We start from the raw sequence: 141,558 nt of genomic DNA on the forward strand, positions 1-141,558 counted from the left end.
CCGTTCCGTGGCTTGGACCGGCTTCATCGTCACTGACCTAACTAGTCAGTTGTACGCCTTCGTCTTCGACGATCATGTTGTGCAGGATAATGCAGGCGTACATTATCTCGGAAACGCATCCGACATCCCACAAACGCGTTGGGCCCTTGATTGCCGCCCATCGAGACTGGAGCACACCAAATGCGCGCTCCACGTCCTTGCGCGCCGACTCCTGTCGTTGCGCAAAGTAGGCCTTCTTTTCATCACTTGTTTGTCGAATCGTCTTCACAAAGACCGGCCACCGAGGGTATATCCCATCCGCCAAGTAGTAGCCCATATCATGCCGGTTGCCGTTGGCCACGAATGAGACGGCTGGACCGACGCCCTGGCACTTCTCGTTGAAGAGGGGAGACGAGTTCAGGACGTTGAGGTCGTTGTTCGACCCGGCTACCCCAAAATACGCATGCCAGATCCACAGCCGGTAATCAGCTACGGCCTCGAGGATTATCGTGGGGTTCTTTGACTTGTAGCCGGTCGTGTAGGCCCCCTTCCAGGCAGTCGGACAGTTCTTCCACTCCCAATGCATACAGTCTATGCTGCCTAACATCCCGGGGAACCCATGCTTCTCCCCGTGCATCTGCATCAAATTCTGACAATCTTCGGGAGTAGGGCTTCGAAGGTACTGCTCACCGAAAATGCTGATCACGCCCCCACAGAACTCCTTCAGACATTTCAGGGCTGACGACTCACCGATGTGGAGGTACTCATCCCACATGTCTGCCGCGCCTCCGTAGGCCAACTGCCTGATTGCCGCCGTGCACTTTTGGATAGGGGTGTGGCCGGGTCTGCCAGCCGCATCGTGCCTGAAGCGGAAACACATATATTGACGCTCCAATGCCCTAACGATGCGCATAAACAACTCCCTGCGCATTCTGAAACGCCGCCGGAACATGTTGGCGGGAAACCGCGGGTACTCTGCAAAGTAGTCCTCGTACAGCCGCTGATGTGCAGCTACGTGATCCCGATCAATCACTGCTCGGTGGTGGACAACTGGTGGAGGAGGGCGAGGTATCGCCTGCTGTTCCACCATACGCATGTACCGCTCCATCCCGCGGTTCATGTAGGCCTCCATAGCCTCGTTCATCCTCCGTTCGTACTCCTCAGGATCCCCACCACTACCGCTACCGCTACCACCCGCGTGATCCATCGCTCGATGATGCTCTTGAACAGAAAGTTAGAGAGAGAGAAAACTCGTTAAAACAAGTGGTGCAAATGAAAATGAAACGAAAATCGCGTTTATATAGGTTTTAAAAAAAAAAAAAAAAAAAATCGGAAAACACCGTCGGCCGATCGCTAGCCGATCGGGCCCCTGCAATGGCGGCTAGCCGATCGGCCAGCGGATCGGCTAGCGACGAGCGATTGGCCAGCCCACGCCGATGCGCTCGCCGATTTCGCGCTGGCCGGTCGCAATGGTTCGGCTAGCCGATCGGCTAGCGCGACGAATCGGCTAGCCGGTCGCTTGCCGACCATTGCGGATGCTCTAATCTCTTCGTGTCATACTATTTCAATTTTAAAAATCAATTTTCGATATGTATTCTGATTTACTATTTTCAGTTTTATTTCTGTAGTTATATTTTATGTATTGAGTAATATACTTTTATGCTATTTTTTGATAGAGATAAATCAATTAACAACTAATTAAATTAATCCCTATAATCATGAAGATTAAATTTATCGATATAATTTTGAAAATTGATTTTGCCTAACATATTATAGGTAGAATATCAACTCGGTTGATTAATTCTTAGACCAAGTTATCATTAACTATCGAACATCAACTCAATTAATTCATTCTATTAGAATTATGATTTCCAGATTAACTCATCCTAGATCAATTTCACAAAAAATACTAATGATCTACTACTACATAAAATTTGATAGATGTATTTAATACTAGTATCCCGTCCCAAGAATTCCAGAACCATGATATCTAGAAATAAAACAAGTATTACAGTATCCTGTATTAATTGGAACAAATATCATTCATTTCTTTTTTATTTTATTTTATTTTTTACTTTCATTCATTTCTTAAATGTTTTGCAGGAATATTGGTTGATTAATTATGATATACACAGTAGATTTGTTTTTAATTTTAAAACCAGATTGTTAGTTTAATTAATTATGAAATACACTAGATTTGTTTAAGCAATTGTAAAATCAAATATCATTGTAATCTTTAACCTAAAATAAATACTTAGAAGTTAAGAAGGTCTCTACGTACAAAATAACATAAATTTCAAAATTAGTTAATGGAAAAAATAGTACAAACGCGGATACAATATGTCTAATCGCGATCTTTTGTTAATTGTTTATTAAATAAAAATCAATCCATCAAACATGGCCTAGATTCTGGATACAATTTTAATACAGATAAAATGTAACAGACTCAAAATAGAAACTTCCCAACTCTCTTAAAGTCCAATCATTTTGTAGAAATTAAGTTACAAACAACCTAAACTACAATGGGCAAATCACTATATCCAATCCGAATCATTCATTTCTACTGTATAATGAAACAAAGCTTAACAAGGTTTTTTACACCAAACAGACACCTAGCCGGACTGCAGCACTGATTCTACCGACGGCTCATCGGTGCCATCGGTAAGGATGGCTGACCGTAGAAACCACAGTCAGGTGGAAAATTTTGGTAGCCATTGGATGGAGGACCAAACGGAGAAACTCCGGCTGCAGATGGGCCGGCAGGGGCGTAACTAGGTGGGGGTAGTGGTGGCTGTAGGCTCGGGCTGTAGGTGTACTGACCGCCCAGGATAGGCATCGCGGTTTGCATGTATTGGGGCACCGGGTATGATTGCATAGGCGGTGGCATTGGCGGTGGGGGAGGCGGAGATGATGGCGGGGGCGGGGGCGGGGGTGGGGGTGGGGGTGGGGATTCGTCGGAGTCCAACCCCTGCGAGGTGACCGGCCGATTGTGCTCGAAGGCTGGAGCCGGTGCCTGGGAATTCTGAGGGATGTAAGAAGGGTGTTTATTCTCGAACTTAGCCCTCTTCTCAGGGGGGCCGTTGATGGAGCTTCCGATCACTCCTTCTGATGCAATAGACGAGAGCACGAAAGTCAGCATCTGGGTGGAAGACGACGATGATGTGAGTTTTGCTGCGACTGCAGCTGCTGCAGATTTGGGATCTTCTTCAATGTGGCTAGAGTTTTCGGGAAAGGGCACCTGCCGGGTGTAGGTCACAGAAGCTGTCTGCTCCCCCGATGTAGGAGTCAATTTCAGCAGCATCTGAGATGCTGGAATCGCGTGTCTATTCTGCTCGACGAGAACCTGTCTGTGACCATTGCCACCAAGAAGTTTGCCTGCCTGCTCGGAATGTGTCTGTGCTGCCTGAGAAGTTTGAATCCGGGGGCAGTATGGTTAGAAACAACTATCTGTAGATTGTGTACGTGCAGATAACGAAATCTGTAACGGTAAAACAATCCGGAAGTTTCTTAAAATCACTCCAAACAGTGGAATCATTGAGTAAGTTCGATGATGATCCAGTTCTAAGCGTCCATATATATGTAAATTAACTATAAATGCAAAGTTCAGCATCGTTAAACGAGCATCTTATATACCTGAAGTTGATCTCGAACTTGGCTCAGCTTATAAACCTATTAACAATATGAGTGGTTCAAGGTTAGATACAAAAATAAATTGCAACAAAACGATGAATTTATGTTCCAAGCAATACCTGCTCCTGTAGAGCTTCCTGTAACAAAGACACAAGATTTGCTCTAGCAGATTCAACAACAGCGAGTTGCTCGATGCAGTCCCTCAGAACTGCATGCTGCTCCTTGAGCTCATCGCCAACACCACCCTTAACATGGCCTGCTCAATAGTTTTTCCATGGAACTGTCAGAAAAAAATTGTAAAATAAATGGGCAAAGTAACTTATATACCAAGAGTCAATGACAGAGAAGTTTGAAAGGTAAACTGTGTACAATTCAAGTATCCGAAATATACTGGCATACGACAACATGAAGCTTCCCAAATAGTTTGAGATATGTCTTTGTCACAGAAGGCTGCCATATCCAGGACTAGTAATTGTTTGATAAATCTTAGAAAGTTAAAAGGTAAAGTGTGCAAGAAAGGAAAAAAGATAGTGCATTCTAAACAATAAGATCCACCAGACTGATATGTACGTACTAAAAGCCTATTAAAGAAGAAGATACACTACTTATATTCGCAGAATCATGTACATTAGTCAAGCATAAAAGCGACAGAAGAACTTCGGGGTTTTATCAAATATGGTAAACAATGGCGCATGAGAATGAAAACAAACATACCTAGTCGAGAACCACTGTCGACTTCTTTATCCACTTTTTCAACAATGGTTATAGAATTTCTACATTTTCTGAAAATGGCATCCTCATCCAAATGACTGCTAGATACAGCTTCATAACCAGAAACTAGTTTTTTCAATAGATTCCCGCCAGCTGGCTGCTGTTTACAGAAGAAAGAAAAAGCAATTACTGGAAATTAAAATACACAAATCATGCATAGGTGTTACAGGATTTGCCATTTCAAATGTACCACTTTAGGTCCGCTAAGGTTCCGAGTATTATTGCCATTGTCCAATTGCCTCTTTACAAACTCTTCTTTGAGAATTTGGCCTCTCGAGCCAAATACTTTTCTCTCCTCCCAGATACTAATCTGCATATGATGAAAAAAAATCAAACAGAGTAAGACTTTCAAGAACAATTCTGAGAACTTTGTTGTAATAGAGAAGATGAATACCAACAGAATAAAAATCCTAATCACATTTCACCCTACACGCCTTTGAGTTTGTAGAGTAAGATGCATAAAAAGAGTGCAAGGAGGAGAGAAAGAGGCATGGAAGAGAACTAGCACAGCTGCACAGAGATTCGAAAGCATTTGAAATAGATGAAATATTTAACAATCTCTATTTTTCGTGGTGAAGAAACCTATAAAACTAAAGTGTGGGATTATTTTAAGAATTATGTGGAAGTAATATCAAAGAAATAAAGAATTTGGAAAATGCCTCAACATCATTATTTTTTCATGCAAATATGCAATCTATGTACAGCACATGCACGATATACCAACAAACTCGAATTGAGCCATTTGAGTTAGAAAGTAAGATTGCTCTTACACTGAATAAGGAGATGCAAAATTGCTCTAAGAAATTTCTGTTCACCTTCTTAAGCTTTTATTTGTACTGTTTGTTCACAGAAATTATGCATTTACCATTACCACATCAGATCTTCTTCATCTATCATAGATATAACATCCTATGGTTAAGTCTTCATAGTTCACAATCATTTCCTCGACAACCACCAACAGAAAACAGCATCCACAAAACAAGAATGAAGAAAAGATGCACATACCAGGCGTAAAGCAGCACTCTTTGCATTTTCATCTCCATGTTCAATAACATCATGAAGAGAGTCTGGTAGAACCTTCCAAAACTCTGCAACAAACTCTGCACCCTTTCGTCTGCTGTTCTGGAGAATGTCATTTGCAAGATATAGAAAAGGCAGGCGCTGCTCACGATGAGCACAATGAAACTGCCTATCCCATGTTTCTACGACTTGTTTTGCTTTGTTCATATGAAAAATGCACCAGTGTGATAGAGCTTAGTAATGTCAAGGAAAAATTCAGATAAAATCTACAATGATAATCCCCCATCAGTAGGTAATATATGTTGCGACTTGAGAGATTGGTTCAGCAAACACACGATTAGCATTTGTGTAGTGTATGGAATATCCTAACCCTTGAGAGCATTAGATTAATATATTCTAATAGACAATGAGTATCGCTTTTATGAGTAAAATTGATAGCACCGGTGGGTATTACTTTCTTGGGGCAGCAATGTTGTCGATGGCGTACCACAACCAACCCAAAAACCACCACAGGGATATGGCAGGTCGGCATGGCAGGATATGGCGGTCAATAAATAAATAAAATGTTATTAATATATAGTATAAGATATGAAATACAAAATGCAAAAACTAAGAATATAACAAAAATATAATATCTCAAATCTTAGAACAATAATTAAAGCATAAAGTCATAATATAATGTCCAATAATTAAAATCTTAACTCAACAATCAGATAAAATGTAGTAGTATCATATCATGTCAAAATTACTGGAGGTTGGCGGCAATTCTGAAGGCAGGCTGCGGTGCTGGCAGCGGAACAAGGAGACAGAAGATAAGGATAAGAGAGAGAGTTACGTTTGTCTACCAATAGGTTTGAGATTTTAAACATAAAAGTCTTCTTTTAATTCGGATGTGTGCCGGTTATGTGGATAAACGGGACATGTTACAGGTTAATGTGCTAAAAATTGAAAACTAGTGCCATAAAGGCCATGTGGGCCACCACCAAAAACTGCCAAAAGCCACCACGGCGTTTGAATTTCGCTTAAAATCCGCCATGACATAGGCCATGCAGCTAGTTAACAACATCGCGGGGCGGAAACTCCTAGAGGTAATAAGGCGACAAAGCATATAACTAACAAAAATTTAGCAATAAAAGCTATGAGAAGATCCTGAAATAATTGGTAACTAATAACATGGCAGGATACTCTCAATGCTTTGCTGCGAGCTGTTGAGCTTTAACAGCTTGTCAACCAGTATCTGCGGATTAAAAGTGCTTACCATGCTGTCTTGCTCAAGTCTGCTAAGTCAGTGAGTCCCTAGCAGACCACTATACAAAGCGAAACTGATACTGCAATTGCGAAAGGATTCAAAACACATGTAAGCCCCCAATCACATTGGAAATAACCACACACACGCGCAAACATGGAGAGACATAATGAGAGGTAGTTGCCACGTGATCACCTTGTAGACAACCCCATGCAAACATAGTAATGATAGTAATACAGGCAATACCCACTTAAGCAATGAAAATAGTTGGAAGTTCATGCATGACGATGACGTAAAGATCAATTATAAAAAATCTGAAAGCTAAAATTCAGCATAAAAACAACACTGAGATCTGCAGATGTCGGTCTTTTAACCATTCGAAGGTTTACTAAGATACTACTAAATCTTCAAACATCGTTTCATGATTGCATGCATTCACACGATACGATCTACTTCACTATATCACAACCAGTTCAATTATCAGTACATCAACAATAATTAAACACAAAAATATTTATTTCATCTCCCTGCTCGAAACACATGCACATAGAAGCTCATCTAGATAATGTGGATACAAACACTTTGTCAAAAGAACCATTTTCTGGTTAATTTGACAAAATTGGGATATCCACCTAAACTCAGCAAGTCAGCATATAGTAAAATTTGGATGAAATCTGATAAAAAAGCGAGGAATGCTGTGAACAGCTAGTTTTTACCAAAAATGATCAATTTACTTCTGAAATTGATGGACAGAATTTAAAGGCCACATCACATAAATCATTAACAAAAACAGAAAATTAGCACATAAAAATAACGCACGGCTTTTTTTTAATTACTATAAGGAGATAGAATCACAGGATACGAAGAATATATGCTGATTATACCCAAAGAAACAAGCTACGAATTGAAATTAGGAAAGATGACTTAAAAAATAGAAACCTTTATACGAAATACGAGCCTCTTGCGGTAAAGGTTGAATTTTCTTCAAACTTCATACTCAATTTTCATGTCCAGTTAAGGGATTCGATCTTTTGGGTTATCAGGCAGAATTTAGTAAGCAGAGAGGTGGTTTGAATTGCAAGAATTTGAGACTGATTTAGGGTTTGTAATTACAAATTGGATTTGAGGATTGTATCTCGCGGGTCAGGGAATCAAAGAATCAAAGTAGACTTGCGATGACGCTACTGCTATTTTCCACCGCGTCAATATTTCGTTTTTTACAATATTTAATGATTATTTTGACTTCTATTTAATTCTTTCACTTATTTTATTTTTTCATATTTATCTCACTTTATTCCATTTTTTAGTACTGTTTTTTCTTCACTTTATTTAACTAGTTAAACTTCGATTTTTAGTTGTTATGTCAAAATAAAATGCATTATATAAATTTGGATAAATTGGAGTATTATCAATCTATAACTATACGCTCTAAAGTACTTCCATGTGGAAACAAACAAACTTTTTTTGTGTTTCCCAAATAGTTATCTTTAGAAGCTTGTATAAAGAAGTCGTGAGGTTTTTACAACTTCACCACTCTTTTAATCTAACCTCATAATCTTTTTAGTTTTCCTTTTTGCCTTTGTCTTTGTTGAATTAATGTGACCTATTATTCTTTGGGCTTGGTTTTTTTTTTTTTTTTGTATGTCTGGGCTGTTATCCTTTTTGGACTTAGCCCAGAAGCCCAATCACTTAATAAGGGCCGCTGGATTTCTGCCACGTGTCTCCTCCACCCGGATTGAGTCTGCTAGCCGTTGGATTAAGGGTTTGTTGTGTGTGTTTGTTATGTGAGGAGTGAGCCGTGCGAATCCTCTACATTCTCATTCTCTACACTCTCTCTCTACACTCTGAAACTCTCTGACTTCTCTCTTCGATCTTCGATTGCTTCTCCGGTTGATTCCTTGAGGATCTTCACCATTCTTGTGTGAATATTCAAGTGTTGTGGTGTAGGAAGGCAACTGCTTCGGTTGCTTGTTGTGTGAGAACTAGGGTTTCTGTTCTGAGGCGATTCTAGTGATCTAATCCGGTGGAAAGGAGTGGTGTGGTGAAGGTATCGACGGTGTGAGGGTAGACTCCAGTTGATTCATCGTTGCTCCCTTGGATTTGGTTTCTAGTAGAATAGATCTGGGCTATGTGGCGGGCTCTGAGCCATATCTTGTGATCTATTCTGTTTGGTTCCTCTCTTTGTGTGATTTACTTGTATTTGATCCGAAAGGATCTTGTGTTGTAATTCTAACAAGTTTCTTGAGTGTGTAGGTACTCCAAGAAGTCAAGGTTGCTCAAGAACCCTAGATAGGACTTGTTACTGCAATTGTAATAGTTGTGAGGGCTTCTTCTTTGTAATTTGTATACATATCAGTCGCGTGGTTGGAGTTTGACTGAGCTCCCTTAATGAAAAACAAAGAGGTCTTGGTAATTAGTGAATCCGACCCTAATCTGATCCCTACAGTGGTATCAGAGCCACGGGGGAATTAGGGCGGCACGCCAAGTCGCATAAGGAGGTGGGCAAGTGGAATCCTCCTTCGAGTGAGGGTTCGCTCTGGTAAATTGGCTTTATCTCCTGGTTTTATTTTTCTGTTTAACGCCACCTATAGGCTTGGGATCTTGTTTTCTGGTAGATAGTCTCTGGCAAAGACTTAGGTCTCTTTGTGCTTTTTGTTCTTTCTGTGTTGCTTCCGCTGGTTCTTGTGCTCTGTGATCGTGTGATCTCATTTTACTTGACCACCAAGCACCTATACTGCCCAAGTGACCCCCTGCGCCCTCCACAAGCGAGTGATTGCGAGCTGGGATAGCCTTGGCCAGTGTTGCTCGTGACAGTCAAGGATTTGAGGTCCTTTCTGTTGTTGTGAAAGCCCTGTACCTGTTTTTTGTGTTTGCTGGTGTATGTCTGTGTGCTCTCAGGTGTGTAAGTTTGTGTGTTTCAATCTTGCCTCCTGTGTTCTTGCAAAAATTGTTGTAAAAATGTCTCAGTCTGTGGGTTTGGTTCCATATAATGGTAAAAATAATTTTGCTATTTGGAAACAGAAAATGAAGTGTGTTTTGATTCAACAAAAAGTTTTCAAGGTTGTTGATGGCTTCTTACCTGAGGATACTGCTCAGGATAGGAAAGATGAGATGAATGAGTTGGCTAGGGCCACTATTGTGCTAAACTTGTCTAATTCTGTGATTAGGAAAGTTGATCATGTTGAATCTGCTTCTGAAATGTGGAAATTACTTGATACTTTGTTCACTGAAACCTCTATGTCCTCAAGGATGTATTTGCTTGAAAAATTGTTTAAGTTTAAGCTTGATCTTGCTAAGGACATAGATGATAATGAGGTTTCAGAAGCTTGTTCAAGATATTAAAAGATCTGGTGACACCACAATAGATGCTTATACCAGTATTGCCCTAATGAATGTCATTCCTGACTCTTATAGTGATGTAAAAGCTGCCATTAAGTATGGCAAAGACTCTGCTCCTCTGGATTTAATTGTTAGCTCCCTAAAGTCTAAGGAACTTGAACTTAGGGAAAGAGCTGCTGATAAGAATGCCTATAACAAAGTCCTTAATATTAGAGGTAGGTCTAAAACCAGAGGGGGAAATGAATCAGGTAGTGGCTCCAACTCAGGTAATAATGGCAAGAAAAAGTATAGATCTAGGTCCAGAAGTAAGGATCCTAAGACCTATAGGAAGTGTTTTAACTGTGGGGATGTAGGGCACTATAAAAAGGAGTGCACTAAACCTAAAAAGAATAAATTCCATAATTATAATTCCCAGGTTGAACCTCTTGTCAATGTGGCTACTTATGATAACTTGAATGATTCTGTGTTTATGGTGCATGACCTGCCTCTTGTGAATGCTTCCCCTGCATGCCCCTTTACTACTAATGATTGGCTATGTGACTCTGGTTGCACTTATCATGTGAGTCCTTTCAAGGAAGTGTTTTCTGAGCTGAAGCCTGTAACTAAAACCTTTGTGTCAATGGCTGATGACAAGAAATGTGAAATTCTTGGTATTGGCACTGTGTGTTTGAAATTTGAAAATGGTTATGTGCTCAACTTGAAGGATGTGAGATATGTTCCAGATCTGTGCTATAACCTGATGTCTTGTACTGCTCTTGAAAATGAGGGTATGGGGGGAAAATGGGGAGAAGGCTGCATGAAAATTTCCAAAGGGTCTATGTGTCTGTTCAAAGCTAACAAAGAGTGTGGTTTATATGTCTGTACTGCTGTGCCTCTTTCATGTGAAAAAGCTTATGCCAATGTTGTTAAAACTGATAGAACCATGTTGTGGCACAATAGGCTTGGTCACATGAGTGCTAAAGGTCTGAGTATTCTGAAAAAACATGCCATCCTGACTGATAATGATGTCCAAAGTGATTTGCCCTTTTATGATTCTTGTGTGCTAGGTAAACATCATAGGGTTTCTTTCCCTTCTACTCCTGCACCTGCAAATGTGAGTAAATGTATTTTGGAGTACTTGCATATGGATGTTTGGGGTCCTGCCTCTGTGTCTTCTCACTCTAGATGTGTGGTGTTTTTTGATGAGACACAAGTCAGATATTTTTGAAAAACTTAAAACTTGGAAAACCTTGATTGAAACTCAAACTGGTAAGAAAATCAAGGCTATTAGACCTGATAATGGCCTAGAATTCTGTAATAATCAAATGGATGACTTATGTGATGGCTTTGGTATTAAAAGACATAAAACTGTACCATATACTCCTCAGCAAAATGGGGTTGCTGAGAGAATGAACAGAACTCTTCTTGAAAAAGTGAGATGCATGCTATCTAAGTCTGGTTTGTCTAAAAAATTTTGGGGTGAGGCTTTGTTAACTGTTACTTATTTGGTAAATAGGTCTCCATCTGTGCCTTTGATTGGTCAATGTCCTGAATATGTGTTCTATGGAAAACCTCTTAATTTTTCTCACCTAAGGGTCTTTGGCTGTTCTGCTTTTGTGCATCACAAGTCTGATAAACTTGAGCCTAGATCTAGGAAAGGAGTTTTTCTAGGGTACCCAGAGGGTGTTAAAGGTTATAGAGTATGGCTTAGGGATGAACCTGGGTTTAAGGTCATCATAAGCAGGGATGTTGTCTTCAATGAAGCTGAATTCTCCTGCTTGAGATTGACAAGTACCCCAGATCCCATAGATGTGGACAATGAGCCTCTTAATGAGGTGGAGTCCACAGACTCACTCACTGCTGTGGAGCCTCTCAATGATGCTCCAAGTGAGGTGGAGCAGCCCTTCTGGAACACCTATCCAACCTATATGCCTGATGAAACACCTGATGAAGGACACCCAAATGGTGTTCAAAATAATGTGACTGCCCAAAATGTTTGTGACAACCTACCTGATATGCATGCTAGTCCTGCTAGAAATGCTCCTCCTGCCCCTGTTCAAAATGTGATTAATAGCCCTGCTGGTATTCAGAATGCCATTGATGCTCCTAACTTACAGGATTATGTGCTTGCTAGAGATAGAGCTAGAAGAACTAATGTTAAGAAACCTGTTAAGTTTGATGGCTTTGTTGGTTTAGTTGCTCTTATAAACTTAGCTTTCAATGTGCATGAGTCAGATGGGGATGAACCCCAAACATACAAGCAAGCTACTAAATCTAAATTTTGGAGTCAGTGGCATAAAGCCATGTTGGAGGAGATGCACTCTTTGAAAATTAACCTTACTTGGATCCTTGTACCTTTGCCTCCTGGTGCATCTGTGGTTGATTGCAGGTGGCTTTATAAATTGAAAAATGAGGTGGAGGGCCTTAGATACAAGGCTAGACTAGTGGCAAAAGGCTTTACCCAACAAGAGGGGGTAGATTATACAGAGATTTTTGCCCCTATTGTTAAATTTACCACTGTGAGATTAATGCTTGCCTTATGTGCTCATTTTAATTGGGAATTAAAACAGATGGATGTTAAGACTGCCTTCTTGCATGGTGACTTAGACAAACCTATTTACATGAAACAGCCTGGAGGCTTTGTTGATCCCAAGTTCCCTAATCATGTGTGTTTGTTGAAGAAGGCCCTGTATGGTTTGAAGCAATCTCCCAGGCAGTGGAACATCAAGTTCAATAATTGTATGCATAAGTTAGGTTTTGTGAGAAGTACCTTTGATGCATGCTTGTATATTAAAGATCTTGATTCTGTTCCTGTGTTTCTTTTGCTATATGTGGATGATATGCTTATTATGGGACCTTGTTTAAAAACTATTAAGGCTGTGCAATCTTCTTTGAGTGATAACTTTGACATGAAAGACTTAGGGGATGCTCAGAAAATTCTTGGCATATGCATTGTGAGAGATAGAAAACAGTGTTCTCTTGTTCTGCATCAGGAACCTTATGTGTATAAAGTGTTGAAGAAATTTAACATGTTTGATGCTAAGCCTGCTTCTGTTCCCCTTGCTGCTCATTTTATGTTGAGTAAAGATTTGTGCCCTAAGTCTCAGTTTGATATTGATGCCATGAAGAAAGTCTCTTATGCTAATGCTATTGGATCAGTGATGTACTTGATGGTCAGCACTAGGCCTGACATTGCCTATGTTGTGTCTTGCCTTAGTAGATATATGGCGAACCCTGGTTTTGTTCATTGGGAGGCTTTGAGGTAGCTTCTGAGATATCTTAAGCACACTGCCAAGTATGGGCTGTGTTACTCTAAATGTGATGATGGTGTTTTACTAACTGGCTTTGTGGATTCCAACTATGCTAATGACAGAGATAAGAGGAAGTCAACTACCTCCTATGTGTTTACTGTTTGCAGGTCATGTGTTAGTTGGAAGTCACAGCTACAGCATATAGTGGCTTTGTCTACTACTGAGTCAAAATATATTGCTATCACTGAGGCAATGAAAAAAGTTGTTTGGTTAAAGGGAGTTCTCTCTGAACTTAAGTTTGTGAATGAATCTCCTACTGTGTTTTCTGATTCTCAATCTGCTATTCAGTTATGTAAAAACCCTATTTTTCATGATAGGACAAAACATATTGATGTGAGATTTCATTACATTAGAGATATTGTTGAAAAAGGTGAAATTTTTCTTCAAAAGGTGCACACTGACAAAAACCCTGCTGATATGGGGACTAAATGCTTACCTGTTAATAAATTGCTCACTTGCATTAGGATTTTGCATTTTGATTGTGGTTAGCATGTGCATGTCCCGGGGGTAAGTCCTAGTTGACTCTGTGAGCCTTGGTTCTATGAGATCACTGGGCATGAAAGACCTACAAGGCTAGTTGATTTGCCATTGGTGATCTTCTTGTGATCTTGTAGGCAATTCTTTGGTTATTTCCTTGACTAATGAGCATTAATGCTCTCTGGTGTCAGGATCTAACCTTGTGGGCTGTGATGAAAATGCCTAAGCCTTTAGCCTATGATTGGTTTCCTAGAATAAGAGTCCAAGGTGGAGCATGTTGAATTAATGTGGCCTATTATTCTTTGGGCTTGGTTTTTTTTTTTTTTTTGTGTCTGGGCTGTTATCCTTTTTGGACTTAGCCCAGAAGCCCAATCACTTAATAAGGGCCGCTGGATTTCTGCCACGTGTCTCCTCCACCCGGATTGAGTCTGCTGGCCGTTGGATTAAGGGTTTGTTGTGTGTGTTTGTTATGTGAGGAGTGAGCCGTGCGAATCCTCTACATTCTCATTCTCTACACTTTCTCTCTACACTCTGAAACTCTCTGACTTCTCTCTTCGATCTCCGATTGCTTCTCCGGTTGATTCCTTGAGGATCTTCACCATTCTTGTGTGAATATTCAAGTGTTGTGGGGTAGGAAGACAACTGCTTCGGTTGCTTGTTGTGTGAGAACTAGGGTTTCTGTTCTGAGGCGATTCTAGTGATAAATCCGGTGGAAAGGAGTGGTGTGGTGAAGGTATCGACGGTGTGAGGGTAGACTCCAGTTGATTCATCGTTGCTCCCTTGGATTTGGTTTCTAGTAGAATAGATCTGGGCTATGTGGCGGGCTCTGAGCCATATCTTGTGATCTATTCTGTTTGGTTCCTCTCTTTGTGTGATTTACTTGTATTTGATCCGAAAGGATCTTGTGTTGTAATTCTAACAAGTTTCTTGAGTGTGTAGGTACTCCAAGAAGTCAAGGTTGCTCAAGAACCCTAGATAGGACTTGTTACTGCAATTGTAATAGTTGTGAGGGCTTCTTCTTTGTAACTTGTATACATATCAGTCGCGTGGTTGGAGTTTGACTGAGCTCCCTTAATGAAGAACAAAGAGGTCTTGGTAATTAGTGAATCCGACCCTAATCTGATCCCTACAGTCTTGTATTCTTAGTGGAAGTAGCTTCCATAATCGTTGGCGTGAAATGGCAAAAATCGAATCCCATACTAAGGACAGATCAATTTTTGTGTCGAATTATGTACGTTTCTCTTCTCATATTATGTACATTTCTCTTCGCATATTTAATAAAATGATTGGGCATTAGTTATTTCAATGATCGATTTATGAATTTATTTGTGGTCGACTCACTTTTTCATATGGAAAAGCTATTATTGTCTATTTGTTGGGAATAAGAATCACTCTTGAAGTCTATATAGAGACGTTAGGAATCATGGAGTTGATGAGAATATGTACTCTTTTTATGAATATTTCCTTTTCTGACATTAGGATATCAGGTTGTACGTTTTTTGTTGTTGTTAATGTTGAATCGTGCTTAATTTTTTTCAATTTTAAGGTCATGCTATATTAGAGGTTCCCGAAAATGGGAACCTCTTTTAGTTTGATGCATTGGTAAAAACACATTTAAAATACGCTCGTATATTCAAACACCAATCGGACTTTAGAAACATATAGACTTGGTTGTGCACACAATGATGGATCCAGGTGGGGTCGGGTGGGGTCGACCGACCCCACCGTAGTCCTACGAGCACTGCCGGAAACTCTATTCTTGGACCTCCGAGATCCCACACAACTCCATCTTCGACCCCACGGAGCTCCGCCTTGACCGCGAGCGGCGGACTTCTAGCACAATCCTTCAGCCTTTTGCAGTAAATAAAAGGGCAGATAAAGAAAATACGTGAGTAAAATAGAATAGATGAGAGAGATGGAGATGGAGAGAGCAGAAACTTCAGACGTATATTCTGAAGAAAAAGAAGATACGTTTAATTCTTATTTTATTCAATCTTTTTTTACCTAATTCAATGGGCTAAATATATGGGCCAATTATTGAAATTAGTTGTGTACTACAGTGATAAAAAAGATAGATCTATTGATTAAGGAGATAATTATGTTTATATTTTTTATTTTATTTTATTTATTGATTTTTTTTCAAAATTCTTGATAAACATGAAAGATTTTGTTTAAATATATCTTTAATAATAAATATTTAAATTATAATTGTATATATTTTTTAAAATAATTATTTATTACTATTAATTTTGTATTATATTCGACCCCACGAGTTTTGATTCCTGGATCCGTCATTGTGTGCACATTTGGTCATGCAGATACCCTTATTTCCATCAAAATGTGCCCTATATTTTCAATTTCTTTGATGTTCACTTTGTTAGATATATTCAGTTTTGGGTCCAAATCTGTGTAAAAACAAGTGTCCAGTTTATGAGAATTGTTTCTCTTAGGCCCAAGATATAGGTTAGAAGCTTGCACTGTTCATCTGATATAAGCAATAACTAAAACTTGAGAAAGTCGTGATATACAATTTTGGGACGCCCAATTTTGGGAGAATTAGACAACAAAAAGGCAAATTTAACACCAAAACTTGCCCAATCACTGAACACCATGTTCAAAACAGATATGGTGGGCCATCCTGTGGCAATTCTCGATCAGTTTTAATTCATGAGATGAACAAATTTGATTAACTGAACTAGGGGCGGGTAGGTACGGTATACCTTACCGAAATCATCATACCGTATACCTTACCGTAAATACGGTATGCGAAAAAGTCATACATTTACCTTACCAAAGTTTTCGGTATACCAAAGTTCGGTATACCTTATTTTCGGTATGACGAATTTCCAGACCGATACCGTATCTTATTTTCAGTATACCGTACCGAAGTTCGGTAAACCTTACTTTTGCGATATACCTGACTTTCAACATCAATTAAAATAGAAAATTAGAATTTTTAGAATATTAATTATATTTTATAATTTTAAAAACAAATTAAATATAATTTATTCATAATTATATTTATATTTCACAATAGATTATATAATTTTAAAATATATAAAATATATTTTATATATATTGTATTTATATTTTGTGGTATATACCTTGGTTTATGGTATATACCTTAATTTACAGTATATACCGAATTTCGGTATGCAGCGGTATACAGCGGTATTTGAAAATTCATACTGTTACCTTACCAGAATCTTTCGGTAAGATATCATACCGTACCGAAAGTCACGGTATACCAAAAATTCGGTATTTTCGGTATTTTTTCGATACGATAATTTCAGTATTTCGGTATTTTTCCCCAGCCCTAAACTGAACAGATGCGCACCATGTTTTTTTCTCTTTAAATTATTTTACTTTTATACTATTAACTATATAATCGATCACCTTTAAATGAAATATTGTTATTTTTATTTATTAGTATTATTCACTTTTAGAAAATAATACTGATATTTCTACAAAATGAATCATTCAAAATATATAAAATAAATTATTATACTCATTCTTTTTTTAAAAACACATTTTACCCTTTAACAGTTTCTTTTACACTAATAATATAATTAACCATATCTAATGAGAATTTGTTATTTTTATTTATTATTAAACCTTCCAGAAAATAAATTTAGATATTTTTACAAAATTAAATTATTCAAAAATATTTAAAATAAAATATTACTATAATCATTCTTTTTTTTAAAACACATTTTATACCCTTTAAATTATTATAAATTGAGGGAACATCTTTTTTGGTCCACGAACTTTGCCAAAGTATCATTTTAGGTCCGTGAATTTTAAAAATATCATTTGAGGTCTACCAACTATGGGTTAATATCAATTGAAGTACTATTTTACTATTTCCAATTTTTTTGGACGAAAATACCCTCAATATCTTTAAGGGTATATATTTTTATTAAACTTATTATATACTCATATTTTTTATAAATATATTTACTAGTATATATTTTTATTAGTATAAACGCTAAACATCAATCTACAGCAATCTATAGATTGCAGTCTAGTGTATTGGATATTGCAGGCCGCATCATCTTGCAGTCTAGAGCATTGGATATTGCAGTCTAGCATATTGGATATTGCAGTCCGCGTAAATTCACCCTTGCGAATTTTTTATGATTGCCACATGACAGCTGATTATTCGTCCACGTATACAAATGATTGGCTAGAAATGGTGGTATGGTGTTGTTTTAAGAGGGGTTGTCATTTTAACACATCCCTAGTAAATATATTTATAAAAAACATGAGTATATGATATGTTTATCAAAAATATATACCCTTAAATATATTGAGGGTATTTTCGGTCAAAAAAACTTGAAAATAGTAAAAAAGTACTTCAATTGATATTAACCCATAGTTAGCAGACTTTAAATGATATTTTCAAAGTTCACGGACCTAAAATGATACTTTGTCAAAGTTCGTCGACTAAAAAAGATGTTCCCTCTTATAAATTTTACATTAATAATATAATTAATCATATATAAATGAAAATTTGTATTTTTTTCATTTATGATTAATATAAAATAAATATAGCTATTCTGAAACTAATTATTTTTACAGAACTTTGTGTACATCAATTCAATAAAACTGAGTATACATTAATATAACAACTATGTTCACAATAGGGGTCAGACCCAAAGATCAAAGGAATTAGCATGCTAAGGCTTCCTACAATCTAGATAACCAATTGCACTATCAACCCATTATTTTTTTACGTCGATATAATTTTTAAGTATAAATGCATATGCGAATTACGTTTTTACCAATTTGGCAAATAAAAAAAAAAAGGTTTCCATTTTAGGAACCTCTAATGGCGAAAGTATAAAACGAGTTGTTCTGGAGTTGATGTTTTGTTATATAAAGATGATGAGAATATGTACTTCATGAAGGAACTGACAGCGGAAGCGCGTTCGAATTTCTAATTTAACAATTAATCAAACTAATAAATCACATAATAATCTGATCTATTTAGCAGATTATTTAGACAAAATCTATTCGCGTAATTCTCACATGTATCATGCTCATAACTTGAATTGATCATGCTTTAAGTATATAGAAACCTAAAACATGCTTTTCTACGGAGCAGAAATAATACCTTATTAATTCTCCAAAGAATTGATGATGGCTAGCGACTTCTCCACGTGACGCTTTGAATACTAGACCACAGATCTTCTCTCTGGTTCCCGAACTGTACTCCAATATCAGTGTGGGCTGATCTCACCGGAATATTATGACTTAAATAAAGAAGACAAAAGAAATCCTACTCCTAAGAGAAGAGAAATTCGAACACCTCTCTGTAGAGGGGGACGAAAATTTTGAGTAATAGTAACAATTATGATTTGTGTCTCCTTTATTCTCCTATTTATATTAAGTTGTATTTGGGCCCAGACAATGATCTATGAAAGGTTTTGGATATGGGCTCATCCAATTTACTTTTTACTAATTAAATTGAACCCACGATTTAATATAAGCTTTAATTGGAATTTCGAGCAGCCACTACAGAAGTAATATTGAACTCTCCCCATCCAAATCCGAAATTATAAGTAATCCGGGTTTCCGTTTTAACTTTCATTTCCCGCGCCTAAGATAAAAATGTCCATTAATTAATTAATGTCTGCTATGGACTTAATTAATTAATTTCTTATTAATTCCAAGAGTGGACTTAACATGAAACGCTTATTTATTATTCATAGGGTGATCAAACTCCAACTAGCTAGGTTCCGAATAATAAAACCTTGTTTCGCGCTCCTCTTGAGGACATTATCAAACGAGACTCACCTCGCTCACGATTCAATATAATAGCAATCCTAGCACCGCTAGATATTAATCACCACTACCTAATATATTAGGATTATTGGGTTACGAAAAACCCGCACCATTTGATAAGTCAAAGTACTATATAATCAATACCGTATGCTCAATGCTAACCTACATTGATTAAGAAACAAATATTTATCAAGACCTCGCCTTTCAGTAGATAGCACAAAGACAAGCCTTGCTGTTAGATCCGTTCAGTGTTTTACCGCACCAATGTCATCTTATTTCAGTAAGGCTTTAGAAATATGCGGACTGACATTGCAACCTTTTACGATGGATAGTCTAATTCCATCTAGGTCGTGAAATTCTTCTTTTTCTTTGTTTAGGACTGACCGTGTTACCTTAAAGTGGACGCCGCCCACAACCGGTCTACTAAAACAAAGACTTAGACTTTGTTAAGTTAACTTGTACATTTAATCATGCAATTAACATCCATTAAATGTAAAACATAATAACATTATGACAGAAATAATCTGTTTTATTTTTTGGAAAATAAAATAAGAGTTTTACAGTATTCAATCACTCGAAACGTGATTTCTAGTATACAAAAATCTAACACTCCATTTATGAAGTTTTCCGTTTTTCGACATGATGACATTGGGTTGTACATTTTTGCTGTTGTTAGCATTGAGTCTTATTAGCGGATTTTTATTTCTTCTTGACATGATTTTTTTTGTGTTTATTGTATTGCCCTTTCTATAAATTGCAAACAAATCGAGTTCGAAATTTTAGAATGGAAATGGTCGAAGGGCAACTTGGAAAAATATTAGTCACAAATACGTATACAAATAGTGCTAACGGAATGGGTCATCACTATCAGATATTCTCTTTGTCAGCCATTAAATGTCTCATTTTTCCTTTTCTTTCCTTTCATCAATAAATATTTCATTTCATTTTTATTATTTTTGGTTAATGAACTCAATATTTACTAACTCATTCCACTCATATTTTATTATAGAGTGAACTACAAAAATGGTCCCTAGACTATGGGTTTATCTCGCCCATAGTCCCTGGACTTTAAAAATATCGTCAATAGTCCCTGGACTAAGGGTTTATCTGGAAATTAGTCCTTTTGGCTTTTTTTGGTACGAAAATACCCTTTGATATTATTTTGGGGGGTTTGGGCAATTTGGTCTTTTTACACTTTTAACATTTTAAATCTGATATTATTTTAGTTATGTACTAACTTTGATATTATTTCAAATTTATCATCCTTTTTTCCCTTTTTTCCATCCTTCACTTTGTTTCTTCATTTCAATATTAGATTTAATTTTATAAAATTTTAAATTTTAATTTTTAAATATCAATAAAAAAATTTAATTATAAAAATTATTAAATATTAAAAATTAATAGTTATAATCAATATTTGATAGTGTATAGAACTATGACAATGCCTTAGTTTTAATCAATATTTAATACTCCCTCTGTCCCACGTTACTTGAGTCATTTTTTTTTTGCACTCGTTTTGGAAAAATAATAATAAATAGTTAAAATGGAGAGAAAAAAAGTAAGAGAGAGAATAATGTAGAGAAGAGTCTTAACTATATTATTTTTTTTTACTTTATTTTCTCTTCACTTTAATTATTTACTATTATTTTTTCAAAAAGAGTGCAAAAAAGAAGTGACTCAAGTAACGTGGGACGAAGGGAGTAGCTTTAATCATAAATAGATTATATAACACAATTTATTCTGAAATAAATATGCATCTAATGTAAGACTAATATAATTTTCGTTTATTAATTTGAAAACAATCAAAATTTACTAGAAAATTTCAACAAAAATACTCCTATATAAAATTTTAAGTAGGATCAAATTTTTAGTCAACTTCATAATATTTAATCACAAGCAATTATAACAACCGAACGGAGGCTAAATAGAATAACTCTTATTTTTCCATCATGATTAATATTATTTTTCTGCACTTCTTATATTATATTAAATAACAAAAATTAATAGTTTTAATCAATATTTGTAGTGTCCATGAATTAATAGTTTTTATTAAAAAAATTTATTGATATTTAAAAATCTAAATATTAAATTTAATTTTATAAAATGAAATCTAATATTGAAATAAAATAACAAATTCAGTGAAGGATAACAAAATGGAAGAAGAATGATAATTTTGAAATAATATCAAAGTTAGTACATAACTAAAATAATATCAGATTTAAAATGTTAAAAGTGTAAAAAGACCAAATTGCCCAAACCCCCCAAAACAATATCAAAGGGTATTTTCGTACCAAAAAAAGCCAAAAGGACTAATTTCGAGATAAATCCTTAGTCCAGGGACTACTGGCGATATTTTTAAAGTCCAGGGACTATGGGCGAGATAAACCCATAGTCCAGGGATCATTTTTGTAGTTCACTCTTTAGTATAACTAGTATCTCCCCCGTGCTATGCACGACATATTATATTTTCTTCCTTTTCTATTTATGTCATATTTTATTTTTAGAATAAGTTTTCTATCACATTAAAATAAAAATTATATTTTCCTTTTTCATGTCACACACAAAACAAAACTCCGTAAAATTCCATGCCGTCCCATAAATATGACATCTTTTATGGAACATGAGAGTATAGTATCAAATTATTATGCATAATAAATATTAATTAAAATCTTTTACACATCTATTACAAAAAAATGTAAACACACGTCGACAACATATAATTAAGAAAATATATAATACTTCATTTATAAGTTTTGGAAGATATATGTACAAAGAGATCGTACTATATTTTAACTTATAAAATAAAAATACATAGTGACGCATATTTTTATAAAAATTTACTTATTAATATTACATTTAATTTGTAAACTTTATTTTAGTTTCATCTAAATCCAGTGGTGGACGCAGAAATTTGTTAGGGTAGAGGCTATATATTCAAATTTTGTATGGAATAATAATTTTCTTATACTTTTCTATTTTGGTAGGGGCTTTTACACATTAATTCACACAAATTATTAAAAAAATTGTAAGATTTTATAACTTAAAAAAAAAAAAAAAAATTGGGAAGGGCTAAGCCCTCCCCCTCATTATGTGTGTCCGCCAGTGTCTAAACCCTAAACCCTTAACTTGTAAAATAAAAATACAAAGTGACAAACACTTTTATAAAAATTTACTTATTAATATTACATTTAATTTGTAAACTTTATTTTAGTTTCATCAGTAGTATTTTCCACAAATTAATAATGTTTTAAACATCAATATGAAATAATTATTCCACAAATTATATGTAAAAAAAGCTATTATCAATACATTAAAGTAATTATACTAATATTATAGTCCAACACAATAATACTAATAAACTATGGCTTGAATTTATATGGAAAAAGTACAATTAAGTGATAATAACCAAAAAAACCCGTCCTTTTTGAATAAAGTTGTTTCTCTTCGAATGAAATTTGTTGGGTTTGTGTTCCATAGGAATGGTCGTATTGAATTATTGGCAAATTTGAAACTGTAGATTGTCATTGCAGGGAGTGATTCTACAGGTGTGTAAAGGATGTGTTAAAAAATGTGACAAATTAAGGTTTAGAATATGTTGACATGTGCACATTGTATAAGACTGATCGAACTACCTTGCCGAGGTATGATAATTTTGTTAATAGGAGTATGGCTCTATTTTTTCTCACAAAAAATTGAAAATAGAAATAATTATCCCTCCCTAATTTGATCACGAAGCTTAATTGGTAAGGTGCCGAGACATGTTCCTTGAATCCTATTGGTCTGCATAGAAAAAGAATGTAAAAATTAATGATTTTAGATAAATAAGAAAAACTTAATAAGTAACGGAACACATAACTTACGATCATAGAAAATACGCGCACACCGGTCTCTGTTGACTGATTTAGTTATTGCTATGCTTTAGATCATGTAGGAATGTGAATTCCATGACTCCAATATTTTCCTGGTAAGATTACAATGTTAGGAACATATTAGTCACACCAAAAGAACGCTTACTTATACTCAAATAAATACACTATCATTGGCAAAGAGTAATAACTTATCGGAAAATATACTTTTTTTTTCCGAGATTTCGTGATGTGATGGGAGGAGACAGTGAGTATGTGAATTATAAGGTAACACATGATACCTATTTATAGCAAAAAGTAGAAAGAAGCTATTATAAATGGATTAAATTATAGCATGATTGGGTTTAGGCTTCAGGGCTCCACATTAACAATATTAAAGATTTATATGTTAGAAAGTTGTAACTGACATTTTGTGAGAAGTTGTAATGTACGTTTAAAACTATAGTATAGAAATTTGCTTATACAATTTTCGCGGGTAGTAACTGACACTTTGCTTACCATTATTATAATAACTTAAAGTTTTGGCAGTAATTTTAATTTATTAGGGTGTAGAAAGCAGTTACAAAATTATGACTACCATATTTGAATATATTAATTCTACGTTAGGCCTGTCAAATCGGGTATAAAATTTCGGGTATCCGATCCCGAATTTCCCAAAATCTAATATCGATACCCGATCCGAAAATAATTTCGGATACCCAAATACCTGACTCGGGTATCTAGTCCCGATAAATCGGGTACCCAATCCCGATTTTGTATTTTTTTAAATTTTTTTTAAGAAAATTAAAAATTCATAAGTTATAATATCCATTATTCATCCATAATAAACATCACAATTCAAACATTAATCCTAAATGTGACTTAAAAGTGAAGGATTTTGAGAGTATATTTAATTATTTAATTTTTTTAAATAAAAGAATAAATATTTAATTTATTAAATTAATAAAAAAAATAAAAAAAATGGGGTAATTTGGGTATACCCGATCGGATATCGGGTAACCGGATAATCCAAAATCTTATACCCGAACCCGATCCCGAAATCCGAAAAATCAGATATCGGATATTCAATTACCCGATATTTCAGGTTTGGATACCCGATATTTGATATCCATTTTGACACCCCTATCTACATTTATATTGTTGATTAAAATCATAGGCATTAAACCTATCACTATAATTACTCAAAATTCCAAAACTTATACATATTTAAATTTATGCCCCAAAACTAATAAATATTCAGTATTAGGCTAAAACTCGCCTTTTATATATGTATAGATACTAATATATAAAAGTAGAATCTCAAACGCCCATAATCCAGGGATCATTTTTGTAGTTCACTCTTTATTATAATACTAATATATAAAAGTAGGATATCAAATTCACTATTTTTTTCTATTCACATTTCTTCATAAATTTAACTACTAACATGAAAACAATTTTCAATACACATACCCAATATAAACCGATCTTTTATAAAAAAAAAATGATATAAGTATGTAATATGGTGGCGGGCACGACCTATCTATCAACACACCAACCAACTTAACTACCACAACGACCATTTGAACTTTTTTGAAATCAAAAGCATCAAAATTCCCCTCCATCTTCGGGTCTGCGTGTTTTCCTCCCTCTCTTCTCTCTTTCTTCTCTCTCCATTGTCCCAAATCCTCTAACAAGGTAAACACCATTCTCCAACACCCATGGATTCCCAAGAAAATGAACACACAAATGAAGAGGAGCCGCCACCTCCGCTCTCCTCCCCTCTCCCTCCCGATCTCTCCACAATCTCCTCCGAAATCGACCAATACATCTCGTCGCAGGAGTCCCTCCCCCCCGACGCCCCCACCATCATCGAGAAATTCCTGATGCTGGTGGAGGAGGAGATGGAGCCCTTCGACTCCACCGACGCCCCCCTCAAATGGACCCGCCTCAAAGAGGAGGACGCCTCTTGGTTCCTCCGAACCACCAACCGCGTTTCCTCCCTCGTCAAACTGCTGGCCGAGTTCCGATCCGATTACAAATACGCCTACACGATCAACCGCGCCGGCAGCGTGCTGCACCGCGCGATGTCGTATTTGGAGGGCGAATTCAAGGCCATTTTAGAGGATCACAGCAAGTCCCCTGGCTCCACCGCGGACCTAACGAGAGTATGCAGCGCCATGCTCAGAGGCGGCTACCAAGACGAGTGCTGCCACGTCTACTTCATCGTGCGGAGGAACGCGCTGGAGGAGAAGATCGTCCAGCAAGGACTGGAGAATGTCAGCATCGACGACATCCACAACAAGCCATGGGAGTCTCTCGAGAGAGACATCGAGGTCTGGATCATGAAATTCACCTCCTTCGCGAAAGACGAATTCCCGCCAGAACGGAATCTGTTAGATTCCGTTTTCGCGGGGGATTCAGATTCCTCCATCCCGGAGATCCTCCTCTCCGCCCTCACGTGCGGGATCACCAAGCACATCCTCAAATTCGCGGAGGCGGTGGCGCTCACGCACCGCTCCCCCGACAAGCTCTTCAAGTACCTCACCATATACGAGGCCGTCAGAGATGTCGTTGCCGGGATCGGGGCCCTGCTGGCGCAGGGCGTCGCGCCCGAGCTCAAAAACGAGGCGTTGATGATCAGAAGCCACCTCGGAGAGGCTATGATCTCAATCCTCACCGAGCTCGAAAACTCCATCAAGAACGACCACGGGAAAAACCCAGTTCCTGGTGGAGCCGTGCATCCAATCACAACCTACATCATGAATTACCTCGAATTCACTGCCATGTACAAGGACTCGCTCGAGCAAGTCTACCTCGAGCACCAGAGGCTCGAGGCGACCATTGCTGCTGCTGCCTCCACTGTTGATGCTGAAGGGGTTGTCGTTTCGCCTTTCCAGGCACAGATCCTCAAGATCATGGACTTGCTCCTCTCGAATCTCGAGGACAAGTCCAAATTCTACAAGGACACTTCCTTAACTTCAATCTTCATGATGAACAACGGGCGTTACATGCTTAAAAAGATCAAGAAATCAGGTGGGCTCCACAGCCTGCTAGCGGAAACGTGGTACCGGAAAATGTCGTCGGATCTCCGGACGTACCACAAGGGGTACCAGAGGGAGACGTGGGGGAAGCTCCTCGGGTTCCTGAACCCGGAGGGGCTGACGGGGAACAACAAGCACGTGAAGCCACTGCTGAAGGAGCGGTTCAAGAATTTCAACGCGCTGTTCGACGACATACGCAAGACGCAGACGAGTTGGGTGATCTCGGACGAGCAGCTGCAGTCGGAGCTGAGGGTTTCGATATCGAACATGGTGGTGCCGGCGTACAGGTCATTTCTGGCGAGGTATAGTCAGATATTTTCGTCGGGGAGGCAGACGGAGAAGTACATCAAGCATCAGCCGGACGATGTTGAGACGGCCATCGAAGGCCTCTTTAGCGGCACTCCGGCCACGTCGGGAAAGAGGAAGCTATGAAGAGGCGGTTTGATGGAGAGGGGAATGATAATTTACTACTGCTTGTTTATGGTTTGGATTTGGAGTTTCAGGTGTAAATTTATGTTATGTAGTACTTGATCATAGATGCTTTTCTTCTAACTTTAGTGCTCCATTCATTTTGGAAATATTTGTAAATTTTGGAGTGGTCAATCTCACACAATAGCCTTTTCTGTCGCATGGAACTATATATACCCTGAATATAAAAAATTATTCGACTCCAATAAAAAGTAGTCATTTGTTTTCTTGCACAGGACTTCTCAAATTATCGCATTTTTCGAAAAAAAACAAACTTTTTCAGCTTATTCAGTGTTATGGTTCTCTCCCTTAACTTGGTTATATATGATTACATGTAAGTATCCATTTAAAGATTATTAAAAAAAAAAAAAAACAAAGCACCCCTGATTATTGAACAAAATTACTTTCATTAAACTCCATGAACCTTCGTGGTCCTACTATACTACTCCATTTCAGCTAAATTATCCTAAACTTATTCAGCCTAATTACTTAGCATCATATATATCTTTAACTATTTTTTCATTGCACACAAGTACACATTTTGACTACGAATCTGACATACTTAGATTTTGCATGGCGTAAAAGGGGGTAGTTTTATATGAATTTGATCCCATTTTATCTAGTTCTGAGCGTGTTTATATATACTTCTCTATTATGTTAGTATTTTTACCATTTTATAAAGAATGTGTAGAAAAAGGTACAAAATATGTTCATATTAACAGCGTTGGTTCGAGACAATTTTTTGTCGATTTTGAAGTCCAATTAGTCCATAATTTTTACCATTCCCTTCGTTTTCGAAAGAACTTCGCATGGGTCTCTTAAACGTCTTAGTTGGAGTTCGATAGAGGAAGATATAGTTGTTTTAAAAGACTACTCGAAGTAGTGACAAAACTGACAACCCGTCGGGTTCACGTGGAAACGAACCCAGTGACCCACCAGTGACGCACGTGGTCATAAATGCTTTCTTCTAACTTTAGTGCTCAATTCATTTTGGAAATATTTGTAAATTTGGTACTCTATTAGAATTCATGCTGCAGTCATATTCCACTAACTTATTTTTATTCACATTTTATTATAAAGCTAATACCCCCGTTCCACAAAAATTGTTCCATTTTTACATTTTTGTCCGTCCCACAAAATTTGTCTCATTTCATTTTTTATCATTTTTTTAGTAGACCGCATATTCTACTAATTCATTCATGCTCACATTTTATTATAAAAATAGTATATAAAAGTAGTACTCACATTTCACTGACTTTTTCAACTCACTTTTCATCAATTTCTTAAAATTCGTGTCCGGTCAAAGTGAGATAATCTTTATGGGACGGAGGGAGTATATAAACGTAGGATTCACATTCCACTAATTTTTTCAACCTACTCTCTATTATGTTTCTTAAAATTTGTGCTCGGTTAAAGTGACAAAATTTAGGGGACGAAGGACGTAGTTTTTATTAAACTATTAATTACTTGTAGTACATATTTTGAGGAGATTTATAAATTAGTGAATTAAGATAATGGAGTGAGGACCTTTTAGTTTTGCCCAAAGTATAGCATAATCTTGTGAATTGATTAAATACCAATTGACAAAAACTTTGGTGCAGGAACGGCATAAATGCGCGCTCCACTAATTAAGGTAACTAGTTAGTATTAATTACGGTGGTTAAACAATAATTAAACTCTAAAAAACATGTTTTCTGCCTAATCTCTATTAGATAGGCGTTGTCTGTTAAATTAATTAATTACTCCACATGCAAAGACGGAATCAAATCATAATGCTAGACGCGTTATTTATGGTATAGTAGTTAAATGACTGAAATCAGAAAAATATAATTATGCAAAAAAACAATTAAATGCATGGCATACTGACATTGTAGAGTCAAAAAATAATTTCCTTTCCTTTGTTGTTTTGCGTGAAATAATTTAATAAAGCATATTATAAATATAAATGAATAAATGTAATGGTGTGGCGGTGTATCTATCGAGATATTCGGACATCACAGTGTTCTAGACAAAATATAGCTGAAGCTGATTCATCAGAATCGAGAGATTCTCTACTCTACACCCCTTTAAATTGAATCACCGTCGCCGCTGTCGGTGTCGGTGCCGGGAAACATGACCTCAAAATCTACGGCGCGCCGCCGCCGCCGGATTTCCGTGCCTCTTCTCCTCATCCTGATCGCGATATCCACCATTTTCGGCCTCCTCACCACGGATCTCAGGTCGATTGATCCGTCGCCCAAGCTCCAGATTAGGAACAAGGCGTCGGAGATCTTCGTGGAGGAGGCGTTTCCAGCTAATTCGACGGCGGATAAGGTGGAAGGAGCTGAGGGCGGGAGGAAATGCGCGACGGTGGAAGAGATGGGAGATATCTTCAGCAGAGGCTATGCGGAGGAGAGTATTAGAGTCAGAACATTGATTCATCACCACTTCCAAACCAACGGTGCGTTTTTTTTTTTTTTTTTTTTTGTGTGGTTGATATTTATGATTAATTAATTGCATTTTTTAAATGTGTTGTAGATATAAGTAACTGATTTATTTATAAATGGTGTTTTAATTGAACATTTGAACTGTGTTGTGGAGGATTTGGATTTTCGTATAGTTACCATGTGTTTTGGAGTTTTGATAAATTGAGGATTTGTGTGTGAGGAATGATTCACTGAGTATTCAATTTCAGGTGCCTCGAGGGTGCGAAATCTCCCTCCCGAGCAATTCTGCAACCACGGCTTTGTGATTGGGAAAGCATCGGAAGCCGGTTTGGGAAACGAGTTGTATAAGATACTTACTGCTGCTGCGTTGAGCGTGATGCTGAACCGGTCATTGATAATCGGCCAAACCAGGCATATTGGTTCTCTCTCAAGCCTTTCTGTTTGTTGGATTTTATTTGATATTTCATTGAGAAAAAGAGAGGAGAAATCCGAAGAATACACTAGTTGCTCTGTTCACGTTTGTTTACATCGTGCTAGATAAAGAATGAAATAAAACGTGATGGATCGGTCTTGCCATGTCGGGAAGATACTTAAATTTTGTGTTAGATCTTTGCGCACTGCAGCTAACTTCCGCTGTGTACTATTATCTTTCAGGGATAAGTACCCTTTTGGCGATTACATCTCCTACTCCAACGTAACATTTACATTAAAAGAAGTGAAACATTTGTGGAGACATAATCGTTGTCTGACAAAATACAAAAGGCACTTAACGATGAGGATTGACGATTTCCAGAAGCCAACACGAACAGATGTTCTCTGTAGTAACTGGAGAGAATGGGAGCAACCTATCATATGGTAACTTGGAATGTCAAATAAGGCCGGAATTAATTATCTGTTGTTACTTGAATGATTATTGATGAACCGCTCTCTAATTAGGTTCCAGAACACGACGGATGCTGTGGCTGCCCAGTTTTTCTTGAAGAACGTACATCCCGAGATGAGGGACGCTGCCTCGGATTTATTTGGAAGGCCGGAAAATCTTCAGTACCGAGCTAATGTGTTCGGTGAGATTATGAGGATCCTGATTTCTCCTTCGAGAGATGTGGAAAATGCAGTAAGTTGGGCTCTTAGTGGCGGGAGCGATCCGGATATAGTACTCCACATGCGGATGATGATGAATAGGTACCTCAGCTAAACTAATCGTGAATGATCTTTTACATTTATAGTTTATCTTCCAATGCCATAATTCCTGCAAGTGGCTCGTTGATTATACATTTGCACGACTTTGTTTCTGTTAATTAATGCCACAAAATACTTTCTGCCACGAGCTTCTTCTATTAAATTGGAAAACTCAAATTTGTTCGAGTTGCATAAATGAGTTAATTTTGCAGATCGGTTAGAGCAATGCAGGCGGCGGTGGATTGCCTAAGGAAAGCTCTCCTTAATCTTCCAATTTTATCGAAACCAAAAATTGTCTTGGTTGCTGATACCCCTTCCATGGTGAAAAATATTGCAATAACTTTAGAAGAATTTGCAGAGGTAACGTCTCAACTTGAGAGGATTCATTAGTCAACATTTTCTTGATTCGTTGTTCAATCACAACATACATGAGACGTAACTTTGATTTTGATAGACTTGTCCCCTTGCTCTCCCTGGTTTCGATTTTGCAGGTCATACACTTCGATTATGAAAAGTTCGAAGGAAATATTTCAGGTAACTCAAAGTCAAGCATCATGAATTTCAGAACAAAGGACTGGGGTCCCGCACCTAGATGGGTGGCCTTTGTCGATTTCTTTCTGGCATCACGCGCTAAACATGCCGTCATTTCTGGAGCTCACCGACGTGTTGGGACAACGTATGCTCAGCTGATCGCAGCACTTGCAGCTGCATACCGACTAGGTAAATCCGAGTAGCTTAACATCCAACAAAAATACATATGATCTGACAAAAATTTACACTGGATTCTGTCCACAGATGAGAACTCGTCTCTAAACTCGAGCATCACGTTCCTTAGCAGCTTCCAAAGTCCGTTGCTTTCGGAGGGTTTGAAGAGACAGATCGGGTGGGGGCACGTGTGGAACCGATTTGCTGGGCCCCTAAGCTGTCGTGGGCAGCCTCGCCAATGCGCTCTAACACCTATTCTTCCACCGGCTTGGTGGGACGGGCTTTGGCAGTCGCCCATCCCACGAGATGTGCAAAGGATGGAAGCGTACGGCATGAAGCTCTCGGGCTTTGGGACGTCCGATGACAGCCGCCTCAGTAGATTCTGTAAGTCGCGGACAAATTCTGTTGTAGTAACTCGACTCATCTAGGCATGCGATTCTCTGCAGCCATATTTTTGTTTTATTTTTTTTATTTGATCTTCATTTTTGTTGTGCTTTTATTAATTCATTCATTTACGGTAATTGTAGAACACAATGCATATCTGTATCTGGCTCTAGAAGTCAACTTGTAGGCTGTAGCACGATAAATATTTAAGTTTCTAACATTACATATATACTAGTATTAAATTACTACTATTAAATTGTTTCTGCTTTTGGGTTTTAGTATTAGATTTGCAAATTAGATTTCATGTTTGTTATTTTTTAGTGGGTCAAACTAAAAAGTATCCATACCAAAAGTTCGAGCGGACCGCTCAGGGGATTTTGGTGCTTGTTTTGCATTTTATGCTATTTTTAATCCTTTGTTTATGGGCTCCTATATATAGACCTCTTACTCATTTTGTAAATCAGCTTGTTTATGAATTATTGAAGAAGACTCTTTTGTGAGATTTTATTCAATTCCTATATCGTAGGTTGTTTGTTTAGTTCTTGGAGATCCATCGAGTCTAGGTATGCATCAATGGCTTGTGTATCCATGGTGTAGTGAAGTCATAGGATAATTAGATTAGTGAAAGTTGCGTAAGATTGTCATCATCTTTTTGATGGAGGTCTTAAGGTCCTAGATCTAATTATTCATCACATATATTTTTCCCTTTTCTAATCTCCCATCAATTTCATTTTGGATGTAGCCTAAAAGACTAGATCCAACCTATCATTTGTTTATGTATTTGTGTTAATTTTGAGATAAGTCATTTTTGACATTCTCTAAGGTTATAAATTTGGATCTACAATATAGGGATCTTTATTATATATCGTGTCCTACTAATGATTCTTTTACATATGAAATTATAGAATATTCCAAAAAATTAGGAGCTCCTAAAGGCTTCGCTTACAGTGGAATGGAGTACAAGATATTTGGCTGTAGGGAATAACTACAATCTTAGTCAAATTAATTAAAAAAGTAGGAAATAAAGTAATTCCGACTAATTTTCCGCTTGATCTTGGACTTACCCAACTAAAATTTAAGTCTGAAATATAATAATGCAGGGATCGTACAATTTGCTGAATAACAACGATGGTTCTAAATATATACTCGTTGTTCCCGAAAAATAGAAACTCTTTTATTTTTAGTCGTCTGTCCCTTAAAAATAAAAACTTTTTAAACAATCTGAAAGATGAATACAATTTTTCTAAACAAATAAATATTTATAAATTAATTATTTCCTTGTTTTCTTACTAATTTGATATTTTTTGATATATCCATCGTATATTCTTGTTATGTACTTTTTATATGTGCTAAATATATTTTTATTTACGCTGTTGATTTTGTTAATGAAGTCGATGTGTATATATTAATAAATAATATAATAATAAATATAGAATTTTAAAAGATTAATAAATAAATAATAAATAAGATAAGATAATTTTAATTACTATTTAGCTCGATAAACCTGCTTACAGTTTGGATTGTAAATATTTAAGCCGATAATATTTTAGCCTTAGCCCACAACCTGAATATGATTGACCTGAAATCCGATAGACAGACCCGATTCACATCCCTACTAGCAACATTTAAATTCACAGAGCTGAGAGCTAGTATATCAAAAGCAAGACGTGCTTGTATTCTAATTAAAATCAATATTTGTATTGGTCTTAATCAGTTAATTGGCTTGATCTCTTTTCATCCCCACACTTCACAACAATAATTAGTCAAAACTACTTAACATTTCATCAAACGTAACCTATTTCCGTTCAACTATTTTAATTAGTCAAAACTACTTAACAATTAACATTTCATTAAACGTAACCTATTTCCGTCCAACTATTTTTAAGTTGAATAATTATACTACCATTTAATTTCGAGTAATTGTGAACACATATACAGTTAATTAATTATTATTTCATTAGATTTATAAGATTATATTTTTTGCCCTCAAGCATTGCTAGCTCCTATCCCCTCCGCCTCGTGCTATTTTGTTACATGAGGTTGTTAGATTTCACGGTACTAAGCACACAATCTCATTCGATGAGGCGTGGAAGTGACTCATTAGGTATTTAAGTTGGTCTATTTTTACTTCATATTTTTATATACAACCACATCCATATGTAAATATGTGAACAAAGATTTGCACCCAAATTCTTATTGCTCATAACAACTTGTTACATATAACTCAAAACCAATCTTCCACTATAAAAATCTAACTAATCGAATATCACAATCAAATGTTGACATATATAACCTTTTTCTTTCAAAGGGATAAGGCATTCGAAGGCTAAAATATTACTACTAACTAATATATGTGTTTCAACTTTTAAGTCAATAATTTAACAATTAAGCATGCAAAGCAAAATGATAAGAGATGTCCGTATCTATCCAAGATATTTGGCAGCTAATTAAGCAAATTGATATTATTTTGTCTGCTTAATGAAATGCTACGTACGAATCACATTAATTAACACCACTTGCAATATTTATTTTATACTATCATGCATATTTCATATTTGAATCACTTTTTTTTTTTATAAACTTATTAAACTAATCTATATCTATGCATATTTGAATCACGTACTACATGGATGTACGTTTCAAAATCAAACATCTATATCCTAAAATAATTTTTCGCTGAAATTGTCTAAGTAATTAATTTTTGGTTAGGTCAAATTTGGCTTCATTTGGAATATCTACGCATGTTGACCACTATACATATCGCTAGATAACACGTATTATGTGCGTGTGTTGGCCTAGTGGTAGAGTCGTTAATATCCGAACTCGAAGGTCTCGGGTTCGAATCTATTGAATTGCAGACCCATCATACATTAACTATTCTACCGTTAGATCAACATACTCATTACCTTTTTGTTAATATATAAAGTTAAATTGATAAATATTAACCCAAACTAACACAAATTGTTTTTCAATTATAATACTCCAGTAACTATATATCGACTTTGACCCATTAATGCCATGCAATAGATTTGTCTATTTATAAAAATATTGTGATAACTATTCTACCGTTAGATCAACACACTCATTACCTTTTTGTTAATATATAAAGTTAAATTGATAAATATTAACCCAAACTAACACAAATTGTTTTTCAATTATAATACTCCATTAACTATATCTCGACTTTGACCCATTAATGCCATGCAATAGATTTGGCTATTTATAAAAATATTGTGAACTTAGAAAAGTCAAGATTTGTATATGTTGTGCAAATTAGAGTTGTGGCGATCAAAATAGTTTACTACTGTAATATAAATTAGCTTTAACAGTAATCTGAATTTTGACCAGAGGAAGCAAAATACAATAACTCTAGCTTCATAAATCAACTATATTTTTGAGATAATATAATTACTTTACTAATTGGAAAATCATGAATAATTTATAAATCATGTATTGCAAATTTACAAAGAAACTGTGATAAAAATGATAGCTAGCTCCAAGTACAATTCTTAGAGAAGAAAAGGCTGATTATCAATATATTAATTAGAGATGAAATAGCTGCTTATCCAAGTAACATGATCTAGTCTTGAGCATGTAATTTAATTTGACAATTAACGAGTACTTACTATAATAATAACTAATTAGCTCCAATTTTACACAATCAAACCTTGAAACTTTCTAAATAATAGTAGGTGTGAATTGAAGCATTAGGCTGTACTGGCATTACATGTACCTCTTCTTTAAATACTCATAACCCTTTCATTATTTTCATCGCACTAAAATATTTTTAATCCCAATTATGTCAAAGAAGAAGCACCAATCTCCGGTTGATGGAAGGCTAATCACTATACTGAGCATCGATGGAGGAGGTATTCGCAGAATCATCCCTGCCAAGATTCTTGAATTCCTCGAATCCGAACTCCAGAAATTGGACGGCGAAGTTGCTAGAATTGCAGACTACTTTGATGTAATCGCAGGGACGAGCACCGGTGCTGATGACGGCCATGTTGACGGCTCCCGATGCTAACAATCGCCCTATTTATGCAGCTAAAGATATTGCTCCGTTTTATGTAGAACATGGGCCTAAGATTTTCCCACAGAGGTCTGTTTTATTGATTTTTGTTGAGTAGATGAAGCATGTGAATTAGTTGTAAAATTTGATACATTAATGTCAATTAGCGATTGTTTAATTGTTTTAGTGGATTACTTGGATCGATGGATGTATTAGTAGGCCCCAAATACAACGGCAAGTATGTGCAAGAGCTAACAAGGGAGATTTTAGGACAGACTCGGTTGCATCACACGTTAACAAATGTTGTTGTCCCATCATTTGACATCAAGCTTATGCAGCCCACCATCTTCTCCTCCTACGAGGTCTCTCACAATCTATCTCTTCGTTGTTTTGATATTCGTTGCATGAGAAATTAATTTATTCAATATTGGTTGGACGGTTAATTTATTTTTGGACGCAACATTTTGTTGAAGCAGGTGAAGAATCTGGACTACAAGGACGTGCTATTGTCCGACATATGTATCGCCACCTCTGCCGCGCCCACTTATATTCCGCCCCATTCTTTCACAAACGTCGATAGTTTTGGACAATGCTGGGATTTCAATCTCATCGACGGCGGTGTTGCTGCCAACAACCCGGTACGCAGAGTCCCACACTTGAATCATACTGACCATATGTTCGCAAATTCAACAAACAAGTATTCCACATTCGCCTAAAAATGGATCTGGAATCACTATATAAATCTCTTTCTATCATGAATTAATTTTAAGATAAAACGTCCTTATATATAGAATTGTATCAGATCACCAACTGTGGGCTGAAATATTAATTGATCCATCAATATAGATTATGCCAAGACAGAAAAATGACTGACACAACCGTATATCTTGATTGCAATCACTTTAAGATAGAAACACAATATATATTATTGCAGACTTTGGTGGCAGTGAGAGAAGTGACAAAGGAAGTGGCGAACAGAGGGGAAGATTTCTTCCCCATTCAGCCTCTGGACTGTGCAAAATTGCTGGTGATATCATTGGGCACGGGCTCCGCAAAGCATGAGGAGATATACACAACAGAAATGGCGTCGGAATGGAGCGTGATGAGCTGGCTTCTACGTACTGTAACAGCCCGCCCTCCTAGGGTACAATAAATGCGGCGGCTGCTACCCAAAACCGACTCTAGAGAAGTAAACATAGGCTAGGGTTTCATTAAAAGAGTACTGACCAAAAGAATTGGAAGAAATATCAGAGTATTTAATGCAACAACTTAACCTAGAAGTTTAAAGGAAGAAAGAGATCATAAATGACGATCAAAATATCTTAGGAGTACGACATAATATCCAAGGCAAAGTCACAAGAGAAAGGCTAAGGCCTCAAACCGAAGGCAAGATGCAAATATTCCAAAAGAAATTCTAAAGTGTATCAAAATTTAGCGGAAAGCGACCAAGAGAAAGTATAGCTATGTATGAAGACACAACTACGCTTGAAGTTCAACATGTCCATATTAATTAATTAAACTGCTCAACACCCGCCACCGCTCGTCATCATTCAACCTGCACATAAGGAAAACACATGCAGGGCTGAGTATTTTGAAATACTCAGTGAGCTCATTGCCAAAACATTTACAAGTTATGCCACCCTTACCAAGTGAACTCGAGTTTTAAGCAGTCATAAAAGAATATCACGAGTATCACAAAATATATTTTCCATAGACTGGCCAGTCAAAATAACTCCCCATTTTCCTCATCAAAATAACAATCACAATCATTCCATGGTGCGACGAAAGTGTGGCCACACTTTTCGCCCACGAGACCGGCCGACTAGCAAGGACGGCTCCCGATCCCCTCGTGTACACAGCCTGGTAGGGCTTGCGGCCCATACTCAGACCCGAATTCGTATAAACATATCCATAGCCCTAGCCCAATGGAGCGAACTCACAAACTAGACATCAGGCGCACAATATCACAATAAAACAGACATAGGCATGGCATAACAGTTAAACCACCCTTATAACACCAATCAATATTTTTGACAAAAATAAAAGAGAGTTTTAAGAGTAAAGCCACCTCGACTGCTTAGTTTTCAAGTAGTTTCGCTTTTCCGTTATCCGGCTTCGCAACCAAAGTTTCACCTTTTAATCACATAGGCACATATCACAAATTAGGTTCAATACTACTCTTACCCATGCATGTCTCATTACTTTTCCCTCTTCCCAACGATTTATCTTATCATCACTAATTAATCAAGATCATGTTTATCACACAAGATTATTTAACCATCAAACACACACCATACAAACACTACACACACACACGTCGCATACACACACACACGCCATACACACATACACGGCACACACACATACATGTTCCCACATCTCTTTTTATCCCTCTTTCACTCAACCAAGATGCATGAGGGTTCAAGAAGACCGATTAATCGGTTAGAAGAAGAAAAAGAAGAAGTAGAAGGAGAACAAGCATAACTCTTAAACAAAATACCTTTTAGAGAAAAACGATCGGTAGAAAACAAGTATTAGCCTTGATTCTTCAAAGTTCTTGGATTAAACTTCAATTCTTCTCCAAAAGATAGCAAAATATTGGAGAGTAGAAGAAGAAAATTTGAGAGAGTGGGGAATGGTGGGGGCCGAAAATTATGGGGGCTAGGGTTGGGGTTTTGGTTCTTATTTATAGAGCTCAACAAGATCTTTAGGTAATTAGAATAGAATATTTGGTAAGATTTTATTCTACACAATAAAATAATATTGTGAAGTAGGGAAGATGAATTAACAAAAATAGACTAGGTATCAAGCATGGCAATTTTCTAAAATTAGGTCCTCTAATTAGCCATGGTTTCGTTTTGGTATAATTTTCGGAGTAGAATAAAATATCACGGAACAAAATAAAATTAAGAATTCTCCCACTTGGAGTCAAAAGAGGCGTCTATTTGCCTTCTTAAATAAGGCATGGATTTTAAATATTGTCTAGAATAAAGGCAAGATCTCTTGAAGTATGGAAAGATTTGGTAGAATATTTAAATTCTAGGTATGGAAGGAAATCAAATAAGGGATCAATTAAAATAAAAATAATACTCCCTCCCTTATTTTGGAGATTTTCGAAAATCACAAGGCACAAGGGGTGTCGATTTTTCCCCTCTTTAAAATAAGGAAATAATTGGGTCTTGGATTTAATTTGGATAAATATCCCAAGGATTAAATTAAGTCCGGGAGAAATAGAATTTTTCTTCAAAGGGGGTCTAGGGTTCGAAAATTACAAGAATTAGGGTGACAAGTATTTATGGAAATTTTCTCTAATATTCTCACTCACCCTTGAACAAATAATTTGCCACATCATCTCATAATTTAATATATCACATGCCACGTCATTAAATCCATAGGTTTGACTTTTCAAACTTTCAACACAAACCCTAGACTCAATTCGACCATATCATCTCATGAAATAAATGCATTCTCGATTCCACGTCATCAACAATTAATTCTAAGGCTCTAAAATTAGGATTCTAAATTCCGAGATGTTATATCGAAATTCTACACCAGTAATCGATATCTACAACCAAGCTAGCACAGATATGGTTGATTATTTTTTATCACTAATATTTCAGGCTCACACTTCTCAACAAATTATCTACGCATTCAGGTCAATATTTTTAAGTTGAAATTTTGGATATATTATTATTCGTAATGTTATTATGTTATGTCCTAGAGGCCATTAAATTATGTATTTAATCCCTATTAGTAGCTAGACTTGGGGTTTGTCAATTGCCATTATTAATTTATTTTGTTATCTCTTTACAAGAAATTCTCTGGTTGATATTTTGGTTGTTACAGTTTTTTCACATTTTCGTTTTGTTTCTTTTGTTGTATGCGTCATTTATAGTAACATGTAACTCGGACTCATATATAATAATTGCACAGGCTGAAAATTTAACTGGAGATAGCTCGTCGGTGGATGTCACAACAGATGAGAATCTGAAGGATCTAGTTGAAATCGGGGAATGCTTGTTGCACTCTCCTTTCTCAAGAGTGAATATGCAAACAGGAAATTGTGAGCCTGTTGTTGGCGGAGGCACAAATAAGGACGTTTTGATTAAGTAAGTTATTATTAATTTACTTAATTTTTTCAATATTAAATAATCTTTTTTCGTGTGATTATTTATCGTAGGTTTGCAAAAATACTCTCAGATGAACAGATATAGGGCTGGGGAAAAATACCGAAAAAATGATATAGCGCTCGTATCATATTGAAAAATATTGAAAAATTATCGAATTTTCGATACGATACAATATCGTATCGTAAGTTTTCGATACGATAACTATATGAATTTCCTTATATCGCGATATATCGTTTTATATCGAAAATACGATATATATTGAAAATTTTCGATATATCGATATTTTCGATATATATCGAAATATCGATACGATAACGATATGAAATTTTTTTATATCGAAAGTTCGATATATCGAAACTTTCGATACGATAACGATATGAAATTCTTTCATATCGATATTTTCGATATGATACACGATACAACGTTTTCGATACGATATATCGTATCGACCCACCCCTAAACAGATATTCCGACGGTCAAAATCAGTGAACTAGAAAGGGACATAATTAGCATCTTGCACACTGGTTTGGGAAATTAGGATTTTAAACTATTTTGCTACAGTTTTATTTAATTTATTTAGGACGCATTTGGTATGGGCTAACGTATAATATCTTCAGCGAAAATGTATTTTACTATGTATGATATCAATAATATTCTGGTTACATATTTGTTTACTATAAAAATAAAAATATGGTAAATGAATAAAATTTTGATAATTTAAATAATTAATTTGTATGATGGTACAATAAAAATATTATTCACAAAAAATATGTACCCTCTGCGTTCCCATAAAAATAATGACTTTAGATACGTCACATATTTAAATAAAAAATTAATAAAGTATTTTGGGGAAGAAGGTGACTAAATGGGCTTCATCTATTAATTTTTATTGGGCCTATTTGATTTATAAGAAAACAAGCCATAAGTTTAAAATTCCACATTGATTTTCATTCTCTGCACTACTGCCTGAATTTTCAACTATGTCAAATATTTTTAAGTAGCTTAAAAAAATTAAAAAGAGCAACCAATATGCAAGTACAAAAATATATGTGTAGGTTATATAATTTCTTATTGTGCATAGCAAGAAAAACTCTAAGCAGATTTAAATCTAAAACCAAATTTGATTACGTAGGAGACGAAAGAAGCTTTCTATTTGGCTGCCTTTTTTTTGCGTAGTACATTTCGAAAGAAGCTTTCCAGAGTGCTAACCACTACACCATAGAACCGTTCTAGATATCATTTTTCATAATTTATTGATAGCCTATTGTTCAATTTATGAGACAGGAGTAATCATCTAGGCCTGAAAAATCATGTTAAAAAATTTCATTTTTTGATAAATTAACAAAGTGAAAATTGAAAATAACAGCAAAGTGGTGCTGGTAATATTTAGGCACTCAAGTTTTCCAAAACCAAACATACCCAAATCAGCTAAAAATTGCCTTCTTCTATGCCTCTTCTGCCTCCTTTTCTCTGTAACTCAAAAAGCCCCCTCAAATCTTTACCCCACTAAGACACACACACATAGTGAAGAAACTCCCATCATCTCTTCTTCACAATGCAAATCCTCTAATTCCTTCACATTACTCTCCTCTCTTTTTTTAAAAAAACAAAAAGATGTTCAAAAACCAGCTGCAAGAATTAGCTCAAAGAAGCTGCTTCAATCTCCCCTCATACGCCTGCGTGAGAGAAGGCCCCGATCACGCCCCCAGATTCAAAGCCTCCGTCAATTTCAACGGCGAAGTTTTCGAGAGCCCCTCTTACTCCACCACCCTCCGCCAGGCCGAGCACGCCGCCGCCGAGGCCGCCCTCAGCTCCCTCTCCGCCAGAGGCCCCTCCAAATCCCTCACCGCCAGAGTTCTCGTAACTTCCCACCACCAAAGTTTTCATCTTTGCTTTGTTTTTGCTTCGATTTCACAAATGTATTTTGATTTTCTATGTAGGATGAGACGGGAGTGTACAAAAATCTACTTCAAGAAACTGCACACAGAGCCGGATTGAAGCTGCCGATTTACACCACCGTCAGATCAGGCCCCGGCCACGTCCCTGTCTTCACCAGCACCGTCGAGCTCGCCGGAATCAGCTTCTCCGGCGAGCCTGCCAAGACTAAGAAACAAGCCGAGAAGAATGCTGCTATTGCTGCTTGGTTCCAATTGAAACAAAGTAGTATTCTTTTTTCGATTCAATTTAAATCCCCCTTTTTCCCCTGTTCCATTGACACACTACAAATTGGTAAAATTGTTTGATTTTTCAGTGCCCAATTTGGGGATTTTGTCGGAGCAAGAGAATGCAGGAGGCGGGAAATGGAGTTGCAGTTCGAATTCCGGTAGAGTGATAAGGCGAAGAGATTATCACCATCATCATCAGCCGAGAATGCAGAGGCCTATTCAAAGAGATAGCTTTGCCTTTGCCCAGAAACGGCCGATTTTAGACCCGACTCACAAGCACAGAAGCTTTCTCTCTCTTCTCCCTCCGCCGCCGCTGACGGCATCCAAAATCCTACCCCCAAATTTGCCCAATTCCAAAACCCTCACTCCCAAAGCAACAGTCAAAGAAACGCTGCCGATGTTGGAGGAGTTTTTTGGAGACGATCAGGAATGGGTTAACAAGATAAGCGAGGCCATAAGAGCAGATGCCGGCAGCTCAAAATCGATTTATGGAGGGAAAATTGGAGGAGTCTACAGTCAATTTGGGGGAGAAGATGGCAGAATTAGGTCAATTCCGCCTCCGTTGATGAAAATTCCCTCAACTTGTCACAATCCCCAAATTGTATCAATCCCCAAATTCGCGCCGGCGGTGCAAATCAGGTCCGTGATTCCGGTGTGCGCGGCTCCACCGGTAAGGGTGAACTCCGACCAATCGCTGCCGATTAACAAAGCAGCTCCACCGCCACTGCCGCCGGCGCCGTCGTCGGAGGAGTTAGCTGTGGCTTCGTCTTTGAGCAAGCTGAAAATATGATGGAATTATGGAACTAAATTGATGTGATTAGTGGTTAAATGAGGTGGTGTTTTGGTGTGAATGAATGAGATGAGTGTTTTTGCGCCATTAATGAGGCACGTGTATTTTAGTTATAAATGTGATGGGATTAGTTTAGTAAATGGAGATTAGTGGTAGTGAAAAAAGAGAAACAATAAATGAGGCAATAAATGAGAAGTGGGAAAGGGCAGATGAGAAATTGAAGATGGTCTGTGACTAAAGCTCAGACAAATGCAGCGATAAACGCAACTCCATTTAATTCTGCACGTCACCACAATTAATGGCTTCTGTCTTCACCAATTAATTTTTCTCTCTCCTCTTTAATTCACTGCACCCAAGTATATATACGCCTGTCTCTTTTTAGGTTGACCTTTTCAATGTATAAATCTTTTTATTATACTATTATTAGTATATACGGAGTATTTTCATTTATGTCTGTTCAAAAAAATTTCATGTTAATTTATAATGATAGTGGTAGAATAGATTCCGTATTACACCAAATATTTGAAGTGATTTCAACCAACTTACGAGATCTACCTCAAACAAGTAATCCTATTTTGTTAAAACTAGTATGACACCCATAATTAAAAAAAATTGTACGGAAGGAATATATACACATGTGAGATTGACTTGTTTCATAAGTCAATAAAGAATTTCGTTGAAGCGATAATTATAAGTTCTAATTATATGTTAATAAATATATTTCATTTTCTATACTCATTTTTTTTCAAAATAAGTAATTAAAATAGAGAAAAAGTAAATAAGAGAATTTTTTTCATAACGTATGCTGAAAATGGAACACCTTTATTAGACGGAACGGAAGGAGTATCGTAAGAGTATCTCCCAGGAAGAAAGATAAATTGAGAAGGTATATTTCTCTTTGAGTGATGCTAAATGGCCACATTATGGCCGGCCATAATATTAAAAAATTATTAAAATTCTGTGTATTTAATGCTAAATTGATGAAATTTATACATATAGAGAGTAGCAATTTTTTAAAGACTAATATACCCTCATATTAAATATAGTATGTAGTATGTAGTATGTAGTATTCCCCAATTCACATTTTGACTTATACTGATACGGATCACTTGCGCTTATATTTTTTTTATTTCTGCACTCATATTTTCTTTACTTTTTTTGTTTCTTTTAGTTATGTAGAGTAGTATTTATTTCTACTGCCATTTTCTTTCCTAGATATTAGATTATATTATAAGTTTTTTTCCTCGTATTATGCTACTCCCTCCGTCCCGGAGTATTAGACTCACTTCTTTTGGGCACATGATTTAAGGAATTGATATTTAAATAGTTAAAGTGGAGAGAGTAAAGTATGAGAGAGGGAAAAAGTAGGGGAGAGAAGAGAGAAAAAAGTAGGTGGAGAATAAAATAAGATAGATGTTTTTTGCTAAAAAAGGAAATGAGTCTAATATGTTGGGACATCCCAAAAAGGAAAGTTGGTCTAATACCTTGGGACGGAGGGAGTACTATTTATTTTAATTGCTTTGATTTTTTATATTATACCCTATACTATATTTTATCATTTATGTTATATTATTTGTAGTAAAACTCATACTTCAAATAAAAATATTCTTACTTTTTTTAATTGCTTTTTATTTTTTATATTATATTCTGTTATTTTTATTATTTTATATAATATTATTTTTAATAAACTAGTACCTCAAATAAATTTTTCTTGGTATTTACTATTTACAATTATATTTATATCATAATTATTTGTTGTATAATTCGTACCCTCAAACCTTAAATCCTGTATCCGACACCGTTTGAATCCAATCAATAATACTTCATTCGTCCACAAAAAAATAGAGCACAATTACCATTTTTGGCCGTCCACAAAAAATAGAGCACATTTATTTATGGAAAGTTTTCAACAAATAATAACCCTACACATCATTAATAGATCCAACTCTATATATATATATATATAGGGTTTTGATCTATGAAAACTAGATTTAAATACAGAAACGCAGAACACAGTCATACGCAGGGTATTTTTAGGTCATAGTTAGTTTATTTTAGGGTCATGCTAACAAAGCATGACCTAAAATGATCTTAACATGACATAAACCCGAATTTTATAATATGACCTAGAACTGCTTAATTATGACCTTCCGTATTTTTGGTTAATTATTGACCATTAGATCATCTAATCCCAGGGCCAAGATTTGGGCTGCATTTCTTGATTTAAGCACATACTTGTTTTGATCACTCCTATATATATATAGGAGTGATCATCTAATCCCAGGGCCAAGATTTGGGCTGCATTTCTTGATTTAAGCACATACTTGTTTTGATCACACCTATATATATATATATATATATATATAGGGAGATGATCAAAATAAGAATACATTTAAATCCAGAAATGCAGCCCAAATCTTGGCCCTAGGATTAGATGATCTAATAGTCAATAATTAACTCAAAACACGGAAGGTCATAATAAAGTAGTTTTTGGTCATATTATAAGATTTGGGTTTATGTCATATTAAGATCATTTTAGGTCATGCTAACATAGCATGACCTAAAAATAAACTAACTATGACCTAAAAATGCCCTACGTATGACTTTGTTCTACGTTTCTGAATTTAAATCTGGTCTTTATAGATCAAAACCCTATATATATATCGTAATATATATATATATATATATATATATATATATATATATATATATATATATATATATATTACGATAGTAGTTGTATAACTTCATCATTACCTTATTGATTATATGTTATGGAGTATTGTAATAACTAAAATTAAAAAAACTATTATTTATATAATATGGAGTAATAAAAATAAAAACGAAGTGGTAAAAAAGTTAAGTAACAAATTACTCTAAAAAAGAATGGAATAAATGAAAGAAACTATAATTAAAAACTAGGGGTAATATTGTCAACTGATTAAGCATTAAATGAGTCAATTAAATTATTAATATCCAAAAGTATCTATATTTACTGAAATGCCATTTATGGCCAGCCACATTATGGTCACATAGCTTTACCCTTTCTCTTTTACCTTCTCAAAAAGGTAATTATATCTTCTTAAAAACTAATGTACTCCAAGGACATAAGGTAAATTAAAAAGAAAAATAAAAATAACTAACATTTTACCATTTCTATCAAGAAGAGGTAAAGATACTTTCTCAAAATGAAAGAAGGTATAAGGGCATCCTTAACCCTGTCCCGAATTTGGGCTGCAAGTCCCCTCCACGTCATCATTCCCTCAAATTAGGGGTTTCAGGCCACAACTCCATTAACACCGCAGTCCACAACTCGGGCCACAACTCAGGCCACAACTATTCATTTCACAACATATTTTAATCGTAAAATAGAATACGTTGAACAATTAAAACTGGGAAAATTCATTGTTCAGTCAGAAAATAGGAAAAGAAAATTAAAAATCCTAGAAAAAGAAAATTACCAATACTAGAAAAAGAAAATTACCAAACCTAGAAAAAAGACAATTACAAATCCTAGAAAAAAGAACTACTTTTTCTTCATTTGTGCGCGAAGGTATTCGATCATCTCACGGTGCAATTCGAGCTCGTACTCTGATGTCAACTCCGTCAGCTAGCCATCCGCAACGTAATACTCATATCCGACATAGAGTCTAATATCTTGTCCAAGGAAGGATTGGGTGGCGGCGGCGGCATAGCGGAGTAGCTCGCAGTTGCCTTCCCCTTTGCTTTCCTCTTTGCCGCCTTTGTGCCCATCGGACGGCTTTCAGTACCAGGAGATGAGAGGAAGAAGTCATCGCCTGTCACGTTGAGGTCGATTGGCGGACCTCCTTCGCTCGAAGTGTAGTGTCCGGCGGCGACTTTGGTTCTCTTCGCCGCCGCTTCAGCCCCACCAGTGTACTTCGGGCTCTTCTCGACAAGCTTCCAAACGTCGAAGTACTTGAAGTGCTTCTTCCCGTCAGCGAAGTAATCTGCCTTGGCCTTGTCCACAAGGTCCATCTCGATGTGCCCGCTCGGCCACATCCGGACTACGTTAGTCCACTTGCCATTCCACTTGTTAATCTCCTTCTGCACCCGACCCCAATGCTTCCGTAGCTTCACGTAGGTACGCTCGAACAAGCCTTCGGGTTGACCAGCGTTGTACTTATCTGCAATCCGCTGCCAGAACACTTTGCCGCTTTGCTGGTTGCCGACCACAGCGTCCTCGGAGACGTCGACATAGTTCTTGGCCAGCCACATTGTCTCCTGCGGACTATACTTCTTCGGCCCATCCTCATCGGCAACCTTGCCCTTGCCCTTGCCCCTCCGTTGAGCGGGCTCCATATCGCTGATATCGTACTCATCAATGCTAACTGGCGATTCCATGTCCATATTGATAGGCAGCCCGGGACTAGGCGTTGCATCTGGATCGGGTGTCGGTGGCACTTGCCAGTTCTGGGAGTTCACGAAATCGTCCATCTGGCGTTGGTCGCTGTTAAACCAATCCATAGAACTCAAAAAGTCTTGAAATGCTAAAGGATTGAGAGTGAGAGTTTGTGTGGAAGAGTATTAACAATGGAGCAAATATAGTGTATAAATAGAAAAATAAAAAAAAAATTGAAAATGCGTGGGGACTTGCGGCCCGGCCCGAACGCAATTAACGCCGGGACGGGCCGCATGGGGTGCGGCACGGGAACGCATAACGCCGAACGGGACGGGACTCGGGAGCGGCCCCGGGACGCAACTGCGTCCTCGGGACCGTCCCGGGCCGGGACGCAAGGAGCTCCAACGGTGAATTCGGGCCGGGACACGCGAGTTGCGGCCCGGCCCGTCGGCGTTATTGATGCTCTAATACCTTCCCATATGCCCTTTCTATTAGAGTATAATTTTTTTTTGAAGAAAAAATAAATATGATAGTAATTTCTCTTTACCTTTCCATTTACCCTTTCCCTTGGAGATGCTTTAAATAAGTGAGTTTGACGAGAGAAAAAAAAAACAAAAAATAAAACAAAAAAATATAAATAAATAAATCATAAGAATTGGTGAGCACTTGTAACAATAATTCTAAAAGATATAATCCCAATTCAATATCAGAATAAGTCATATTTTATCTCGTCCCAGCAAAAATGAGACTTCTATTTTGACATAGAAATTTAGGTAATTTTGTTTAATAAATTGAATTGTAATAGTGTAATAATGGAGAGAATAAAGTAAGAAAAAGTGAAAAATAATAATTAAAAGATGAATAAAATAGAAGAGATAAGAGGATAAAGTAAAAAAGAAAGGTGGGTTAATTATTATTAAAAAAAAACGTCTGACTTAGATTGGGACATTTAAGTCCCACTTAGACTGGAACGGAGGGAGTATAATAATTATGAGATCAAAATATACTTTATACATCTATAATTAATAGTTATATTTTTCTATTTTTGGTTATTAATAAAATTAGTTGTTTATTATTTTTAGTGAATTTGTCTCTAATTAATTGTGCTTCATTTATTATTAATAATATTTTAACTATTTTTTATCTATCTTAATTTATTAATTTTTTTTATTAAAACTTGTATGATTCACTGCTAAAACTATTGATATGGACAAGGAGAATATGTTCACTAAATCGATAGTCATGCTTATTAGGGGTGTGTTATATTGCTAACTCATCCCTAAATTGCTAACTACAACTAAATGATAGGCATTAGATTTTTAAATTAAAGGTGGAGATCATTCAACCCTTGAGTATTAGTATCATGCACAAAAAATATCAATAGGGGTATTAATGTCAATTAATTATAAAATTAATTATAACTAACTTTTAAAAGAAATCCCAAAACATTAAATTCATATAACATATATCAAATTAAAGATAGTTTTATAAGGATTCTAACGATATCCTATATGCATATGTTCCGACGTCAGAATTTGAAAAAAAATTCAAAAATTTTAAATTTTTTCGTACAGCGGAAATGTCAACATACTATATAAAATATGTCAATATAAGCAATGGGTTAACATTCTTAAAGCATTGTGTTGACATTCTCAAAGCATTATGTTGATATTTTCGAAACACTATATTGACATTTTCATCCAAAACCCTAATTTGAAGTTTTTTTATCTTTTTCGATTTAATTAATAAAAACAAAAATTACACGTGCAAATTGTAGACCACATATTTTCTAAAATCATATTGCCTTAAATTAATTATAGTTAACAATTAAATAATGAGTTAGCAATTCATCACTCCCGTACTTATTATTTATATATAAAGTCATGAGGCGCATTAAATGTAAAAAAATTGATATTCTTTCCATTCTTGCGTCAATTTTTGGTACATTCCACTTAAAATAAATAGTTTTTTCCCCAAAAAATAACCCAATTACTCTGTTCTATTTTATTTTTTATTTTTTTCTTAATTTTTTTTACTTAACTCTCTAAATATGTATTTTCTTAAATTTTGTATCTAGATTAAGAAGTGAATAGAAATTTATAGGGTTATCTTCCAAAAATCAATTGGTGATAAAAATTACTAACATAAAATCATGTTATAGATAATTTTTATGATTAGTGTGCAGGTTTTGAAAAATTATCATGGAGTAAGTTTTTTTTGTTATACTCCCTAACAAAAATTAACCGTTTTAAAATTGACATGGTAGTAGTAAGTTTTTGAATGTTTCTGAATTTGATGATTAGTGTGCAGGTTTTGTTTGCTGTGGATGCATACAGTAGATTATAGTATCTTTCAATTTTGGAGATTAAAAAAAATACTCTTATGCACTTTGAGATGGGTGCACAAGCACAAGATAATGATATATTGGTAAAACAATGTCTGAAATGACAATTGGGTGTGCATAGACTGCAGTAAAAGATGATGTAACAATTTTATTATTCCTACTACCATCCACAAATTCTTGACATAAATTTCACATTAGATCTTTCTATGATATTTATATTATTGTTATCGATACACGCAAGCATTTGTCAATAGTCAGAATTTATGATGGTAACATTGGCACTATTAATGTTCAACGCTTCAAATTTAAGTTTATGGAATAAGATTTCATAATGTTGAAGCTTCAGAGTTCATTTTTTAGACCCATGTTTTTAGGCGTAGATGTTTCCTGATAGGTTCAGGTATAAGAGTATCCGCAATGGTCGGTTAGCGACCGACTAGCCAATTCGTCGCGCTGGCCGATCGGCTAGCCGAACCATTGCAGTCGGCCAGCGCAAAATCGGCGAGCGGATCGGCGTGGGCTCGCCGATCGCTCGTCGCTGGCCGAAACGCTAGCCGATCGGCTAGCCGCCATTGTGGAGGCCCGATCGGCCAGCGCCGATTTTCAGATTTTTTTTTTTTTTTTTAAATCATATATAAACGCGATTTTCGTTTCATTTTCATTTGCACCACTTGTTTTAACGAGTTTTCTCTCTCTCTAACTTTCTATTCAAGAGCATCATCGAGCGATGGATCACGCGGGTGGTAGCGGTAGCGGTAGTGGTGGGGATCCTGAGGAGTACGAACGGAGGATGAACGAGGCTATGGAGGCCTACATGAACCGCGGGATGGATTGGTACATGCGTATGGTGGAACAGCAGGCGATACCTCGCCCTCCACGAGTTGTCCACCACCGAGCAGTGATTGATCGGGATCACGTAGCTGCACATCAGCGGCTGTACGAGGACTACTTTGCAGAGTACCCGCGGTTTCCCGCCAACATGTTCCGGCGGCGTTTCAGAATGCGCAGGGAGTTGTTTATGCGCATCGTTAGGGCATTGGAGCGTCAATATATGTGTTTCCGCTTCAGGCACGATGCGGCTGGCAGACCCGGCCACACCCCTATCCAAAAGTGCACGGCGGCAATCAGGCAGTTGGCCTACGGAGGCGCGGCAGACATGTGGGATGAGTACCTCCACATCGGTGAGTCGTCAGCCCTGAAATGTCTGAAGGAGTTCTGTGGGGGCGTGATCAGCATTTTCGGTGAGCAGTACCTTCGAAGCCCTACTCCCGAAGATTGTCAGAATTTGATGCAGATGCACGGGGAGAAGCATGGGTTCCCCGGGATGTTAGGCAGCATAGACTGTATGCATTGGGAGTGGAAGAACTGTCCGACTGCCTGGAAGGGGGCCTACACGACCGGCTACAAGTCAAAGAACCCCACAATAATCCTCGAGGCCGTAGCTGATTACCGGCTGTGGATCTGGCATGCGTATTTTGGGGTAGCCGGGTCGAACAACGACCTCAACGTCCTGAACTCGTCTCCCCTCTTCAACGAGAAGTGCCAGGGCGTCGGTCCAGCCGTCTCATTCGTGGCCAACGGCAACCGGCATGATATGGGCTACTACTTGGCGGATGGGATATACCCTCGGTGGCCGGCCTTTGTGAAGACGATCCGACAAACAAGTGATGAAAAGAAGGCCTACTTTGCGCAACGACAGGAATCGGCGTGCAAGGACGTGGAGCGCGCATTTGGTGTGCTCCAGTCTCGATGGGCGGCAATCAAGGGCCCAACGCGTTTGTGGGATGTCGGATGCGTTTCCGAGATAATGTACGCCTGCATTATCCTGCACAACATGATCGTCGAAGACGAAGGCGTACAACTGACTAGTTGGGTCAGTGACGATGAAGCCGGTCCAAGCCACGGAACGGCCACCCCTAGTGTACGACAGGGGGTACCCCTCGATGAAGGCGGCCGACTCAAGGAATTTGCCAGCATGCGCCAAGTGGATGCTCATATTCAACTCCAAAAGGATATAATTGAAGAGTTGTGGGCACGGAGGACTGCACGACGATAGTTTTTTTTCTTTATTATGCATGTACTTTTTTTTAATCTATGTAACTGTTTTAAATGCAATTAATGAATTTTCCCGTACACGTGTCTAAATTTAATTCTGTATTTTAATCGTAATTTTAATTCCGTAAATGTAGTATATTTTGAATTGTTTTTATTGCGGCTGGCCTATGACTGGCCTAAATCTGACGTGGCAGGTGGTTTTTTTAGTGTTGCTGACGTGGCAGAGGAGAGAATGGCTGGCCTATGGCTGGCTTATGCACCATTACGGATGCTCTAATATAGCTTGATTGTTGGTATAATTTATGATATAAAAGAAAGCATTCTTAAATTAAAGGTAAATTATTGTAACCTTTATTATTTTCTTAGGACTCTTTTATTTGTGTCGCATAAATGGAAAATTGAAATTAATTTAAGGACATACTACATGATTTGTTGCATTACGAAACATATTAGATTTGTTTTTTTTTTCAAATAGATCTTAAAATTCTATAAACTTTAGAAATGATTAAATTTTGAAAATAAAATTATAGATTAAACCCTAGACATTTTTTATTTCAAAATCATAACCATAGAATATATAGATAATACTAGTATTTATTTGATAAATTAATTGATTTTGTTTTATATATATATATATATATATATATATATATATATATATATATATATATATTATATTTAAAATATTCAATCATACTCTAATGCAAACAGATATGGAAAGCTTATTAGTAGCAAATCACCGTGTTCTAATCGCAATTGGATTAAGTTTTGATAAATACATAATAAAAGTAATCAATTAAAGCTAATAAATACTCCATCCATCCCAGTTGAGTCGTATTCCTTTTTAGTCCGTCCTAACAAAGTTGAGTCATTTCCTTTTTTAACAAAAGACAAAACATCTAATCACTCTTTTTTTATTCCATCATTTACTATACTCTCTCTTATCTTTCTTACTTTTTTCATCTCTCCTATTTATTTAATATAAATTCTTAACCTCTGTGTCCAAAAATTTTGTCTCAACTTTTATGGGACGGAGGGAATATGTGAATACCTCCCCTCATCCTTAGTCAAATATTCGACAAAAAAATTAAAATCATATCTTAGCCATTTGCTATTGAATCAAAGATAGATGTAGGTCAAAATTGTCAGATTGGCAAATTAATTAGTACACCCTCTATATTGCAATCAGCTGAATTTCTTCTTTTCAGAATGAATACTAGTAGTAATATTTATCATTCTATCCATTAAATATATAACCTACATTTGCATGATCGTATTTAATAATTATTGTATAAAATTTTCCAAACTCAACTACTACTGCACAACTCCATTACTAAATTCTGTCACATCAAGACTATATAAATGCCTTTGAATAGAAAAGTCCAGCAATTAAATTCTAATAAATGGGCTTTAATAACCCATTTAAAACACGGGCCAGAACTAGTAATGATAATATTTCAATTTCCCTTTATATACCGCTGAACAAATAAATCTTCTTGTTTTTTTAAAGAAGAAAATTTCGTCGGTTCTATTTATTGTTGTAAAACAGATTATTTATGCAATAATATTATGTAGAAAACCAATCCTAAGCAAATACTGAACTCGATTTAAAACTTATTAGTGAATCGAAAATTAATAAAATATTGGGATCGACTTTCTTTATAAAGACTTGTTAATCATGGCCTTGTTGCACCAGCTAAATCACTTTATATAATTAAGAAAATCTCTTATTTTTTTAATGAATGAGATAATTCGAAAGGTAAAGTTCGTTTTATTGGTAAAAAATGTAACTATGTAAGTTGTAGGTAAGTATGAGAAATGGGCTTTCCATTTGTGTTTGCTCTTAGATGATTTATTGGGTTGGACCGACCTTATAAACGATACATAAAATGTTTCGTGGACATCTTTTTTGTGTATAAAATGTTTCATACTATCACTTTGTGTTTGTGATAACCATATGAGTTTGTAAAATAAATTATAAAATATTCCAGGTAGCAAAAACAATCATAATATTTGGCAAGTTTGTACAACTTGATGCCCAACGTTTATCACAAATACACAGAAAACACGTTTATTATATAAAAAAATTTATTTGGCAAGTTTGTTACGTGTATATATATTTCTTAAAAAGCATCAACTATCATTATATCCCGCTATTATCAGTGGCGGATTCAAGAATTTTATATTGGGGTTACGATAAATAATTACAGTAACTTAGAATTTTTTTTTTCTTTTATTAGAAATGGGCCACTCACCCCTTAAAAGGCCTCATAAAGGGGAGGGTTATCCACACTTATATAGAGAAGCTAGGATCATCACCAAGCCGATGTGGGACAATTTTAACACGCCCCCTCACGTGTGAGCCGGAATGACACATCGGACTTCCATCACGTGGGTAGGCAAGAGAAGAGATAAAGAGATAAACCATCATCGACTTGGGCCCTGCTCTGATACCATATTAGAAATGGGCCACTCACCCCTTAAAAGGCCTCATAAAGGGGAGGCTTATCCACACTTATATAGAGAAGCTAGGATCATCACCAAGCCGATGTGGGACAATTTTAACATCTTTTATTATCTAATTATCTTTTTTCCCCCAATGAGTCCCTTTATTGTGTATAAAAATAAATATTTTTAGTGTTATTACTTGAAAATATTTCATTATATAAAATGGATGTTATTAGGCATTTGCATAAAAAAAGAGTTTATTTAGTTTGGAGAAAGTTTTATATATTTTAAACTAAAACAAAATACATCATATATTATTCAACCGGCAGTTAAAACCATAAATATAACATGAATGGACTGAATAGCCAAAGAATGCACCAGATGGGGATCGATAGCTAGAGAATGCACCAGATGGGGATCGAACCATGGCTTACGCTATGAAAGAGGAGTGTAATACCCCTTGTTCTTATGTATATCCGCCAATGGATATTATAATACTTATGATAGACAAATTATACATAGTTGCTTTAGAATATTGAAAAACTAAAATTATAGTAATTATTAGAGCATTCGCATTGATAGTCTTGCATCATGTCCAGTGAAATGGGTTGATGGCGAAACATGTTGCAAGTGTATTCTAGGGTTGATGGCGTCACTCTTGAAGTGATAGCTTGCGAGCTATCCTGCAAATGTTCTTATTACTCCTATTATCAATTGGTTTAGACTTTAGAGTGTATTATGTTACTATTTAGAGTTGGGCTTGAAACCAGTCACTACATATTTAATTTTAACTTACTTTGAATTTTTTTTTCTATTTCAATATTCTTTTAATTTTTACAATTTTCCCTTTATTTTTGTTATAATTAAATATTAATCTAATAACTAAAAATATATCCATTATTTTTAAAAATTAGATTTAAATTACAATATATTCAATATTTTGATTAAATTACATATTTAATTTAATTACACTTTTAATAAATAAAATAAAAATAAGAATGAGGTATAAAACGTGAGAGATGTTGATATTGCTTATAATAAGAATGAAATGGAAAAAATATTGTGGGGCTTATTAATAATGATGAGAAGGAATCCAAGACTCTGACATGATCATAGATAGCCTAAAAATATTGCGGGGTTTATTGGAATACCAAATCTGGCCAGATTATTTCCCTAAATTCCACGTAAATTGTTATAGAAAAAGAAAGCCCCTTCTAGTAATAAAGAAAGCATTCATGAAACCTCTAGATTATTGATCATTTGATGCCTTCTAATTTATAATAGAATCAGATACTATCATAGTATATATCACTAATTCACTATCATAAAGTTTTTCTTTTGTCTTTTTTTCCCACTCTGTTTAGAGAAAGTCGATTTTATTGCATTTGCTTTTGAGTTCATATGTTAGTGTAGTAACATTGCTATTTAAAACCTAAAATAAATTTACCTAATCTTTTGCTTAAAAACAGAAAACGACTTAACCTAATTAACCACATTGAAAACGATATGCAACTGTGTTTATCTTCTATGATTAAGATTTCCACCAAATGATGCAACCTAAACGAAAACAAAACTCGAATTAAAAAAAATTTGTTCTATTTAAAATAACCCCAAGTAAATTACTGGGTTTAATGAAAAATCGTCGATAATACTAATTGTGTTACCGTGGGTGTTAATAAATCAAATTATTTGCTTGACGTGTCCCAGTTTAACTTGCATAAGTCATAATGTAACGTTTTGATTTTTCTTAGGGGCAATTGTGAACTGGTTTGAGATTATTGTATGTCGATAACATTGCAAAAATGTAGGAGTATTGATTTGTATGAATGATGCTACAAATGGTATATATGGACCGTCCGATAAATTGTGATAGAGTCGTTTGATAAGTTGGATAAATTTATCAATAAATTGACAATTTGAGAGAAAACTGAAGTGCGATAAAGTTCACAAAATATAGTTCAAATATGTGTAAAAATCATCCGACATGTGGAGCCACATCGATAGGCACTAGTTCTAAGATTAAAAGCAAAATAAGCTAGAAAGAAATAAACTTCGAAAGAAAATCCTAACAGGTGGAAGGATATCTTTTCAAGTTTTCATCTACTTAATCTATTAGGAGTAACTATGAAACTAATAAAAATCAAGCAAATTGCTTAGTCACCAATTCTTGTAATTTTCAAAAATAATGAAAATCTTAATTTTATTGGGCTCTTTTCTTCACAGATAAGTTCATTAGTCTTTAATCTTTGGTTCACTTGCATGTAAAATCAATGGATCTTGGACGACTTAATTTTTCATCTTAATAAGCCTCTTGAACTAATTTATTCAATTTATCCTTGAAATTCTTGGCTCGATTTCTAGTAACTGGTCCAACGGACATTGTAATTTGCAATCCTTAAGTTGCATCAAAAGAAAATTATTCAACAATCATAGTACATAGTTTATAATCAACTCAAACACACTCGATGATTCTATGCAATCAGTTCGGAACACCTAAGGTGTTGCACACTATACTGGATGATTAGAGTACAAAATTCGATCTCTTACTTTTCAGAGTCTGAAGAAAAAACCTACACATGACTTTGATCCATAATAACGAAGATAATTTATGTCCCACCCACAGGGCAGCGCAGGTTATTCCGGAGAGGCAAAGTCGCAAGAAAGACAATCTATGTCGCAGAATATGTAATTTTTTTTTTACTATCTATTTAAATAAAATATTCTTCAGTGCAAGACAGCACGAGTATACGAATGTAAAGCTCCAAAACTACATCTTTTTATAAGGGAGAGTATACAGATTATTTTTTCAAAATTCCAATGGCCTATTTTCCAGAGTTCAATTACATTAATGACAATTAGTACAATTTGATAAAAGGTTATTGAAGTAAAAGATTATACTCCCTCGTCTCATTAGAAATGAAATATTTTCTTTTTCGGTTTGTCCCATTAAAAATGAAAAGTTTTTAAAAATGGAAACAATATTTTTTCTACTTTTCTCTCTTTTTTATTTTACTCTCTCTTCATTTACTCATAAAACAACATTACATAAATTTTGTGCTAAAAAAGTAAATATTGTATATTTAATGCCACTACTACTCCCGCGAGGAAGAATAGAGAATTGATTCGTCACATCAATTTGCTAATTTTGTCTTATTTTGAGACAGATGTGGGTCTCTCAGAGAGGAATTTTTGTTTCCATTAATTTAAAGCATCGTTGTTCAAAAGGCAACATTTCCAAAAATAGATGATCTAAAATTTTGTTTTGGATAAATTATTGTGATCAATGACTTGTAAAAATTACTCTAAATATAAGTATTTCACTTGATTACTTATAAATTCTTTTTAATCGGCATGCATCCCTTTCTTTGATAAATTCAAAGATATGAATGTTTCTAGTTTTCTACACTAATTTAGTACTCCTTCTTTCTATAAAACTAAGGCAGTGTACTATAGAAATTCAGTAGTACTACAACACAAGCAAGAGACATTTTATTGAAGAGTATATATTATAAAAAAATTATTTGACTCTTGTTATTTTGTACAGAAATTAATAAAACTTCATGGAACTATATATTACTGCCTCCATCTCCAAAGAATATGCACTTTATGTTCGACATGAGCTTTGATGCAAAATTGCTAAAGTAAGAGATAGTCAGAAAGAAAAAAATAATTAAAGTATTATTAATGGGGAATGGGTCAAACCTCTTTAGAAAGAAGAGAGTTTACACAATTGAAAAGTGCATATTCTTTTGGAAAAGAGGAAATATTAGATTTTCTATAAAACAGATTATTTGTGACCCAGAAAATAACATCATTTACATTGGGCTTATTTGTTAGGTCATTTTTTTCAAAAACTAACAAAAAAATTGAATTACGATAGCTCGAAACCATTTCAGCCGCTACAAGAAAACACATTCTAATTAAAATGAACTAAAATATTTATGATTTTTAATAACATTTAAAATAACAAAAGTAAAACAGCAATTCTACATACGTGTAAGGCCGAATAGGTGGGCCCAATATTTGATCTATACACGTGCTTCCAGAGACCACGGAGCTATTGAAGCCCATTCATCGTGCTGGGCGATAACATGTGGGCCCACATTGCTTTTTTTACTAGTTACCGAAATATCACAAAATTTTGCAATCATTTCACGGTAAATAATTTAACTCACCTATTTTCATACTCCCTCCGTCCCCGATTAAGAGTCACATTTTTCTATTTCGCTCCGTCCTCAACTAAGAGTCACACTTCATTTTTACCATAAATGGTAGTAGATCCCACATTCCACTAACACACTTCACTCACATTTTATTATAAAACCAATATAAAAAAATGGGTCTCACATTCCACTAACATTTTTAACCAACTTTTCTTTATATTTCTTAAAACCCGTGTCCGGTCAAACTGTGATTGCTAATGGGGGACGGAGGGAGTACTATATTGTTGATGTTTTTAATTGATGTTTTTAATTGAGCGGCGATCATCACATTTGATTTTTCAATAACTAACATACAAGATACACTTTCAACAAAAAAAAATGTTGGTGGATGATTGCAAATAAATCCAACTTTATAGTTCTTCATTCTGGTTAGTGAAACATACAAATTTGACCTAAATTCATAATTTTTTATGACAATATGGAGTATTTCTTTTTAGTACTACTTTAATGTAATTTTGTACTTTTACATTATATACAGTAGTGTGAGTACTTTATTTTGTGGATGGAAAATTAGTCACATCATGTTGTTTTCACGGATATGAAAAAACAGTTCAAGTGGATCCAAGTGAAATCATAGGAATGATTGTGATTTAATTTGGAAGTTGTTTATTTTGAAAATTTTATATTACATCTTTCTTACTAATTAAAATTAAGCCGATAATATTATTTAGGAACCTATAAACAAATAAATATTGATATGATGAATGATTTTTTATAGCTTAGAAAAGAGATTCAGTTTTTTGGGTTCGTAATACTAGTAACTTGTTCCGTTCGTCTCTACATTTTTATTGCTTAATTAATTACTGATTAATTAAATTATGGATGATGTATGTGGCACGCGACGCGGCTATATTGAATGAGCCTAGTGTTCTAAATAACATCTCAATCTATTTATTTATTTATTATATAGTAAAATTTAAGAATAAAGCTGTATGTAGGTGGTGACTGGTGGCTGACTAGTTGCTATATTGCCAGCATATTATGCCACTTTTTTATACGGCTGAAAAGCGTGGATCCACATCACCTACAATCCACAATCCACATAGTAAGAATCTCGTGAGCTCTATATCAAACAAAAATATCTTAATCTTGATGACTTAAAGTGTTAGAGCACTCCCAATGGAGTTCCCTAAAAACTCCCTTATTTCTCCCTAACTCCTGCCACATCAGCGCCACATCAGCACCAAAATTTATCCCCAGTTTTTAGCCAAGTGCTACATTGGTTTCTCCCTTATTTCTCCCTTATTTCTCCCTAACTCAACATTTCATTTTTACATCATTATTTTTTATATTATTTAATTTTCCCTACAAATGTATTTAATAAATAGACTAATAATGAACAATTCATCGTTGTATTAATCATTGGAAAATATAATACAACGAGAAAAAAAAAACTACAAATAAAAAACGCAAATAAACAAAGATTTAAAAAAAAAAAATCTAAGACGGAGGGGCCGGAGGGGCGTCGGGATCGAGCCCCAGCGTACTCTGCAGGTGTTGGATGCATTTCCAGAGGGCCGCCTTTTCTTCAGGGGTCCCGCCGCCGGTGAAGTACAGCGTGTACATCTGGGTCAGATTGGCGACATTGCTCGAATAAGTGGCTTTTTCTAAGTCGATGACGGATTCCGACGCGACTTCCGACGTTGCGCCCTTCCCCTTCCGCCTCCCCTTCGCCTTCTTCACTCCCTCCGGGCGCTCGTGCGGACCATCCCCACTCAAGTCGATGTGGGCCGCGCTCCCCTCGCTCTCCGAAACGCTAAGTCGCGAGCGCACCGATTTCCCGTGCAGCGCGTCGTGCATTCCCGTCCGGAATTTGGGGAGATCCTTCAGCTTATCGTAGATGTTCCAATACTTGAAGCCCTTCGTCGACAAGTACTGGCTACTATACATCCGGATGGCCTCATCTCGGACCATGTGCTCGTTCTGGCCACTCGTCATGTGAGTCATCAAGTTAGAATAAATACCGTTGAAGTGCCCGCAGTCCCTCATGAGGCGCTCCCAATGCCGACGGATCGCCTCGCTGCCATGGTCCTTCATTGAGGCAGTCTTGTGGCTCCTGTACTTCGCGGCAATCCGCTCCCAGAATATGATCTCAGTCTGGTAGTTGCTGCGCTCCGCGTCCTGTGACGTGTCCGCCCAGCAGTCGGCTATCAGCTCGGACTCTTGCAGAGTGTAAGTAGTCCTTACCCGCTTCGGCCTCTCATCGGAACCCGTATCAGTCGCAGCCGACGACGCCGGCGCCTTCCCCCTCCCGCTCCTAGAAGGCGGCTCGGTGGGCGTTTCTTCCACCTCGAAGTCCTCCGCGCTCAGTGTCGCGGCCTGAGATTCTTGGTCGCCTGGGGTTGATCCGGGGGTGTCGAACTGGGGCCGATACACATCGTCGGCTGGAAAGGGCATTCTGCCGGCAGAGTTGAAGTACGGAGAAAGTCTCCGCGCCGGAGGAGTCTGCAAAGGAGACGGACCCCCGTATGGAAGTTGGCCGGGAGGAGAACCCATCGCCAACAACGACTGCATCCACTGCTCGTTTGCTTCATCCGTGTTGGGAATTTGTGAACTCGACTCTTTCCCCTTACCCTTATCCTTACCCGATCGGGAACTTTTCTTCCAAAAGCTCATAATTTTGATGAAAATTGAAGATTGGGAGAAGAGATTGAAAATGGAGAGAATGAAGATTGTGGGTGATGAATGGAGGAAGTGGAGGAAATATTTATAGGGGTGGAATGTAAAATAGCCGTTGGGTTCAAAAAAAAAAAAAAAAAATTTTAATTATCGCCGATTATCGCCGAGCGTCGCCACAGTGGCCGGCGATCGCTCGGCGATAATCCGGCGTTAGAACGCCACTCGGCGAAGCAACGGCAACATTATCGCCGAATTATCGCCGACTTCGCCACAATGGCCGGCGATAATTCGGCGATAACCGGCGATTTATCGCCGAGAATTCGCCACCTCCATTGGGAATGCTCTTAACCTTCCAAGATCTATTAAGATAGTAATTATTTTATTATTCTTATTTTTTGTTAATCTACTAACTATTCGGTTAATGGGTTAATCGGATTATAATTCAATTGCGAATTTTGATTTTGAGTGATTTCTTTAATTAATCAATTCCTTTATAAGTGAATTTAATTTGAGAATTTGGCTGACAAGTCTTAACATGTAGTCCAAAATTAATTTTTATGTCGCCCAGCGGCAGTTATTTATTTTATTATAAATATCTTATCCCAGTTATATTTAGATCAAGATCTACTATATAATTATTGTGCTTTAAAAAGAACAAAAAAATTCAACGAATCTGTATAAAATAGGTGTGGCGCGGTGGTTAGTGACAAGCGCCACCGCATTGCCACCGATAGGCTGAAGAAGGAGCTGCGTAGCTAATAATTAATTAATTTATTAATAGTATTGTGATGGACATGGTTGATGATCTAATAATGAGTGTACGTGTAGCATAATCAATGCTCAAATCTCATCCATATTGGAATTTATTCAAATGCATATTTTATGATCTTCATATCGTGGTTACACGTCATACCTCGTCAACAAATTCCTATCCAATACTAATCTATTAAATCTATATAAATTGTTTTTGTTAAACGTGAGATTATCTTAATCACAATCTCTAGCCTTTTTTGTGTTTTACTCAATCTACCCCACACGTTATGAATGTACAATGGTGTTACAAGGCATGAAAATAGAGCACAAAATAAAAATAAATTAAATATCCGGTGATTGTGCTAATTAATGGTGGATGATCCTAGAGTCTTCACACATAGCTTAAAGATTGTGATTTACCTAACAACCCATATTTTTTCTTTGGATATATTCTTTGGCATATTCCTTCTAACATCTAGAATAAACCTTGCTTTCAATTCATGTTACTATAACAGTCATGTCCCACTAATGATTTTATGACTTCATAAATTAATTCAGCCTTTTGCATTATACGTATTCTGTTACTGCGATTTAGATTCCTATAATGATTTTATGTATCAAATTTGTCATAGTGGATTTTTTTTATGTAATTTGATTTAATGTGTATTTGCAGAATACATTGTACATAAAAATGATGTTTATTGAATACGTATATCTTGAATACTGACGTGGCATTGATTTTAACTTTTACCCGCGGCCGCGTATATACTTGATTCAAATTTGTTCAATTTGACTTGAGAAGAGGATGGAAATTAAATATTGCTACACATTGAAAATTATAATTTTAATATGTTCAGGAGAAATTGACTAGTCATTTATTTTCCATCACAATTCTTCTCGAACACTACAAATGCATATATCCGTAATCCGCTTGTACAAATCTATTTATTTGTCATGGGCTTGAGTTTTTCTGTATAATCCTGAGAAATAAATAAATAAAAATATAACATTTCCAGATCACAGTCATACAGCCACAAAAAATAACAAAAGTTTAGATGGAAATTTAATCCAGTCAAATAGAATATTTTTAAAAACGAAAAAAAAAATACTACTCCATATCCTCTTGCAATAGTTATCAAAGCTTTACTAATTATAGCAATATTATAAATATATATGAATCAATATTGTTTAATATTTTAAAGTTTATATTTGAGCATAAAGTAGCTTGATTTAGACGGTGAATAAAGTAATATATTAATAATTAAATTTAATCGATAATTATCATCCAGTTGTAACATGTGTGATTTCAAAACGGATTGGAGTTACCAAAATGAATAGTGGTATTAATAAAATGGAATAAAAGAAGGAGTGATGAATAATAGAATAGGATTATAGAGAAGAATATCCAAACGCATAATACGGAATTGTGCAATGAAAAAAAGGAATATTCTGAGGTTGTAGGGTCCATAAATAGCCCTCGTCCAATCCATTTCTCCTCACAACAAATTCGACAATACCAATTGTATCCTCTCTCGCTTCGCCGTCTCCCTCTCTCTTCATCCACAATGGCCCTCAAGGCCGTTCACGTCTCCGACGTTCCCAACCTTGATTGCGTCCCCGACAATGCGTCTTTCGCTCTCTACGCGACGCGATTCTCCAAAGGTACCTTCATTTTTTTTATTTTTTTTTCGGCGGAATTTTGGCTGAGACGCTGCGTTTGCAATTGAAGGTGTGGAAACGGAGAGGGCAACGTCGTTTAAGGTGCCGAAATTCCTGGTGATCGGGCACAGGGGGAACGGGATGAACATGTTGCAATCAGCGGATTTGAGGATGAAGGCAGTTAAAGAGAATACGATCCTTTCGTTCAATACTGCTGGAAAACACGCCGCTGATTACATCGAGTTTGATGTCCAGGTACACATTCATCTTTCCTTTTTTACTAATTTCCTTTTTTCCGTCTGTGAATTTTAATTTTCTGTTATGTTTCTATCGCCGTCGCCGTTTTCCGGCGTCGTTTTAAAACACATACTACATTTCTTCACAAATTGGGTGAAATTTATGTTACCATCGCCCTTCGCCGTTTCCCTGAGCTGTTTAAGTAATTTTCATTAAATTTTGTATTTCCCTCCCTTTTTTGTCACTACTGTTCAAACGGTGTTTTGTCGCCGCGTAGATCTCGACGCCGTTGATTTTCTGCTGCTAGATTTAATCAATCTCAGATACGGTTTCGAAAAGAAACAAAACATTTCGCAATTACTAATTCTCAGTTGAATTATTCCTCTTCCTTGATTTCAGGTCCTAGATTTGATCAATTCTAAAATTAGGTTTAGGTTTTACGATTTGGTCTCTTAATTAGTCAAGAAACTGATTGGTGTAATTTTTGTGGCTTTTTCTTGATTTTCTTCGTTATGCGTGGATGGAATTCTATTTATCGTCTTTGCTCTTGAAGCAAGATTATTGAGACAGGGGAGTAAGAATACAAATCTGGTTTTTGTAGGTGACAAAGGATGGCTGCCCCGTCATTTTCCATGACAACTTCATATGCTCTGAGGAAAATGTAAGTTTTCAATATAAATTCTAAATGTTAATTTACATCTTTGATTGTATTATGTGAATCTTTTCAATGAAACAATGTTTGAATAAAAATATTGTTATGCATTTTCAGGGTTCAATATATGAGAAGAGAGTCACAGATTTGTCACTGTCTGAGTTCCTCACCTACGGCCCTCAGAGAGAGCTTGGTTTGGAGGGGAAACCGTTGTTGAAGAAAACAAAAGATGGAAAACATGTGAATTGGACTGTTCAATCCGACGAACATGCCTGCACTCTGCAGGAGGCGTTCGAGAAAGTAAACCCTTCTTTGGGTTTCAACATTGAATTGAAATTCGACGACTACATCGTTTATCAGCACCAGCATCTGACCGATGTGTTGCAAACCATAATGCAAGTCATTATTGGTCATGCCAACGAACGGCCAGTTATATTTTCCACCTTCCAGCCCGATGCTGCTCTAATCATCAGGAAACTCCAGAACACCTACCCTGTAAGCTAGCTGGACGAACTTGATTCTTGTAATATTGTTGCAACTTGCTCGAGCGAACTTGATTGCTAATGGTTGTTGTGTGTGCAGGTGTTTTTCCTCACTAATGGAGGGAACGAGATCTATGAGGACGTAAGAAGAAATTCCTTGGAGGAAGCTATCAAACTGTGTTTGGAAGGCGGTCTAGACGGAATTGTGTCCGAGGTGAGGGGCATCTTTAGGAATCCGGCAGCAGTCAAGAAAATCAAAGATCTAAAGCTCTCTTTGCTCACATATGGCAAATTGAAGTGAGTATAGTATACATAAATGCTACATTTTGATTGATACATGTATGTGAACAAAACTGATGAGGATTTGGTGGTGTTGATTTCAGTAATGTGGCTGAGGCTGTGTACATGCAACATCTGATGGGGGTGGACGGGGTCATCGTGGATTTGGTGAAGGAGATAACGGAAGCAGTGTCGAAGATGATGAGGCCGAGCGGGGGCGTTGTAATGGAGGGTGAGGATCAGGGTGTAGTAGAGGGGACGAAGCCTCAGTTCTCACAAAGGGAGCTGGAATTCTTGTTGAAGCTCATTCCTGAGTTGATACAGCAATAATGAAGATTCACACCACCGCCATTGTATGATAGTTGATATCAGGGATTAAACTAGTGTTTCTCAGTGTGGGTGTGTGTTTCTAGAGGGAAGTCTGTAGTTTGTTGCTCTGCACATAATTCTTCTTTTCTACATTTTCAAGGTAGGATGATTAGCAATGAGAATAGTGTGCTCTATTTGTATCACTACTTGGGTGATGTCTAGTGATTTTCTTGTTGGAAATCCTAAGTCTTGCTCTCTTTTCTTACTCGGGTTTTATGTCATACCCCTCTGTGTAATGTAACATTTGTAGGGGTAAATTTGATTAAATTTTCTCTCAATTCTATGTTCATGAGATTTGATATGTTTCGCTAAGTATTTCGGTTTTCCCCCCAACACGAGTTATAGTCATAAAATATGAGAAAAAGTTATTCATAGTCATAGCAATCATATTTGAAAGAGTAATTTAAAAATTAAAAAGGCAAAAATGCCTGCTACCGATTCAAACTCCATCTTCCATTCTCACATTCTGCTTCCCGGCCTATATGTTTCACTTGGAGTTAAGTGTTAAATTAGTTGTTGCAAAAATGACTTCGTTTAAAATTAAGAATTACTATCATTGAAAAAAGTTTGATCAGAAACTTACTATTCATATTTATAATTACTCCGTCCTGCGGTAGTTGAGTCATTTCATTTTCTGTACTATTTTTGAAAAAATGATATAAATACTAATAGTTAAAATGAAGAAAGAGTAAAGTAAGTGACATATTAAGATACACAATATCTACATTATTCTTTCTATTACTTTACTTTTTACTTCATTTTAAGTTTTTAACTATTTATTTTTTCTAAAACAAATGCAGAAAATGAAATGACTCAACTAACACGGAACGGAAGAGTACTAATTTTGCGACAATAATAAATTTTGATTACCAAAATTTTAATTTACAATATTTTTAACAGAAATACATTATTTGAGAAAAGGAATAAAACTATTCAATTAATGTATGTATGTATTCTCGAGGTGACCAAAGCATGCTCGAATTTCAACTATTTTTTTTTTTTAAATTATACTGTAGTATAATTTTTTTTAATTCCTTAATTATAAAACATGAAAACTATATAATTCAAACTCAATAAAACAGAACAACAAATTATCCTAGTGTGCAGAATGTTTTTTAGAATTTTCAAAAAAAAAAGTCAAGTGAAAACTTGCAGAAACAACCAATAGAGTAGTGGGATTACTGTAGTTATATGAGGCAGTTCCATTGATATTGCTCGACTTTTGTTCCCTTTTTGGGCTTTAAAGGATTTTTGTATATTTGGTTTTATAATAGAATGTGAGCGAAGTAAGTGAAATTTGATGTACGTACTTACCATTTGTGTTAAAAATGAAACGTGACTCTTATTATAGGAAGGACCTACATGCCAAAATGTGACTCTTATTATGGGACGGAGTGAGTAGTACTTTGTACGTACTAAAGTCCATCAATAAATTAATGAAGATAAATTTATTTGGGGATAATAATTGCTCAAATATATATTGGATTAGTGTAATTTGAACAAAATTGAAAAACATGAGTGTATGAAATGTCTCTTTAACTGTGGTTAATTAATAATTATCTCTTAAGTAAGCAGAATTATGCAAACCTAGACTGGGAATTCATGTACTATTATATTCCTGTTTGGTAAAAATTTGGAGTTGAGAAGCTGGAAATCTTTATTAGCACGACCAAAAACTAGTTTATCGATGACCTAGTCAAGAGTAATTGACATCTGAGTTCAAGAGTCGAAGGATCACGCATTTGAATTCGATAACGATGATTCCATTATGAATGGTTTCTTACAGTATAAGCTAAATTACATTTTTTTTATCAAGAAGACTACAAACGACGTTGTTTTCTATTTTTTCTTAATGCTTAATTTGTGAAATAGTAGTACTAATTTTACACCCCATTAAAATAAAAAAGGCATCTCCATCTCTCTATTGCTAGTCTTAATTATGTCTGAAAAAGCATAGTCCAGCCCTCCAAGATACGTTCTTACTTTGCCACTGAGTTTACTATACCACTCATTGTTTTCATTCTAGTTTTTGTGAACACATAATCTAGAAAATGATGCATATTTTCATGGAGGGATGGAGTATTAAACAACACATATGGTATGTATTTGATTTTTTCTAAACAACCCTTATCTGTAAAATAACATGAAAACATATTATATTTATAATCACTTCGGTTTAAAGCTCAAAACTTTCTCCTGAAAATCATTCATTTGTAGAGATTTATTCTACATTATTTGGGCTTATATTATAAGGAAGTATCAGACCAGAGCATTTTGTTATTTTGACTTAAGGCCCAACCCGTTAGCAAAACAGCAGGCACTAAATATATTTTGGACCTATTCTACCCCTATTAGCCTTAATTAAAATTTCTTCTATAGAGTAGTTTTATCTCTGCATAGCTTCATTGCACAGATAACAATCACCAACAATTTCGTACACAACTCTCACATATAAAATACATAAATTAGTTGAAGGAGCATTTAATAGGCATAAATTAGTTGAAACAATTCCAACCATTCATACACAATTTCGCTTTGTTGTATTAGTCACAAAATTCGAGCATGAATGTCATTAAGCAAATCAATAAATTAATGATGATTTAGGCCCGGTTAGGACTTGAGAGGTGGGCTTCTGGCAAGCGCTGGGTTAAGCCCCCCCCTAGCGGGTCACTGTGTACCATGATTTAACATCCTTCACAATGCTGTCGAACCGGAATGGTTTTCTGTAATATGTTTTCATCTCTAGCTAGGCATCATTTCCTTGATTAATTTGTAACTCATGTTTCTTTTGTTGGGAAATAAATTCATAACTAATCGCGAACATAATAAGACAACAACGCGATTAATCATTTACCCAGTTTGACGCGATGTTTCTCTACATTTAAGGGTGAATATCAAACCAAAGAGTTTAATATATAATTTTCTTATACTATTTACAATGAAAGAACAAATAGGTACGGACAAAAACATTAAACCACAATCATAGTAACAATAGAAACTGAGTTAAACCTAAATATATATTATACGGAAACCCAAACAGTTAGAATATGAATCGGGTTTGGCCTAAATATACCATTTCCATAAATTCTCTATCATTTATTCATTTATGCATTTCGCCTTTATACTATGCTAAAAAGATTTAATTGATGGAGCGATGCCATTTAGGCGGAGATGCATCGAATTTCTCTTTGATATTGATCGTGTATGGTGAAAGAAACATGTCAAGATGAATCCAAATCCACATCAAATACGTCTTATCTTATAAACATTTCACTTCCACAATTTTTAATCTTAAAATATGCATAAGCCGTCTTCTTTACAAACACTTCACTTCCATAAAAAAAGGTCAACTCTTAAAAACTCTCTGTCTACAGAAATAATTGAAACATTTATTAAAATATTAAAGCAACATCATCCCTCAAAACAAATAAATAAACCAACGTCGTTAGTGTTTTTAACACGTCTATTTGAAGTCAAACTATTGAAATGAAATAGATGGTCAATCAAGACGTTCGAGCCCGAGTATGAACAGGATTTACACGTGCCTATTACCTCTTTTAAAAACTTCAAATAAAATGAAATACTTCGCCGATCTAATGATTAATAATTTTTCAAATTTCAACATAAAACTAATGAAATAGTAGAACGAGAAAAAAAAATTGAAATATTGTTACTTGAAAGGTAAATACATAATGGAGAAAGAGAAAGAGAAAGAGAAAGAGAGATAAAAAATGATAATCAATATTAGTAGTACTAGTGTAGTTTTTTAATTATTCACAATAGTCAATATTTTTAACGTATAAAACCGAATTTACACTTTTAATTACACGTCAAGTAGAAATATGATTTCGACGTGTTGATTTAACCTTCTAAAAATCATTTTACCAATAAATGTCAATGGCAACGATTGAGTCCGAGGTGGAGTATAGGATTTCTCAATAGTAAAATAATCATTAAAAAGAATAAAGTATAATTAAAGAAAAATAAGAAATTCCGCTTCATTTCCTCTTATATAAAGAGCAGCATCATTTGTTTCAAGACAGCCCACAACAAAAAAATTTCTCCATCTCTTAAACCTGCACTCAAATTCTCTGGCTGCAGTGTTTAATCCAAGAGAGAAGATAAAGATTCCTCTTCTTCTTCTTCTTCTATGGAGACTCTGAAACTTCCAATTGGGTTCAGATTTCACCCCACCGATGAAGAGCTATTGCTTCACTACTTAAAGCGGAAGGTTTTGTCTCTGCCATTGCTCGCCAACGTCATTCCTGAACTGGAAGCCTTCCAATTCAATCCATCGGATTTGCCTGGTTAGTTCTTGTTTTTCTCTCTGCTGATTTGCAAGAATGGTGGTTGTGAGAAATCTGTATTCTTGTGGGAGAATATTGTTTGCTGGGCTTCTTCAAAATGATATCTTTCTTGATCCCTTTTCCGATTTGGGGAGAAATTTCAAAAATAAAGGTTTAATTTGATTTGGTGAAGGTGATTTGAAGGAGAAGAGATATTTCTTCTGCAAGAGAAAGAGGAATTTGGTGAATAAATGCGGCTACTGGAAATCAAGCGGCAAAGACAAGCAAGTTGTGGCTTCAGGGAGCAATAATGTGATTGGAATCAAGAAATCGTTTGTTTTCTATCAGGATAGGAAGATGAAGACTAAATGGATTATGCAAGAATTCTCTCTTGTGGGCTTTCTCAAGACACCATTCTTGAATCAGGTAATAGTTCATACAAGCATTTTATTTGTGAAATTTATGTTCCTGTATGAATTGGGCTTCAGATTTAGTACTACTTGTGTTATGCAGAGGCTACTGATGCAAGTGGGAGATTGGGTTGTTTGCCGTTTGTACCAAAGGAAGAGGAAAGCAAGAAGTCATGGGGCAACAGCTTATAATAGCAAGGGGGCTTCGGTTGCTCAAACGCCGTCGTGTTCAAGTGGGATAACGGACGTCTCTTCTAGTGATTTAGATCAGGAAGCAAGTAGTCGTTTTTTGTGAGAGATTTGCCTGATTCTGAAAGGGCCTAATGAAAGTGTAGTCTCATTTTGTTGTGCAATTTGGCAATCAGAAAAAAGGCTTAAATTGGAACAATTCCTATTTCAAAAGTTTCATTTTTATAAGAAGTTCAATAAGCTAAGTCAGAAAAAAAAAGAGTAGATAATTAATGAGATAATAAGTAATAAGAGTAGTAATAATCATTGAGGTTGAGCTATAATCATATTTCAACTCTTACATCAGAGCAATTCTTTAAACCCTAGGTGATGTTCGATTTTCAAGATAAAATAATACTAAGATACAATTTTAGATTGATTTGTGAGATTATTTTAGTTATAGGGGTTGGTTAGCTATGATTAATTATCTCATGATTATCCATATAGGATTGAGTTATGGGGTTGAATCTCATGAACCAAACACACTACTAATTTAGTCCAAGATACAATCTTGCAAACCGAACACCCCGGCCCTTTGTGCATGCGATGGTATTTTTTAAAACACGTTTTTATACATGTATTTTGTAGGTGGCGTTCGGTTGCCATGACTTAGTATCATGAGACTATCCATCTAAGATTAAGTTGTGAGATTATTTTAATTGGAGAGAGAAGGCCATGACTAATTATCATGAGACTATTCATCTAGGATTAAGTTGTATGGCTTAATCTTATGAAGCAAACATGATACATATTTAATCATGAGATTTAATTTTGGCAACCAAACACCTCCTTAGAGTATAAGAATAGTAGTGTGATAAAGAAGATAATTGGGATTTGTTTAGATAAAAATCTTGGAGGATTTGGTGCGAGTGTAGAGATTGGAATAAAAATTGTGTTTCATCTTTAGGATCTATGCCGATTCCAAATATCAATAATTATTTCTAAATTTCTTTTTGAAAAATAAGTTTTTATTATTCGATGTGTTACACAATACTCCATTGAATTTGATACAATTCAAAATATGATGGTTGAATAGCAAGGAGGGCACATGGACTATATTCCAAAATGCCAAGATTTTTGTATAGACCTTTTTCCCCCTTAGAAAAGCAACCATAAGTTTTGATCAAAACAATCATTTATCACATAAAGTGGCACCAATTATTATCGCCAGAATCTGACGCTTATTTCATTTAAAAAGGCAAATTGATTTTTGGGGAGCAAAAAGAAAGAAACTAAGTAGAAAAAGTAGAGGCATCCAAAGAAATGAGTTTGTATCCCAATCTAATTTGGGTGAAATTTATGGGTGCAAAGTTTGTTCATTTACTTGATATGATTGTGCAAAAATAGATTACTATAAACTTAGTTATGGTAATTGTATCCTATTATCTTCAAAAGTGTTTAACATAACTACATATGGAATGCGGCTATATTGATCCTCAAATTAGATTATATGCCGCATAAAAACATATTTCACCCAACATAGTAGTCCTAGCTAACTAGTGGGCAGTGGTCACTAAATTTCCACATTAAAGAAAAATTAATAATCAAAGATTAATAGAAATTACTGTAAGACATTAAGTAGTCTTAAATTTTTTTAACATTTTCAGACTTTATTAATTGATATATAACGTTTTAACCATCAATTTTAGTTTCTATCTATGTGGTCGTATGATCATCTGAATTTGACACAAAATATTAAAATGATACTACTTTAATCAGAATTTGGCGAGAGCACATATTCCGCGTCACATTCAAATAATATGAAGATGTATCGATATTAATATATTAAAATATTAGCCTCGTTACGATTTAAAAGGATATTGTAACATTGTGTATTGGTTTTTAAAATTAGAAGAAGAAAAACATAATATTCCTAAATAAATTTTAAATGTCGTGATATTTGAAGTGTGCTCGCATAATTAAATAACATCCCATATTATATGATACCATAAAGATAAGACAAGAAAATATATATTTTTAAAAATTGGTGGTGGTTCTTGGCATCTGTCACATGTAGTTGATTCAATGCATATATTATTCAATTGGCATCTTCAACTAGACGAAGGAAAGAACATAAATCGGCATTAATCCCCATCTAATACACTAGTACTACTACTATACTCCTTATAAAGAATCACTTATTAATACTTTCTTCTTTTTCCCATTTCTATATTTCCTTAAATTCAAGGCCCGTCTTTTTGGAATTTATTGATTCGTATCCAAAAAATCAGAACCAAATGCTCTTAATTTAAATCAAATGGGGTTGCAAAGTGAACTGAAGTCCTTCACGTCAAACAATAAAACTAAATATATTAATTTATTTGTTTAAATATTCTTGGAAATGGGTTTCATGTTGCAGGGTTCGATGAACAAGACAGGTTGGTCTGGGAGAAATTTTAAGGCTTAGGATAATGTTAAAACATGTCAAAGATTCTTTGTGTCAACCAATTGATTCACGCTAGCTCTATTTATATGTTTATGTTTAATACTCTACTATATAAGTACTAATATTATAGTACCAAAGTACTATATTAAATCTGATAATTATCATTTTTAGTTATTGAAGTAAAAATATTACGACAATCTAGAAAATTAAATAAAGCATAGACTAAAATCACTAAATTAGTGTTGGCGGTGTTTGTATGCTCATAAACGATGAGTGATATATTGGTTAATTGTTGCAACATTTATGAAAGTGAATTTGCATTTTCCTTCTATAAACTCGAAAAACTACAAAAAAAAAACATAAAGAGTAACACTACTTAATTTCAACATTGTGAGAAATTTAACAAAAGATTTTTGTTGCCTTGTGTCCTGCGCCGCTAAGTCCAAATTCGAGTTTTGGAGATATATAATATTCTATGGGACGACCGAAACATAAGCCACAATAAATAATTGATAATTTAGTTATTTTAGGAGTTAGCATGTGTGTGGTATTGAGCCAAGTTTAAAATATTGTCTATAGTCGATTAAACTAGGTATCTAATCACCTTTTATTGGAGCAAGTAAATTTATTAATCAGTCTCCCACTCTATGGGCACAACTATTTTTTTTTTCCTCTTTTCATAAAAAAGTTATAGTGGCGGTGAAAACAGAAATTCTGAATTTAGAAGTCGAAGCTGATGCATTATTAGTACTCCTATGATTTAATAATGAATTTACTTGTTATTAAGCCTCTTCCAAGTGGGTAGCGAGCTATGTGACTGGGTGCAATGAATTGGATTATTTAAATTAAATTTGAAAATGAATTATGTACTAATATAGGAAGGGCGGAGGACTAAAATTTTATGAAATAAAAAAACTGAGTAATTAGATATAGATGTATGTGAATTGAGTGATTCATTGATTGCGTCTGAAGTTGGCTGATGATTAATCAAATGATATTTCAATTACATGGAGCCTGAGTGGAATTCATGTTTGACCTTTTACATACATTTCGATTTATAAATCTCAAACAAAAGAATATTTGTTTAAAACTTATCTCTTCTATTTACAATAATTTTAAACTTATATCAAAATAGTTAAAAATATTTTTTCAACCGCATAGCAGCATACATAGTTGCATTGCCTAAAGAAATCATTGTCAAATGAATTTAAATTTTATAGAGTCAACTTATGTAAAGTTATCGTACTTTTGTGTTACATAATTAATTAAATTGTAAATTACCAAAACTTGATCTATGACAATGTATCTGAACCTGTCCATGAAGTGCTTAGCATTAGTACATTTTATCTTATAACTATTCTTCTCGCTTCACCCTTAACTAATTAATTCAGAATAAAGCCTACTTTAACGTAATTCATGTTGTATCTCATTATTATACGTGTAACGAATCGAATGTCAGCTAAGAGCATCAACAATAGCCACGGACATCCCGGCGGACAAGTCCAAAGACATCCCAGAAACACCTCCTAACACTGGGTGCACGCCTGGAAGAATACTCTTACTTACGTCAAACCAGAAAAAAGAAATAAAATGTGGTCAAACTGTGGTGAGCAAATAATAGAGAGGGGGCAGTAATAAAACTGCAAAAAAGCAAAATTGCAGAGGAAATGTATGAATGGAAATGATAGAGTTACAGAGAGTTTACAGCGGGATTAAATTAAGGCGTAAATTGCTGATACACATACAGCTATAGAGCTGCCTTTTATTACGGTCAAAGTAGTAGGTCCACTTATTATTACAGTGCAGTACAACTCAAAATTTCACACACACAATCAGAGGAAGGGGTTATGATTTATTGTTGGGTTAAAGCAACCAATGCTTGTTGAGGGTTAAGGTTGATGAATGTGTGGATGATGATGTCTTAAGATGGATTTTCCCTCAAATCTAGGATGTCCTTCTTTACTTACTTCTTACGCACCCCTTCTTCCGCCCTTCTATTTTTCTTTTCTTTCATACTCCTCAAATTCCATTTTTCACAAATTTAATTAATCTGCTGATTAAAGCTTAATTTGCACAAATGACAACAATTTAAAGATCTTAAGACAAGAAAATAAAAATTGGTTGGTGGAGCCGAAGCCCGCCCTACTAGCTTGACGGACATTAAGATCACCTGCAATGCCGCGCTTTGGTGTGATGTGTAGAAATAAGCCACTTATTGTTGATGTGTAGAAATAGGTTATTTTTCTAGTTATCTTCTTAAAAGGTCTAATAAAAAGAAAAGGGTTATCCAGTTATACATAAAAAAAATATAATCACTACCAAGTCGAATTGAGACAAGAATCAGAGTATTCAACACACCCTCGTACGTGTGTCCTAAAATAGACATCAAACTTCCACATATGAGACAAAAATGATCCATCAGCGATTGTTGTACTACCATGTACGTAGAAATAAGTCACTCACCCCCTTAAAATGTCTCATAAAGGGGGAGAGTCTTCTAAGAATGTGTAGAAAAGACAAAAACACTACCAAGTCGATGTAAGATAAGAATTGATATATTTAACATGTTGCTAGATGGGTCGGGTTGGGTGGTGGGGCATGACAGTCACACGATTTTCCTTTCTTTTTTATTTTTCTTTTATTCTTATATATTGGAGTAACATATTTCTTGTACATATACATTATGTACGCTTATCACTTTTTCATACATCATAGTCCCTTTGGGGAAATTCGATAAAATTGGAATGATACAGAGAAGATAGCATGACCTCCGCGCATGGATGACACACATAAATCACTTTTTCATAAGTATATTATTTTTATTAATCAACATTTACATTTTGTACATATTTAATTAATTTGATCTCCTTGTCAACAAATGTAGTTATGTACCCTGTTTCCAGGCAAGCTAGCTCTATTCTTGTTGGTGTTGGTCTTGGGGATTAAGCATATATTCACAGTGTGTATACATAATTCATCAAAGTCAATTTGGCAAATAAGTCCATCTAAAATAAAAAATAACAAACAATGTGAAATTCGAAATATATGAGGCCCAACTCCATCATAACTAGGCAAGAAACAGAGATGTCGCCCCATGGATTTAGTTAATGAATGTGTTTAGAGGACAAGTAAATAAGTAATAGTACAGCTCATAATACTAATAGAACTCTCAATGTAGTACTAAGAATAATAGTTGGAGTATGTTTTAGATGATGTATGTTGTTTTTTTGTGGGGTGAAATAATGGGTTGTTAAGGTGATTGTCTAGCAATAAGAGGGATTGCTTACTTAGGCTGCAACCCACAATAAAACATTGAATTGTATTGCAGTTGTGAAACAAGCATAATTAATCACGTTAAGCTGGCATGTGACCCAACATGCTGTGGGGACGCCGACGGCGTCGTTTCTTGCTCTTCCTACAAAACTACCGTTTCTTGCATTTAAGGATTCAACTTCTTGTCTCCATGCATGACTCATGAATTCATCCACCGCAAAACAAAATCAGAGGCGTACAAAGATAAACTTCTTGGTGTTTTTCAAAATTTCGATTTTTAGATTTCAAGATATTGCTTTTTATTTATGTGGTTTAGGGCTGTTGCACATATCATACTAGTAATAAAGATTCGCTCATATTTTGATTTTGCATCCAAATTTTGGAAGTTTTGAATAAATTTACGAAATTAAATAATTACTCAATTAAATATAAGCACGAGCTTAGAGTTAGAGAAAGAGAGAGTATGGAACAGTGGCGGCAGGGGCGGACACATAATTTTTTCCAGTAAGGGCTCCACTATATATTTTTTTTGTCTGTCATTAAATGTCCTATTTTTTTCGCCAGTCAACCAATAAATGTTTTATTTTATTTTTATTTGGCAGGTGAACCCCAAATTCTACTAACTTATTCTATCATTTTTAACATAGTCAAATAATTCCTTAAAATCCGAGCTAGTTAAAAATAAAACATAGTATAGTATATTAGAGGACATTAGAAATAGAACATTCATTTTCTTATTCTCAAATTTTCATATATAAAGAAGTTAGGGAGAAAATAATAGTAATGTTTTGCATAACTAAATTAAAAATGAAAAGGAAAAGACATTAGAAAATTAAAATCGATGATAAAATCAGCGGCCAAAAAAGAGATTCTAATACAAATAGAAAAGTTAATAAAGAATTCTAATTTAAAATAAAATTAAGAAAGTTTAATATAAAATAATTTAAAACTACTCAGTAATCACTAGTGGGCAAAATTATGACAGTCTTGTACATTTACCGAAACCTAAACTCAAACTAAATTAAATTTAATACTAATATTATACATTTATAATATTATTTTATTCATTTTAATTGGGCAAGTATCTTCGTTTTCTTCGAGACATAGGAAACCAACTCTGGTTGTTTTCTCTGGAAATTGAGAAATTTAAACTCAGCCCTCCTTATTCTGTAATTTCTATCCCTTTAAGCTTACATGGCACTAACTTGATAAGGGCTGAACTTAATTTTCCAAAATTTCAAAAATTTTGTAAATAAGAAAAAGTAGTAAAAGAGACATTTGGGTAAGGGCTTAAGCCCTACCCCCTCTCTTAGTGTGTCTGCTCCTGAGTGGCGGATCCAGACCCCAGAAATGGCAGGAGCGGAATTTAATATTTTAAATATTAAATATTTAATTTAATATTATTTTTAATAATAAAATAAATAATATTATAGTATTAATATTTATGTAGCATTAGATTCGTTAATAAAATACAAACATGCATTAGCTCGCAAATATGTATTATTCATTTTAAAATATAAAATTATTGAAATTATTATATACATTCAAAACAATCATAAATATTATATACAAAAGTGATATAATTAAAGTAGTAAATATTTAGATTTCAAAAAAATTTAAAATGTTTATTTTTTTAAATAGAGAATAAGTGCATGGATCACAAATTATAAGTACTTTAGAATAAAAAACTTTAACACAAGATTAAAAATAATAAATATAACAACATAATGTATGAAATTAGTGAAAGTTTAAATTTCATAAAACATTTAAAGGTATTATTTTGATAGTAAGAAGAAATATGAATTGGTAAAATAAAAAAAGTGAAGTATGGAAAACATATGTTGTTGTTGAGGTTTGAACCCTAAACCTCTTAGTTAAAAATCCAACAACCAAACCATTGGGCTACTAAATTTTATATGACTTTTATTGAAAATAAATCCATTTCTACACTCTACGGAGGAGACGGATATACTATTTTCGGCTCAATTCAAGGAAAAGTTTAGGCTCTCCGAACGGTCGGGAGGAGGGCCCCGATCCGCCAGTGGTATGGAATTAAGTGGATTTAAAATTTGTTTGGAAGTCATAAGTGAAAACTAGGAGTGCTATCTTTTAAATGAAGGGGTGCTACATCAACTGTCATTTCATATTTAATTAGTGGAAAATTTTCAATAATTTGTAAGTTCGTATAGTTATTCACAATTTTCAAACTTCACCAATATTGAAAATAAGATGACGTCGTTTTGATGAAGCAGTGCCATGTCAAATTAAATTTTGTCCAATATTAATTAAGTATTTGAAAATTTGTTATGGTGTTTAAATTCATATATTTGTTCATGAGCTTTAAAGTTCATGTGTAAAACTAAAAAATACTAAGTACTCCCTAAAAATAGAGACTTTGGAGACAATGCGAATTTTGATGCGAAATTGATAATGTACGAGAGATGTAAAAAGAAAAAAATGATTAAAATATTATTAATTGAAAATATGGTCCATCTTCTAAGAGAGAAAAGACTTGCCAAAAATAGACATGAACTATTTTTATGAAACGGATCAAAAAAAAAATTGTTTTTATAGGACAAAGGGAGCATGTAAAATGTTCATGTAATTAGGCGTCTATGTATACATAGTATTTTTCTTATTCATGTGAATACACACGCTGGAAATGGCTTGATTTAGTGTATATATGTGTTTATCTAGTGGTGGTTATTGTTTCGCTGCTAAATATTTCGGATTCAAGTCTACTATGAAGAAACCTTTTAGTTTCTATTTATTTATAAATAAATAAATAAAAAAAGACAAAGAAATGGCTAGTTTGTGTTGGTCTAATTAATGTACAGAGTCATAATGTTGAATACATCATGTCATCATGATATGATGGAGTATTGTTTATATATCAAAGGTTGTAATCAAATTAGTTTGTGTGAGCCTAAGGTTTTGAACTCGGAAAAGTTTAATCTTTGGGCTAGTAAACTGCAATTTTGGGCCTACAATCAAGAAAAGATACATATAACTATAATACATGGCCCAAAAGAAAGATGTCAGTTAAAAGTAAAACAACCACCATAAAGTAGTTCGATTAGATTTGATTTGATTTAATAATTACTTCAGTTTATTATTTACCGACCAAGAGGAGTAATCAATTGCTAACTAATTAGCAATCCCAAACTAATACTAAATCTTAGCCATTAAATTAAAAGATCTAGTGGTTGAAATAATGCCAAATGGATTATATTTTTGATTAAGAAAATTAATATATAAAATTAGAGGGTATTAATGTTAATTCTCTCTCATTAAAATCATCTTAAAACTTTAAATACACGTAACTCTCTCGATTTAAATTATTTTTTCACAAAAAATATATCAAATTAAAGATAATTTCATAAGAATTCCAACGAGATCTCAATTGCATATGTTCCGACGACGTTCGGATGGTGAAATTTGATATTTTTTATTTTAGTTTTCGTAAATGTTGATTACCAGATTTTTATCAACAAATACATCAAAAAATCTCAATAAAACCATTTAAAAATCTCAATAAATATGTGTTGATATTTTCTTGTACTAATGTTGATATTCTTATATCATATTGTTGATATTTGTAATACACTATGTTGATATAAAAAACATTCACGAAAATTATCATATAATAACATAATGACGATATTACCCTTTTGTTGATATTTTATCTACTATTTATTGAGATTTGTAAGATTTAATCTTATCCACTCATTTTAAAATTTAAGGATGGAGATTTGCTCTTAATTTTGGATTAGGGTGCTATAAGTATTAGAATAGGACCCTACTACCAAATCAATTTTATTTGATTTAATAATTACTTCAGTTCATTTGATTACTTACCTAATCAAACTGGATATTTGGTTTAATAAACTCAAACATAATGGAACTTGTTGGGAAGAACTTGAATGATTCAATTAACACATTTTATTTGTTTCTTCACTCATAAATCTCGAGCTCAACCCGAATTTCAATTTATATAACAAACATTTATTTCAGACTTGTTTAATATATTTACAGAACCTCTAAAAAATATTGATTTCATCAATTGATGTACTCACTTTCCATTATATTTCTTAAAACCCGTGCCAGGTCAAAGTGTCCCAAATTATCTGAAACGGAGGGAGCAGTAAATTCGTCTTTAAATGCGACATCTCCACTAATTAAACCAATTGAACTGAATTAGGTTATACGAATACAAATTAATTGGCAAGATATTTTAGTTCCAAAGTAATAGATTTGGGATTCATTGGAAGATATTTTACTTCAAAATTAATGCACTACTGCTAGTGTAAATATATTAACCCATTGCAAAAAGTTTATCTGGCACAAAAATGTAAACGCATTTATTTGTATTGATTTTTTTTTAAAATTAAAGTAGTACTGATAATTTACTATACAAAATAAAAATTATCTGGACTTCTTAGTTGCATTAAAAATTGTCTTTGATCATTTTTTAATGTCCTACCAAACAAATGGAAATTAATAGGATGAATACAAAACCCATTAAAAATAAAATATTTTTTCTTTCTAGATTGTCTTATTTAAAATGAAATATTTTTTAAAATAAAAATAACAGTATCTCTACCTTTTTCATCTGTGCTACTTTTCTTTCTTTAATAACTTATAAAATAACACTCTCGTATCCTAAAATAAATGTTTAATTGGATGGAGTAATTAATAAGTAAGGTGTGGCTCATGGATACTATAATAGAGTCGATTCGAATGATGTAAAATCAATCCACGTCATCCACCTATTTCAGTCAAACTTAAAACGTAGATTACTCAATTGGTTTCAATCAGAAATCATTGACTCTTGAATATTGGATTTAGGCACATAAATTAGCTCTTAATATTAATTTCGTGTCACTTGATTATTTATATTTTACATCAATTATTATATTAAAATTAGCGATCCACGTTACGTTGGTTGAAAAGAAGCAATATTATTCTAATATAATTAAATAACTCGTATCTCGAAATAAAACTTATTCCACGCACACAAGAAGCTCAAGCCGACCAGAGATGGTTGCAGTATGAATGTATATAAATTAAAATTGTTCTTGTTTTAGTATTTTTATCTCGATTCTTCGAGATATTACAGCTATGAATCTCTCAACCAAGTTATTTCAAAATGTATTTATTGGTCTTTACATAAAGATTTCAAGAATCTATTAATGTACAAATCTTTAAAGATGATAGAGATATGCGATTAAAAATCAATTATTGAAAGAGGCGTGATTTAGAGACATAATGTCTCCATGTCATAATACCCTTATGTCTCTATGCCATAATTATATTTTATATATGGACAAATATGACCAAACGCTATTTTTAGATAAAATCAATTAGCATGATCATTAGGGGGTGATCTAATTTCTATAATAAAGACTAATAAAGCTAATGGTGAAATTCAATAGAGTATATTATATATTTTACATAGGAATAACATAAAAATAAATACTCAAAAATCAAACTAGAGTACTAATATTATAAAATACATAAAATTTAAATAATAAATTCAATTAGTATTATATTTATTTTGACTAAGGTTCGACAATAATTTTCCAAAAATTAAAAATTTGAATAAATTAAATTTTCAAAATTGAATAATTTAGAATAGTAAGCATGATATAAAAAAACCTACACCCAATTAGTATTAATATATTATACATATTTTCTTAATTTTATTTCATGATATAGTGAATTGAGCTAATAACTCAATTATTTATAAAGCAAAAGAGAAAATGCCTTGTAATTATTTATTTGATCGAAGTTCGATTGCAATGTTCTAAGAATAAAAAAATTAAATAAATTAAAATTTTGGAAAGGAAAGAAGTAGTATAATAAAAATTACAAAATTCTTAAAATAAAAACTATAAAGTCAATTATTATTATTATTATCATTATTATTATTATTATTAATTTATTTAATGATATACTGAATGGGGCTTAAAACTCTAATATTTTATATAAGAAAAAAGAAGAAAATAATATAGGATTAGTATTTTTATAAAATGGATTCATAATTTATTCATTAAGTTCAAATCTCATAATTTATTCCCTTAGTTTTGGAACATTACGTTGAATAAAACATTTATGAATAAATCTCCTATTTCTCTAATATTCTACTTTTTAGGTATATATTTTAATTTTAAATCATATCTTCCACATTTATATATATTCCATAATTAAGCTACCACATCCTTATTTAAGATGTAAGGGCAAAAAGGTAGATGTAAAAAAGTGTAGATTTAATTAAAAATATAATATAGTATACGATTACAATTTTAACCTCATTATGGCATTATGACTTGGAGACATTACGTCTCTAAAACATTTTTCTTATTGAAAATGAAAGTATAATAAGTTTGATTGGAAATATGAACTAAATTACGAATACTTTTCAAAATAAGATATGAATTTCAAATTTATGACCAGGGATGGTAAAAAAAAATGTAATCAGATCATCTACAACATTAATCACGTCATTTTCTTTCCAAGCGACGACAAAAAAAATCTGTTTAAGAATTTCCCTTTTAACATTTGTGGTCAAAAACTATTTTCCAAATAAATTTTCTATCATATTGATAATCAATGCTGCTTAATCTGATTAGTTTGATATCCTTACGAATTACGATAAAGAATGCATCTATGTAACACACACCAGACACAGTCACGTCAACATTAATTTCTCCCAATTTTCATTTACGTATCGATTATAAATTTTATCAATGAATTCCTTATAAAAGAAAAAAAATACACTATACATAAAAAAGATAAATTACGAAGATGGTGCCTTATATTGCTAACTATTTTAATTGCTAACTCTGTTAACTTATCAATATAGTGTAATAAAAATGTCAACACATAATATAAATCATTATATTGAAATTCAATAAAATTATGTGTTGATATTTTAATATCACTGTGTTGATATTTTTAATATACTGCGTTGATGAGTTAATAAATTAGCAACTTGAAAAAGTTAGTCATTGATCATACCCCTATCAGTGAAGTAAGTCTAAAAATAAAATTAACCATGACGCCAAGAAATCAACTCGTGTAAAATCCTATAATCGCATGAAATATGAATGCCTAGTTGGAGCTGAAATGATATGGTAACAGAATAAATATAAATATAATTATTAAGTCTGGTTATCAATTCGAGAAGATAAATTAAACATGAGGATCTCTCATAATATTATATTCTTTTCGTCTCTAAGTTAATTGAGTTGAGTATTTTTTGCAGTATGTTCAAAGATAGTTGAACCGCTTTTACTTTTTTACAAAATGTTTTATATTATTATTTATTTATCTTATATATATATTTATTTATTTTATTGTCACTTCACATAACATATTAATTTCTTAAATTTGTAAAAAAAACGCTTAAATATTGAAACAGCGACGTTGGCTTTTCAAATTCGGCGCACAACGTTAGAATTCTCTTGAATTTGTTTCCCACACTTTTTTCCAACTACTTGGCTTGAATTCACAGAACAATAAATACACTTTTGGCTGTTGATTTCCGAGTCAATTCAATTCCGCCATAAATTTCCCCAATTTCTTGGAGGCCAGGAATTTCGGTGCTCAGAAATGAAATCTTCGTTGCTACGAATGCGGATTATCGGGCAGAATAAGGGCGACCCCAGGGTGAAATTGGTTCATGATTTTTCACTCCCTGTCGATGGATTAACACAAGCAGCAAAGGTGAGTTTCTTTTACTTAATTAAATTGTTTGTTTTGGTACTCCTGCTTCACAATTGAATGTGTAAACGCTCCATTTTTACGCCAATGCTCAACTTCAGTGAATTCCGGCGAAATGGGATTTCCCACGCTCCTAATTTTGGCACCTAGCGCTAGATATATTTGAGTTGATTTTTCTTTGAGCTATCTCTGATTGCTAGTGATTTCTTGCTTGTGTTTTTCGTATTCTTTGCATAGTGTTATTGTTATCTGTGAGGTTGATTAATCAGATTATTTTCCAGTAATATGTTTCCTGACTTGATTCATCACTTGCATTGTGATATTGCGGATGCATTTGTTTGCAGGATATGAAAGACATGAGAACGTGCTATGATACTCTACTTTCTGCCTCCGCAGCTACAGCAAATAGTGCTTATGGTACTACTTGTTTACTTTGATCAAATGGCTTAAGTTACATTGCAATTTTTGATTATAGGATTTTGATGTAGCTTCATCTATTGGTTTCTTATGCTAACGATAATCAGTTCAAAGAAGCTTTCACTTCAGATGATCAACGAAGTTGTGCATAATTCTCTAAGATTTTAGATTGATTGTAATTTGTACCTAAACTCAAAGATTGTAGTTGACCTCGTAGGTGATTACTACATGCCCCTTTATCTACCATTCATGCAAGGACGGATTGTTATGATTTCCTATACTTCTCCTTACACATTACTACAGTTCCATTTTTGTTTTTCCTTCAGAGTTTTCAGAGTCATTGCTGGAGATGGGCAATTCTCTACTAGAGAAAACCAATACGCATGATGATGTAGAAAGTAGTAAGTCAGTCAGTTTATCCTGCTTTTTGTAGTTTTTGGTTATTGGCAGCATTCTCATCAACACGTCTTGTTTTTACTTCTACTTTAGTTTGCAAAATTTGGCATACCTCTTTGTGTGCATTTGATTGGCTTGGTTTGTTTTTAGTGCTAGATGTTAATCCCATATACCTTTGGCTGTACAGGAGGAGCATTATCAATGCTTGGGAAAGTGCAGCTCGAACTTCAGAAACTGGTTGATATCTATGTGAGTGATGACTAATGAGTATTTATCATCCTGCTAATATTCAGTTTTAACATATGTTAGACAATTTATTACAATACGTTCTTTTTACTTTCCAGCGGCACCAGATTATCATGACGATCACAAATCCATCAGAGTGTCTCCTTAGCGAGCTAAGGAAAGTGGAGGTTCGAACACGAACTCAATGCCTATTAATTATTTTGATTGAAAGCTATATCTGAACCTCAAATTGTTTAGTCTTAGTAGATTTCTAGAACTCCAGTCTGGGGTTGTCTTTTCATTTTGATACTTCCTCTAATTTTATGCTGGTAAATCACATTAGTGTATTTTTATGAACTGCTGGATTGTTATGAAATCTATTTTTACATTTGTACAGGAGATGAAGTTACAATGTGATGAGAAAAGGTTGTGCCTTCTCCCATATTTTTAACTTAGTATTCTTTCGTTGTGTTACTTAATATTGATTATTGCATTATCAGGGAGATGTTTGAATACATGGTGGGACAAGTTAAGGAAAAGGGCAAGTCCAGACATGGAAAGGGGGAGACTTTTAGCTTGCAACAATTGAAAGTTATCAACGACGAGTATAATGATGTTGCAAGGCTCTGCGCTTTCCGTGTGGAATCATTGAAGCAAGGGCAAAGCAGGAGCCTATTCACCCAAGCAGCTCGTCACCATGCTGCACAGGTTTGCTTCTGTCTCAGTTATTCAAGTAAATAAGTTACAGTACTATTCAAGTTTTCATGATTTTTATTTTCTGAAAGCAGTTGAATTTTTTTCGGAAAGGACTTCAGTCTCTCGAAGCAGTTGAACCATACATAAAAAATGTTTCCGAAAAGCAACATATCGACTACGAGCTCTCTGAAACAGATGAAGGGGAAAAAGATGGTGGAGAGGACAGTTATGAGAGCAATGAGCATGGAGAACTAACATTTGCCTACAGGGTGAAAGAAGAACTAGGAAGTGCCTACACATTGAATAACTCGATGGAGGTGAGTTCGGTTTGCTTTTTGTTGAACTCAAACTGTGGCTTATGTATTATATTTTGAGGACAAATTTCTCTTATGGATTCTAATTACTGTTAGCTTTAACTAAGTATATAGTATTATTTATCTTTTCTCCATACTTGCATCTGAGACATCCCATTAGGATTCCGTGTACTTCTAAATGAAAAGTCTGTTTCAACTTTGTGGGGTTCATGTCGTTCTATGTATGGACTTGCATGCACAAAATGTTAGTACTTTGTTTCTGCATTATTTCTCAATTCCAAAGAAGTTAACCTGTTCTATCTTGTTGCTGTGCAGTTGAATCAGATAGATGCTTCGAGTGCACGACCATCTCGGGTAAAAGATGTTGAGTTGCAGAGAAGTGGAAGCAGACACCAATGGGATCAAATACCTAGCCAACAGCCTCGAGCAGGGAGCCATTCTGCTCCGCTCTATCAAGAGAAGTTTACTAGTACTTATGTGCTGCCAACTCCGGCTGAAGCAAAAGGTTCAAACATGACTGCTTCTGGACCTCTATCTAATCCCAAGCTATCTGCTGGGAGTTCGAAATATTTGTGGCACTCATCGCCATTGGACATGGAGAAGCCAAAAAAATTCACAGATGGCCAGTTTTCTGCACACAGTATCTCGAAGCCTCAAATAGTTGTTGAAGAAAGCAGCACCTACAAGCACTCTCTTCCCCTTCCGCCTCTGGCTGAGGGAGCTGCTATCCCGCACATTGACACACAGAGTGGATTCGACGTTAAGAAAAATACAAGGCAAGCTTTCTCTGGTCCAATTACAAGCAAACCTTCTTTAAACATGCCCCACGCACTCATTAGCTCCAATGACACACCTCGATCATTTTCTGGATTGCTTTCGCATGCGTCTGGTCCCCAATCGTCCTTGCTCGTTAATGTGTCTCATAACGCCTCATCTGCCCTTGCAACTTCACCTAAAATAAGTGAGCTTCATAAACTCCCAAGGCCCCCTGATACTTTTGTTTCCAAACAAACACGATCAATAGGGGCTCTTGGACACTCCGCTCCCCTAGTCAATAGCAAACGGGAAGTATCCCCAACGAACAGGAATCCCTTTAGACAACTGAGAGAAGGGTCTCCACTTCCTCTCCCTCAGCCAACAGTCTCTCGAAGCTTCTCCATACCTTCTATTGGTCAGAGAGAAGCAGGTTTTCACTCAGGCAAGGTTTATAGCGCAGGAGTTTCTTCTCCTCCGCTCACGCCCATCTCCCTATTACATACGAAGTCACCAAATTCTGGACAGATACGAGGTAAGTCAATGGAACTCACTTTCTTGGAGAGATTATGTTACTTGCTACTTTTCCTTGCATTTATATATTATTGAATGATGCTACTATATAATGTTCTGATTATATATATGCCAACTTCAGTGAATGCTGGTGGGAGCTGACTGCTTTGGCCTTGGTTGCCGCAATATCTGCATTCTTCAGTTTTGGAACCTGCCTATAATATGATTCTGCCAGCTTCTTGGGGTAAATATGACAGAATTTTGGCATCTCTTTGTATATTTAAGTTGTTAATCTCGGTCAATTGGTCTCATTATATCTTGATTCTTGGAGTTATATGTATCACAATTTTGCCCTTGTTATTCTTTTATTTAATTTTGCAGAGTCCCTTTAATAACTTAGTCCACTCAAATTAATACCAAAATGTTTTAACGTATGATATTATATTATACTTGTGTAATTCATTTTTTTTCTATATTTAACAGACAAAGAGACATAAATTCGAAGGTAGTATTACGATAAGTTCAAACTAAATTTTGTGTTATTTTATAAAACAATGAATTGAAATTTACAGGTGAAACCAATTTTGAATAGAAGTCGTAAAATAGAAATTGCAACTACAAAATTTGAATGTATATGATTTGAATCGGATTTTGCTGTAGAAGTGATGGAGTAAATGGAGAGCAGTTGAATTGTTTTTTATCGGGCCGGCCTAATATATATGATAAGCCCAATAACATGAAGGAAAAGAGAATACTCGTATAATTGTTGCAGAAGCAATTTTTACTGGTAGAGAGAGAAGTGAAGGATATGATGATAATCCAAGCCAGTAGCACCTGCACCTGCAGGTCTCCGTCACTCAGTCACCCGCCCCTCCGCCCTCACATTTCCCTCAACTCTCGGTTTTCCCCAGATTCGCCAATTTTGTTTCTCAAACCTAAATTTTCACAGCGCGCTGTTACTACCCGCGCTATCCTTGAGAATAGCACTTCAGGTAATGACTTTGAGACGACCTTGCAGTGTTGACGGGCGATTACGCCGTTTGGTTTCTGGTATATGAGCGATTAAGGTTTTAATTTGAAGAAATTGAATCACTGGATTAGTAGGTGATGCCGTATGAATGTTGGTTGTGGTAAATTTTGGGGGGCAAATGGCTTCAGTTGAGTCAAAATTAATTTGTAGCTCTGTTTGTTTCTATCTGGTCTCAGTGTAAAACGGCGTTCATGTTTAGGATTAGATAAACGGTTGAAAGCTTCTGAGATAAGCGAATTTTAAAGCGTATTGCTTGCTGTGTTGTTCGACCTGATTTACTGAATTGAGATTTGATCTATAAGTACGAATAAGATTATGCTAATTGGTTGCTTTTCTGTCTTGTTAGATTCAGTGGCTACAAAGGTTGTTGAACGTGATCTGTCTTTAGCGATCAAAGTGAGTCTTTGTTTTCTTGTGCAATTTGAATTTTTGGTCTGCTCCATATGATTTGATGTCAATTTGAGGAACTGATTAAACTGTTCAGTTAATTTCAGAACAAGGCATCGGAGATATCTTCTGATTTAAAGGGCACATCCATATTTCTTGTTGGTGAGAATTTTTATTACAAATTTGTGCATCTCTACTTATTCCAGATTTTGTTTGTTAGGTGTTAATTCTACTGTTGCAGGGATAAATAGCTCGTATAAATTGGGCTTGGGGCAGATTCTTGCTGATGCATTGCGTTACTATTATTTTAACAGGTAACATTGAGCAATATTTCTGAATTGATTGTTAGGACTGTGCTATTAGTTTAGCTTCTTCAATAAGCCTGAACTCATTCTGTAGCGATGGTCTGGTGGAGGAAGCTGCTGGAGGAAAACCAAATGCTATATCAATCATAGAGAATGACGAAGAAGGATACCTTGCATCCGAGGTGACTTTGGCATGTTTTTTTCCTTGAGCTAAAATGTGCAGTACAATTATGTTTTCATGAATATGATCCTATAATTTATTGTAGACGGAAGTACTGAAGCAGTTGTCATCAATGGGCCGATTGGTTGTTTGTGCTGGAAATGGAGCTGTTAAAAGTGCAACAAATCTGTAAGTTGTTTGGTCGGAGGAGGTTTAGTCTTGAATTTATGCATTGCATGATGTGTGTGGTGACCAAACTGGTACTGTCATATAGGGCGCTACTAAGGCACGGAGTTTCTATTTGGATAGACGTGCCATTGGACTTGGTGGCGAAAGAGTTGGAAGAGGACAAGATTCAACTTTCAGCTTCTGATACGCCAATATGCAAATCATCTTCCGAGGTTCATTCATTTGTGCCTTGAGTTGCTATTCGTTACATACTACTATGTCCCAGTTTGAACTTTCAACGCATCACCATCACCATCACCATCACCAGTTGTGCTTAACTTGTTCATTTCACACAGATTCAGGATCAAGTGGCTGCACTATACAATAGTGGGCGAAATGGATATTCCACTGCTGATGCCACCATTTCTCTTCAGAGTGAGAGAGGCTATGCCATGTTTCTCTTATTTATCTTCGCATCATGTTCTGTTTATTCTGACCCTCTCTCTTTCTCAGATGTGGCTTCTCAATTAGGGTATGGTTATGACGAACTTGATGCTGTGACGGTTGAGGATATGTGCATGGAGGTGAGCTCCCTTTGAGGCCTGAAAAAGGATATGCTTACTTGAAACTTGCTAATGGCAATCGAAATTTGAGGAACTAATATATTTGTTGAACAGGTTCTCAAGGAAATAGAAAGACTGATGAGAGTAAAGAAGATGATGGAAGAGGCTGCCAGACCATTTTAACCATCAACTTTATGATCTAAGAAGTGATACACTGTCTCCCTCTCTCTCTACATATATATGTATTGTGTTGTGTATTGATGGGCCATCCTACGGTTCTAAACCCAAGACTGAAGCCCATTAAAGTAGCCATGTGGTGGAATCAACATGGATGGAAATGTGGCCCATATTCACACGTGTTGTCCCCACTTTGCCTGCTGATTTGAAAATTTGCAAATCTCTGCTTACTTCGATGTGAATCTAGTTTAGTGTACCCCAAAATGAAAAAAAGGTCATATTGAACTAGTAGTTTGGAGTGGGTGAAAAATTGCATAACCGAGACAAACAGTAGCATATGATGGCTAATAACTAATAAGCGAATGCCACGTGTCTGCATGACCTGGTAATATTATTTCAACGTGTCTAATTAGAGTCGCATGCATGATTCAGATTTGTATTTATATGATTCTTTCTGGATACCAATGTTAGTATTAAATAAAATTTTACTAATTTTTTCTTTATTTAACTGATAACTGTAGACAGAAATACCTAGTTGAGGATTAATTAATCTGTTAAATCAGAAGTCGTTCATTTCACGTAAATATATTGCGTATTCCTTCCTACATTCCTTGTTGGAGAAAAGTCGATTTATTTGATGTAGTGATAGCGGAAAAAAAGGAAGAAAAAAAAAAAAAAAAACGTCTGATTTGTTTCTTTGTATCTAAACAGAAAAAATAGTTTTGTTTCTTTGTATCTAAACAGAAAAAATAGTCTTGTTGGTTAAGGTGCATAACAGCATAAGGAATGACGGAAAGTAGAAAAGTTCATAGGAATCACTCATTTAGAAACACAATTCAAAACTGGCTAACTTCATTTGCAAAAATAAATTTATACTAATTTTTTCTCATTAGAAAAAAAATAATAGATTTAATCTAACCCCATTAAATAGGAGAAGAAAGTTGAAAAAGAAAAGAAGAGAAAGTGAAAATTAGTAAGTAATCTGTTTTCACTTTTCAGCAATGTGCAGTACATAAACCCAACCTCCATTTCTATTCTCCACCTCTTTTTTATATCTAAGGAGAAATTCATTTTCGTACGCCATTTTCATTTTTCTTTATGATTGAACAATGTTTGATCGGCGATCAGAAGCTTTCATCGGCGCCAATACATCTCCATATCGGTGAGTCGCAGCCCTTGAATCTCCGCTCTCTCTGGATGACTGATGAAGTTTGAAATGTTTTGTTCGCTGCTCATATTTTTCATTATTTTGATTTTTTATTTCTTCACCTGCGAATGGAATGGAATGTGTGCCGTACAAGTAACTGATGTGTTGTTCGTTGAGTTACCTTCATTGCTTGTTGACTGATCATTATCGGAACGTGGATTTTGGATAACTTAATCTCGGCACTGGATTTTGTATTGATTCTGTTTATCAGAGCGCTCATATATACTGTATTTTTCTGAAATTGTTGTATTGCTATTTCATTAATGTTTTGGTTTTTTTTCATAGAGTTGGATTGAAGAGCTTTTTCCTTTATTATTTTTCCGTCTGATATTTCTTATTGTTATTCCATTTGTCTGATGTATCTTAGAGTTGATCGCGAGTTGCTCCTATTTCAGATTTATTTTACTTCTTATTGATTTGTCATTTGTGCTATTTTAGCCTCTCGACGCGGAATAAGTAGTATAATCTGCTCTGTTTGCTTCAATTTATTGCTACAATCCGGTTTCTTTGTTGTTGATACGAGTTTGTATGTGGTGTTCACAGAAATATTTTTGCTTGTTTTAGGTACTACCTATGATTTGATTGCAAGCTCGGAGTTGCATCTTCAAACAATAACATCTTCTTCCAGGATTATTGCCTTTGGGCTGGGCTGGTTATTGAAATGAGGCTTGCATTAAGATTGGAAGTTTGATGCATTCTAGTTGGAGTTTTGTTACATTCTTTGTTGAATTGGTTATACCTATGGGTAAGCTAGAAGAAGTTGCTAAGTTCATCAGGAAAGTTGTTTAATCTGTTGAGGAGAGATGGGGTTACCTCAAGTCTCATCTTGTGAGACATCTGAAAGTGAACCTAGTCCTTTAGGCACAGTTGTTTATACCATACCACAACTTGGTGGTGTCAATGTGAGTGGGTTGTGTGTGGGACCTGCAAACCAAACATTTCAGGATTCTAGGTATTATTCTTTGCCAGATTATCGGCGGAACACCTTGAAGTCTCCTGATGGATTTGAGAAAAGGTTTTTCGATGCAGCACCTGATAGTGTTCTCGAAAAGGTACCATTTGAGGACTCATTAATTACTGAAACCAGGAGGAATGTTCAACATCCAGTTTCAAGGGTTGTTGGTTTCAATTGTAATGAGAAGGATGTATCGGTTGATGGACTAGAAGGTGCGCGTGGCTATTGTCAATCTGCTTCTTCCAAATTGAGTCTGAAAGAAACCGAGCCCAGTGGACTTGTCAAGAAACGGATGCTTTCTCCACTGAATAAAATGCTTCTCTATCAACAATTTGATGGTGATTCTTTAAATATTGGCAGCAGGGATGTTCAGATTAATTGCCATTCTAATAGAGATACATATGGCATTTCTTTAGCACAAGATAGTAAAAAAGCGAATGTGGGCAGCAGAAGTCATTCAAATATGCCAATCCGGCCCACAACTAGTTGTTCTGAACTACATGATAGGCTGTATAAATACAGCAAAACCACTTCAATACTATTCACAGATGGCCCTGTGTTGGAGGACAAGGAACTAGATCCATTTCCATATATACCTTCATCCAGAACTGATTCGTTATCCAAATTAGGTGAGATAGGGTCAGGGCCTAAGTCAGTACCTATTAAACCAGGGTTGTACCCTCTCTCTCTGTCACCGCTCAGGCCAAAATTTTCCGGACAATTAGAATCTGTGGTCAGGTTAAAGAGCAGTAAGAAATTGGAGATATTGGAAAAGGTTGCATGTTCACTAGATGAGAGCAGGTCGGGGGTGATATTTTCCTCTGAAGAAGAAGAATTCTGGAACAATAGAATATCATGTAAAGATAATGACATTCTTCATAGAGAAGCCCAATCTCCTTCCTCAGGAACTAGAACTGGAAAACAGTGGCCTTTCTGTCAAGAGCTTGAAAGTGGAAATTGTAAAAGATTGGGGAAAAATTCGCGTGGATTTCCTGTCCGAAGGTCCTTGGTTGGGTCCTTTGAGGAGTCTCTGCTCTCTGGTCGGCTTGCATTGGGAAGATTTAGTCAGGTCCTTTATTTTGCTTAATTTTCGATTTTGGCTTTCCGTGTTCTTATTTGATGACCCAATAATAGTTTTTGTAAATTGACAGACCTAATGTTCGGCAAAAGATTAGAGTCTAAATTGTGTCATTTTTTTTCTTTAATTGTACAGGACATAGATGGTTTCCTTGCTGTACTTGGTATAACGGGTGGAAATTTCTCCCCAAAGTCGCAGAAACTTCCATTTGCAGTGACCAGTGTGGATGGCGACAGCTATTTATTATACTATGCATCTATAGGTCTTGCTGGTAGTTCATGTTCAAACAAGTGCAGAGGTGAAAAAGGGATTCTTGATAGTTGTGAACCACATGAAGGAAAGAGTCGACTGCGTATTCCTGTGAAAGGGCGCATTCAGCTGGTATCTTCTACTTTTTATTCATTCTACTGCTACATCTATTTTGTTTATATGACTGTTCTCCCTTGTAGTATGCTTGGAAACGATAGAAGCATACCCTCATACACTTTTGCACCATACATTTTGCTTTGCATCATTTAGCTACATTTGTGTTGAGGACTCCAGTCAATCTTATCTGGATCTAAATGTTCCTACCAGTAATGATTTTTGAACTTCTTGCTGAATCATAGCTGTGAAGGAACTTATGGTTTCAATATATAGGCTATTGTTTTTCTTTTTTCAAAGCCAAGGTATAGTACTAAATATGTTCAGAAGGTAATTGTAAACTGGAATGCTGTCAAAATCTTACCATGTGCTTCTAAAATTTGTTCATTTCTTTTCCTTAGCTTACAAAAAATTTCATAGCACACATTCCATCCCATGTAGGTTCTCTCTCGTGCCATTTTATGTTTCTACAATGATCTGAGAGGCAATAATTCATCATGGTTATAGAAATTTGTATTAACATATTGAATGGTCCACAGGTCCTGAGCAATCCCGAGAAGACACCAGTACACACCTACTTATGTAATTACGACTTGACTGATATGCCAGCTGGTACTAAGGTCAGTTCTAGTACATTAACGTCTGCTTATGTTGCATGGGATGTATAGTACCTTAATCTTTCATCTCTTGGTCGCCCATTTATGAGAGGGAAGAGAATATTTGTCTCAGTGGATATGGCAGGTTATGCTATATCTACCGTAAGTTATATGGTTTCTTTTGCTTTGGAGAAGTGCTCTCTTTAATTTATGCACCCGAGTCCATAAACTAAACTACGTTCTGTTCTTTCAAACAGACATTCTTGCGTCAAAGGGTGTTTCTTGCTTCCTCAGTCTCAGATCCCATTCATGGTGGGGAAATACAAAAAATGTTGAGCAAGAAAGATGAAAAGAAACTGTCAGATGAAAATCACAATGGCATTGACAACATAAGTCAGGTTTTAGGATGTTATTCATGCCAGAATGACGAGGTTGATGCTTCCTGCAAAACTGAAGTAAAGTGTGAACCTGGCTGTTCAAGGGCGAATCCAAACGCAACTGCTGTTGGTGCTCTTCGTTATGCTCTTCACCTGCGATTTCTTTGTACTCTCCCCAAAAGAAGTTCAATATCAGTAAGGCAAGCAGATCCTTCTTTGGCTTCAGAAAGAAATAAAACAGACACGCAGGATCATAGAAGATTTTATCTGTACGATGACTTGAAGGTTGTGTTTCCTCAGCGCCATTCAGACGCTGATGAGGGAAAGGTGTGTAGTTTCTTAAGCTTATACTAGTAGATTATAAAACGTGTGTCAAATTTATGTTTGCTGTGTTTCCTTTGCGTTTAGATGTATTTTAAGCCAAGTAACCAGCAGCCAGTGTTATTGAGTTTGGTTTTATGGTCTACTGCAGTTGATCGTGGAATACCACTTCCCTGAGGATCCCAAGTACTTCGACATCAGCAGCTGAAGTATCTGTTAAAGGCTACGACTATGTTTGTAGCCTTGTAGGTATCTGTAATCTAAGCCACCGCTTTCTATGGGGCTAACATGTAAAGAATGCAAAGGGAATAAGGTACACAACTTAAAATTAATCACAAGTATACAGTATCTTTTCTGCTACGCGTGTAGTGTTGCTGTTTAGGAAATTGGGTGTCATAAATTCTTTCAACATGTCTTGTTGTGTTGCTGTGAATATGATGGGGGTGATGAACCAAGCAGAGTTTTGATTCCCATGTTATCCTTGCTGTGTGCTGCCCCAGAAACGCTACACGTTGGTCTAAAGATCAAGTATGTTGCAAGTTCGGACGTGCAGCACACAGCCGGGGGAATCCAAACTCGAAGTTACTTCTCTATTTTGGAACTATTAAGACATGTTGAAACAAACATCTCCCCTTCGATGTACAGTAAAAAAAATAACAAATGGAAAAGGTCAGTGAGTGCATTTCCATTCTTTTCCATTTAAACCAGACTAATTCTATTCCATTATCCCGAATTTTACGGAGTTAGAGGTCCACTGGGAGGAGTATATCATAGTATATGTTTTATCCATTAATTTATACTCCTACTATAGAAATATTAAATTAAGCAACACCCTTTACAATTTACACGAATTTTGCTTAAACTTGTGTAAACCATGTACTAGTGTAATTTACGCTCTTACAAAGAATTTACAATTTTGTGAAATTTGTGTAAATCATGTAATACTGCGAGATTTGTTTTTAATTAGTAAGGGAAAAAAAAGTTATTAATCATATAATCTGAGATGGACAAGTTTAACTCTGTATATATATAACTGAAGTTGACAGAGTTATCAGAATTAGTTATAGAAATTGAGTCAACAGTTTGCATTTTACAAACAGAGTCTCTAAATTATTAATTTGAAAATATACTATGTTAGCGGAGTATATTTCATGTCGAAGTTAGATCCCCCATATTTGTCATAAAATAAATGGAAGGTTTGTATATAGGACTCGATTGTCATATAGTGATCGAATTAGGGAATCTAAGTAAAAAACTAGTATCAACACACATGAATTAATTTAGCAGTGCAGATATCTAATTCCAAAAAAAAATAATCTTTTGGTGTGACATATAAGCACATTCTTTATCCTAGTGCTGTTTTATCATAAATTGTTCTTGTTTGTGCGAGTGTTATATTGTTAACTCAATACTTAACTTCGCAGTTCGCTCAGTTGGAATATACTATTATAGTCTAGGGCGAGTGTTATATTGCTAACTCAATACTTAATTGCTAACTACAACTAAATAATAGCCATTAGATATTCAAATTAGAGGCCTAAATCATCAACACTGAAATGTCAATACGATAAAAAAAAAAACGCCAATAAGACCATAGAATTAATTCCAAAAAATATCAATGGGGGTATTAATGTCATTTAACTACAAAATTAGTTATAACTAACTTTTAAAAGAAATCCTAAAACTTTAAATTCATATAATATATATCAAATTAAAGATAATTTTATAAGGATTCCAACGATATCCTACATGCATATATTCCGACGTCAAAATTTGAAAAAAATTTCAAAATTTTTTAATTTTTTTGTACAACAGAAATGTCAACATACTATGTAAAATATGTCAATATAATACATGTAGAATGTCAATATAAGCAATGAGTTAACATTTTTAAAGTATTGTGTTGATATTTTCGGAACACTATATTGACATTTTCATCCAAAACCATAATTTGGAGTTTTTTTTATCTTTTTCGATTTAATTAATAAAAATAAAAATTACACGTGGCAAATTGTAGACCGCACGTTTTCTAAAATCCTATGGCCTTAAATTAGTTGTAATTAGCAATTAAATGATGAGTTAGCAATTGATCACTCCCCTATAGTCTATAATCTATATCAATTTAAGTAAGTCTTTTAATAATTGGTTTATGCTTTTAATTGCAGAGCTGCAGTCTCTTCCCTCCTTTCTCACTTAGTAAGCTGATGGGAATGATGATGTGGGAAGAGGTAGACGAGGAGATCTCCCATTGTTGATGTTCTAAAATAGAAGAATATTTTCGAGTTTGGATCCCCATGCCCCTCTTTACCGACTTTACCATTTTGCCCTTCGTATGTTTTCAATAAAAAAAGGGATATTGACACCTAATATAATAGAACTTTCAAAAAGTTGGGTTTTTCCCACGAACTTTACCCCAAGTTTGTTATTTCCCACCAATAAAAAAATTTGAGCTATATTAATAGATTGAAGAACAATTTTGGAGGGTGTGCTTTAAGAAACACTATCCTCAAAGATTGAAAAACTTGAAGTTATCGAAGTTGTTGTCGATTACGAAAAAAAATCCGTATCATGATATTATTTGCCAGAATTTTTTCTTCGGTGAAAAATAACAAACTGCCAGTTTCAAAGTTTGTGGGGAAAAATCCAACTTTTTGAAAGTTCCATAATATTAGGTGCCAATATCCCATAAAAAAAATATGGATGAACTTACTAATATTCGAAACACAATTCAATTTGCCAATAATTTCACCCAAGCGTGTTGGTTTTTTTTTTTTTATTAAATTACCATTTTGGGTGTGTGTCTAGGTCATTTCTAGGGTTTCTTTTGGCTGATCAGATGCAAAAAATAATGATAAATTTATTACCATCGCATGGGACAATCACCTCTTTCCTCAGCAAGCTTCAGTTTTGACAATTACCTCATCCATGGATATATAAATATTTTTTTATGATCCTCAAAACAATTGCTCGTATTTAATTCAAGTAGTATTTTTTTTTTCTTTTTCTTTATTTTCTTATTTTAGTAGAACAATATCGTTTTGAGCGCATCAAAAAATATCACTTTATACACAGATGAGAAAATTTAAACTTCGTGATTGGATATTTCATTTTTAAACCTTACAAGAATGGCCAAAATTTGTGACTTTAATGAATCTCTATAAACAAAGAACAAATGCGTTGTTAAGGGACTTTTCCACAAGCCATTCAAAAAATCTTTCTCATTCTCGAACAAATGACCACCGTACTTAGGCTTTAACAAAGAACGAATCTACTTCGACTATTATTACTCAAATGTACAGGTACATGTATTCAAACTAACTAGGACGAATATGAATATCTAAATAACATTTTCGATGAATAGTTTATGTGGCAATGTAGAATGTATAACACAATCGTATTAATTTCTTTTGAACCCATTGCTGACCTTAAACATTATTGCTGTGCTTTATGGCTGAAATCGAAAGTAGGTACCTCGGAGTCGAACCCATGGGTTGCCCGATAACTCAAACGAGCAAATATGCTCCTATACGGATCACCCTCTCTCTTCTCCTTCAAATATGCAAGACACTTCTCAACCTCACTTTTCACTTCCAAATACAGTCCTTGAGCTTTCTCTCTGCCTTTCAGTTCATGCTGTCTTCCTGAACAAACACATGATCCCAACCAAACACACATTCAAAGATACATCGAAACACAAGAGCTGAGCATGCAAGAAACCGACCTTTAGTCTCTATAGGCTTCCCGAACAAGAAATAAAAACGGCCTGGTATTTTGGGCACGATGATTGGAAGGTGAACGTCTTGGTTTGAAACCTCTCCTACCGCGTTGCTCCTGTGGTGAGATGCATGTCAATATAAAAGGAAACAGACATGTGTGTCGCGTTTCATAACATAATCGGCTTGACTTTATTAAGAACAAGGGATTTAATGGATATGCATGTAAAGATACCTCAGGCTCACCACCTCCCCGGTTAGCTCTTCTATAGAATCTCTGAAATATGGAATGCGCCTCAGATCATCGTAATCCATGAGCAACTGACAAAAAAAATTATACGATTGTGTTAGAATGTCCGTGTTCTGTTGTTGAAGAACTAGGGTGGATTGAAGAGATAGTATTCAAGCCTACATGGCCAACATCATCTTCTCCAACAACGCCAAAAGGCACGATTTTTGCTCCAAATTTAGCTGCCATCCGCACAAACTCTGACTGTTCTGGCCAGAATAGCCTGTACTCCTCGCCCTGAAATGTAATGACAGCTGAGAAATTTGTTTACGATTCATCACAGGATGGCAAATTTTGTACCACCTTTCGATGAAGAGCCTCGCGCACTCCTCCAGGGTAGAGGAGCACGTGTGATTTTGAAGAAAAAAGTTTAAAGAAATTGGGTGCTGATACAGGAACTGCTCCCATGATCCTGAATGAATCAAAGGCTGATGCATCTGGCATTCTCCCTTCTTTCAACTTGGAAAACATCATTGGATGTGCAATCCCTCGCAAAAGAATGTTTCTTTCAATCCAGAAACGGGACACGAGAGGCACAATCTCAAAGCCAAGCATCATATGGTAACCAACATACAGTACTGGCCCTTCAGAAGGAATTCCTGCAAGACCTCTAATGACGTCTCCGTTTTCCATAGTTGACAGGACTACAGGATCAGTAGCAGCGTCAATCCAACTGATTTCAAAAGAAATATATTCAGAAAAAGATAAACTCGCTACGGAAAGGGAAAGTAGTCTTGAACTATTGAAAAAGAAAATGTTGGTAGATAGGTAAATTCTATTTCACCTTTGTGGTTCATAGATTCTCCTGAATTCAGAGGGGGACGGTGGCAAGTAATCTGAGACATGATCGTGGCGTTGTCCACGCCTGTAGAAGCTGGTTGCAGTTAAGATCGAGATCAAGCTGATGCCATCTTCCTGAGTGAAAATAGATACCAGAGATTAACATGTGCAATATGCAGCATGGAGTGGCAAACTCAAGGGAATAATGTAGTAGTAATAGATAAGTTTACGTTAACACGATCATGCAAAGACAGCCTAGGTATATGATTGTTGCTATGTATCCTCGTTTAACATAGCTATCTGTTATGGTAAATTGGGGCATCGACCTACCAAAAAGAGGGCATGACCACTGTCTTCAAATAGACGGACTTTAGACTTTGGCAGCACTTGACGAAGTCTCTCTGCTTCCTCTGTACTTGGAAGTAACTGATCCTGTCCACTGCAAAGTAAATATTTCATCACGGCAGAACACTTCTGAATCCAACATGAATTGGATTGAAGATGAAGAACAATAAGATAGATATTGATGATGAGGTCAGCTAGTGAGTTCACAGTAGAAAAATATGATGGATCTGTGTTGAAATTCTGAATTTGAGTAACACATAACTGACTAGATCATCATATTCAGAAAGATGGAAAGAATGGGCTACCTTGCAAGTATCAAAGTTTGAGCTTTCACTGCATGGAGTCGTGAATTAGCAAATCCAGCAGCAGATTTGAGCAAATTGAGCTTCCAGCGTAGCGTTTCTACATTGAAGAGCTTAGAAAGGACCTGTGGCCCCTAAGCATTACTTTCTTGAATATAATGTGAAATTCTACAGCTAGTCTGTGAGAAATAAGTCTAATCCACATATCATTCCACAGAAACTTTCTGCAAATATGGTTATATCACAAAAAAAAATGTGTATGAAAAAGAAAACTGTTATTAATATCTTCTTTTGTATACAATATCATAAAACTATGGAACTAAAAGTACGAAGCGAGTAGCCAAGATAGCAATCAATTTGCAAAAAAACTGAGGCAGATACAATCTTCACCTATTTATGTATGCAGTTATGAGTCTTACAGAAAGATATGAGGACATTGCTATAGTCTCCTGAGATAGCTCCTCAATCACGTGGTCCGAAGAAAGATTCTCTCTCACTGCTGCTGTCACCCTCTTTGCAGGGTTACCTAATAAGCAAAAAAATCATATGAATACTAGTACTACAAGTCATTGATCTTTCTAACATTTTATCAAAAACTTAAACAGACATGATAGAAGATGAAGAACATTAACCTAACAGCAAAGTTAGCACATAAGGCAAGCTGGAACCGAGTTGCTCAGGAATCACTTCTGACAACGGCAACAAACTTTGTGAAACAGATTTTCCATAAGATGTGGCTGTCGATAAGAGATTGAACAGAAAACAATTCAGATGCTATTCTAGTTCCCCTTTAAGACAATGATTTGTAGCAAATGTAAGAACTCCAAGGCAAGAAGTACCTGGATTAGCCAAGATTAATACAAGATCAATATCTGGATTACGAGCAGCAACAGCAAGCGCGAGGCATGCCCCAAAAGATTCCCCGACAAGATATATCGGTCTGTTTGGAGCACGAGAATGCTCTGTCTTGACAGCACTTTCAACAAACTTTACCAGGTCTGTGAGATACAAAAATTATACTAAGTAAATCACTTAATCCTTTGTTTAGTTGCCTCTACATTTCCATAGCTAGTTTGTGTTGTGATGAGAGAGAGAGAGATGAAAAACCTGTGAATGATGTTCTGTCTGTGAGGGGGATGTGCATGCACCATATATCAAAAATCCTAGCGTCACACATGATTCAATAATCAATCACATTTGCTGTATACATAAATCTATAAATAAATGATAAAAACTTACTTCCCAAGTCTTTGATGTTGCAATGAAAGCCCCATTCCTACTCCATCCACACCTGCAAAAACAGAACAATTCCTGATTGCAAGCATTTGGAGAATATAAATATATTTTTCAATTCGAGTAGTGATATAGGGCAACCACTACTTAAATGTATAACTACAAAACACGAAATTCGTGTTTGAACTAAATCGCTCTTATAGTGAACTAAATTCGTGTTCTGTAGCTATGTATATAAGATTAGTTATACTTTGATCATCTCCCTTAAATAAATATAATTTGTAACGGACTAAATAAATAAACAAATGAATGTAAAATAAAGTAAATAGAAATAGTTAGATAAGGTAACCAGGTAAGTAGAGCAAAAGAGGCGAATCCTTGAGCGGCGATCGGCATTCCAAGGGCGAAAACCAGCGCGGCGGTCCGCCATCCGATCTACTAATCAACTCTCTGCTCTGCTCGAAGTAATCTCTCAAAGTCGAGCGCCGCTCCTCCAGAGCTGCGCTACTCGGCGGCGGCGCCCGCTGCTTCTTCGCCACGGCGCCGTTGTCGGAAACGGAGGGAGCTGGCTGCTTCTCCGTCCGAACGGCGGATGCGGAAACGGAGAGCTTGGATTTGAAGATTGGGGTGATTGTCGGGGTGGCATCGCGGCGGGTGGTCAACGGACAGATACCGGCGGCGAATGCTGCAGTGCCTGCGGCGGCCATGGATTTGTTATGTTTTGAGATTAGCGAAAGTGACAATCATTTTATTTGTTGACTTGAATAATTGAGAAAGTAAGTGAAAAGTGACACACATTCATTTACTTTCTTCACTTAATTAATCTTCTTATTTCTTCTACCTTCTTCTAATCTCTGTCCTTCATGTCCATGCCTAATTGATTGTCACATTTAATTTGATGAATCTAATTCATTTTATTATTATATTAATATGTAAAAATACAACTTATCACTCATTTTTTTTCTACTCCTACATTTTTTAATTATTGGAGAACCACGGAATAATTATTTTATCCTAACTCTTTTTCTTTCATTATGTTAATTTAATTATCCAAAGGCATGACTATTCAGTAATAAGTTAAAATGTCAAAATTATTTAAAACAATTAGTTTAATTTCAAATATTTTGATTTATGACCCATGTTTACCACATCTCCTGAACTCCTACGGCGTCGCTCTTGTGCTGTGATCATCGGCGGATCCAAATTAGCAATAACGATGAGAGTCAATGATCAACAAGTTATCATCAACGATCCATTAATGAAGAAGACTTGTCTATGTCTTACCAAGATTAAAAGCTATCTTATCATTTGAAGCCCAATATGTATCCAATTCAAAGTAAACGATTTAGAGTGTACACAATAGGGGATCCGGCGACCGGCGACTCCACGGCGGTGGCGCGGCTCCATATTGCGCTGGAAGGATGCGCCGGGGCGGACAGCCCACAGCCGAGTAGTCGGCGTGGACGGGGCAGGGGTATTAGCCGCGGCGAGTTATTGCGTAATTTTTATTATTTGCAAGTTTGATCGTGTAATTTTTATTATTTGTGTTCATATTTCGAATTTTTAATCCATTTTTTATTGTCTTCCCTTTTTGAAAAAAAATTCAAATCACAAGTAAAAAAATGGAATATTACAATTGAAATGAATATATTCTATGATTTCCAAAAAGTCTTCATTCCATAACTCCACAAAAAGAAGAAGAAAAAATGACTAGTTTCTCTTACAAAATTTAAGAGGAAAATTTGAAGTCTATTTCCAAATTCTAAAATCTAAACTCCCTATAAATAAATATATTCATTATCAGTATTTAACAGAGGGATAAATCTGTGCTTGAGCAGCTCCATGAAGAATAACTTGTGAAATTTTTGCATCCATAATGGAGTTGCTTATAACTGACAATGGAGGTGCCAAAGACATTTGCAATTATGGGAGAAAGATTACATGCTTTGGAAGGCAACAAAGTAAATGATGATTATGGGAGAACATGCAATAATGATTGGAGAAGTTAAAAGGAGTAACATTTTGTATATGGTGGAGATAACTTATCAATAAAATAAAAATGTGTTTTCATTTTTTTAGTTGTATATTCTTTTGTTTTTATTATTAAGTCAATAAAATAAAATAATCTTGTTACAAATATTATTATAACTTAAATAAAAGAGTATTTCTTTCTTGGGACGTCCCAAAAGAAATATGAATCAACATAAATTAAAGATTTATGCTACAAATATCAAATGTGGTGTTTTGAATTTAATCCAAATAATTAATGGGCAAAATAACAAATAAAAGGTGCAATCAACTATGAGGAATTTTTTCAATGATATACTCCATGATTTACCTTGGATGACTGACAACGTTGAGGCTCATAATTAAGAGAAAAAATTCAGTGCTCCCGGTATATCACGGTAGACAATTGATGTGGTATGTCCTACCAATAAATTTTTGACAACCAGATATATACATGACCACATCTCCACCTTTAAACACACATGGCTGCACATATATAGATAATTTTCATGTCCCTTATATAACACATATACCTCTATATACACACATTATTACGTTGTATTTAATGCACTTAAATCTTTCACAATAAGTATATATTGTGGAGAAAAAATTACATAGGTAATAGTCATCAAATATTTACATTGTGAGAAGTATATTTTTTTTGCTAGCATTGCGTAAAGGAGTAATACAAATTTAATGGCATTCTTTTTTTCTTATTGCTAGCATTGTGCACAATAAATTATCTATATGTATGATTATGCAGTATAATTCTTGTTTTCTTTTTGCATGCCACGTTAATTTGGTAATATTTATATTCTATGCTAAAATATAAAGATAATTAATAAAATTAGAGTGACCAAAAATTATTTTTATTATATTAAATTTTTGTTAGTATACCAAAAAATATTATTATAAACAAAATAGAGTGAACGGTTGTTATAATAAATATGAATTAAGTTTAAAATAAATATAAATTAAATTATTATACTCAAAATCATCAACCATAAAGTTTAATCCTATCAACAATATTCGATAGATTGTACATAAAATATTTTCATAAATAAAATAGTTTCAAGAGTTTTGTGATGACTCTAAATCTGGATTATTGTTTATTTATTTATTTCTTTTATTTATGAAAATATTTTTTGTTGGCGTAAAAAATACTTTCCCACCATTTAAAATTGTGATGTATATATACTTGTGTAAATTTTACCCTACAATCTTATTTGATGGTTTAAATGCATTGAATATAGGGTAATTAATGAGTGTATATATGGATGTTTGTGGACATACCAAATTTCTATATATGTGCAGTTATGTGTGTTTATAGGTGGCGGTGTGGTCCGTGTATATATCTAGTTGTCAAAAGCTTATTGGTAGGGCATACCACATCAATTGTCGACCGTGGTATTCTTGGAGCACTGAATTTTTTCTCCATAATTAGGTTCGAATGAGTATTAGATGATTGCACCTATATCCACGATAGATTCATTTATCTTTTTTGAACGTCTATAATTTAAAAATCTATTTAATTTTTTTTCACTCACAATTCATTATAAACTAATATTAAAATATACACTAACATTCCATTAATTTCTTCATAAAATTGAACAATTACTTAAAATTTACTACAAATCACAATGCCTCTTAATAAAATGTCTTTGAAAAAGACTGGTGGGAGTACTATCCATTAATTATTTAAAATAAATTAAAAAAATACTTAAAACCAATTATATATGCACGTAATATATATACACACACACGTTACACGTAGAAGCATATCTTGAATAAGGTTTCCAATATCACTTGTCCATCTCCTCATTCACTCCTTTTCATTTTCCAATCTACAAGTTAAGTTAAGGAGATGGATTCAATCTAAATCCTTCTCTTTCTAGATTTCCTCCATTAAATTCTCCATTTCTGACTTGTGTCGACATCAGCGTCCGAAATGAGCAGGAAGAAAGGTTTGTATTTTGCAGAATTGGCCCTCAGAGTGTTGGTAATTGCATTTTCCATTGCCGGAGCCGTCACCATGCTCACCAGCAACCAGACTGTTTCTCTCTTCGGAATAACCGTCAACGCCACCTACACCTATTCCTCTTCTTTCAGGCACCTACACTATTTCTTTTTCTTTATTTTTAGATTTATTACAAAGTTCTTGATGCTTCAATTTCTTGATTTGCAGATACAAAGTTGTTGCTGATTCTGTTATATGTGGCTTGACCTTGCTCTCGTTGATCATCGTCATTTCTCTCAACCGCCCTAAATCAAACCCCAAAAATTACTTCTATTTGCTCTTGCATGATATGGTAATTAATCCACAATTTTTGTTTCTCTCTCTCAATTTAATTTGAGTATATATATCTCACATCGACAAAATAGTGATCCCGACTCTTCGGGGAAGGGTACTGAGGCTTAAGCCCATACCCAAAATGTAATTTTTTTTGTTCTTTCCACTTCTAAATTCTTTTAAATTTGAAAAATCATCCATAGCCCTTACTAAGTAAGTAGATATCATTGAAGACTTAATTAAAAGACATATATTGCCCTTACTAAGTGGAGTAGATATCATTCAAGACTTAATTATAGACATATAGTGAGCCCCTACTATGATATTTTCTGCATTTGCTCCTGCTTATAAGGACTTTTAAGGGGGCGAGTGGTTCATTCCTGACGGTATGTATGTATGTTTATTAATTTGGCAGGTGAGTTTGGTTGTGTTGGTGTCGGGATGCTCGGCTGCGACGGCAATCGGGTTCGTGGGGCGGTTCGGACAGAGTGAGACGGGTTGGATACCCATTTGCGACCAAGTTGAGAGATTCTGCGACAAGGTTATGGCGTCGATCATCATGTCTTTCGTGGCTGCCACCTGCTTGTTTCTTCTCACTCTCATGTCTGCATACAAGCTCAAATCTCACCCATTTTCGGACCACATTTGAATTCCAAACCATTTATGTTTATCTGTAATAAAGTATTGTTACATCCATGCATTTATGAGCATGTTTTAATGGATTTGGAGTTTTTCACCACAATTTTGCTGTTGCTAACTGATTTTGTTCCATACATTGTATTTGAACAATTTAGCTCAAAGATTCTGCTTTTTCTTTTCTTTTTTCCATTAAATATATTTATCTAATTTATGGGAGAGGTTGGAGAGTGGGAGTATTTAAAATTGATATTCGGTCAGCAGTTACAATCGCCCAGAAAATCTTGTGCTGAATAATCATTTTATATGGTTAGCAAGAAAAAGAGGAAAATAGGTGACAAGATGACATTTTTCCAACATAAGTTTATATATATGTTGACAATTAGTAATAAAGATCAAAGCAATAAAAGTGAGATAATTAATACCGAAAAAATGATATATCGCTCGTATCGTATTGAAAAATATCGAAAAATTATCGAATTTTCGATATATCGTAATTTTCGATACGATACGATACCGTATCGTAAGTTTTCGTTACGATAACGAAATGAATTTCCTTATATCGCGATATATCATTTTATATCGAAAATACGATATATATCGAAAATTTTCGATATATATCGAAATTTTCGATATATATCGATATTTTATTTTCGATATATATCGATATTTAACGATATATCGAATTTCAGTACGATATATCGAAATATCGATACGATAACGATATGAAATTTTTTTATATCGAAAGTTCGATATATCGAAATTCGATATAGCGAAACTTTCGATACGATAACGATATGAAATTCTTTCATATCGATATTTTCGATACGATACACGATACAACGTTTTCGATTCGATATATCGTATCGACCCACCCCTAGTCACCCTCAATAGACGTAGTACTACCGCAGTCATAGAAATGGTGAAGTTCACGTTTTCAGTCGTTTTTCCAATTATCACATTGGCAATTTGAGCTACAAACATCTAAAATGAGAATAAAATCTCATTTCAGATACTACTTCAATTTTCAAATTTATCATTATTTTTATTATTATCTGATTTTTTTAAAATATCTCAAAATTTAAATAATTAATTAATAGTAGTACCTAAAAATACAATAATTGTCTAATTTAAACTCCTAATAGTACTCAACATAACGAAATGAATGGGTATATAGATAGGTAAAATTTCAAAAATAATTTTAAATTTGGATCAATAGAACAAATCATTAAAATTAAATAAATACTAATTGAAAATTCGTGAAACCACTGCCCCACCAAGCTTTTAGTGATGGCTAGAATTGTTGTAGGCGTCTGCCAGCCTTGAAAGCGCCGCTATTAGTTTTGATGGCCTTAGAGCATCCCCAATGCTGACGGCTGGACAACACCCGGGTCCTGGCCCACGTCCTAGCGCGATGGAGGAGGAGGAGTTGCGGCCAGGGCAGCGATCAGGGACGCACGAGAGGCCTGGGGCCGTGCCCGGTTGCATCCCATCCCGGCGTTGCGTGCTCCCAGGATGCGCCCCGTTGTTGTTGTCCGGCCTGGCATTGCGTGTGCTCGGGCCGAACCTGTGACCCCCTTCTCTTTATTATTTAAAAAATTCAAAATTTTCCTATTTATATATCAATTCTTCAACATCTTCACAGCAAGTTTCAAATTAGTGTCCCTTCAACAATTTTAAAGATTTTGATTCTTTCTTGTCCTGCCCCGGTAGCAAACAGGATTGATCTATGGCAATTCATATTCATTATATTTCAATGATACTGAAATTGTGGGAGTTCTAAAAATATTTCTTTGAGACATGTTGATAGGGACCTGATATTCTATTTTATTCTGGAAGGGAGCTGATATTTACTCCATATATTTATTTAGTTTATATATGTTTTAGTATTATTTAGTTGATATGATTTTATTTACTTTCTCTAGTGGTTAGGATTTGATTTGCTTTTGATTTACTTCCCTAGTTTAGGAGATCTTTTTTATACCACACATATTTATAATATGCGTGAAGTCTTTTATTATTATCAAGCAGAATGAAGAATTAAATTATTAATCTCGTTCTCTCTTCTGGCTTGAAAACGCCCCCTAGAACTTCAACTAGGGTTGTTCTCTTTTTCTCTCTACAAATTCATGCTCTTTCTCTAAATTATTTCCTTTGATAGGCTAAACCCTATCACATGTATTTACAAACAAATACACAATTCCACAACCCCGGAGCATGATTGATCAAGATTAACCATCAATGTTAGGGACTTAATTTCCGTATCGGTTGTGAGAACAACTGATGTGAAATATATAGACTAAATGGGTTATCTCTTCTAACAGGCTAGTCTTTTGGGACGGGTTCTCCTATTTGGTCTGTATCAATTGGTGTTTGTGTTTTCACTGAGAGCCCAAACGGCTCGGAGTGGCGGTCGGGATACGAACTCGCCGTGACCAACGAAGTGGTGGTCAGACAAAGAATCTGTTGTGACCAATGTGGCCGTGACCAACGAGAACTCGGAGTGGTGGCCTAGCAAAGCACCAGCCGTGACCAACAAGGACGTTGGCCCTTAAAGGAGGGTCGAATGTTACGGGGTCAATTCCCACATCAGTTGTGAGATAGACTAAATGGGCTCTCTCTCAGGCTAGTCTTTTTGGAACGAATTCTCCTGTTTGGTCTGTATCAATCAACATCATCCACCGAGTGGTCGGTTTGCAAAATTGAATCCCGGGATTAAAAATGCAGTGTGTTTGGTTCATTGGATTCAATCCCACAACTCAATCCTAGATGAATAATTATGGGATAATTAGTCTTAGCTAACCCCTTATGACTAAAATAATCTCACAACCCAATTTTAAATTATATCATGATATTATTTTATCTAGGAAACCGAACACCACTTCGAGAGTATCGTCTAGTTTTGTAATGATATAGCCATAGTCTCTCGGATTACTCCTAGTGTGTAGTAAGTTTTGCAAAGACCATGTTTATATGCACATTAATTATTTTCTATGATATTTCTATTTACTTGTTATTTTGTGTTCATGGCTTAATACTTCATTACTAACTATTCATGGGCGATAAGTAACATTAGCAATAAACTCAAATTTCATAAGTGGAAAGAGCATTGGACCATTGGTTGGAAATTTCAAGTGGGGCATCAAAGAATTAATGCCATTACATAAGAATGAAGCACGAGTTATGACTTTTGGCACACAATCAATTTGATGCTATATGATTTAATTATAGTCAAATTTGATGCAACTTTAAAATAGATGTTGTTCTATTTTTATTCCATGTATATGTTCGAATCAAATGTCAACCCTTACGCGAGTTAGTTTAATAGAAAAAGTGCGAACTAAAGTAGTCAATGGAATTACTTCTGTAGTCCACATATATAACAAAATTGATGTGACTACTCAGGGCCAAGGCTACATTGTGGAAGATGGTTTTTCATTTTAGTACTACCGATTAGTTAAGCACACAAATTTACGACTCATTTTCGTATTTTAAAAAAATTAGTATTGATACACTAGTATCTTATTGTTTGATGGATATTGGTATGTAAAATTATAAATTTTGATCAAATTTTTATATTTTTTATAAAACACACTCCCTACCCCTCTGCGCTACTTATTTTCGAACGCATACACACTTGCACAAGCCACATTCTAGCCAATTCACCAATATAAGCCACTTTTATGCTATTGGAACAATATCTTATGTATAATTTGATGCTTAAAATAATAAATTTATTTCTTCATTTGATTTATATCTAGGGAATATATAAACTTTGTCGTCTAATTCAGTTATTTTTATTTTTTTTATTTTCATACGTATATTGTAAATAACAAAAAAAGTGTTCCATAAAAAATACTAGAAATGATGTAAAATGGAAAAGACTAAGAATAAATTAAAAATTGGTTCTTGAAGCTAAAAGGAGTGAAAAAGAACTAGTCTAGAAAAGTGAAAGAATACAAACTGATTTAAAACATTAGCACAGCTCTTCAGAAACCTCTTAGAAATTTATTTTCATAAAATTCTGCAAATATGCATGCCCACAACATTGATTAGGATCTCTGCCTAAGGTTTTCTGCCCCTTCCTTTTTGCCACGATATCATGCATTTATTAAATACCAAATTTGTATTTCAATCTTAGTTTGAAGTCACTATTAACTCATAGGCCACCACATACAATCAATGTTGTGGGCATGCACATTTAGTACATACGATATTAATTTGTTCTACAAAATAAGGAAAAGAAATTAATAATTCTTTTTAGGCAACTTCAAAATTATCTATAAGTCGCCTCTCGCTTATAGGCCCCCACATCCAAACAATATGTTGTGGACATTCATGCACATGTAGTATTAATTTGTTCTACAAAATGAAGATAAAAATTAATATTATAATTCTTTTAGTCAATTTCAGAATAGACCCCCACATCCAAGCCCATCTTGTGGGTATTCATGCACATTTACTATGCACGGTATTAATTTGTTCAACAAAGTAAGGCAAAAATTAATATTACTAATTCTTTTAGAAAACTTCAGAATATATATCATTAAACATAATTAATTTTGAAGGTCTTATACTTATGATTGATGTGCATAATACTCATATAGCATACATAGTTAAGTTCTTTATGATATCCATTTGTTTTGTTGAAATAAAATAAATTGATGAGCAATAATTATAGGTGATCATATACATGCATGATGCAGAAAAGAGATAAGTGCTGTGCATTGGGGCCATGCAGAACATATTCTTTTTATGGGCAGTGAGATAATGTTGCAGAAAGGAATGGACGAAAATAGAATAAATTTGCCCAAAAAAGAAAAAGCATTTCAATCATGGCTGTCTATAAATAGCAATGCTCAAGCTGCAGTCTAATCATCACAAACTAAAAGGTGTTCTTGCATGAGGGAAAGAGTTCAAGTTTGATAGCCAAGGATGACTTGCCTGTGTTAAACTCATCAAAAATCAAGTTCAATTGATTCTTGAGGTTTTGGGATTTAGGCAGTCTCCTTGGCTAATCTCACTTGCTCTTCTCATTCATGCTAGGCCTCCTTTTAAATCAATGCAATAGAGAGAGGATTATTATTTGAGGAAAGAGATTCTTGCATGATGATAAGAGTCAAGTTTGATAGCCAAGGATGACTTGCCTTTGCCAAACTCATCAAACATTAAAATTTATTTTTGATGTTGTTGGAGATTTAGGCAGTCTCTTTGGCTAGTCTCACTTGCTCTTCTCATTCATGCAAGGCCTTCATTTCTCATCAATGCAGATTCACACACACACGAAGAGATAGAGAGCCTGGCTATATAAGGAAATGAGTTTCTAGCACGAGGATAAGAGTTGAAGTTTGATAGCCAAGGATGACTTGCCTGTGCCAAACTCATCAAGAATGATGTTGGTTTGATTTTTGATTTTGTTGGATTTAGGCAGTCTCCTTGGCTAATCTTACTTACTCTTCTCATTCATGTTAGGCCTCCATTTCCCATCAATGCAGCTTCTTCACCTAGAGAGAGAGAGAAAGAGAGAGGAAGAGAGGCCTTGCATGATGGTAAGAGTGGTGTTTGGTAGCCAAGGATGACTTGCCTGCTCCATTGGTTGATTAAATCCATTTGGAATTAATTTGGTGGTTTTGGGCAGTCTCCTTTGGCTAACTTGACAGCCTCTTCTCTTTCATGTTAGGCCTTCTCTTCTTCAATATTTCATACTATTATATCTATTTTCCATTTACAGAAGCTATACACATACACACTGGAATTTCATTCTTGTGTGATGGTCATAAATCTCATTGAGTAGTAGTCCCTAACTTTAAAGCTGGACAATAACTTATACTCCATATGTCTCATTTATGGTGACACTTTTTTCTTTTTAGGACGGCTTGAAATGAAAATATCTTTATTTTTTCTCTTCTGCTTTATTCTCTCTCTACTTAACTTGCAAAAAATCTTGTTCGGAACATAAAATGCTCCACTTTAAGTGGGGACGAAGGTAGTGTTTTCAATCACGAATTCCATGTCCTGTCTGCCTCCTTTCTTTATTTTCCTATGTATCTGACAATGTTGTGGATATCTATTATAAAAGACGATGAATGGTAGTGCCAACGCAAGAACACACAAACGATTTATGTGGTTCGATCAAGATGATCCAAAAGAAAAGAGCTGAGAACTTGGGACGGAGGTAGTATTGTCAATCACTACTTTCTGATTTATTTGTATTGTGACTGTGTATACATATTATGTAGTATATGTTTACATATCAATGCAATTAGTCTTTAATATCAATTACAGTTCGAGTGAAAATGTGAATACTATCAATTGTGTTAACTTATAATGTCATTATGTTACTGTTATCCATATTATTGTCATGTGTACATACACGTATCAATACACTTATTTTTAGGTATATCAGTGAACACAATTATAATATCATAAGTGAATATATCAATATGTATCAATCCATCAGACTTATATCTACAAATTTCAGACTTAATTATTGTGACGTGTGCCTATATATCATCAAATCAATTCTGAAAGCGTGTAGAGGATGCATATATGGATCCGACTTGACTATAATGCACACAAATATCTATACAATATACTATATAAGCATGTATTCAAACCATCGACAAAGTTGCCAATGTCTATACAAGCTTGTATTCAAACCATCGAGAAAGTTGCCAAGAAATTTCATCGGTATAACTGCATACACATTGAGTATCTAATCATATTTTATAGTAAAATGTAAAATCTTTAAAATTGATTTATTCCTGATGATTTTTTCAAATGAAAGAAGCCATACAAACAATAAAACAATACAAACTACAAATCAAGTCGGATAATTTTCTTAGTTTTGAGAAATGAAGCCTATGTGGAATTCAATTTTCTACTTCAGAATAAAGTGATGTTCATACAGTCATACTTCTCTAACCTCACCAATTTTGTCTTCATTACATATGAGCTGTGAGCATGTGATGATGAGTTGATGACAACGAAGTTGTCACTGCTTTTCTTCATGAAGGGCCATTAGAATAAAGAAAAAAGAAGCAACATTAAAATTTAAATCCAATTAGTTCAATGAAGGCCCAAGTGCAACAAGCCCATTTTTTTTAATCAACAGTAACAATTTAAATCCAATTTTTAGTTTTCCAGTAGGACACGTTTGGAAGTGTATATTGATCGGAAATTCGCTAAAATTAGCCCTATTTTCGTCGTCAACTCTCCACACATCTCTTCTGCCCTTGAGCTCCACTCCTTCAAAGCAGTAATGGCGAATTCCAATTTCGCCATCCCGATCTTCATTCTCGCCGCTCTCTTACTGCCCGCATCCACGATCGCCATCTCCCAAGCTCCATTCATCGTCGCCCATAAGAAGGCCTCTCTCACTAGGCTCAAATCCGGCTCCGACCGCATCGCCGTTTCCATCGATATTTACAATCAAGGATCCGCGTATGTTATACTCCCCCTTTTCCTTTCAGATCTGCGATTCTATTGATTGCAATTCGTTAGATTGCTGTGATTCAGCTCACATGCAAAGTAATTCCATTGATTTAATGCAATTTCTGAGGGGGTTTATTGAAATCAGTGGTTTTTGAGGGGGTTTTATTCATAACTCGGAGGTTAATTGTTCCTAGATTTTGTTAGATACTGAGAAATTGGGGTGTGCTTTCCTGTACTGGCAAATGGCAATACATGCAGCTCCCTTTGAATGTGATCGGTGTACTAGTCTAATGTGCAAGCTCTCTTAAATATTAATCCAGTATAAACAGACTACCAATTGACTTTCGATGGTGAGTGCTTGATCTTGATGTTTCCAAATCCATTAGAATCTCTAAAATGATAATTGCACTATCTGTCTTGATCCATGAGTTTGACTTTAATTATTTGCATTGTTAGTAAAGGACAATGAAACTTAGCAGAATGTCACAGTTTCCTACCTGTGTTCATTCTTAAATGGAATAAAACTCCTTTTTGATTCCTATTGCGCTTGCATAATTGTACCATATCCTACAATGATGTTCTAACACAATACTCTTCTGTATGTTTAGGACTGCTTACGATGTTACACTTATTGATGATAACTGGTCTAGTGATGTATTTGGCATTGTCGCTGGTAACACTTCAGTCTCATGGGAAAGGCTTGATGCGTAAGTTATTATTGAGTGAAAACGGTATTCCTTTGATTAATCTATACCTGCACTTAGTCTCTTTATTTCATCAACTCACTATTGCTGTTTATGTTCAGTGGGGTAGTTCTATCACATTCCTTTGAGTTGGAGGCAAAAACGAAAACTGTGTTTTATAGCCCACCAGCAGTAGTAAAATATCGTATTCCTACAAAATCCACCTTCCAGGTCTGTCATTTTCAGAAAATTATGCATGTTATCCTAACATCGAATTTGGAAAGTATGCGTTATTTCTGAACTTTGACCTTTCAGGAGGCATTCTCAACTCCAATCCTACCACTTGAAATCCTAGCTGATAGGCCCCCGGTGAAGAAGCTTGACTGGGTAAGTTGCAAAGAAAATTAGCTCGATAATTTCACTTCAACTTTTTACTAACTAATACTGTCTCTACTTTTTTTTGTTGTCTTTTGGAATGGAATTGTTTTATGGCGGCACCTGAAATAATTTAGGCAAAGGTGAGTTAAACTTTTACTCCTTGATTGATTCTTTTTATTTGGATCGTTTATCCTTGATTCTGACATCTGAGGTTGTTGCATCGTTTTATATCTGTGTGCTTCATTTTATGTTCAAATTAATCAGCTATGTCAATCTTATGGCTCCTCCAGAACTTAAAATTAAGAAATATGCTTCCTTCGCTATTTATTAATACTATATGAAAATTTGTGTGGATTATGAATACATGATCTTGTCAGTAGAGCAAACATTTTATGAGCTACGCCATACTACTAGCAATAATATGAAACGCTCTAACTTTTTTCCCATAAATACAGAAATCTTATACCAAAGCAACAAATCTACACAATAATAAGTATGAAACACTCCAATTTCTTTCCCTTGTATTTACTATTTTTATCCTCTTTGCAGAAGCTGCTACAAAAATACGGATCTCTTGTTTCGGTGGTATTAATTGTTGTGTTGTTCGTGTACCTGGTGGGGAGTCCATCCAGTAGTGCTAAGGGAAGCAAGAAGAAACGCTAATTAACAAAGTGATTTGAGATTCCTACATGTTTCAACCTCATCACCCTCTACTCTGTAACAGGTTTTCGGGTTCTGGTTTTTGTTAGTACAATTTCACACTTGTAGCAATAGACATTAGACCCTGAGATAGCTTGGTAGTACATCGGCCTCTCTTGATATTTAGCTATCTAAAAAAGCCCTTTTTATCCTTGATGCTTTGCTTTTGTTGAGAGTTCTCATAGTTACCAATGGTGGAATGCATCTGACAGAAATTTGCGGTTCGTTGGTATAGTTTCGTGTCTGAATTGATGCAAGTTGTATGTTATAATCCATCAAGGCATCCATCGCTCTGCTACTTATGATAGTGATTATTATGGAGTAGTACTTATTAAAAATTATTCAGGAGTGGTATGGTAAAAAAAAATATATTCCTACTATATGTATATTACGGTATCTTTTCAATGCCAATAAAGTGAGTATTAAAGATCAACAAAATAGCTAAGATACCATGTAGACTTCCGTTTTTGGCCTTTAAATGAGATACATTTAATTTTAAATATAACCTAGTTGCTGAAAATATTATGTTAATTCTACCCAATTATCAGTTTGATTGTAGTGTTCAGCGTTATTGATTAAAAACTCTTTATTCTTAGAAATATCTTAATAAAATTAGTAGCTCCTAATCTTAATTTATTGTGTATTCAAATCATAATTGTAAAATTCAAATAGCAGGTGCTAAATTTTCTGTGTTAAAACTGCCATTGCAGGCACAAGAGTATTCTTATTTGATTGTCTAGCATAGAATTTGACACCAACACATAACATAAAAGAAATCAATCTTAAAGAAAGGAGACTGAGATAAAAAGAAGCAATATTTGAGGTGAGAAGTTGATATAAACAAAAGCATGATACAGAGTTTGAAGTCAATTGAATAATCCCCCACCATATACAACAATAAGCCATCAGTGGAACTAGAAAATGCATAAATAGGTAGTGTCTAAATTAAGAACCTAAAGCTACATAATACATAGCAGGAACAGCTCCGGCCACCGCATCTACAGCGTCCGTACAAAATCTGGAGCATCTGTCCGAGGCCCGACAAGAGTCCGGTACAAGTACATCTTCTCCACTCTATCCCTATCATCAAGGCTGGCCTCACCCTCACCTGCACCACCCTCATTCTCACTGATTATCTCAACATTGAGCCGTGGCATCTTCTCTGCTAGAGTCTTGCAAGCTCCGAGGGTCACTTGACATGAGGACATCCAAAGGGATCGCATTGTTTCGTACTTCCCCATGTCCGATAGAAGTGCCATGTTGCCAAACGGGCTGTCTCTGATCTCCAGCTTCTTCAGTTTCTTGCACCCGTTGAGCACGTAGAGCATCCCTTTGTCGCTGTCCCCAGCAAATGCGATTGAGAGCATTTCAAGCTGCTCGGCATACATTCCTATGTAAAGGAAGACTTGATCCGTCAGTAGACCCGAGACTGATAGCCTCGTCAGGCCCTTGCATGACTGGACAATTGCCCCAAAACCTTCATCGAGGGGTTGGTTGGTTGCTGCATCTGGTACAATCGGATTAAGGGTGCACAGCCGGAAACGGATGAAGTTGGGGCAGTTTTTGGCCACTGTGATGAGGGCAGCATTAGTCATCTGCTGACAGAAGTACAAGATAGAGTTCAGCTTCGGGCATCCAGCTGATATAGCAACCAGCCCTTCTTCGGTTACAGCTGCATTTCCCACGCCATAAGGGTCAGATGGGAAGACTCTCAACTCCTGTAGTTCCTTGCATGTGTTGGCCACGACACCGAGTCCTTTGTCTCCAATGGTATCTAAAATCTGCGTAATCAAAGTCCATTCTTAGGGGAAAAGCAAAACAAGTAGCTACAAAAAACTAGCTTAACAGAAGAAAAACAAACCCAAAGCCGCTCTATTTTCTTGCAGTGACGAATTAGCTTTGTAAGTTCATTACTGAATATCCCAGGCGCGTAACTCAAGTTCAACGCCGTCAAACTGGCACAGATTGGGTAGACAGCGGGCAAACAGCGTCCATTCACATCCAAAAACCCTGACAAGCTTCTAATCGAATGACAATTCTTCATAGCATTTTTCAGTTTGACGTACGTCTCCGAGTTCGGATCATGTGTGAAGGAACCAGTACCCAAATCATTCAACTGAGGGGCTTGCACTAAAATCTTCTGAAGCACCTCCAGAGGCACTGCGTGGTTGAGTCTTAAACTCCTAAGGTTACGACATCTTGCAACCAGTCTTTCAAGAGCAGCAACATTAACCTCTCCTTTGAGGCATGAAAAATTTAAAGAGACCAGAGAGGTACAGCTCTCCGGAAAACAGCTGAGCCAGTGGCCCTTGCGATCATCAACTTCATTTTCCTGAAGGTCAAGCTCCCTAAGAAACCTGCCGTGCAAGGTCCAGTCATCAAAAACCGATAAGCATCACACTCTGACTAACATAGGAACTACTTGATTTATAAGTAATCGAAAACAACCACGAAACCTAGTGCGGGAAGGTAGAGTTTTACCAAAAGCTACTTCATCCTCTAGGCATGACTCCACAAATATTCTATGGTAAAACATATGCTTGAGGATTATACAATTTCAAAGCTAATCAAGCCATCAAAGTAAATGGTATACTAGTTTATATTCCACACAAAAATCAAGATCACAAAATCGACCAGATTTATATTCCACACCAAAATCACCAACAAAATAACAGATAAACTACAATGGAAAACTCAAGCGAACAATTTCCAATTGCACAAAACAGCTAGAAAACTACTCCAAAGCATAAAAAGGGAGGAACTTGATTGAATTCATAAAACCAAATCCAAAAATATCAGATTTCTCAAAAGGAATTCATCATCTGAAACGGAAGAAGTTAATCGAATTGACGAAACATACTTGCAGTTAGATGCAATGGCAGCAAGGCCATCGGTGGTGTACCCTTCACAGGTGACCATAACCAAAGACTTGAAATTTGGAAATGATTTCGCAAGCAGCTCAAGGCTCTCATCAGAGACCACCATCCTCTTCAGCCTCAGCTCCTCCAGATTGATTCTGCTCTTCGCCAGCGCCTCGATCCATGGGTACACGTGGCCGCCCCAATCATGAGGCATCAGATTGAAATCCGCGAAATGAGGCTTCCCTTTCAGGCTCAGCGATCGGAGCCGCGGGAACCTAGCAATCAACCGCTCCGGATTCACTGCGTAGCAGTTGCCGATGAACACCTTCTCACGGCTGAATTTCTCCACGCTGTACCACGATTTGCACACCAGCGACACCGCATTCCGGTCGCGGTGCGACGTCACGAAATCGAACACGTGCTCCAGTACTTCTTCCGGGAAGTAATTCATCGCACTCTGAAACAGACACATCTTCTGATTTGGGGATTTATAAATGAACCCTAGCGGTTATCACAAAATTGAATAGTCTCCTAATTTAGCTATTTTCACGGATCTAACAGAAACAGATCTGAAATCGCAACGCCAATTTGACTTTCGGAGCGGATCTGAGAGAAACAAACAGAAGCAGCACAATTTGGGGGAAACAAGGGAGAGAGATTGAAGAAATTACTGTTTTAGGAGGGAGTTATTTTGAGCTCACTCATCTCATCATCACCCCAAAATCAAAAGGTGATGATTAGTCGTTTGAACAGAACGCAAACAATAAAAAGGTAAAATATCGATAGACCAAGTTCTTCAACACCAAATCGAACTGCCGATTGGAAAAAAAAAATCCCCAAAAGATGGTTTTTTAAAGGAAAGATCCAATTTTGAAACTAAAAAAAAGTGAAATTGGAGAAGGAAAACTTAGATCCAACAATTAAAGAGAAGAAAGAGGGAACTGCAAAAAATCCATGGTCATCTCCCTCATTCTCACTCTCTCTCTCTAATAATCTAACCCCATTCAGATTTAGTCATGTTAAAGGGGTAAAGCTGAAACACACTCTCTCATCTCATCATCAGACAATAGAAAGGCAGAGAGAGAGAAGGGAAATCCACTGTTTGCAGTAACCAAGCATAGTTGAAGTTTGACTAAGGTTAGGTAGATCAACGGCTGGCATCGATGGAAGAAGGAATCTTGACCGTAGAAGAGCAATGCGTCTCTTTTTCTCTGGTTTCGATGTGGGCAATCAGCTCTGCGAACTCCATTTTTCAACTTTGTCGATACCGTTGTTTCTTTCTCACGCGCCGAGACAAGCCCATGTGGGGGAATCTACGCCAATCGATGAGCGAGTGCGCGAGTGAGACTTCTCGTCGCGCGTGGGTGTGCTATTTGCTTTTTCTTTCGATTTGTAAGATAATTATTTTGTATGTCAGTGATTTTTTTCGGGGTTCTGAATTTTATTTTATTTTATTTTTGAGGGTCCAAAAATTGGTGATCACTGCTTTTTTGTTTAAAGTTTGAGAAGCTGCTTGGCTGAAAATCGAGCGTGGTCTAATTTGGTGTGGAAATAAATAGTTTAAGAATTTTATTTGAATTTGGTGAAGTCGGCTTAATTTAATTATGTAAATTGCGTGCCAGCTAAATAATTAACTGCCACGTTGAAAAATAATGGTGTTAGAATCTTATGAATTGACAACCGAAATCGTACTAATTGCATTATTATAAATTTATGGAGTAGTAATTCACTGGGAGGAAATAGGGTGAGAAAAATGGTTGAGGGGATTGGATTAGTTGAAAATTAATGATTAATCAATCATTTAAAAATAAAAATAAAGTTAATTTTATTTCAACTTTACACTGTAGTTTTTAATTACTAAAATCATGCTCTTCTATCTATCGAACATTTTTCACATAGTACTCCTTCCGTCCCAAAGAAGACGTCACACTTGAAAAATGGCACGAGATTTTAGGAGATATCATTTTGTGTGTTACATGGTGAGAGAAAATATAATTTTATAATTGATGTAAAAAATGAACTTTTTCCAAAAGATGAAATATAATATCTTTTGTGGGACAGACTAAAAAGGAAAGTGTGACATCTTTTTGTGGGACGGAGGGGGTACTACTATATACTTCGTATATTATCTCTTTACTTTATAGTGATATTAATAGTTGCTAGAAATTATCGCCACCGCTAAAGTTCACGAGGTTTGATTAATAAGTAGTATTTCATTCGTTGTATATTAATAGAGTCATTTTTCTACTTTAAGAAGTTTGAAGATAATTGAGTCATTTCTGCTTTATACTACAAAAATTAACTCTCTCATTTATTTTATTGTCTCGTCATCTCTCTTACTTTATTCATCATTCATAAACCTCGTGCCGAAAAGAAATTTTTAATTAACAAGGACTAACGCCGATCTCGTAAAAAAAATTTAGATTAGACATATTTAGTATATGCGACAATTTTAAGATGGTGTAAACACCCAATAATACTTTTCTTTAAGAGTAATGCATAAAGGTATAGACGTATAGTTGTTTTGATATGCAATCATATTGAATATGAATTGGGGTTTATCAGTTAGTGAAAATTTGATTAAAAAGTTTGGTCTTTTGTCTGAAAATTCAGAAATGGCCTATATTTAACTTTTTAGAAGTTTTCAATAAATAATTAGTTTTTCCAATCATTTTCAGCTATTTCAATAGTAGTACTATATTAAAGCTAATTTAACTTTTCATAATAATTACTTATTGTATTCAAAATATAGAAATGCGTTGAGTGGGAGGTTTGTGGGCTGGCAAACCTTGTCTAGCATGGGCATCAAAAATATAAATAAAATCATCAGCCCATAACATAATTATCAAAGAAGAGAAGGTAGACTTGGATAATTGGATTAGATGGTTTAAGTTTGGATTAATGTTTTTATAATAAATTACTGTAGTATTTAATTTATACAATTGATGTCTTATGCTTATGATAGTATTATTTTCGAACGTGATTTGTGCGATGGATCTTTTTCGCTTTAATTAGACTTAGATAAAGTGATATGGTTGAAATGCAATTGCAACAAGGTAGTTAGGCAAAAAGAAAAGTACCATATTAAATTATTGGTAATGCAATATTGGAAGGGCCTCAACTTGCATGTGATTACAAGCAGCAAATTATTGAGAAAAGAAGTGAGTCTAAAAAAGTAATGTTTTAATAAATAAAAATGATAATGATAAATAGAGGCTATCATTTGAAAGAATTGCTCCCCATGTGAACTACCATCTCTATATAATGTCGCAATCTGATCCCACACCTAAATGCCAAACCATTTTAAAATACCTTTTGTTAATTGGCTACATTAAATTTAATTTGTTTCGTCCAGATAATTTATTTAAATCTCCACTTTGTAGTACTATATCATATACATTCCTTGTATTCTTGATATCATCCATCCAACTTAAGTCCAATATTTGGTGGGGCACATGAAATTGTATTTATACTAAGAAAAACTTCATCCCAGAGTTGAGGTTATGGATAAAATATTATCATGATAGAAGCAAATTTAATGAATTTGTGTTCTTGGTAAGAGAAAAACCCTTATCAAGTGAAGAAGATAAAGAAAGTCGCAGAGAAACGTCGCTCTGTCGACAATCGATAGTTTTAGGATTCAAGACAAAAAATTAAATAAAGATAAAAGACAAATAAATATGATTTCATTGATTGATTGAAGAGAATAACAATAGTCATATTTATAATACTAATACTAACTTAATGAGCAAAACAAACAAGATATGGAAAAGATATGCAATCCCTAAATTATCTAACTCAATAATGCAAGATATGAAAGAGATATGGAATAATAAACGTATTAGTTCTACTGTGTTAGATGATCAAACATTTGTCTTCACATGTGAAGGCAAAGAGTCAGTGCCACAAATAGAGAGTGAGCATGATACGAGCATAATCCCTAGAATTATCCCCATATCTAGATTATTTAGTTAGGTATTGATTTCTCATTTCCTTTCATATTTATTAGGATTATTTTTTTGTTCCTTAGGGTATTTAGAATTATAAATAGGGACCTTGTTATTCCTTTCCATCATTGAAGAAATATCAAATTATCTTATTTTCCTTTCATCGTGGTTTACTTTCTTTTGCAATCCTAAATCTTGGTTTGATCGAAGGGTAAAGCTCCCGCGACTACCGTTTATCGTGTTAAAGGAACTTCACCCTTAACAATTGGTGTTTTTATCTTCGCAATGTTGGGGTTTGGTAATTGCAATCATAGAGTAATAAAACTCCAACTGACTAGTTTTCCGAATAATAAAACTTTGTTCGAGCTTCTCTTGAGGACATTATCAAACGAAACTCATCTTGCGCGCGATTCAACATAATTGCAATCCTAGTACCACTAGATATTAATCGCCACTTGTACAAAACAAATAAATCAGACACGGATCTATTTAACCGATTATGCAATTAATCAGTTCACACGTTAAACAGATAAGTGCATGCTAGAACGCAAATAATTCATGCTTATAGAATATAAATCCTAAAACATAATTTCTACAGTTTAGAGTTACCGATTTTGATTCTCCAAAAAATCGACGATTGCTTGCGCCTTCTCCACGTGATGATCTTCAATACTAGACCACGGATCTTCTGACTGGTTCCCGAACTTTATTCCGATATCAGGGTGGGCTGATCTTATCAAAATACTAGAACTCGAATAAAGAAGACATAACTTTTTCACGGAGGAGAGCTGGAAAATGTCACGGAGGAGAAAATCAAGAAAAAATCGTCTCCTACTAAAGAGAAGAGAGAGACGCTATTTTTCAATCTTGGAAAAGTGATTTCTGTCTTATTTATTCTCCTATTTATATTAAGTTCATATTGAGCCCAGACAGGGATCTATGGAAGGTTTTGGATATGGGCTCACCCCAATTAGCTTTTTACTAATTAAATTGAACCCACAATTTAATACAAGCTTATATTTGAATATTACGAGCAACCACTATAGAAGTAATATTGACCTCCCCATCTAAATCCGAAATTACAAGTAATCCGGGCTTCCGTTTTGTTTATTATTTATTTCCCGGGCTTAAGATATAAATGTCCATTAATTAATTAATGTCTGTTATGGCCTTAATTAATTAATATCTTATTCATTCCAAGAGTGGACTTAGCAAGAAGCACTTAATTATTATTCATAGAATAATAAAACTCCAACTGGCCAGTTTTCCGAATAATAAAACTTTGTTCGAGCTCCTCTTGAGGACATTATCAAACGAGACTCATCTTGCGCGCGATTCAACATAATTGCAATCCTAGCACCGCTAGATATTAATCACCACTACCCAATATATCATGATTATTGGGTTGCGAAAAACCCGCACCATTTGATAAGTCAAAGTAGTGCATAATCAATACCGTATGCTCAATGCTAACGTATGTAGATTAAGAAATACTCCCTCCGTCCCACTTTAGGAGTCCCGGTTTACCATATTTGGGCGTCCCACTTTAGGAGTCCCGGTTGGAATATTCCATAATTGGTATTAGGCCCCACATTCCACTAACCTTTTTCCACTCACATTTTATTATAAAACTAATATAAAAAAGTAGGACCCACATTCCACAATTTTTTTCAATAACTTTCCTTTACATTTCTTAATACCCGTGCCGAACTCAACCGGGACTTTTAAAGTGGGACGGAAGGAGTAGTATTTTATCAAGACCTAGTCTTTCAGTAGATAGCATAAAGACACCTCTTGCTGTTAGATCCGTTCAGTGCTATATCACACCAATGTCATCTTATTTCAGTAAGGCTTAGAAATATGCAGACTGACATTGCAACCTTTCACGATAGGTAGTCTAAGCCTATCTGGGTTGTGAAATTCTTCTTTTTCTTTTGCAAAGCATTGCATAGAACCGATTGTGTTACCTTAAAGTGGACGTCGCCCAAAACCAGTCTACTAAGCAAAAGACTTAGACTTAGTTTGCTTCTTATACATTTAAATGTTTATAAAGCATCTTATAAATGCACAAGCAAACACAATATAATAATATACTGATTCTATTCGTGCGAAACTGCTCGAATAATACTGAATCGGGTTAAAAGTGGATTATAGAGTTTTACGTATACAAGCAAGATTCTATTCGAGCGAAAATTGCTCGAAACATGCTTTTCAGTATACCAAACCTAACACGCAACTCATGGCTCATACCAATTAGCAGTCCGGACAACCCGTTTACACAGATTGGCAGCAGCCGTATCAATTTCACGCTGCCGCTACAATACCAGTCGGACGGACACCAACAACGTCACTTCTACCACGCCCGACAACCCACTAGCTGGGACCAACCATGGCTACGCCAGACCGCAACAAATCAGGAATCGCCAGATATGTACTCGCCACCACCACTCGAACGTCGTCCTACATGCTGGGACCCACCTGCCTACTGGGAGACACCGGGACAACGCCCCATCCACGAGGTCTCTGAAGGGACTGGCAGCGGAAGCGCACACATAAATCAATTACAGATAATTCAGATCTATTTAGCGGATTATTTAGAAAAATTCTATTTCCGTAATTATCACATGTATCATGCTCATAACTCAAATAATAACATGCTTTAAATCAATTGAAACCTAAAACATGTTTTTCTAAGGTTCAGCCATTATACCTTGATGATTCTCCAAAGAATCGAAGATGGCTAGCTTCTTCTCCACGTGAAGATCTTTAGTACAAAACCACGGATCTTCTGACTGGTTCCCGGACTGTGAACTGATATCAGGGTGGGCTGATCTCACCAGTGCACTAGGACTTAAATAGAGAAGACATAAATCCTTTCCCACGGAGGAGAAAAATTCGACCTCTACTAGGAGTAGGGGGGCCGAAAATTTGAGAGTAAAAACAAGTGTCTTTTCTGTCTCCTTTATTCTCCTATTTATAATAAGTCACATATTGGGCCCAGACAGGGATCTATGGAAGGCTTTGGATATGGGCTCCTCCAATTAGCTTTTTACTAATTAAATTAAACCCAATTTAATATAAGCTAAAAATTGGAATATTACGAGCATCCACTACAGAAATAATACTGCACTCCCCATCCAAATCCGAAATTACAAGTACTTCGGGTTTCCAATACTTTATATTTATTTCCCGCGCTTAAGATAGAAACATCCATTAATTAATCATTGTCTGCTATGGACTTAATTAAGTAATATCTTATTTATTCCAAGAGAGGACTCAGCAAGAAAATCTTATTTATTATTCATAGAGTAATTAAACTCCAACTAGCTAGGTTCCGAATAATAAAACCTTATTTCAAGCTTCTCTTGAGGATGTTATCAAACGAGACTCACCTCGCGCACGATTCAACATAATAGCAATCCTAGCACCGCTAGATATTAATCACCACTACCCAATATACCAGGCTTATTGGGTTGCGAAAAACCCGCACCATTTGGTAAGTCAAAGTAGTGCATAATCAATACCGTATGCTCAATGCTAACGTACATTGATTGAGAAATAATTTACGAGACCTCGTCTTTCAGTAGATAGCATAAAGACTGTCTCGCTGTTAGATCCATTCAGTGTTATACCACACCAATGTCATCTTATTTCAGTAAGGCTTAGAAATAATCGGACTGACATTGCAACCTTTCACGATAGGTAGTCTTTTTCTTTGTTTAGAACTGACCGTGTTACCTTAAAGTGAACGACGCCCACAACCGGTCTACTAAAACAAAGACTTAGACTTTGTTAAGTTACTTATACATTTAAATATGCAACAAACATCCATTAAATGTAAAACATAACAACATTATGACAAAAATAATCTGTTTATTCATTTGGAAAATAAAATAAGAGTTTTAACAGTATTCAATCACTCGAAAGGTGATTTCTAGTATACAAACTCTAACAATCTCCCACTTATACTCAAAACAGCTTTCGAGTATACAAAAAAAATGTGCACTACATCTAATTCTCCCACTTATACCGAAAGCGAGTTGAGATCTCGAGCGAGTCGAACTCCCATTCCTTCTACATGGCGCTCGAACGGTTTGACCGCCAATGCCTTAGTAAAAGGATCTGCCAGGTTGTTCTATGATGCAATCTTGACCACTTGTATGTCTCCTCTCTGCACTATATCTCTGATGATATGATACTTCCTCTCAATGTGTTTGCTCGCTTTGTGAGCTCTTGGTTCCTTCGAATTTGCCACAACACCAGAACTGTCACAATAAATGGTGATGCTCTTGGGCAGATTCGTAACCACACCTAAGTCCATAAGAAAGTTCTTGAGCCGTACAGCCTCCTTTGCAGCCTCCGAAGCGGCCACATATTCGGCTTCCATGGTAGAGTCTGCAATGCATTTCTGCTTTACACTCTTCCAAATTACGACTCCACCTCCTAAGGTAAACACATAACCAGAAGTAGATTTCCTCGAGTCCTGATCAGCTTGAAAGTCTGAATCAGTATATCTCAAAGGACATAGCTCGCCTGCTTTGTAAACTAGAACATAGTCCTTAGTCCGTTTAAGGTACTTGAGTATGTTCTTTACTGCAGTCCAATGTCCTTGGCCCGGATTTGACTGATATCTTGCTACCATGCCAACAGCAAAGCAAATATCAGGCCTTGTACAAAGCATAGCATACATGAGACTACCAACTGCCGAAGCGTATGGTATCCTTCTCATCTCTGCTATCTCAGACGCAGTCTTAGGACACATCTCTTGAGATAAATGAATGCCATGTCTAAAAGGTAAGAAACCTTTCTTGGCATCTTGCATGCTAAAACGACTAAGTACAATGTCGATGTAGGGTTCTTGGGATAAGCACAACATCCTTTTCTCACGATCCCTAAGGACCTTGATACCTAGGATGTGTCCCGCATCTCCCATATCCTTCATCTCGAATTGGTTTGACAACCAAGTTCGAACTGATGACAACATCTTTTTATTGTTTCCAATTAGAAGAATGTCATCTACATACAAAACTAAGAACACCACATTTCCTTTTTCTACCTTCTTGTACACACAGCTCTCGTTAGGGCATTTTTCGAATCCAAACTTATGAAAAGTTTGATCGAAGCACTGATTCCATGATCTAGATGCTTGCTTGAGGCCATAAATGGTCTTCTTAAGCTTCCAAACCATGTGCTCTTTGCCCTTCACGGCATAACCCTCGGGTTGTTTCATGTAGATGGTCTCCTCAAGACTACCGTTCAAGAACGCAGTCTTAACGTCCATCTGCCATACATCCCAATCCATGTAAGCTGCTATAGACAATAGAATCCGGATCGATTTGAGCATGGCCACTGGGGAGAAGGTCTCGTCGTAGTCGACACCTTCCTTTTGGGTATACCCCTTAGCCACTAGTCTTGCCTTAAAGACTTTAACTCGTCCATCGGGTCCACGTTTACGTTTGTATATCCACTTGCTCCCAATGGCAGTACAGCCTTCGGGTAGGACGGACAAATCGTAGACGTCTTTGTCTATCATAGATTGTAGTTCCGAATCCATTGCTTTCACCCATTCGCAATGATCGACATCCGCCTGCGCCTCTGCAAAATTCCAGGGATCTAGTACATTGCTGTCCGAGGAGTGATCCATAGATTCTCCCAAACCAATGTACCTTTCGGGCTCATGAGAGACCCTCCCACTGCGGCGCGGCACTACAATATTAGGTGTAGAAGTTGAAGGTTCGGGAATTGGTTGTACTATAGGTACTTGTTCTTGGTTAATGGAACTTGTGACTGAAGTGAGCTCTTCAAGAGCCACCTCTCTGCTGGGTTTATGATTCATAACAAAATCTTCCTCTAAGAATGTCGCGTGAGTACTTACAATGACTTTCTTGTCTCGGAGACTATAGAATTCATAAGCTTTCGAACCTTTGGGGTATCCTATAAACAAACATACCTCTGTCCTTGAGCCCAGCTTAGTTGGATCCTTTTCCAAAACGTGAGCTGGACACCCCCATATCTTGAGATGTTCTAGATTGGGCTTACGCCCAGTCCACAACTCATATGGAGTAGCAGGAACAAATTTTGACGGTAAATTGTCTAAAATATGACTCGCGGAAAGCAAGGCATGTCCCCAAAACGAAATAGGCAGTCGTGCATAACTCATCATCGATCGGACCATGTTCAACAAGGTCCTATTCCTTCTTTCAGCTACGCCATTCTGCTGGGGTGTGCCCGGCACAGTCGTTTGGGATTCAATTCCCTCTACTAATAAGTAGTCCAAAAACTCGGCATTGAGGTACTCGCCTCCGCGATCAGATCGCAGGCTTTTGATACGTTTTCCATGATGCGTCTCCGCATAAGCCTTAAACTCCTTGAACTTGTCAAAAGCTTCAGACTTAAAGCGCATCAAATAAACATATCCGACTTTCGAGTAATCATCAATAAAAGTGATGAAATAGCGAAAGCCGCCTCTTGCCTCGGTTGACATTGGTCCACACACATCAGTATGAATGAGTTCTAGTGCTTCCTTGGCCCTATTACCTTTCACCCTAAAAGGTCTCTTAGTCATCTTGCCTTCCAAACAGGATTCACACGTGGAAAATGATTGAGTATCTAGCCCTTTAAGAAGGTCTTGATCCACGAGAGTCTGAATCCTCTTTTGGTTGGCATGACCAAGTCTAAGGTGCCATAAGTACGTTTCGTTCATTGAACTTGAAGGTTCTTTTCTTTTCTTTGAAATTTTCGATGCATTATTGAGTTCTAATTTGCGATCATTAAATTGTGTAGATATGATTGTGTACAGATTGTTTTCCATGATACCACGACAGATATAAGAACCATCTTTCTTAATAACACAACTGTCATTAAAAGAAATCGAATATCCATCAAAAACCAATTTAGAAACTGAAATTAAATTTCTTCTAAAAGAAGGTATCAATAAAACATTCTTCATAACCAAAAATCTATCACTACTAAAACGCAAGTAAACGTCTCCCACTGCTACGGTCGCCACTTTAGCAGCGTCGCCCAGCTGGACTTCGATCTCTCCATCATATAGCCGTCTTGTCACCTGCATTAAGTCAGGATCAAAACAAATATAATCAGTAGCTCCAGTGTATATAACCCAAGTATGAGATGAAGTTGAAGCCAAACATGACTCATCAACTAAAGCTTGGTGCATACCTGTAGCCTTGCCCTTTTTAGGACAGTCTGGCTTCCAATGCGCCTTTTGGGAGTCGACCTGGTTGTTGATGATACTTATTGTCTGTTCGCTTTGTTGATTTGCGTTTAGCAGTTGAATTTCAAGTCGATTTGCATAGATCTCTCTGCTGTTAATTTATTTCTACAAGTATTTGTCGATCTCTGTTTTATTTTGATGTTGTGGTGGTTGATATGGAAATTTGGTGATAGATCTGTGGTTTATTGACTGTTTGGAGGTTTTTTTTTTGTTCAAATCTGAAGTAATGAAGAGTTTCTGTTGGTTGGAGTTCGTGTTAGACGCTTGGATCCGTAGTGGATTTAGCGTCTGAGGTTGAAATCGACGTGAGGAAAGAAAGTTGTTAGATGAATTCGAGTTTTCTTCTTGTTTTCTATTTTGCTTCGTCTAGTGTCTGCAGATCTGTTTAGTTCTTCGTAGTTCATGCATAAATTTGATTTAAAATTAGTTTGCTCTGTTTTGATTTCGTACACGTTGAATTTCTTATGAGTTTTACGAAATTTGGTTGTAGAAGACGACGTCGATGTTAGTTAGTCCTAGAGTTAGTTATTCTGCCAGCTTTTCGTACGAACTTCGCTTTTTCAGTCATGGTCCCCACAGTCGGTTGTTTCCTAGTTCTAGTAGTGAAGTAGTTTTCTTAGATCAAGTGTCGAGCAATTAAATTCTTTTGCAACGTTCTCTTATAATTTTGCCTAGGTCTAGCTGTTAGCTTAGGAGTTTTAAAGATTCCAAAGTCAAGTTTAAATTGTTTTCCTCAACCCAAGAAAAATGCGTGGCAGCAGCCAACACCAAAAAAAATACACCCAAATCCTTGAACATGAGTATTACGCATCCTTCTCTGTGGGATCGATCCCTACTTCCCTATACTAGGTTTAGTAAAGTGGTTGAGGGTTTTTGAAAGAAGTGCTCTGTGTGTCCGACGACCGGGATTTCCTGCGACCAACGCGTTCCTAGACCGTGTGATCTAGTGGATTTGCTGGATCTAGGGAACCTGTTATTCCTTTTTGAACACACTGTACGCAGTATCAGACACTTTTCAAATTGCGCCGTTGTCGGGGATGGATGGTGTTTGTTATTATTTCATTTAAGGATTTGGGGTAAAATTTTAATTTCTTTAATTTTCTTTCTCCTTGACAGTTTATGAAAGCAGGCTTCCAATCTGGAAGTTGGGCAAGCTCATCTGGATCAGGGAGTGGCCAATACAAGTGGCGAGTCAAGGAATCTACATCCACCATCACCACCAGATCAGGATTGAGGACGGAGGATCCATTCCCGTTCGAGTCAGAAAGTGAAAAGGAGTGGAATTCGTCGACAGAGGAGAACCCAGGGTCATCAACAGAACCAGAGCATTCCGAGACCGAGGAGGAGAAGGACCCAGATATGGCTCATCTGTTAGATCCCGATCTGGAAATAGGGTCGCTCACTGCACATCTTGACGGTGAACCCGCTCATGCTATAGTCTCGAACCCACGACGGAGGTCGATCGACATCAAGACGAATGTACTTGGAGTCCTACCTACTTTCTCTGGGCGTAGGAACGAATGCCCCTATGAATTTTTGAACGAGTTCAGTAAACTATGCAGCATTCAAAAGCGACCCAACGAGGCAACAGAGGAGGACTACCGTCTTCGAGCAATTCCGTTTGCTCTCAAAGGGGAGGCGACCACTTGGCTGCTAAGGCTTCCACCGGACTCGATCAACACGTGGAAGGATTTTAAACTGGAATTTCTGGATTATTTTTTTCCATCCAACAAGACGAATGCCTTGAAGAAGGAGATTCAGGAGTGCAAACAAGAATACGATGAGTCTCTGAGTTCTTATTGGTCCCGTTTCAAGGGGCTGTTGGATGCTTGTCCAAATCACAGGATGATAGAAGCGGAGACCTACTATCTGTTCTACGAAGGTGCAAATCCTGAATCAAAGGACTTGATGAACTCCTCGAGCGGGGGAAATTTTACCAAGAATAAGGCAAGTGGAGCTCGAGAAACCTTGGGGAGATTGATCGAGGCAAAGAAGGCCTACGATAACCCGCGAAGCATATTGAGGAGAGGATCAGCTAATGCAGTGATGGATCAAGAAGACAAGAAGGTGTAAGATAGGATCGATAAACTGGAAAAGGTCTTGCTAAATGCAATTGAGAAATACAATCCGCATGCTCCAGTGGAAATTGAGAAATCCTCTGGTCAAGAGGAAAGGCAACTTCAACCATACTACAGTCAGCCCTGCGAAGGGGAGTGTCAAGCTCAAGCAAATTCGATGGGAAGTTGGAATCAAGGAAGACAGAGGGACTCCATGGAGGACTCACCCGAACTTTAGATGGACTGACCATGATCAAGGCCAGCCACCTCCATTTCAGCTCACGAATTATGCACACCCTCCGGAGAGGCAGTCCAACTAGCCAGGGAAAGGTCAAGAAGGACAATTGCAGCTGGGGTACAGGAATCAAGACCAAGCTAATTGGGGAAACAAAAATCAGAACAACCCAGGAAGCTCCTATGTGCCACCTCATCAGAGAAATAATCAAGGAAACTATCAGAATTCCCAACCGAATCATCAAGGGAATCAAGGGTCTGGTAGCCAGTACAATAACCATCAGGGAACTCAAGGGTCAAATAACTAATACAACAATCATCAAGGCAACTATCGACAGAACCAAGGTCAAGGACAAAATTCTGGTCAATTCAACTCCAGACCACAGCGGAGTTTGGATGACATGGTCCATAATCTAGTGAATTCACAGCAGTTCATGCAAGGTAACCTACACTCCAACAATGACATGGTGCACAAGTTACAAGATGCTCAGTCTGAACATAAAGCCGCCATGGACATGATGGCAAAACAACTTTCCCAGATCGCAGTTTCCTTGAATGAGATGCGAGGGAATGAAGGCAAACTTCCTGCTACCGTCAAACCGCCGGACCGAGCAAACATTAGTCAAATCACCTTGAGGTCTAGGCGGGGTTATGAAGGGCCGACGTTGGAAACTGATGAGGAAGTGCCTGTGCAAGCTAATGAAGGGAAACAGAGTCAGAAACATCAAGAGGAAAGCACTAGACCGAGGGAGATCCTTATTCAGGGAGACCTCCAGAAGGGAGATTTAGGGGGATCCCTACCTCGATCGAGGGACCCGTTCTTCCTAGACCCCGAACCTGAGGAAGCGAGTAAGGAAGGAAACAAGGGAGCTGATGAAACCCAGGCTGGGACTTCCACAAATGCAGTAAAGCGAGCAAAACCATTTCCATATCGTGGGGAGGCGAAGAAGAAAAAGGATGATACAGAGGATCTCATGGAGATTTTCAGCAAGTTGGAAATCAACCTGTCATTCTTGCAAGCCTTGAAAATGCCCGCCTTCAGTAAGTTTATCAAGGAGTTTATTGCATGGAAGACCAAGCCAGATGGGAAGATTGTGATCGGGGAGACTGTGTCTGCTGTGATACAAAAGAGAAGGATGCCCTCAAAATGCACCGACCCAGGTATGTTCACATTACCCATCTCTCTGGGGGATATCAAGGTTGAGCATGCTATGTGTGATCTAGGAGCGTCAATAAATGTTTTACCACTTTCGATCTATAAGAAGTTGACTGGGGTAAGAATGGTTGCTACCAAGGTAGTGATCCAATTGGCAGATAGGACTTGCATTTGCCCTGAAGGAGTGTTGGAAAATGTTATAGTCAAAGTGCATGATTTTCTATATCCTGCTGATTTTTATGTGATCAAGATGAATGATAATGAGTCTGCTGAGTCCAGTGGGGTACTTTTAGGGAGACCATTTTTACGAACTGCTAAGACCATTTTCGATGTTTTTGATGGAACAATTTGCTTGGACTATAATGGGAAAAATATACCTTTAGCATAGATGAGGGGATGAAAAGGCCTTTAGATGTTGAAAATCTCTATGCTATTGATGTTATTAACCCTTTAGTCCAAGAATATCTTGAGACGAAATTGATACATGAACAAATCGACAACTCGGAGTTGAGCCATTCGATTGACAAAGAAGTTGTGGGATGGTGTGCAGCAATGAACACAACAGAATTAACAGATGAAGAGCTCACGGAGGCCATTATGGAATTCTGCAGAAGCCCTGAATCAGCTAGATCTAAGGGATCAACTTATGTGGCTAGTCTGGAAAAATCTCCTGGGTCTGGGAAAGAGACCTTACCAGAAATTGCAGACAAAAATCCCTTGCCCCAGGAGACGAATGGAACGAAAAAAGAGCTGAAGACACTTCCACCGGGCCTCAAGTACGCTTACTTGGAGGAGGATGAGACATTTCCAGTAATAGTCAACAGCAACTTGACCAAGGAGCAAGAGAAGGAGTTATTGGAAGTCATCAAAAGAAACAAAAAAGCGATAGGATGGACTCTCTCAGATTTGGTGGGAATAAGTCCGGATCTTTGTATGCACCACATTCGTTTAGAAGAAAGTGCAAAGGCTCATCGAGATGTACAACGGAAGCTGAACCCGAACATGCGAGAGGAGGTCCTAAAGGAGGTGTTGAAGTTGCTTGCTCTAGGGATCATCTACTCCATTCCTGACAGTGAGTGGGTCAGTCTTGTCCATATGGTGCCGAAAAAGTCTGGAATGACAGGATGGTTGGAATGCCAAAGAACACGCCTGGTTTCAAAGTACAGACGGCATGGGAACTGGTCACGCACCCTAAGTCGGGGGCGTTTAAGTCCAGCTACTCCAAGGCCTCCCACATTGAAGACCGGGTTCTCCGCTTTGCTCAAACATTTGTCAGCTATAATTTGATGGGCAGCGCGAATTCAGCTCTCACCACTACCGACCTCTACTTCACATGGTGCATGGCGAAAGGTGTTAAGGTGCACCTCGGATATTGGCTGGCGCAGGCGTGCCACCAAATGACGAGTAACCCGGGGCGTCATATGTACACCTGCCACCTCATCGGCGCTTACCTCCAGAGAAACATAGAAATGAAAATTGCCAAGGCCACTCCGCTGGTAGTCATGTGCGAACCCCCAGAGGTGTTTAATGTTGATTATTTCTTCAACAAGGGGTTGCTGCAGACTCAAGGCACCAAGACTCTCTTCTATTCGTTGGGAGACAAGGTGAAGGCAGAGCCAGAGGAAGCCGAGGAAGACATGCCAAGTGAGGAATTTGAAGAGCTACGCAAGGAAGTCATGAAGAAAGAAATGCAATTGATGAAGAAAGAAATGATCAAGGAGCTCGGTGGGATAAGGAAGGAATTGATGGGGAATCGGGAGGAATTACAGACCCTGAGGGGCAACATTGCTGATTTGGCGGTGAAGTGCGCCAAACAGAATGAGCGAATGACGGAAGCGGTGGAGCTTTCATTGAAGATGTTAAAGTGGTTGCAGCAGACGCTCCCCTTGACCCAGTCGAGGACAACTCCTGGGTCCAGCAGTGAAGTCAGGCAGCCCACTCAGAGCAGTCCCTCCGTTAGGCAGTCGCAGCAATCGCTCAAGCAGTTGATCTCCCCGACCGTTCCCATGCAAGTTCCAGCCCCACCAAAACCAAAGTCTATCGTGAGAAAGCCAGTACCTGAACAAGCAACACAGGAGGAAGAAGAGCTGGAGCAGCCAGCAAAGAAGAAAATCAAACTGACCCGACCCGGAATCCCGCCCCAGTCTGGCTCTCGAGGGAGCCAGCCCCAGAAGTGACCCATCATCTCTTGACCAAGTAACTTTTATTTTTTGTTCTTTTAGTGTTTTTATTTTAATTCCTGTTATATACGTGTTTAATATTTGTTGTATCTTCTCCCACTTAGCCCACTGCGTGGTCTAAGTGTGAGAAGTTTGTATTTTCTGTTTGTTGTGTTTGTTTTCTTGTGTTTTCTGTTTATTGTGTTTCTTCTCCCACTTAGCCCATTGCTTGGTCTAAGTGTGAGAAGTTTGTGTTTATATAATCTGTTTTGTTATTTCGCATTGATCTCTCTGTTCCCACCTTCACGACGATGGCTTGGGGACAAGCTTGAGTGAAGTGAGAGGGAGAGAGGAGTCAATGCATTACCTTTGTTTGCATGTTAAGAGTCTGTAAGTCTTAAGTGTTGTCGCATGAGCCAGTAGATATAATACGGCATGATTCCCTTAGTGAAAGTAATTGAAGATAGGAGACATTTCAACTTAGAAGCTTTTTCCTTAAATAAGCCTAGTTAATTTGAATGAAGCAAGAACGATGGAGGATGCCTCTACTTACTTAGTTGTGAAGCCCTACTATATAGTGAGTTATAAGCCTTAAATAACTTCGAGCTAACACATGTTTAAGGGCCACCACTGAATGCTTAGGGAGAAGAGCTGTGAAGGAGAAAAAATTGGGAATTGGGTTATGAAGGTATAAGCTGGACGAAGTCCAGGGTAAGGCGTTATAAGCTGGACGAAGTCCAGGGTAAGGCGTTATAAGCTGGACGAAGTCCAGAAGGAAGGAGAAATGGAGGAATAAGCTGGACGAAGTCCAGAAGAAAGAAAAAAAAATAATAAATAAATAAAAATTAATAGAGAAAAGAGAGAAAAAATATATAAAGGAGGAGGAATAAGCTGGACGAAGTCCAGGGGGAAATGGTCTAGAAAGCAGGAATGATAATAGCCTGACCCGGGAAGGAGGAACTCTCATAACCCGACGCTTCAGTGGTGTAGCATTAACTTAAGAGAGAATCGATCCTAACATCCCTGGTGAGGAATGAGTGATCGAGAGAATCCAACAATCGGGTAAGTAGAAAGCTATCTTGACAAGCTGACAGATTGGCTAGGTAAAGGAAGGGAAAGGGCCTATTTGGAGGAGTGCAACCTATTGAATTGACCTTAATCTTGTGGGGACAGATGCCTAAAAATTGAAGCTAGCTCATGTATATGTGATTATGTGTTTGTATGATTTTTCTTATATTTTCTTAGTTTTTCTTTGTGTCTAGGTCTATGAGTCGGTCAAGAGATAACCTTGCTTGAAATTCGCCTTATTCTTTCTCTTTTCTTGTCTTTATACTTGAGGACAAGTATGGTTTAAGTGTGAGCAGTTTGATAAGGCTAATTTCATGCATCGGTTATGTGCGAAAAATGTTATAATTTGCTGGGTTTGACACGTTTCTTAAGCCAGGTGTGTGAAGAAAATCGCTAGATCGAGGAAGTACTGAAGGAGATGGTCTAGCGAAGGAAAGGAACGAAGTGACCAGGATTTACAAGGAAATTGGCGTGACAGAGGAGTCAATAGCTGAGGGCAACAAAGTCTTATCTATACCTCGTTGGGCCCCATTCCAACGCCTATATATAGAAGAGCATGCAACGCAAAGAAAATCACTTTTCACTCTTCTTAGCTCACACATATTACACACACTTGGGAATGGGAGATCTGGGGTAGTCGGGTACGGAAGGTTACTTTCTTTAGAAATTTCGTGGTTGGTAACACCGTCCGAGTGTGGACGAAGATACAATTCCTTTTAGTTTTCGTTATTTTGCTAGTTTTTGCTGTCGAACTTCACTTTTGGGAGTCGACCTGGTTGTTGATGATACTTATTGTCTGTTCGCTTTGTTGATTTGCGTTTAGCAGTTGAATTTCAAGTCGATTTGCATAGATCTCTCTGCTGTTAGTTTATTTCTACAAGTATTTCTCGATCTCTGTTTTATTTTGATGTTGTGGTGGTTGATATGGAAATTTGGTGATAGATCTGTGGTTTATTGACTGTTTGGAGGTTTTTTTTTTTTGTTCAAATCTGAAGTAATGAAGAGTTTCTGTTGGTTGGAGTTCGTGTTAGACGCTTGGATCCGGAGTGGATTTAGCGTCTGAGGTTGGAATCGACGTGAGGAAAGAAAGTTGTTAGATGAATTCGAGTTTTCTTCTTGTTTTCTGTTTTGCTTCGTCTAGTGTCTGTAGATCTGTTTAGTTCTTCGTAGTTCATGCATAAATTTGATTTAAAATTAGTTTGCTCTGTTTTGATTTCGTACACGTTGAATTTCTTATGAGTTTTACGAAATTTGGTTGTAGAAGACGATGTCGTTGTTAGTTAGTACTAGAGTTAGTTATTCTGCCAGCTTTTCGTACGAACTTCGCTTTTTCAGTCATGGTCCCCACAGTCGGTTGTTTCCTAGGTCTAGTAGTGAAGTAGTTTTCTTAGATCAAGTGTCGAGCAGTTAAATTCTTTTGCAACGTTCTCTTATAATTTCGCCTAGGTCTAGCTGTTAGCTTAGGAGTTTTAAAGATTCCAAAGTCAAGTTTAATTTGTTTTCCTCAACCCAAGAAAAATGCGTGGCAGCAGCCAACACCAAAAAAAATATACCCAAATCCTTGAACATGAGTATTACGCATCCTTCTCTGTGGGATCGATCCCTACTTCCCTATACTAGGTTTAGTAAAGTGGTTGAGGGTTTTTGAAAGAAGTGCTCTGTGTGTCCGACGACCGGGATTTCCTGCGACCAACGAGTTCCTAGACCGTGTGATCTAGTGGATTTGTTGGATCTAGGGAACCTGTTATTCCCTTTTGAACACATTGTACGTAGTATCAGACACTTTTCAGAGCCCCAACTGCCAAGGTGGCACGACGCTTGGATGCCCGCTGCTGAGCGATTTCGGCTGCAATGTGTCGTCGCCGGAGCCGCACCCCACGAACCGGTTTTTATCGGATAGTGGTGGAAGGGAGGGCGGAGTAGAGGAGAATTAGGGAGTCTTTGAGGAGGATTTTGCTCCTGTCAATCTCTGTTGTCCTGTGAATAGTGTTATCATAAATACTTGCAAAGTTGGGCATAATTTGAAAGAGGTCTGTTGTCTACTTCTCATGAGCAGATTTATGGAGTCTCTTAATGATTCATTTTGTGACTCGTGAGCATAGTATATTTCTGTAATTTTGTGAAATTCTTTGGTTTACTTAACATCTACATCCGTAGTCAATGTTATGAATTTGCCATCATGAATCAGCATTTCTACTTGATGCAACCTTGTTTCTTTGTTTACGGTTGCTATTTCGGTGCAATAGTGATGAAACTGAATAGCCTATACTCTTATGATTGAATAGCTTTTTGCAGTTGGGAGGACCCCTAAGGCGATAGAGAAGGGGGGCAAAGAGAGGGAGGGAGAGGCAGAGAAGGGAGGCGAAGAGAAGGAGGGAGAGGCAGAGGGGTCACGAGGAAGAAGAGAGGGAGAAGAGAGTCATTTGCCTTCAAAAAGGAAGGACATAAATGGTAGCACAATGTTTAGTATGACTTTCCAGTAAATTGACTTTGGCCTACCAAACAATGGTTTAAGCTAAAAAAGGTTTGTACCAAACATCATTACAGCCAACATTAATAATCTAAAATTGTTGTAATTCACGTTAACTGGGATTCCAGTAAAAGCCCAAAATTGCTACCAATCGTGCCCTTAGAATAGAATAGGTGTTTAAGAATGGCAGAGATCATTTTTTTAAATTCTAATCAGCCCATTATAACAAATTATTCTAGGGTGATTCCCTGCATAATTACTAGCATAATATCCATCCCACAGTTTCACTAACCTTTGACAGATTGTATTCAAAAAACTCAACTATTCGCAAATGGAACAACATTCTAGTGTAGAAAAAGCACAAAATAATCCACGGTCCCGAAAATTGAGAAACTCTCCTGCTAAACTACATATACATAGATGATATAGATCATAACTGATTCGAATCTTGTAGTACGTGATAATACTCCATCTGTCCCACTTTAGCAGTCTCATTGACTTTTCTGCCCTCTTTTTGTAAAAATGATAAAAAATAGTTAAAGTGGAGAAATGGTAAAGTAAGAGAGACAAAAATGTAGATAAGACTGTTCTTTATATTATTCTCTCTCTTAATTTACCATTTCTCCTCTTTAACTATTTTTTATCATTTTCACAAAAAGAGGGCAGAAAAGTCAATGGGACTGCTAAAGCAGGACGGAGGAAGTAACACTTATAAATAGTGGGGAGTGATCAATTGTTAACTCATCATTTAATTGCTAACTACAACTAATTTAAGACCATAGGATTTTAGAAAACGTGTGGTCTACAATTTACCACGTGTAATTTTCATTTTTATTAATTAAATCGAAAAAGATAAAAATGAAACTCCAAATTAGGGTTTTGGATGAAAGTTAATGTAGTATTCCAAAAATATCAACTCAATGTTTTGAGAATGTTAACACAATGCTTTAAGAATGTTAACTCATTGCTTATATTGACATTCTACATGTATTATATTGATATATTTTATGTAGTATGTTGACATTTCTGCTTGTACGAAAAAATTAAAAAATTTCGAAATTTTTTACAAATTTTGACGTCGGAACATATGCATGAATGATATTGTTGGAATCCTTATGAAATTATCTTTAATTTGATATATGTTAAATGAATTTAAAGTTTTGAGATTTCTTTTAAAAGTTAGTTATAACTAAACATGTAGTTAATTGACATTAATACCCCTATTGATATTTTTTGGAATTAATCATATGGTCTTATTGACGTTTTTCGTTGACTGTATTGACATTTTGGGATTAATAATCTAAATTCTTAATTTAAATATTTAATGACTATTATTTAGTTATAATTAGCAATTAAGTTATGAGTTAGCAATATCACACTCCCTCTAAATAGTAGTGTTAATTTCTTTCGCAAAATATCGAATCAAAAATCAAATTGAGGGAGGAGCTACTGGGCTCATTTTAATTCTGATATAACCAGATGAATTTTAGCCCAATGCATTACGCGGCCCAACAATTTCCCACAAATGTCCTTATATGAGGTAAAAATACTTACTACCAAACAATCTATACTTTAGATATTATAAATTCAAGCAGGTTCTATGAAATTTCGGCAGCCATTTTTGTCTGAGTGAGAGATAGTAATATTAAATTTAGGCTTCTAAGTCATATTTACTTGTGATTAAAGCCCATATCTATTTTTATTTTTTTATGATTGCTCCTATTTTTTATTTAAAAACTCAGACTATAAAAATGTACTTCTTTATTCTAACTAAAATGGCCTTTTCACTTTATTTTGTATTAAGTGAAAAGAATAAGTACGATTTCTATTTTTAGTAATAAATCATTTAGATTGGGACAAACCAAAAAAAATTAGTCATCTTTAATGGAACGTAGAAAATGGTATCTTAGCTCGATCTTAGAGTGCTAAAATTACATTGATTTCACAATCACACATTTTACTTTCATTATACACCATGATTATTTAAGCCAAAGGCAAAAAAATAAAATAAAGTCTTTGCTAAAAAAAATAAGATTACTCAACTATTTTGAAATAGTTTGGTACAGCTCAAAACAAAATACTTAATACAATTCAAGTAATATAGGATGAGGTGAGTACTCTTTTTAGATACTCAATCTGTACAGAGATTTTCATTTTCACTCTATAAAAAAAAAATTCTTAGAGTCGCTAATTATGGGTAAGTGGCAATGTTATGAATCTGTAATACTCCAATGAAGTAAGTTACAGTATTTTGTCGAATAATGAGGAATTTTTATAATTTAATGACATGAAAAGGAACAACCCATGGCAAGCACGAGCACGACATACTAGTAATTTTTTATTACTCATTTTTGTTATAGTAAGAGGAAAGGAATCGTCGTCGGTTATTCCACTAAAACAATTAAAAATAATAAACAAAGAGAATATGAATATGGTGAGGTGGCAAGCACACAGGTGACGGTGGTGCATGCATTGGTGATTTTCGTTTCTCCGCCAAATTAAAACCACTCTCACTCTCTTGATGAATACAGTTATTATTGATTAAGTAATTTAGCAAGAGAGAAAGAAACGCCATTGATTTTCAGGTGGCAGGGCTTTATCAACACCTGTACCTCCTCCTCTTCCACCACCTCATTTTCTCCACCATTTTCATTCGTCACTCTCTTGCTTCAATGCATTTCCCCACTTTCTTAACTCAACTCTGGTTAAATCCTTTTAACAAAAGAGTTAGCTTAGCTTGTTTCACCATGAATGAAGGTTGCACAAGTGTCGTGCTTGCTCGCACCATTCTTGCTAAATTTAGAACATTTAATCGAGCCCACCTCCCCAACTCCCCTATACGGCTATACCATTCCTCTCTCTCTCCCAAACTCTCAATTCATTCATTCATTCCCCTTCTCACACAAACAGACAAAAAGATGATGGACAGAAACCACATTGCCGGAAATGGAAAGGAACTAATGCCCACCAGGACTGCCCGCGCCCGCCGCCACCCCCACACTCTCACCCGCCCCGATCTCCTCGCGGGCCCGGGCTTCAACGTCCTCAGAGGCCCCCGAATGCCGAGGGCCAGGCGTTCGAGCCTTGAGGGCCTCGCTGTGCCCGGT

At 36.0% G+C, this 141,558-nt stretch overlaps 15 protein-coding genes, 1 non-coding gene and 1 pseudogene across 22 annotated transcripts in view; 13 read left to right on the top strand and 4 right to left on the bottom strand.

Moving 5' to 3' along the window:
- Positions 1–2,425: 2,425 nt before the first annotated feature.
- Positions 2,426–7,850, bottom strand: LOC125198359 (uncharacterized). Of its 2 annotated transcripts, none has more exons than XM_089066025.1 (8): positions 7,586–7,850; positions 6,586–6,728; positions 5,386–5,633; positions 4,571–4,690; positions 4,324–4,477; positions 3,729–3,865; positions 3,613–3,648; positions 2,426–3,382 (listed from the first exon to the last, which is right to left on the bottom strand). In XM_089066025.1, the coding sequence occupies exons 2-8, from the start codon at positions 6,659–6,661 to the stop codon at positions 2,615–2,617; spliced, it is 1,539 nt and encodes a 512-aa protein (XP_088922151.1). In that variant the 5' UTR covers positions 6,662–6,728; positions 7,586–7,850; the 3' UTR covers positions 2,426–2,614. The 2 variants fall into 2 exon arrangements, with proteins under 2 accessions (XP_088922151.1, XP_088922150.1); XM_089066024.1 differs by having other exon boundaries at positions 4,324–4,480; positions 7,586–7,849.
- A 17,179-nt stretch (positions 7,851–25,029) lies between these two features.
- LOC125223407 (exocyst complex component EXO70C2-like) lies at positions 25,030–27,008 on the top strand. Its single transcript, XM_048126923.2, has one exon. The coding sequence runs from the start codon at positions 25,106–25,108 to the stop codon at positions 26,858–26,860; it is 1,755 nt and encodes a 584-aa protein (XP_047982880.2). The 5' UTR covers positions 25,030–25,105; the 3' UTR covers positions 26,861–27,008.
- A 1,862-nt stretch (positions 27,009–28,870) lies between these two features.
- On the top strand, positions 28,871–31,846 carry LOC125201782 (uncharacterized). Its single transcript, XM_048100030.2, has 7 exons — positions 28,871–29,336; positions 29,571–29,733; positions 29,977–30,177; positions 30,259–30,504; positions 30,714–30,861; positions 30,993–31,221; positions 31,297–31,846. The coding sequence occupies exons 1-7, from the start codon at positions 29,009–29,011 to the stop codon at positions 31,632–31,634; spliced, it is 1,653 nt and encodes a 550-aa protein (XP_047955987.2). The 5' UTR covers positions 28,871–29,008; the 3' UTR covers positions 31,635–31,846.
- A 3,542-nt stretch (positions 31,847–35,388) lies between these two features.
- LOC125189900 (patatin-like protein 2) lies at positions 35,389–39,889 on the top strand (annotated as a pseudogene).
- Positions 39,890–41,089: 1,200 nt separating this feature from the next.
- On the top strand, positions 41,090–43,005 carry DRB3 (dsRNA-binding protein 3). The gene is made up of 3 exons (XM_048098428.2): positions 41,090–41,592; positions 41,673–41,892; positions 41,984–43,005. Exons 1-3 carry the CDS (start codon positions 41,347–41,349, stop codon positions 42,685–42,687), a joined length of 1,170 nt encoding a protein of 389 aa, XP_047954385.2. The 5' UTR covers positions 41,090–41,346; the 3' UTR covers positions 42,688–43,005.
- Positions 43,006–46,293: 3,288 nt separating this feature from the next.
- On the bottom strand, positions 46,294–47,172 carry LOC125198371 (glutathione S-transferase T3-like). The gene has a single exon (XM_048096726.2). The coding sequence runs from the start codon at positions 47,170–47,172 to the stop codon at positions 46,294–46,296; it is 879 nt and encodes a 292-aa protein (XP_047952683.2).
- A 15,807-nt stretch (positions 47,173–62,979) lies between these two features.
- Positions 62,980–65,445, top strand: LOC125201433 (glycerophosphodiester phosphodiesterase GDPD1, chloroplastic-like). The gene is made up of 6 exons (XM_048099537.2): positions 62,980–63,151; positions 63,219–63,403; positions 63,987–64,046; positions 64,155–64,532; positions 64,620–64,816; positions 64,903–65,445. Exons 1-6 carry the CDS (start codon positions 63,055–63,057, stop codon positions 65,126–65,128), a joined length of 1,143 nt encoding a protein of 380 aa, XP_047955494.1. The 5' UTR covers positions 62,980–63,054; the 3' UTR covers positions 65,129–65,445.
- Positions 65,446–69,195: 3,750 nt separating this feature from the next.
- Positions 69,196–70,251, top strand: LOC125209398 (NAC domain-containing protein 83-like). Of its 2 annotated transcripts, XM_048109006.2 has the most exons (3): positions 69,199–69,474; positions 69,647–69,879; positions 69,967–70,251. In XM_048109006.2, exons 1-3 carry the CDS (start codon positions 69,318–69,320, stop codon positions 70,156–70,158), a joined length of 582 nt encoding a protein of 193 aa, XP_047964963.2. In that variant the 5' UTR covers positions 69,199–69,317; the 3' UTR covers positions 70,159–70,251. The 2 variants fall into 2 exon arrangements, with proteins under 2 accessions (XP_088920437.1, XP_047964963.2); XM_089064311.1 differs by having other exon boundaries at positions 69,196–69,474; positions 69,647–70,251.
- A 4,940-nt stretch (positions 70,252–75,191) lies between these two features.
- Positions 75,192–75,298, top strand: LOC125202937 (U6 spliceosomal RNA). The gene has a single exon (XR_007173266.1). It is a non-coding gene; the product is annotated as a U6 spliceosomal RNA (small nuclear RNA).
- A 7,924-nt stretch (positions 75,299–83,222) lies between these two features.
- LOC125202508 (uncharacterized protein At2g33490-like) lies at positions 83,223–87,186 on the top strand. The gene is made up of 10 exons (XM_048100912.2): positions 83,223–83,478; positions 83,820–83,892; positions 84,219–84,293; positions 84,476–84,537; positions 84,633–84,701; positions 84,911–84,939; positions 85,014–85,221; positions 85,302–85,526; positions 85,839–86,811; positions 86,932–87,186. Exons 1-10 carry the CDS (start codon positions 83,365–83,367, stop codon positions 86,949–86,951), a joined length of 1,848 nt encoding a protein of 615 aa, XP_047956869.1. The 5' UTR covers positions 83,223–83,364; the 3' UTR covers positions 86,952–87,186.
- A 345-nt stretch (positions 87,187–87,531) lies between these two features.
- Positions 87,532–89,809, top strand: SKL1 (shikimate kinase like 1). Of its 2 annotated transcripts, XM_048127227.2 has the most exons (10): positions 87,535–87,781; positions 88,166–88,215; positions 88,314–88,368; positions 88,448–88,520; positions 88,606–88,693; positions 88,778–88,860; positions 88,946–89,072; positions 89,196–89,274; positions 89,353–89,423; positions 89,517–89,809. In XM_048127227.2, exons 1-10 carry the CDS (start codon positions 87,598–87,600, stop codon positions 89,583–89,585), a joined length of 879 nt encoding a protein of 292 aa, XP_047983184.1. In that variant the 5' UTR covers positions 87,535–87,597; the 3' UTR covers positions 89,586–89,809. The 2 variants fall into 2 exon arrangements, with proteins under 2 accessions (XP_088922330.1, XP_047983184.1); XM_089066204.1 differs by having other exon boundaries at positions 87,532–87,781; positions 89,196–89,423.
- A 202-nt stretch (positions 89,810–90,011) lies between these two features.
- Positions 90,012–95,136, top strand: LOC125223901 (meiosis chromosome segregation family protein). Of its 3 annotated transcripts, XR_007176803.2 has the most exons (7): positions 90,012–90,741; positions 91,351–92,810; positions 92,955–93,200; positions 93,722–93,802; positions 94,036–94,482; positions 94,628–94,789; positions 94,977–95,136. XR_007176803.2 is itself a non-coding variant. In XM_048127213.2 (6 exons), exons 2-6 carry the CDS (start codon positions 91,590–91,592, stop codon positions 94,682–94,684), a joined length of 2,052 nt encoding a protein of 683 aa, XP_047983170.1. In that variant the 5' UTR covers positions 90,012–90,741; positions 91,351–91,589; the 3' UTR covers positions 94,685–94,836. The 3 variants fall into 3 exon arrangements, 2 of the variants coding, with proteins under 2 accessions (XP_047983170.1, XP_088922329.1); XM_048127213.2 differs by lacking the exon at positions 94,977–95,136 and having other exon boundaries at positions 94,628–94,836; XM_089066203.1 differs by lacking the exon at positions 94,977–95,136 and having other exon boundaries at positions 90,012–92,810; positions 94,628–94,836.
- Positions 95,137–97,679: 2,543 nt separating this feature from the next.
- On the bottom strand, positions 97,680–101,910 carry LOC125201507 (phytyl ester synthase 2, chloroplastic-like). 2 transcript variants are annotated; one of them, XM_048099653.2, is made up of 14 exons: positions 101,488–101,910; positions 101,145–101,196; positions 101,013–101,068; positions 100,745–100,903; positions 100,538–100,642; positions 100,325–100,431; positions 99,909–100,018; positions 99,589–99,697; positions 99,263–99,393; positions 98,782–99,151; positions 98,602–98,715; positions 98,425–98,510; positions 98,198–98,307; positions 97,680–98,117 (listed from the first exon to the last, which is right to left on the bottom strand). In XM_048099653.2, the coding sequence occupies exons 1-14, from the start codon at positions 101,843–101,845 to the stop codon at positions 97,909–97,911; spliced, it is 2,076 nt and encodes a 691-aa protein (XP_047955610.1). In that variant the 5' UTR covers positions 101,846–101,910; the 3' UTR covers positions 97,680–97,908. The 2 variants fall into 2 exon arrangements, with proteins under 2 accessions (XP_047955610.1, XP_047955609.1); XM_048099652.2 differs by having other exon boundaries at positions 99,909–100,030; positions 101,488–101,909.
- Positions 101,911–105,072: 3,162 nt separating this feature from the next.
- Positions 105,073–106,250, top strand: LOC125201508 (CASP-like protein 1F2). The gene is made up of 3 exons (XM_048099655.2): positions 105,073–105,254; positions 105,331–105,454; positions 105,851–106,250. The coding sequence occupies exons 1-3, from the start codon at positions 105,094–105,096 to the stop codon at positions 106,082–106,084; spliced, it is 519 nt and encodes a 172-aa protein (XP_047955612.2). The 5' UTR covers positions 105,073–105,093; the 3' UTR covers positions 106,085–106,250.
- Positions 106,251–113,224: 6,974 nt separating this feature from the next.
- On the top strand, positions 113,225–115,489 carry LOC125201897 (uncharacterized). Its single transcript, XM_048100189.2, has 6 exons — positions 113,225–113,514; positions 114,114–114,212; positions 114,311–114,419; positions 114,504–114,575; positions 114,701–114,706; positions 115,116–115,489. The coding sequence occupies exons 1-6, from the start codon at positions 113,333–113,335 to the stop codon at positions 115,227–115,229; spliced, it is 582 nt and encodes a 193-aa protein (XP_047956146.1). The 5' UTR covers positions 113,225–113,332; the 3' UTR covers positions 115,230–115,489.
- Positions 115,490–116,062: 573 nt separating this feature from the next.
- LOC125201886 (protein AUXIN SIGNALING F-BOX 2-like) lies at positions 116,063–119,206 on the bottom strand. The gene is made up of 3 exons (XM_048100180.2): positions 118,126–119,206; positions 117,127–117,622; positions 116,063–117,046 (listed from the first exon to the last, which is right to left on the bottom strand). The coding sequence occupies exons 1-3, from the start codon at positions 118,596–118,598 to the stop codon at positions 116,264–116,266; spliced, it is 1,752 nt and encodes a 583-aa protein (XP_047956137.1). The 5' UTR covers positions 118,599–119,206; the 3' UTR covers positions 116,063–116,263.
- A 21,926-nt stretch (positions 119,207–141,132) lies between these two features.
- Positions 141,133–141,558, top strand: part of LOC148932760 (B3 domain-containing transcription factor FUS3-like) — a 3,423-nt gene continuing 2,997 nt past the window's right edge. Inside the window, exon 1 of the mRNA XM_089065853.1 lies at positions 141,133–141,558. This exon is cut by the window's right edge and continues 30 nt beyond it. Coding sequence (XP_088921979.1) covers positions 141,199–141,558 — 360 coding nt within the window. The 5' untranslated portion in view covers positions 141,133–141,198.

This window comes from Salvia hispanica, chromosome 2 (genome assembly GCF_029641045.1).
Source record: "Salvia hispanica isolate PSC_SH4W2 chromosome 2, Shi_PSC_v1, whole genome shotgun sequence".
Classification (NCBI taxonomy): Eukaryota; Viridiplantae; Streptophyta; class Magnoliopsida; order Lamiales; family Lamiaceae; genus Salvia; species Salvia hispanica.

What these genes read in the sequence shown, in the direction of transcription:
- LOC125198359 (XM_089066024.1), bottom strand. Translation starts at nt 6,661, where the DNA reads ATGGTAAGCACTTTTAATCCGCAGATACTGGTTGACAAGCTGTTAAAG. An exon ending in AGAGTGCTGCTTTACGCCTG is followed by an intron (nt 4,691 to 5,385) that starts GTATGTGCATCT and finishes CATCATATGCAG; the next exon opens with ATTAGTATCTGGGAGGAGAG. An exon ending in AGGAAGCTCTACAGGAGCAG is followed by an intron (nt 3,649 to 3,728) that starts GTATTGCTTGGA and finishes TATTGTTAATAG; the next exon opens with GTTTATAAGCTGAGCCAAGT.
- LOC125223407 (XM_048126923.2), top strand. Translation starts at nt 25,106, where the DNA reads ATGGATTCCCAAGAAAATGAACACACAAATGAAGAGGAGCCGCCACCT.
- LOC125201782 (XM_048100030.2), top strand. Translation starts at nt 29,009, where the DNA reads ATGACCTCAAAATCTACGGCGCGCCGCCGCCGCCGGATTTCCGTGCCT. An exon ending in TCACCACTTCCAAACCAACG is followed by an intron (nt 29,337 to 29,570) that starts GTGCGTTTTTTT and finishes ATTCAATTTCAG; the next exon opens with GTGCCTCGAGGGTGCGAAAT. An exon ending in ATGCGGATGATGATGAATAG is followed by an intron (nt 30,505 to 30,713) that starts GTACCTCAGCTA and finishes TTAATTTTGCAG; the next exon opens with ATCGGTTAGAGCAATGCAGG.
- DRB3 (XM_048098428.2), top strand. Translation starts at nt 41,347, where the DNA reads ATGTTCAAAAACCAGCTGCAAGAATTAGCTCAAAGAAGCTGCTTCAAT. An exon ending in CCCTCACCGCCAGAGTTCTC is followed by an intron (nt 41,593 to 41,672) that starts GTAACTTCCCAC and finishes TTTTCTATGTAG; the next exon opens with GATGAGACGGGAGTGTACAA. An exon ending in TTGGTTCCAATTGAAACAAA is followed by an intron (nt 41,893 to 41,983) that starts GTAGTATTCTTT and finishes TTGATTTTTCAG; the next exon opens with TGCCCAATTTGGGGATTTTG.
- LOC125198371 (XM_048096726.2), bottom strand. Translation starts at nt 47,172, where the DNA reads ATGGATTGGTTTAACAGCGACCAACGCCAGATGGACGATTTCGTGAAC.
- LOC125201433 (XM_048099537.2), top strand. Translation starts at nt 63,055, where the DNA reads ATGGCCCTCAAGGCCGTTCACGTCTCCGACGTTCCCAACCTTGATTGC. An exon ending in CGCGACGCGATTCTCCAAAG is followed by an intron (nt 63,152 to 63,218) that starts GTACCTTCATTT and finishes TTGCAATTGAAG; the next exon opens with GTGTGGAAACGGAGAGGGCA. An exon ending in ACATCGAGTTTGATGTCCAG is followed by an intron (nt 63,404 to 63,986) that starts GTACACATTCAT and finishes TGGTTTTTGTAG; the next exon opens with GTGACAAAGGATGGCTGCCC.
- LOC125209398 (XM_089064311.1), top strand. Translation starts at nt 69,318, where the DNA reads ATGGAGACTCTGAAACTTCCAATTGGGTTCAGATTTCACCCCACCGAT. An exon ending in CAATCCATCGGATTTGCCTG is followed by an intron (nt 69,475 to 69,646) that starts GTTAGTTCTTGT and finishes GATTTGGTGAAG; the next exon opens with GTGATTTGAAGGAGAAGAGA.
- LOC125202508 (XM_048100912.2), top strand. Translation starts at nt 83,365, where the DNA reads ATGAAATCTTCGTTGCTACGAATGCGGATTATCGGGCAGAATAAGGGC. An exon ending in TACAGCAAATAGTGCTTATG is followed by an intron (nt 83,893 to 84,218) that starts GTACTACTTGTT and finishes TTTTTCCTTCAG; the next exon opens with AGTTTTCAGAGTCATTGCTG. An exon ending in CATTGAATAACTCGATGGAG is followed by an intron (nt 85,527 to 85,838) that starts GTGAGTTCGGTT and finishes GTTGCTGTGCAG; the next exon opens with TTGAATCAGATAGATGCTTC.
- SKL1 (XM_089066204.1), top strand. Translation starts at nt 87,598, where the DNA reads ATGATGATAATCCAAGCCAGTAGCACCTGCACCTGCAGGTCTCCGTCA. An exon ending in CACATCCATATTTCTTGTTG is followed by an intron (nt 88,369 to 88,447) that starts GTGAGAATTTTT and finishes CTACTGTTGCAG; the next exon opens with GGATAAATAGCTCGTATAAA. An exon ending in GTTAAAAGTGCAACAAATCT is followed by an intron (nt 88,861 to 88,945) that starts GTAAGTTGTTTG and finishes ACTGTCATATAG; the next exon opens with GGCGCTACTAAGGCACGGAG.
- LOC125223901 (XM_089066203.1), top strand. Translation starts at nt 91,590, where the DNA reads ATGGGGTTACCTCAAGTCTCATCTTGTGAGACATCTGAAAGTGAACCT. An exon ending in CATTGGGAAGATTTAGTCAG is followed by an intron (nt 92,811 to 92,954) that starts GTCCTTTATTTT and finishes TTAATTGTACAG; the next exon opens with GACATAGATGGTTTCCTTGC. An exon ending in CAGACGCTGATGAGGGAAAG is followed by an intron (nt 94,483 to 94,627) that starts GTGTGTAGTTTC and finishes GGTCTACTGCAG; the next exon opens with TTGATCGTGGAATACCACTT.
- LOC125201507 (XM_048099652.2), bottom strand. Translation starts at nt 101,845, where the DNA reads ATGGCCGCCGCAGGCACTGCAGCATTCGCCGCCGGTATCTGTCCGTTG. An exon ending in CAACATCAAAGACTTGGGAA is followed by an intron (nt 101,069 to 101,144) that starts GTAAGTTTTTAT and finishes GTGTGACGCTAG; the next exon opens with GATTTTTGATATATGGTGCA. An exon ending in CAAACTTTGATACTTGCAAG is followed by an intron (nt 99,698 to 99,908) that starts GTAGCCCATTCT and finishes TTTACTTTGCAG; the next exon opens with TGGACAGGATCAGTTACTTC.
- LOC125201508 (XM_048099655.2), top strand. Translation starts at nt 105,094, where the DNA reads ATGAGCAGGAAGAAAGGTTTGTATTTTGCAGAATTGGCCCTCAGAGTG. An exon ending in ACCTATTCCTCTTCTTTCAG is followed by an intron (nt 105,255 to 105,330) that starts GCACCTACACTA and finishes CTTGATTTGCAG; the next exon opens with ATACAAAGTTGTTGCTGATT. An exon ending in ATTTGCTCTTGCATGATATG is followed by an intron (nt 105,455 to 105,850) that starts GTAATTAATCCA and finishes TTAATTTGGCAG; the next exon opens with GTGAGTTTGGTTGTGTTGGT.
- LOC125201897 (XM_048100189.2), top strand. Translation starts at nt 113,333, where the DNA reads ATGGCGAATTCCAATTTCGCCATCCCGATCTTCATTCTCGCCGCTCTC. An exon ending in ATTTACAATCAAGGATCCGC is followed by an intron (nt 113,515 to 114,113) that starts GTATGTTATACT and finishes CTGTATGTTTAG; the next exon opens with GACTGCTTACGATGTTACAC. An exon ending in CTACAAAATCCACCTTCCAG is followed by an intron (nt 114,420 to 114,503) that starts GTCTGTCATTTT and finishes TTGACCTTTCAG; the next exon opens with GAGGCATTCTCAACTCCAAT.
- LOC125201886 (XM_048100180.2), bottom strand. Translation starts at nt 118,598, where the DNA reads ATGTGTCTGTTTCAGAGTGCGATGAATTACTTCCCGGAAGAAGTACTG. An exon ending in GCCATTGCATCTAACTGCAA is followed by an intron (nt 117,623 to 118,125) that starts GTATGTTTCGTC and finishes CTTGCACGGCAG; the next exon opens with GTTTCTTAGGGAGCTTGACC. An exon ending in AGAAAATAGAGCGGCTTTGG is followed by an intron (nt 117,047 to 117,126) that starts GTTTGTTTTTCT and finishes TTGATTACGCAG; the next exon opens with ATTTTAGATACCATTGGAGA.